General features: G+C 41.8%; 1 protein-coding gene across 1 annotated transcript; it reads left to right on the forward strand.

Moving 5' to 3' along the window:
• Positions 1-6,119: 6,119 nt before the first annotated feature.
• On the forward strand, positions 6,120-82,947 carry NMUR1 (neuromedin U receptor 1). The gene is made up of 2 exons (XM_082252448.1): positions 6,120-7,047; positions 81,946-82,947. Exons 1-2 carry the CDS (start codon positions 6,135-6,137, stop codon positions 82,317-82,319), a joined length of 1,287 nt encoding a protein of 428 aa, XP_082108574.1. The 5' UTR covers positions 6,120-6,134; the 3' UTR covers positions 82,320-82,947.
• The last annotated feature ends 61,232 nt before the right edge of the window (positions 82,948-144,179 follow it).

The following is a 144,179-nucleotide window of genomic DNA, read 5'->3' on the forward strand; positions in this document are numbered from 1 at the left end:
AGAGAAACAAGTATCCCTGTTGACTTGATCCAAGTTCAACATGTTCATTTGGATTTGGCAGCTCAGCTAATACAGAGCTTGAAGTATGTTTAAGAAGCAGGGTTGGACTCAGGATCCCTGGTCTATAGGCTGTCATAAAGAGGAGTTTTATCACATGCTCCAGGTTACACTTTATTACAGGTAGCTTAAATTTGGAGCAAATGTATAAAAAATAATTTTTGTCCATATATCAGCTTTGAATAATTTCTTGTACAAAAGTTTTTATTTTGAAAATAAAGGCACTAACATACATCAAATACACGATACATGTGTACAATGAGTAAAGAAAAAACTGGAACGCAGAGAAATAGATATTGGCAGAACATGTTACAAACATAGTACGTACGCCAACCGGGAAACAACACGGACCAAATAATGAACATCAACAAGCAGAAGAGCACAGGAGGGGACCTAAAGTCCCTTATTATGTCACAATGTAGGAAGGTCATCATAAGGAAAAGGTTCATTACGTTCCAATGAGCAAACAAAGGCTGGACCAGAGAGTACCAAGCCGGGAAGGAAAACAACAGTACGAGACAAAGACAAAAAAGGAAGGAAAAGTGAGAAAGTAGGACAAACAAGAAGAGAGACGACAATAGAGAAAGGCAAAAGAAGGGGCGGGGAGGAGGAAGGGGGAGAGGAAAAAAGGGGGGGGGGACAGGCCCTGCGGGGTGTGCGCCCAGGAGGCATTTAAAGAGAGAGAAGGGTGGCCTGGAATCTAGAAGGGGCAACGGTAGAGATCCAAGGGTCCCACACCTTAAGAAACTTAGCGTGAGAATCAGAAACTATCGCAGTCAACTTTTCATTAACGAGAATATGATTCATACGGTTTTTGGCCGCCTCAAAACTAAGCAACGGGGTCTTCCAAGATCGAGCAATGGTCAATTTCGTGGCTGTAAACAAGTGCTGAGCCAACTGCCGCTGTATAATTTCATATACAATGTGTGTGTGTGTGTGTCAAAGTGGGGGTTGGCCTGAGCTGTCTTTTGTTTTTACAGTGAGTAAAAAACAAAACAAAAATGCTGATCTTTGTAAAACTGTAGGTAGGTTGTTTTAAAAAGACTGTATGTTGTTTTTGGAGAACATATCAAACAATCTGTCTAAGAAAAAGGAGCACTGTGCATTTTAGAGTTTTGGTAAGCTGATGGGAGTCCATGGGGCTACACAAGCTCAACAAGCATGATCTTAATTGCAGGAATGGGATGAAAAATAGGAATGATCGAACTTTTGAAAAGTTCGGTTAGACCAGAACATCCGAACTTCCCGTTCGGGAAGTTCGGGTCCGGATTCCAGAACCCCATTGAAATCAATGGGACCCGAACTTCGGTAATCAAAAAACACCATTTTGAAGCCCTAAAACCAAATAAATGCCCCTAAAAAGTGCCTAGGGTTCTAAGTCATGCCCCAGGGAATATTAATCACACAAAAAGAGGGTTCTTAAAAATTGTCTTTTTTGATAGAGAGCCAATTATTGAAAAAACTATTGAAGGTAGGTGTGATAGGAGCGGAGCCCTATGCTTGCAAATAATGTCATTAGCGCAGGCATAGGGTTCTGCTACTTTCACACCTATATGTGTGTATGTGTATATATACATATATGTGTGTGTATATATACCCCTATACAGAAGTTCAGATGTTATGCCTGCCTCCAAAGACGCCCAAAGAGCGGAGCCCTATGCCTGCAAATAATTTCATTAGTGCAGGCATAGGGTTCTGCTACTTTCACACCTATATATGTGTATGTGTATATATACATATATGTGTGTGTGTATATATACCCCTACACAGAAGTTCAGATGTTATGCCTGCCTCCAAAGACGCCCAAAAAATGCCCAAAAAAACGCCTGCAACAAAAACGCCCAGGTGTGTTGTTGCAGGTGTTTTTTTGGGCATTTTTTGGGCGTCTTTGGAGGAAGGCATAACATCTGAACTTCTGTACAGGGGTATATATACACACACACTTATATGTGTATATACACTTGCACACATATAGGTTTGATAGGAGCGGAGCCCTATGCCTGAAAATAATTTCATTAGCGCAGGCATAGGGTTCTGCTACTTTCACACCTATATATGTGTATGTGTATATATACATATATGTGTGTGTGTATATATACCCCTACACAGAAGTTCAGATGTCATGCCTGCCTCCAAAGACGTCAACAAAAAAGCCCAATAAACGCCTGCAACAAAAACGGCCAGGTGTGAAAGTAGCGGAGCCACTACCCTGCTCTACTGCAATTCTAATACAAACAATCTTTTTTCTATGACGGTCACCCTGACATGGAAGAGTTTAGTCACCCTGTCATAGCAGTCAGAGTCAGTTCACCCTACACTACACTACGGTCACCCTGACACTTAACACTTTCCCTACAGAAACTAGATTATTGAATCTAACTATAGTGAAAAATAGTACCCTAACTACACTAGATATCCCTTTCCTCACACTAATAATTGCTAAATGACACTTTTGAAGCAGGAGTAACAGAACTGCTACCACTCTCTTCCACAGCCCCTGTATTACAATGCTAGAGATTTGGCGGGGCTATCATATACTGGGGGGGCGTATTCACTACTGATTGGCCTCTGGACCCCCTAGTCACTCCAATAACATTCCTAGCATCCTCCTGCCCCCTCAATTGGCTTTTACTAATGGTTCTGGTCCAATCATGGGCTTTTAAAGCCCAGTTCCTGTCCCATTGCATTTTGGTCGGTTCTGGTTGCCGAATTCCAAACTTTTTCAGCAAAAAGTTCGGAATTCGGCTGAATTTCGAACAGTCAATGTTCAGGTCGAACCGATAGTCGACCCGAACCGTTTGATCATCCCTAATGAAAAATATAGATTGTGCTTCACTGGTTTCAGTATTCAAAATCTGGTAGAGCAACAAAATAATGCCTGGGAATTAAAACACAAAAAATAAACAAATTGTTAGGAGGACAGCCCAGTCATATGACCTGTTAGACTTATTTCAGGAATTGTCCAGAGGTGATTGTAGCCATATTAGTGCACTTGCGACAGAGACAATTGAGTACTGTCCGTGATACTTTTTTTATTTGCACTAACATACAATTTTTCAGGACAAGCTTTCGGGGTATGTCCCTTTTATCAAGGTCCAAGCAGTACTAGTACCGCTTGGACCTTGATGAAGGGGACATACTCCAAAAGCCTGTCCTGAAAAATTGTATGTTAGTGCAAATAAAAAAAGAATTATGGACAGTACTTAATTGTCTCTTAGGAACTGTCCACACATTGTGTAGTGTACCATATACTGCCAATGAGAGAAAGGTGGTGGAAAGCGCGTATGTCAAAGCCAATGCTCCTCTAACAAAAAAAGTATAAGAGAAAGAACAATATTTCTGTTGTAAATAAAGCATTAAAAAAATGTTGAGCTCACTTAGAAGCAACCGGAGATATTCTTTTACAAAGGATTTTAATAGTATTCATTCCAACAGATAAGATCAACAATTAGATGGTTACATTGCATGTTGAACAAAGACAAATCAAAAAATATGCAAATTCACAACTAGAGAAGTTCTACACAAGCTATGTGGACTGGTAAAAAAAATTGGTGCATGCTATCACTGTACATGCAAAAATACAAAGCCTTCCACATTTATGATTTGCCCCACCTGTAGTGGTTTTGCGCACCTGCATGTTCTCGTGGTACAGGTGGATTTTTTTTTTCTTTTAAACAGTGCTTAGACACAATTCTTTTGGTAAATCACATCCAGTGTCTCATGTAAAAGTTACTATATTTTTTATGTTTTGCAATTATTATACAAAAAAAAAAAAAACCCCGCTTCCTGGCATTTAAAAGTCATAAATTATGTTCTGTTTCCCTGTATGTAGATCATAGTATATCAACTATCAAGTTGTCAGTGACATATTAGTTAATGTTAGAAAGAAAGTCGTGCTGCGGGGTCATCAACATCCAAGAGTGACTACAGAAATCAACAATACAAGAAAAACGGAACGGAAGACAGGAAGATCAAAAGGTATTAAATCTCATTTCAGACACCCATTGTAAAGAGCTTGTTGATGACATGTTGTGTTGATGTGATGGCATTAGCATTACAATTTAGCACACCATGAATACAATACGCGGAACATCCACTTGGCACATTCTCAGCTGCAGTAGAGACTAATGAAATGTAGCAGTTTCTCTCATTTAATATGACAAGGTAACAGAAGCTATTACGGAGGAGAAGCGCGACAAGCAATATCAGGAGTTGTATGTAACCTACACAGGACAAAAACATTTCTGCAGAACCGATAAACACAATATCTTTTTTTTTGCAGAAAAAAAAAAATATTATTTAGAGAAGTCAGAGGCAGAATTTCCTTTTATGACACAATTCACTAGGATACCCAAAATAGGTGTTTTTAGTTTAATTGAATTAAAAAAATGTGTAATTAAAACAATTCCAATATCGCCTTAGTTTTTTGAGATATAACAATAACATGCATGTACTAAAAAATGAAAAGAAGGGAGGCACTTAACGGCTTCCAGACCGCCCCATGTACATATACTGTGGCAAGGCGGCTCTTCAGCGCGAAATCACGTGCCTGTACGTCATTTTCTATTCCGGGTCTGGGGCGCACATGCGCAGCACCAGCTACCCGCTCTCGCTCAGATTGGACACAACGGGAGCCAATCAATGGGTCCGGCGGACCCGATGTTTGCCAGCACCCAGCGATCGTTTCCGAGAGAGGCAGAATGGTGGTCTGCCTATCGCCATTCTGTGGGAGGGGAAGATGGAGATTTTGTGTTTCTGCTAAGCAGCAACATGGATCCCTGTCTTCCCCCAGTCAAAGTACCTCCCCCACACAGTTAGCAAGCACCCCCTAGGAACACATTTAACCTTTTGATTGCCCCTGATGTTAACCCCTTCCCTGCCAGTGTCATTTGTACAGTGACAGTGCATTTTTTTTTGCGCTGATAGCTGTATTAGTGTCACTGGTCCCCAAAAAGTGTCACTTAGTGTCAGATTTGTCCGCCGCAATGTAGCAGTACCACTAAAAACCGCCGAACACCGCCATTGCTAGAATAAAAATGTAAAAAATAGAAATTACATAAATTAATCCCATAGTTTGTAGATGCTGTAACTTTTGCGCAAACCAATCAATATACTATGCTTATTGGGATTTTTTCTACCAAAAACATGTAGCAGAATACATATCGTGCTAAATTGATGAAGAAATTTGATTATTCAATTTTTTTATGTGTTTTTGTGTTTTATAGCGGAAAGTAAAACATATTGTTTTTTTTGTTTTTTTTTCAGATTTTTTGGCCTTTTTTTGTTTATAGCGCAAAAAAAAAAAAAAAACTGCTCTATTTGTGGGAAAAAAAGGATATCAATTTTATTTGGGCACAGCGTTGCACGACCATGCAATTGTTAGTTAAAGTAATGCAGTGTAGTATCGCAGAAAATGGCCCGGTCATGAAGGGGGGGTAAACCTTCCGGAGCTATTTAAAAAAAAAAAAAAAACATGTTATACTTACCTGCTCTGTGCAGTGGTTTTGCACAGAACTGCCCAGGCCCTCCTCTTCTCAGGTCCCCCACCAGCGCTTCTGGCCCCGTCCTCCTGCCAAGTGCCCCCAAAGCAAACAGCTTGCTGTGGGGGCACCTAAGCAGGCTTGCTCCGCATTTGACGCTCTACATGTCCATTCACACACAGAGCCACGGCTCATCCCCTCTCTTCTAATTGGGTCGCTGGCTGTGATTGAATCAGCCAAAGAGGAGGGAGAGTACCTGGAGCACAACGCTGGATAGCTATGGTGCTCCGGGAAGTATTAGGGGGGAGGGGCGGCTGGTGCACCCAGAAGGTTTTTTACCTTCATGCATTGAATGCATGAAGGTAAAAAACCTGGAGCCATTAGAACCACTTTAAAATTGGCAGCAATCCTTCATTTTACATTTATAATATCTTTAAAATTTACCGTGCCTCAGAGAAAATAGAAATCCCCTATATTCCTTTGACTCCTCTGCACTGTTGAAGACAAAACATCCTCACTATGAAAACAATAACTGATAAATATCCAAATTCTCTTTTCTTCATAGGTTTGCCTTCGTTTCCTATACTGTGCTAAAAGATGGCCACAAGCGATTACTCTAATTTGGAAATTCCTCAGCATCACAAAGATGTTCCTCGCAGCCTTGATAACATTGATAGCTACAACCAAACTGTAATAAACCACAGTATGGGATTTTGTGACATAAACCCATCGGAATGTAATCTGACATTGGAGGAACTGCTCTTCAAGTACCTGGGACAACGTAGATCCAACTATTTCACTCCAATTTGCATAATCTACCTGATTATCTTTACAGTTGGTGCCATTGGAAATACTTTAACTTGTATTGTGATTATCAAACACAAGATTATGAGAACTCCTACAAATTACTACCTTTTCAGTCTTGCCATCTCAGATTTGTTGGTTCTACTTTTGGGAATGCCTTTGGAACTTTATGAACTCTGGAGTAATTACCCATTTCTTTTTGGGAAAGGTGGATGCTCATTCAAAACTTTGCTATTTGAGACAGTTTGCTTTGCGTCCATCCTAAATGTAACGGCTCTCAGTGTGGAAAGGTATATAGCGGTGGTTCATCCTCTTCGTGCTAAGTATGTTGTGACAAGGAACCATGCCAAAAGAGTCATCATCTCTGTCTGGGTTTTGTCTATTCTGTGCTCTGTACCCAACACCAGCCTTATTGGCATTCACAACCTGTATATAGTTGGTTATGGAACAATACCTAATTCTGCCATATGCACTTTGGTTCGTCCTAGGTGGATTTACAATCTTGTTATTCAGATTACCACCATTTTTTTCTTTTTCCTACCAATGTGTACTATAAGTGTCCTGTATCTTCTCATCGGTCTCCAGCTTAAGAAGGAGAAGATGCTTCAAGTATTAGAAGCTAAATCCGGTGGAGATGGAGATAGTTACCAAAATGTTAGACTACAGCAAGAGAAAAGCCGAAGGAGACAGGTCACTAAGATGTTATGTAAGTTACATTACTTTCTAGTATAGTAAGCTCATCAGGAGAACCATTCATTTTCTAGAAAACTTTAATATATGCATAGAAAATTTGTCATGATGCTTGTCAGGATTTATTTTTCTGTCTTTTTCTTTCACATCCTGTCTCAAAAATAGAGATAATCTTCCAAAGTGCGGGGAATTTCCAGTTCCTTTGGGAACAATGGTCCCCATTATTAGTTGTGAATCTCCCCACAGGCTGCAATCCAAATTTGACAACAGGTATAACCCACCCAATATATCCAAAACAAAAAAAAAAAAAAATTTGCCTAGAGGCGCATTAAAAAATGTAGCATTCTCCTGCCTCACTAGCTTTTGTAAAAAATTGTAATCATCGCTAATATTTTTGTGCGACAAATGGCAGTCTATCTTTGTCATTAATAATAATACATATTATTACACATATGCATGTAGTTGTGCAGTAGAGTATATGATCACACACTTCAAACCATTTGTGCCATATATATGTATCTGGGACTCTTTCCTTTTAGCAGCAGACAACAAAAGGGATTATAGAGTCACTGGAGGCTTTTAAGGAGATATGAATTATGGGCGCATAATGGGTGACGGAAAGACCACATTTTTACATACAGCAGTACAATATACATATTTGATACTGTTCTAGTTTCCTGTGGTAATGTACTCTATCTGAGTCACAAAAACAACTCCAAGGGCACAAATATAAATGGACGGGGGGAGAGGGGAGGGGGGACAGGATATCTAAAAGCTTGCATTCTGTGGTAATTTGCTGAGACTTGGAGGAAGAACTGTTTTTGATGTTTCCAAAAGGGACAGTCTGAGTATGTTGTTGCCTAGACTCTTCACAACTTGTGGGTATTTAGAAAATAATATTATTCTTTGACTCCATTCACACTACCGCGACTTGTCAGACGACTGGTCAGCCTGACAAGTCGCGGTCCATTGTGTGCTACGGGAACCGTTCTAATAGGAGTGACTCAAGTCGCTCCGACTAAGAAAAAGGTTCCTGTACTACTTCGGGGCGACATCGGAGCGACTTGCATAGACATTCATTATATGAAGTCCGTGCAAGTCGCGCCGAAGTCACGGTGCACACGACTTCACAGGTCGCCCCCGAAGTCGTGCCGCGTTAGTGTGAACCGGCACTTATAGAGCTGGCATTAGCCAAGTGCCTTATTTATTTATAGATATATTTGCAATTATAGACATTTTCATGTACATTTCCCAGTGAAACTGGCTTTGCCACTATCTCACCTATGCAATTTACAATACACTGTATTTAGCAAATGCACTTAAAGCGGAGTTACGCCTTCCCCTCCATCCCCCTCCAAAAACTAAAAGTCAGCAGCTGACTTTTAATACAGCGATGTCGGCATGCTTAATTTGGCTGTCGGGTGCTGCCGCCATCATTGCCGGTAAGAGAACCCGGCAGTGAAGCCTTGCGGCTTCACGGGCGGGTCCCTGCTGCGCATGGGTGAAGCGCGCTGCGCATTCCAATTGGCTCGGTGGCGGGGGAAGGAGGAGGGGGCCAAATTTCTGAGGGACGGTGCCACAGCGCCGTATCCCGGAAGTGGGGAAGGGTACCTGTCAAAAACAGGGTACCCGTTCCCCCCTCCCCCCTGAAAGGTGACAAATAAGGAAGCAAATGAGCGGAAGTTCCACTTTTGGGTGGAACGCTGCTTTATCTGGTAATATTCCATGTTTAAACAGTATACACAATATGCAATAGACTTAAGCTGGATACACACTATACAACTTTTGTTGTTAGATTTCCTTTCAACTACTGTATGTAGTGCAAGGGTCTGCCTGATTGCATACCAATTGAAAGTGTTTAGGTCTGACTTCATATTATATGGTTTTGGTAAATCTAAAGGAAAAAATCTAATGAATATTATATAGTGTGTATCCAGCTTTAACCAGTTATTGACATTCCAACTAGGGTGTCCAAAACCTTAAAATTGCAGCCAAATACCAAAATGCACAGTTAAAATACACATAAGTGAGCAATTTTACATACCAAAGAATACGTAATTCTGTCCAGCCTCTTTTGTGATTCCTACACCTCTGCTAGACCATAAAGACAGAGTGATAACACTTGTGTTACAGTAAGGCTGCTTTCACACTGAGGAGCTTTTCAAGTGCTTTTGCGTTAAAAATAAAGCGCGTGAAAAGCTCAAGAAAAATGCTTCTCTTTAAAATCAATGAATGTGTTCACACTGGGGCAGTCTGCTTTTGTTGTGGTGAAAAAAAATCCTGCTTAGAGCATTTTCAGAGCATGTTTGGGGATCTAAAAAAAACACACCAAAAACGCACCTTCCCATGGAAAGTGATGGAAAACATAGTAAAAATGCGGCAAACTCTTCACCCACGATGCCTTTTTTGGTTCAGTGTTTGAGTTATGGCACCGCAAACGCTGTAAAATTGCAACAAAAATGCATATGCGTTTTTGCTGCCAATCAGTGTGAAGGTAGAATGCGGCTCACAGCAGAGGGGTCCGCTGCATTCCTGTTCTCCATTTCAGGGACGAATCAGACCCAAATTGTTCTCTGATTTCGGTCTTAAAACGGAGCCAAAGATGCACAGGACCCCTCTGCAGTCCACTCTGCAGCCGCAATGGAGATTAGTGAACCGGCTCCAATGAGAGCCGGGCAACACTCTCCTGTCATGCGAATTGGATGCGGAAAAACCATATCCAATTCACTCTAGTGTGATCCCAGCCTTAGGGAAGACAATAATGTTACCTCCCTATCTGCAGTCTCCTGAATGATCAAATCCAATCCAGGGGTGCCAAGTTTTACCAAATTTTGTCAGGTATGCCCAACTTTTCGTACAATAATTTGTATATGACTAGGATATTGGTAGTTAATACGAGAGTCTTTCCAAGGTATAAATAGATTTACGAGTACACAAAGGATAAGATGACATGAAATCTAAAAACTGATTAAGTAATTATTGTAAGTAGGCACTTCAAGTGAAGTAGGCACAGTTTCTAATTTGCATGATAGCCAGCTTGCTAGCAGGAAAGCTATGAAGTAGTACTCAATAATATGCAACTGCCTGACAGGTCTACATCAAAAAACGTAAAAACAAACTGAATCTGATGTTCTTCCTCCAAGTGCCCCCTTAGCAAGCTGGGTGCTATGGGGACACACATGCACTCTCACTCTCAATCCTGCTTGTGTGCGTCCATAGACACACACATTGCTGGTAAGCCATGCTCCCACTCCATCCTTAAAGGAGTTTGACTGACAGCAACAGGAGCCTATGGCTCCCACTGCCCTCAATGTCTCCTATGGAAGAGAGGAAATCAGTGCTGCAACAAAGAAAGTGCTGGATTTGTGAGAGTTAGGTACGTGTTTAGGGACAGGATAGAGGGTGGGTCTTAGGAAAGATAGTAGGGAGCAGTGCCAGGACAAGGTCATCCAGCGCCCAGGGCAAGGATGCCAATTTGCGCCCACCCTTCCCTTAGGTTCAGGGTCAAGGTGCCCCCCCCCCCATCCCTGCAATAAACCATTGCGCCCAGGGCAACCGTCCCTCCTGTAAACCCCTTGTCCCGGCCCTGGTAGAGAGTTTTTTTTACCTTAATGCAGAAAACACATTAAGGCAAAAAAAAAAAAAAAAAAAAGATTTTGATTTTCAAAATCACTTTAAACCTTTTCTATTATAATAAAAGGCCCCTTGGTGGTAAAACGTTATATAACTCTGTAGCAAAGAATTAGGAATGTGCAACTGTATGTGATTCTAATTTTCAGGCACAATGTCAAACTGAAAAATGAAACAAGACATAAAATAGAAGCACCACTCCACTTAGAAATGTCCAGAAGAAGATTTGGCAGCCGCACTTGAGTGAAAATAAGCCTCAAACAAGCTCAGTATTAACCTAAATAAGAAAGTTTTTGGCTTTTCATGGTGAAAATAAATAAATAACATTTTATTCTGGACTCTCTACTTCATCGTCATGTTCGTTGAGGATCATATCCAACAATCCTAGGAACAATAGGCCTGTTAACTTAAAGTAGTTCTCTGCATTAGGGCAAAAAACACCCCACTACCTGTCCTACCCCCCATTTCCTAAACACTTACCTACCTCCATGTCATCATTCCAGCACTGTCTATGGCTCCAGTGTCAGTCCCCTCACTTCCTTCTTTCACAGGAAAAACTGAGGGCAGTGAAGCCATGGGCTCCTGTTGCTGTTAGTCAAACTCCTGTAAGGAGGGAGCAAGGATCATGCCTCTTACTAAATACCTTGGGCCAGGCCTGCTGTTAGAAATCGCAGGGCCCCGTACAGACTACCTGGCAGGGCCCCCCCAAGAAAATATTAACGATATATTTAGCTAAAATTACAACAAAATCACTATTATCAGACACAAATATAACATAACTCGCATAATTCCTGCTAAATCAAAAAAAAAAAAACAATGTTAAATAAAAAAGATCAGGTGAGAAAAATCTACAGGCTGGGCAGTTGGAGCTCAGTGATCAGAGAGACAGAGAGAGAGAAACAAAGTTACAATTTACAAATAAACTCCTGAGCAGAGATAAGTGCTGGGAGGGGGGCCCACGCAAGGGAGGGAGATTAGTGAGGGACAACTGTCTCTTTCTCAGCAGATAAAAGCTGATAGCAGGGAGAGGGACAGATCAGATTCAGGTGCTGGAGGAAGATTTCTGTATTTGTTGTCCATCACTAATCCCCCTCTCTGTGTGGGCCCCCCGTGTGTGCTCCGGCCCCCTACAACAGGGCTGGTGGTCCCCCCCCTATCAGCGGCCCTGCCTTGGGCTGCCTACTTTTCAAAAAGTGGTAATTTAGGGGGTATTTGTACTGTCCTGACATTTCAGGGCCTCAAGAATTTAGAGTCAGTACATCGGGTGTGATCAATTTTCAATGATTGGTACTATAGCTTGTAGACTCTAAAACTTTCACACAGACTAAATAATATACATTAATATGGGTTATTTTTACCAAAGATATGTAGCAGTATAAAGTTTGGCCCATATTTATGAACAAAAAATACTTATTTGAAATTTTTTTAAATAGAAACTAAAAAATTTGTGTTTTTTTTCCCCCAAAATGTTCTTTGCTCTTTTTTTTACTTATATCGCAAACAAAAAATAAAAAGAAACCCGGTGGTGATTAAATACCACCAAAAGAAAGTTCTATTTGTGTGAAAAAAAAAAATTATACAAAATATTGTTTGGGTACAGTGTAGCATGACTGTGTAATTGTCATTCAAAGTGTGAGAGCACTGAAAGCTGAAAATTGGTCTGGGCAGGAAGGGGGTATAAGTGCCCTGTATTGAAGTGGATCACCAGAGTTTTCACTCCCCGGTTTTTGTAAATCAACCCTCATGAATAGAAAAAAAGCGGTGTATATGTAGCAGGCTGCTGTGAATTGTGACTGTGTTATTAAACCCAAAAGCAAGCATTTATTTTAATGCCGCTTACCAACTCTTAGATATGGTAGCTGCATTAAGTTTCTATTTTTAGTTTTTCTTTCTTTTTTTTTTTCACCTGGTGATCTGGCCAGTAAGTCTGTTCTTTTTTAACAGAACAAGCTGTCCTGCAGATGCAGCAGTTAGAGTTAAGACAAGCCATTTACCACTGATAGCTAAAAACTATTATTTGGAGTTTGGTTTCAATTTGTAAGTTTACATAAATCCACTCGAACATCTAATTCCATGCCCCCAGAAATACAATTCTGCTGTCTAAAAGTGTCTGTTGCTCCTTCGTCCAGAGTGTAGGCACTCTAATACAGGATGTGTGTTACTAGCCGGATCACCAGATAAAAACAGTATGAAAAAAGCCTAATGCAGCCTTCACATCTAAGAATTGGTAAACGGCAATTTTTTAACCACTTTAAGACTGGAAGGATTTTCCCCCTTAATGACCAGGCCACATTTTGCGATTCGGCACTGCGTTAGTTTAACGGACAATTGCGCGGTCGTCCGACGCTGTACCCAAATGAAATTGATGTCCTTTTTTCCCACAAATAGAGCTTTCTTTTGGTGGTATTTGATCACCTCTGCGATTTTTATTTTTTGTGCTACAAACAAAAAAAGAGCGACAATTCTGTAAAAAAACAACAAAAAAAAAAAAAACAATCTTTTTCACATTCTGCTATATGACATTCCCAAAAAAAAATTTAAATATCAAATTTTTTTAACATTTTAGGCCAATTTGTTTTCTGCTACATATTTTTGGTAAAAAAATCGCAATATGCATTTTTTGATTGGTTAGTGTAAAAGTTATTGCGTCTACTAACTACGGGAAAGATTTATATCATTTTTATTTATTTTTTTTTTGCTAGTAATGGCAGCGATCTGCGATTTTTAGCGGGACTGTGACATTGCGGCGGACAGATCGGACCCCTAACTGACATTTTTGACACTTTTGCGGGTACCAGTGACATTACCACAGTAATCAGTGCTATAAATATGCACTGTTACTGTAATAATGCCATTGGGAGGGAAGGGGTTAACCCTGTGGGTGATCAATGGGTTAAATGTGAGCCTAGGGGAGTGATTCTAACTGTGGGGGGCGTGGCTTCTGAAATGACCATAGAGACATGTGATCCTAAATAGAAGGATCACATGGGCTCTATGATCATTCCAGGGAGAAGAACGGTCAGCGGTGTTTACAATAGCTGACCGTTCTTCTCTCTCGGCGGGGAACGATCGCCGGTGTCAGGCGGCAATCGGAGCCGCCTGCCCGCTGCATCGGCTTCCCCACGGGGGTGGGAGCTTTCTCCCTAGCCTCCTGCTCGCGACTGACGTATAGCTACGTCGGTTTGCCCAGGAGCGGCTGCCTGCTGCAGTATAACTGCGGCAGGCGGTCGTAAAGCGGTTAAATGGTTTGTTTTGGGTTTATGACTGCTTTAAAGCTGATCCTAACCTTTCATAGGTTAAGGGTGTGTAATGCACAGAGTGCAGATGCCAGCAGTGTGCAGTGTATAAAGTGCAGTGGTCAGGAGTACGTAGCACACAGGCTGTAGTGGTCAAGAGCAATTAATGCACAGATTGCTGGGTCAGGAGTAAGTAACACACAGAGTACAGGGGTCAGGAGTGTGTAACGCATAGAAAGCAGATGTCAGGAATCAGTAACCAACAGAGAGCAGAATTCAGTTATTTGGAGTTAGTAATGGACAGATTGCAGCGGTCAGAAGTAAGTGACACACAGAGAGCAGAGGTTAGGAGTAAGTAATATACACCTCTGTATTATTCAAACAATCAGGTGAAATTTAAAGATGATGCTGTTTATGATCTTCTGACAAGATTCAAGGCACCATCTTTGAGTAAATCTTTCTTATTCCCAAATCCTCCTTTAGCATCTGCCGCACTGTACATGTTCAATCATTATGCCATCATTCCCACATTCAGTCTTTGATCTGAACCTACAAGGGTTCGCACTTCATCCACATTTGCATCCATCTTTTGCATTCTTGGCTGCCCACTTCTTGCGTCATTGTGGACTTCTTCCTTCCCCTCATTGAACCACCTATGCCATTCAAAAACATTTGATTTCTTCATGAAATGTTCACCATAGGCCCGTTTTAACAGAATTAAAGTTTCACTTGCACTTTTGCCAATTTTCACACAAAATTTGATGTTATTCCGCTGCTCCAGTTTTCTGTCACTCATTTTCCGCCAATAGCACAACGCACCCATGTTATTTCTTCCACTACTCTGAAAAGACTGAGTCAACTGGTCTGTGACCCAGACGAGTACAAGTTAGGACATGTCAGAACAGGCTTGAATGATAACGGTTGTGTGACTCCCACCACCTTAGTACTACAGCTCAGGCATCCTGGGAATTAGATTGTTATACCTCATATGGTAGAAATTGAAGGTGACATTCTGGTGGGGAAAAAGAAACTGACTACAGGTAAAAAGCAGTTGCAAGTAAATACTTGTAATTTTCCTTAACTGAAGGGGAAGATGAATTGAGATTGATGAGGGTAAATTTGCATTTCTGTTTAAGTCTTCCTGTGTAGCAGCAAGTGCTCAGCAATTATGAACCCTTAAACAAGGAGCGTATAGTTAAACAAATGTTATGTTGTTCATTACTGAATTTTTATGAACTTGTTTGTGTAAATGAGAAGACATTTACCAGTATAACAGCTTGCTAAGCAGTTCTGTTTTATTGCTCCAATTTGAGAGCTAAGAGTGCATGAAAACTATGTTTTTCAGTTGCTTAAAATGTCATTTTACCAAAGATATTTTGTCATTCTGGAGTCACATGAATGTTCCATAGCAGGGATCTTCTCGATGAAAAGTGTACCTATGGAATTGCCAAAAAGTATCCATATGCGGTATAGATACAATGTATTGGCAGCATTGGAAAATCCATTCTCTAGTCTACACCAAGCTCGGCAATTGGAATTTGCTTACAAATTAGAATGTGTTAACTTAAGACAGTAAACCCCTGGTTTACATGCAGCCCACAGTCTTCTTCTGTGTGGCCTGCCATGTGTTGAGCACATTGCAGAGTGGCGGAGGGATGTTGGATGCTAGGATGCTTGTGTATTCAGCACTAATATAATCCTGTACTATAAGGTCAAATGCTGTTTCCTCCATGACAATAGAAGTGTAGTCACTGCCCAATGCCATCAGGTAGAGTGGTGCAGGAGTGTGTGCCCTGGCAGGTAAACACCAAGGAGGGCTAAAGCCTGCCACACATGGATGGAAATTTGGGCGGTTCATCCATGTATGGGCTAGCTGATTGTACACAAGTTGATCTATCAATAAGTCTGGTTTTTCCTGAACGATCAGGAAAATGGCTATAGCTGGCAACACTTATCGTTGTATTCTGCCGGTGGTGATGGCTGCCTGCCATTAGAAGAGAATGGCTCAGTGGGAGTTATTCCCCATCCACATTGAATGTGTGGATGTGGAAATTGGTACATTTTTTCCACCTCTTCTGCCAGTCTCTGTCACGATTGCTAGGAGTCACTAATACTGGAATTGTTGGAATAAGCTGTCTATCTCAATGCAATGTACTTGAACCAATGGAAACAATCTGCTATTGTGGGGCCCTCTGGAAGTGTTAGAGGCTGCCATTAAGGCTCTCTGTAATTTTAAAGCTGGCCATCACTGCTGTAAACTGTAAAATATGTATGTCAGGAATCAGGATGATTGTTGAAGGAAAGACCTTTTTATCTGTTTCATTGGATTTATAATGAATTGAATTAGATTGACCATGAGGCTAGTAATAGAGATGTTACCAGGAATGTCAGGAATGTTATTTCAATGAAATTACAGTCATTTGGGGGAATTATCTGTGGAGCAACAACAGTATTCGTATTTAGTTTAGTTATAAAGACTAATGATCAGGTTAATGCAATAAATGTAGGGGGTTGACTTTTAGCTTAAAGTGAATGTAACGTCTCGCTTTTTTTTTTTTCAAATTAAAAATAACAAACATGTCATACTTACCTCCACTGTGCAGTTGAATTTGCACAGAGCAGCCTCTTCTCCTTCATTGGCTCTCCTTGTCCCTCCCTTCTTTTGGGTGCCTCCGCAGCAAGCAGCTTGCTATGGGGGCACCCGAGCCAAGTCACAGCTCTGTGTGTCCATTCAGACATGGAGCTGCGGCCCGGCCCAGCCCCCTTTCTATTCCCGTTGACTGACTGACTTTAATTGACAGCAGCAGGAGCCAATGGTGCCACGCTGCTGTCTCAGCCAATGAGGAGGGGAGTCCCGGATGGTCAAGACATTCCTACAACATCGTTGGAGCTAGAGGGGCCTCAGGTAAGTGTTAGAGGGGCTGAGGGGGGCTGCTGCACACCGAAGGCTTTTTACCTTAATGCATAGAATGCATTAAGTTAAAAAAACCTTCTGCCTTTACAACCCTTTTAACGAGTCAATTTGCATTCTATTTGCGTTATAATATTATTTCTTTTTAACAGATGTTCATTAGTAATTTTATTAAATAATAATTATTTATCTAAACTATTGATGTGTGTGTGTTGTTCATATTCCCTATTATGGGTTGTGTCCTAAACTACACTGTTATCAGCATTGGTCCTGGAAAGACACTTTTTTTCCACTACCTGTCAGAGCCGTCAGTGGTGTGGGCTGCTACAAACAGAAAGAACAGGCTTCCACTAACACCCAGTTGTTTTAAAGCAGGGCAGGCACAGTAGACAAATTATTTTGGTTATTTTGGCAAGCTGGCCATGTTTTGTATAGCCTGCTGGGCTGAACCAAAAAAAGTCAATTGATTCCCCAATCTATGCTAAACAGTGTGGATAGACAAATCTCCTGCTGATTGGCTGCAGTCACTGTTCAGATGATTTTTTAGTGGCCGGCTTCTTGAAGTTTGTCAAGCTGGGTGGTGTGAGTGGGGGCACCCATGACACAAATTTCGAACGATTCATAGGATTAGGGTGAAATTCAAACCATGTTCTGGTCAGCCCAAGATACTAAGACAAAATTGTGATAGACCATAAATAAAAACCTAAACTGTTCTGCCATTAGAAACTAAAAAAATACATACTTTAGATTAGAATTCATATTTTAAATTATCCCAAAAAAAGAAATATCTACCTATATCATCTTGACTATTGTCACTTTTGCAATGTTCAGCGCTACACCCAATTTTTGATGCTGCCAAGAAACTGAAAGCCATGAAGTAAAGGTATATCATATCATTAATATTTAGGGAAACTCTCACAGACAATAGAATCTCAGATATTGAAATGATTTCTTCAATGAAACCAATTGTCGTCTTTGCTTCTGTCATAAAATGCTTTGTTATTGTGTTCCTTCAAAGAACATTAACATGTTTTTAATTAGCTATGGGTTCTTAATAATACACCTGAGTCTCTGCAAAGATATTAGTCGTAATATATTTTTATCTGGAGATAAAAAAAAAGAAATAACGCAACAATAGTAATCAGAGCAGCAAACAAATCTAGATCTTTGGCTTCGGGAGATGATTATGCTCTTGAGACATCTGTTCCCTTCACTTCCCGTACTAGAGAGAGCATGGCTGATCTATTTATTGAATCACTCCAAGGATTATAAATTGTAACTGATGTTCTATGGAAGACTTGGAATAAAAGTTTTACAAATTAGTTTGTTAATTGCTTCACCCGTCACAAGCAGTCATGGGGCTTACTAATAGAGTGCCACTAATCTCTTGGCATAGTCACATACTTAATTGAATGAATAGTTATATTTAATGTACCATTCAAGGCCTTTCCCACAAATTATAATAGTTCAATATCTATTATCAGAGACCTACAAGATAAAAGGAATTACCCTATAGTGACTGATTTGTCACTAAAATCCTGTATATATTTTGCCTGGTACAAGTTGGCTGGCAACAGTAATGCAAAACAGCTCTTCTTCTTCTCAAGAGGCAGAGATTGCCTTATAGCACAGAGACTTTTCAACAAGTGTGTGATTAATGTTTCCTGTACCAGAAACAGTTGTTAATATTCCCAATGGTTGTCCTACATGTCCTTATCCTCCCACAATGGTCTTATTTATTCCCTAGCTTGATAGCCAAGTGAGACCGTTTATAGCCACATCACTGCACTTTTCACATTACATCTACACTTTACTGAAAGACCTGATTAATCATATATTTTTATCTCACATTTTTGATTGCTAAGTAAAGATTATTCGTTAAAATAAAGAAGCAAAGTGTTATTCTATTTTTTTCCATTGGGTCATTCTTGGGCCGATACCCAAGTCCTCTATTGTTTCCAGAATGAACTCCCAGTCCACCCTGTCAAATGCTTTCTTTGCATCTATTGACAACAGGAGGGCTGGAGTATCAAGGCCTCTAGCTTTGTGTAATAGAAATAATGTTCTAATCCCATTATCTTTACCCTCTCTACCTGGGATGATTATTGTCTGATCTGGATGGATACACTCTGCCATTAAATCTTTTAATCGGGTTTCTAGAACTTTTGTATATTGTTTTGTATTAATGTTTAACCACTTGCCGACCGCCGCACGACTATCTACGTGGGCGGTCAGCCCCTCACAGGCAAAGTGACGTAGGTCTACGTCGCTCGCCTGTGAGGGTTTAGGGAGCGAGCGCGCGCCGCCGGAGGCGCGCTCCCGCTCCCGCGTGGTCACGGACCCCCCCGCGCGCGTGACCGGCGGACCCGATCGCCGCCGGCCACTCTGCGATCGGCGGGGGAGAGGGAGATAGTCAGGCAGCTTGTGTAAACAAGCTGCCTGTCATTCTCCTCTCTGTATGAGAGCTGATCACATGGATCTACTATGTAGATCCATTGATCACTCCTCATACAGTTGAAGCCACAGCCAATCACAGTTAGAATCACGCCCCTAGGGACACACACAGCCCCTCCCTCTCAAATAAAGTTAACCCCTTCACTACCAGTGCATTTTTACAGTAACAGTGCATATGTATAGCACTGATTATTGTAGAAATGTCACTGGTAACCCCAAAAGTGTCAAAAATGTCAGTCAAGGGTCCGATCTGTCCGCCGCAATGTCGCAGTACCGCAAAAAAAATCGCAGATCGCCGCCATTACGCGTTAAAAAAAAAAACAACAAAAATGACAAAAATCTTTCCCTTTGTTAGTAAACGCAATAACTTTTGCGCAAACCAATCAAAATACGCTTTTTGCGATTTTTTTTACCAAACATAGGTAGCATAAAACAAATTGGCCGAAAATATTAAAAAATTTTGATTTTTACATTTTTTTTTGGGGGAATTTCATATAAAAAAAAGGGAAAAATATTGCTATTTTTGCAAAATTTACGCTCTTTTTTTGTTTATAGCGCGTGATCAAAAAATCGCACAGGTGATCAAATACCACCAAAAGAAAGCTCTGTTTGTGGGAAAAAAAGGACGCCAAATTCGTTTCGGTACAGCGTCGCACGACCGCGCAATTGTCCGTTAAAGTCACGCAGTGCCGAATCGCAAAATGCCCTCTGGTCGTTTAGCAGCCAAATCCTCCGGGGCTTAAGTGGTTAACAATGGTATTGGTCTATAATTAGAGCATAGAGTAGAGTTGTATCCTTTCCTTCTTTGGGTATTACCATTACATGAGCGAATAATGATTCTACTCTCATCCTCCCCCTTTCTCCTATCCTATTCATATAAGTGCAAAGTTTTGTTACTAATATTTCTTTGAACCTTCTGTAATACCGGGTAATATATCCGTCTGGGCCTGGACTTTTCCGGGTAGGTGAATTTTTTAATGCATCCAATATCTCCTTCTGAGAAATTGCTGTCTTTAGAGCTGATAGTTTGTCGGTTGGTAATTTAGGTAGTTTTGATTCCTTTATATATTTTTGTATCCTTTGTTTTCTAGTTTGTTCTACTTTGTATGATTCCTTTTGCCACACAGTGTATAAAGCGTCATAGTAACTTTGGAAAGCTCTAGCTATATCTGTTGTTGAGTACACCATTTTCCCCCTGTTATCCTGAATGCATGTGACACCAAATACTCATAAAGACCACATAAGTGTAGAACTTATCCTCACACTTCTTTATTTAGGATTAGGGGTTCTAAACCTTCTTCTGATCTACAACTAAATAAAAGATTTGACTGGAGATCTGTACAGGAGTAAAAATTTATTGCATTACAAGACATTTTTCTGCAGATTTGTTTTGTTTGCAGAACTTTTAAATATCCTTCTATGTTATTTCAAAGATCTGTACAGGAGTAAAAAGTTATTGCATTACAAGACTTTTTTTTGCAGATTTGTTTTGTTTGCAGAATTTTTAAATATCCTTCAATGTTATTTCAAAGAAAAGTATCTTATAACATCTTTCCTTATGATTTAAAGAAAATTATTTCTGAAAAGCAAAATTATGCCTATTCTTTCTGTCACACTCCAATGCTCTAACACATTGCTTATGAGTTTAAGCGTGTACGAAAAAAGGCTGAAAATTGGTCTTTGTGAATCATTTTTGTGACCATTGAGAGTTCCCTTATATTAGAAATTATTTCTGCTTACTCTGTCCTGGGCATTACATTTTCATGCAAAGCCAATGCTGCATTTAGTAGTTGACTGATTCTTAATCTCCAGGTATTGTCGCAGGTGTTTTTCTATAATATATTATTTTTACAGTTTTTTATTATTACTCAGAATTGAAATAGCACCAACAGTTTGCACAGTGCTTTACAGAGTAAATATTCTTTTTTTTCAGGAAAAAAAAATGGATATAGCCTGAAGCAAAATGAATGGGATTTTGTCATATGTGATCAGAGGTGTGCTTGCATTTTATGGCCAAAGGAGGGAAAGGGATTTACATATGTAGATTTTCCATTCCAGATTTTGGAGGGGTGGCTACTGTACAGAAAATACATTCTCCGCATTCCATAGTGTGAATGGACACATAACTTTTACATCTAGAATGGAGAAACTGATCAATCAGAATCCAAATTTAGCACAAATTAAGTAAACAGACACATAAAAAGGAAAAGCTTAGTAACCAGTGTAGGAAAATCCTTTTGTGCTGTATCCATTTAAGAAGTGTTTATGTTTTCAGTACAGGAAGCCATGTTCCTTTGATTAAATATAGAGAGAACTCTCAAAAGTGCAATATGATACTGTTGGGAACATAAAGGAGTCCAAAATGTGTTGTGCATTAGTAAGGATCTTGCCTTGTATGGAAATAATGCAAATTGGCTTAAATGTTTCACCGATACATGTTAATAGTAAGATCATCACATGAACAGTTGAAAGATCTTTGGATTAATACCAATGTCAGCTTTCTGTATTAGTGAGTGAAGAAGCGAGTTGCTGAAAGCAAAGAAGGAAGATTCAGTGTGGAACAAGTTTGAACAATAAAGCCTTTGGACTCTTAAGGATTTTTCCTTTGGCATTCTCTTCGACCTATTACACTTAGATTTCTCAACTTGGGTGAATGTCCTCTCCTGGGAGGTCTCCATATTTGTAGTGAGCTGCTGAATTGAGCCAGTTGGGTTCAGGTAATGACTTTGTCCGCATTTGAATACCTGTAAAAAATTGTGTCCAGTGCCCCTCTACGATTACCTTTTAGATTCAGCATGGTGGCAGAGCTGTGCTTCAATTCATGGAAAAGATTGCATAGAACTAATAATAGGGTGCTTGCATTGGTAGCTCACTTACTGGTTTCACTAACTGCCTGAATTTGCCTTTCCGTCCTATGGGATAGCAAGCATCATTTTCTTAACCTCTAATTAATAATTAACACCAGACAGACTTTTTTGGATAATAATTTGGCCACAACCTTTATTTATTGGTTTTAATTTATTAACTTGTTAAAACCATAAATCAAATAAATAATAAATATTTCAGTAAAATAAATAAATCACAACGCATAACACAAAACCTAGCTGTGAAGCTCGGGTTATCTTTAACCATATATAACCTTCCACTTAAAGTCCGCCTTTCGGCAAAGGTGACCCACCACATAAACAAGGCCGCGACTTTTTTTTCTTTTTGGGTGGGCGGGCGGGTTGCTCCGCTCCGGCTTACCCTCTGAGGCGACTGGCATCGCGCTCTTACCAGCTCCTCCTTTTATAGCCTGCCTCGGTTCTAGAAGTTTCGGTCACCTGACCCTCCGCAGGCAGCTCTTTTGACCAATCAGCTTTAAGATTCCCTTACGCTATTTCCCACCTAGCTGCTACACCAGCTTTGAAGCTCGGGTTATCTTTAACCATATATAACCTTCCATCAAGTCAGGAGGTGCTAAGCCTCCTGACTACCCCACCCAGCCGCGGCCAATTCTATCCCTGTCTGGAAACCTAAATTTGATATCTCTGAAAGATGAATCCCATCCTTCCAAAACAAGCCTGGAATTCCTCCTTCTAACTCCACGTGTCTATAGGATATACCATAACCTAAGCTCATGAATTTTTCCAACCTATGATTTATTATTTTTCTAATTTTGTCAAATACTTTTCCTGCTTTGTTGTGTAACCACATGAGACGAGGGATGATCTCAGAAAAAAACGACAACTGTGCTGGGTAATAGCGCCTTCACTTTTTGAATGACAAAACGTATTTTAAATAACAAATTTACCGTTTCTACTTTTCCAATGTCATTTTTTTGGGCAAAATACCTAAAGGGGACCTGCTATCCTTCCCGCTTCTCATTCTTTGTTAATCTTTTCTTCAACTTTATTTGATAACTTATCCACTGATTTTAGATTTTTTACTTTTACACAGCCATTCCCTTCAAATATTGGCAATTTAAAGCCTTCATAAAGCATGTTGGCCATCCGCTGATCTGGGTATTTGCACAGTCATGCTTGCATTTCTTGTAGATTCACTTGAATTTTGCCCTTTAAGAAATGGCTCTTTTTCTCCTGCTTGAGTACCGGATGCCATTCTTTTAAAGCATTTCGATACACTATGTGCCCCGGCGCAGAAAGCGCATTCATGCTTGTATCGACAATTATGTAGCCACTTGCATTGTGAATCGTTAAACGCAAAACATATGCCGTTTTTATATCCAGATCCTGGGGTAGACCTGCTGCTTGATGACCTAGGCATTTGAGGCCTTTGTGGTATTAGCAAGTTCAGCCTTAACCCCATGTCCTTACAACCCCACTGGAGCTCTTTATGGACTGCTAATTTTTGTCTGAAAGATTCGTCCAATGAAAACCAACCGAAGCCCCCAAAATTCTTATAAGCTTCCAGGATGATTTCAACATGATGGAATAGTCCAGTGCTCTTGCAGGGATGTTTTTCACATAGCACATTAGAAAATATGCAAAAGGCCTGCAGCCAGTTATTAAATGATTTGGCTACCGGTCTCCTCCTATCTTCCTCACTTTTTTCTAATTTTAAGAACTTTAAGGAGAGGCAGAATGTCCACAAATTCTTAATTCCAATTTTTTTCTTTTACACCTAAGTTTAGATGAAAACCCAACGGTGATGGAGAGCAAGGCATGCTTTCCTTTAATACACTTTCAGGAATGTCACTCGACCTCTCCTTCACTTTCCCTTTAAAACCTATGGTTTTATCTATAGCCAAAACCTCTCCATCTTCCTCCTGATCCAGCCATACTGAAGCTGCACCTCTATCTGTATTGTTTTATTGAATACTGTACATTTTCTTTATACTTTCTTTATACTTTTCATATGCAGTTTACCACTGGATAATATCTGTTGTGTATCCTCCAAAGAGAGGACATTAGAAATATTATATATGCATACAGTTTTTCTTGGTGCTCACAGAAAATTGCTCTATATATTATGGATCTATATTGTTACATTTATATTAGAGTGTCATTGGTTCTTGTAAAGGTAGTACTAACAAGCTCTTATGTATGATTGAATTGAAAGCATACCATAAAGCTTTGTTTTCACATTTTAGTCTTGGCTTCTGAATTATTTTACAAGGTCATTATGACCCGTGGTACAATTTGATTGTGTCAAGTAATGAGAAGCAATGCAGAGCAATGAGGTTATAGAGACATACACAGTACAGAGATCACAGCAGGGTAAATCAAATGTAGGATATTGTTATAGAATATAAAGTGGTTGATGTAAAATCGAGTTGTATGACATGCATATAATGAATGCTGTGGCATGCTGGGTAATGAGGCTATATTTGAAAAGCAATCTTGTATTCACATAAATATATGAATTAATATATTAGTCACCATTTAAACTATCTACATTGAATAAAAAAAGTCACAAGCTTTTGGAGCTTTAATCAATAGAATATAAAGACCAAATAACAAAACCTGCTTTTTTTAAATTATTTTTATTACAAAACCTTCTTTTTCATGTATTTTACACTACTGCCTATTTTTCCTGGCACAGTGTGGTTAACTGAGGCATTTTCTGGGTAGTGTTAGTATTTGGTGTTATAAATTAGGTGTGGTAATTTTGGTCACAGCAATTTTAAAACTGATAAAGACCTGAAAAAACAGGTTTTGGTGCCAAAAAAATAATTTATTGCACCAAAAAAAGTCTCAATCCAGAAAACAATGACCAACTAACCCTTAACTGCTAACTAAATGTACCAAATTAAAGCAGAACTCACCCCACCATGTTCTAAATGCTACCAAAATCTTGGAAAGAAGAGTATTCCCTTCTTAAAATATATTTGCATTTGCTAACTTCTTTCAAAAATGAAAACCTGATATTTGGGAGGAGGCCATTAAATTTGAGCATGCAGAATAAGCACATACAGACAGAGGGAAAACATACATACTTTAAGTCCCTGGTTTTTCAGATGTGGCCACTGGTTCCCTCTGTTCGACTTGCCACGCTTTACCCACTTTGTAGCATGTCAGAGGTATTCCAAGCAGGGGCGTAACTACAGGGGTTGCAGGGGTTGCAATTGCTACCGGGCCCCATGCTCCAGGGGGCCTGGTAGCAAACCAGTGGGTGAACTTCCAGGATCTCAAAGGTCACACTTGCGACCGGGCCCTGGCATTGCACCACTGTGGGGAGGCCCCAAGATTGCAGGAAGGGGGCCCACTGCAGAACTTGTGAAAGGATCCTGCTGCGGGACCATAATAAAAGGCCATGCAACGAGAGTAAAGAGCCCCAGGATTAGTGGGAAGAGCCCCGGGCTTGAAGGGAAGGGCCCTGGCCAGGGGTCTGGGGCGCCCTTCATGGTTTCTTGCATCGGGGCCCTGAAGGTTCTAGTTACGCCTCTGATTCCAAGTGCTTGGATGCTCTCTGTGTTACCACTCTCTCGCCCTGACAGTCGAATTGTAGTCCCAGCCTGATGTCATTGTGGGGCTTTTTTTTAATACAACCTTCTCTTCAGCGCGCAGGATTGAAATTTTCAGGCAATGAAGTGCATTACCACCTGTTCATTTCTAATTTGCTCTATAACTTGACACACTGAGGGGTTGATATACTAAAACTGGAGAGTGCAAAATCTGGTGCAGCTCTGCATAGAAACCAATCCGCTTCCAGTTTTTTTTTGTCAAAGCTTAACCACTTTAAGACTGGAGGATTTTCCTGCTTAATGACCAGGCCACTTTTTTCAACTTGGCACTGCGTGACTTTAACTGACAATTGCGCGGTCATGCAATGCTATACCCAAACGAAATTTACGTCCTTTTTCCCACAAACAGCTTTCTTTTGGTGGTATTTGATCACCTCTGCGCTTTTTATTTTTTGCGATATTAATAAAAAAAGAGCGAAAAATTGACATTTTCTACTTTGACAGTAAAAAAAATATCCAATATATTCAATTTTTGTCATATATTTAGGCCAAAATGTATTTAGCTACATGTCTTTGACAAAAAAATTCTCAATGAGCGTATTTTTAACCACTTTAAGACCAGAAGATTTTACCCCCTTTCTGACCAGGCCATATTTTGTGATTCGGCACTGCATTACTTTAACGGACAATTGCGCGGTCGTGCGACGCTGTACCCAAAATAAATTTACATCCTTTTTTTCCCCACAAATAGAGCATTCTTTTGGTTTAGTGCCGCAGAGACAGGGAGGAATCTAGCGACGTAGGTCTACTTCGCTGGACACAGGGCTTCCCCTTTGCTGCAGTAGCAGCAACATGAGCAGTCCGGAAGTGGTTAATTGAACAAGCTGAAGTTAGGAGCTGATTAGATACCATGTACAGCTGCACCAGATTTAGCATTCTCCAGTTTTAGTAAATCAACCCCAGTGTACTTCAACGCACAACAATGAGCTGCTGTTGTGCAGCCCTTGGAAAGTGTCAGGGCCCGCTTATTATTTATAGGTTAACTACCACTGTTCTTTGCAGATGGTGTCAAAATCTAAGTTCCAGAGCTGCAGTCCAAAATGGCTAACCATGTAGTCTCAACAGTTCCAACTGAATTTTACACTCAAATAACATATGAGACTTCCTCACTGCTCCAACACAGGGTGGTGAACTACATAATAGTATTCAGGAGACAATTCAGATCTGCTCTTCTTATCTAGAGAAAAGCCTGATATACAACTGAGGAATCTGACTGGCTTCATCTTAACATTGTTGAAATGTTGCATCTTTAACAAACCATCTCTCTGCCTTCCTACCAGGCTGCAGTGCACCATGTGCTATTTCACATTGACCAGTCACTGACCGAGCAATTATTTCTAAATAATACCCATGCTTGCTATTAGGGAGCATTTCAGTTAATACTATCATATATTATTACTTTTTGTTTTACATAATAATGCAGTTATGCATGACAATTAGTTCTGTCATGTCTTGGTCATTTACATGTTTAGACTGTTACATCTGTTATGGCAGTGTCATAGTTGATTAGATTTAGAGGATTGCAACACCATAGACATATGGAAACATTAACACTTGTTATACGATAGCATAACAGACATGGATAGCAATAAAATATACCAAAATAAATGTAACATTTGTTATTAGTTCTAGGTAACCGGGCTTCTTAACATCTAATACACCAGATAATAACCTGTTCTACCCCTATCATCAACAACCCAAAGTAGATAAGTAACAGAAAATGATGAATGAACCTCTGTGCAGAATACTATAAATTCTGAATCGCCCCCTCGGCTTTGTCTGGGTTGAATCTGAACCTGGTGAAATGATTCACTCATTTCTAAATGTACTGGGGTGACTGAAATAAAGATTACGCCTTAGCTGCGTGATTATGTTGGAGGAATTATAGTGATGTGTAATGACAGTGTAATAACTGTTAGAAAAACGTTTGCACTGTGGTGATAGAATGCCAATTAGACAGTATCTACTTATTTCAAAGTTGTAATTAAAAATCCATAGATTGACATAAAAATTTGTGAATGTTACACCCCTGGGAATTCCCAATTAGACATCACTGCTCTGCTAGTCAGCAGAAGGAAAAGTGTGAAATATGATAATGACACAATCTGTGGGCTTTTGGCTGCCGTTGATTGCTTTCAATGTATTTATTATTACAGTATCTGGCATGGAAGGTGCTACCTAAAATGTGAGCAAAATGTTAGACGCCTATTGAAGCATGTTATTGAAATCAATACTTGCTGCTGAAATCATATCATGGTTAAATGGCACAGTATATACTGACAACAGTGCTGAGGTCATAAAAGCCTATACTCTCACAAATGTCAAGTGACTGTATTATGTCTGGAAAGATAGCATTTTTTATAGAGTAGAGAAGGATTATAACTGATGTAAGCTTTTTACTGTTGTTTGTGACCCTAACGGGGAGATTTCCACCCATTTCCAGGCTTGGTGAATGCACAGAATATGAGAAGCATATCTCTAATGGGGCCACAAAATCTGTCAGATATTCTACTTAACTAAAAAAAAGTTTCCACGGAAGAGATTCTATTAACATCTGGTTCTAGGTACTACACTGGAAATGAGAGGACATCTCCCCAGTAGTGACACACACATCAATAAAAACGAGAGGTTCTATCCTTTCATCACTATACAAAATGGAAAAGGTTTTGTCTAGTGGGAAAAAAGTTCTGACTTAAGGCCACGAGTATAACTATGTGATTAATTGCAAATGTGTGCTATTGTATTATGTGCCTGGTGCACTGCAAACACCTCATACCACAACTGTCAAACAAAGGCTGGTCATTAGGGTTGAGCGAACACGGACTGTATTATTCGGGTCCGTAGCGGATAATTGTATTTTTGTTACCCGGACACGGACCCGAAAACTTTACTGTATATTCGGGTTTAAAATCCGTGTTCGGTAATTTTATTTCCTGTTTTGTATGTAATGGCACGGTTTTAATGGCGTGGTTTCAACAGCCAATCAACAAGCGTTTAACTGGTGTGCCATAGAAGCCATCACAGCCATGCCTACTAATGGCATGGCTGTGATTGGCCAGCTGAAGCATGTGACCCAGGTCTTTATAAGCTAGAGACACAGCGCAGTGCACGTCAGTCTGTTCTAGTGTAGGGAGAGAGCACACACAACGGTGCTGGCTGCTGCTGATTAGGGACAGAGACAGGAAAAAAAACATTGTGGCTGAAAAGAATGTAGGGACAGGTCAGAGGATAGGCAGGGAAAGATAGAAAAGCATTTTAGGGACAGGCTGGAGAGAGTAGGCAGGGAGAGATTAGGAGACACAGGACAGAACAATCGTCCTTTAGCGATCTACATCGATTTTGCTGTGTGGGGGGTGGTGCAGTGAATGTTCTTTTTGCCCTCACTTGAGCCCACTGAGGGCTTAAATTTACAAATTTAAAGGGGAATTTTTTTTTTCCCCCTTCATAGCCTGCTGCTGACCGTGACATAAAACATGAGACACTGCTGTGTTCACATTTGCTATTGAAAAATCATCAATTTTATATACTTTTTTCTATTCCGCTATTCAATATACACCCTTTTGGGGTGAAAAAAATTAAATTGGGGCATAGTCTGTATCGGTACGTGTGAGATACACCTTTTTATATACTTTTTTTCTATTCCGCTATTCAATATACACCCTTTTGGGGTGGAAAAAATTAAATTGCGGCATAGTCTGTATCGTTACGTGTGAGATACACCTTTTAAATTTGTTTGGTGCATCTCCTTCCACCGCCGAGGATTGCAGGGTGCTTCAGTATGCCTCCTGTTCCGAACTCCTCCTACTCCTCTTCCTCATCCTCCCTTTAGGGTACAAAAAATTGTAATCGGGGCCTAGTCTGTGTTTGTACGTGTGAGATACACTGTTTTATATACTTTTTTCTATTCCGCTATTCAATATACACCCTTTTGGGGTGGAAAAAATTAAATTGTGGCATAGTCTGTATCGGTACGTGTGAGATACACCTTTTAAATTTGTTTGGTGCATCTCCTTCCACTGCCGAGGATTGCAGGGCGCTTCAGTTTGCCTCCTGTTCCGAAGTCCTCCTACTGATCTTTCTCATCCTCATCCTCCCTTTAGGGTACAAAAAATTGTAATCGGGGCCTAGTCTGTGTTTGTACGTGTGAGATACACCGTTTTATATACATTTTTTCTATTCCGCTATTCAATATACACCCTTTTGGGGGTGAAAAAAATTAAATTGCGGCATAGTCTGTATCGGTACGTGTGAGATACACCTTTTAAATTTGTTTGGCGCATCTCCTTCCACCGCCGAGGATTGCAGGGCGCTTCAGTTTGCCTCCTGTTTCCTAACTCCTCCTACTCCTCTTCTCTTCCTCATCCTCATCCTCCCTTTAGGGTACAAAAAATTGTAATCGGGGCCTAGTCTGTGTTTGTACGTGTGAGATACACCGTTTTATAAACTTTTTTCTATTCCGCTATTCAATATACACCCTTTTGGGGGTAAAAAAAATTAAATTGCGGCATAGTCTGTATCGGTACGTGTGAGATACACCTTTTAAGTTTGTTTGGCGCATTTCCTTCCACCGCCGAGGATTGCAGGGCGCTTCAGTTTGCCTCCTGTTCCGAACTCCTCCTACTCCTCTTCCTCATTCTCCCTTTAGGGTACCAAAAACTGTAATCAGGGCCTAGTTTGTGTTTGTACGTGTGAGATACACCGTTTTATATACTTTTTTCTATTCCGCTATTCAATATACACCCTTTTGGGGTGAAAAAAATTAAATTGCGGCATAGTCTGTATCGGTACGTGTGAGATACACCTTTTAAATTTGTTTGGCGCATCTCCTTCCACCGCTGAGGATTGCAGGGCGCTTCAGTTTGCCTCCTGTTCCGAACTCCTCCTACTCCTCTTCCTCATCCTCCCTTTAGGGTACAAAAAATTGTAATCGGGGCCTAGTCTGTGTTTGTACGTGTGAGATACACCGTTTTATATACTTTTTTCTATTCCGCTATTCAAAATACACCCTTTTGGGGGTGAAAAAAATTAAATTGCGGCATAGTCTGTATCGGTACGTGTGAGATACACCTTTTAAAATTGTTTGGTGCACCTCCTTCCACCGCCGAGGATTGCAGGGCGCTTCAGTTTGCCTCCTCTTCCTCATCCTCATCCTCCCTTTAGGGTACAAAAAATTGTAATCGGGGGCCTAGTCTGTGTTTGTACGTGCGAGATACACCATTTTATATACTTTTTTCTATTCCGCAATTCAATATACACTCTTTTGGGGTGAATAAAATTGCGGCATACTTTGCATATTTGACTGTGAGATACACCCGTTGTATTTGTATACTGTTTTTCTATTCCGCTATTTAATAAACACCCTTTTGGGGTAAGCAAGTTAAATTGCGGCATAGTTTGCATATTTGACTGTGAGATACACCCGTGGGATACTGTTGTTGTTTTGTTCCGCTATTCAATAAACACCTTTCTAGGGCAAGATCATAAATTACAGAAATATGAGGAGAACGTTAAATAGGGGCCGTGGCCTGGGTCGTGGTGCTGCTGGTAGAGCTCCTGTTGCAAGGAGAGGACGTGGTCGATCTGTGCCAGCTACACGCACAAGTGAAACACCTTCCTCAAGTGTGAGTAGGCGTCAGAACCTGCAGCAGTATTTGGTAGGGCATCATGCGCCTCTACAAGTGTTGAGGCAAGAACAAGTACAGGCGATAGTAGATTGGGTTGCTGACAGTGCCTCCAGTTCCTTTACATTGTCTCCCACCCAGTCTACTGCAGAAAGGTCAGAGTTGGCACCTGCAGCCGATGTCCTTGCAAATCAGGCAAGCAGTCTGAGCCCCAAGTCATGCAGCAGTCTCTTCTTCTTTTTGATGACTCTGTCAGCAGGGTTTCCCAGGGCCATCCACCTAGCCCTGCCCCAGAAGTGGTAGAGAACCACATATTTCTCAAGATGAGTACATGGAAGGACAATCGCAGCACGTCCCCGATGATGACGAAACGCAGGTGCCAACTGCTACGGCACTCAGAATTGTGGAGACCGACAAGGAGGGCAGGGGTGAAGACTGGGTGGAAGATGATGTGGAGGACGATGAGGTCCTCGACCCCACATGGAATGAAGGTCATGCAGGTGACCTGAGTAGTTTGGAGGAAGAGGCGGTGGTCGCACAGAGCCACCAGCACAGCAGAAGAGGGAGCAGGGTGCAGAAGCGGAGCGGCCGTGCCCTAGACACTACGCCTGCTACTGCCCAACGCAGCAAGGGACCGAGCGCACCAAAGCCAGCTCAAAGGAGTTCTCTAGCGTGGAAGTTCTTCAGACAATGGGCTGATGACAGGACACGAGTGGTTTGCACGCTGTGCAATCAGAGCCTGAAGCGAGGCATAAACCTTCTCAACCTGAGCACAACCTGCATGATCAGGCATCTAAGTGCAAAGCACGAACTGCAGTGGAGTAGACACCTTCAAAACCAAGAAAGGTCTCTGGCTCCTCCTGCTTCCTCTTCTGCTGCAGTCTCGGCCTCTTCATCCACCTCTGTAGTGATACCGGCACCTGCCACCCCGCAAACAGATGATCTGTCAGCAACACCATCACCTGGGTCACCAACCATCTCCACAATGTCCCGTGGAAGCGTTCAGCTTTCCATCTCCCAAACACTTCAGAGGAAGAGGAAGTACCCCCCTACCCACCCGCGATCCCTGGCCCTGAATGCCAGCATTTCAAAATTCTTGGCCTTTGAAATGCTGTCTTTCTGTCTGGTGGAGACGCACAGTTTTAAAAGCCTTATAATAAGGCTTACCTATAGGTTTTGTAAATATCTAATAAACATGCACTGTTTAGGAGATATTTACTGTAGATGCAGCCCGTGACATCACCGGCACATGCACTCTGAAGGAACAGCATACCCGCGCTCATTAGCGACGTCATCATGGCTCCGGCCACTCACACAGCCTGAATCCACTTGAGGAAGACCAGTTGAAGATGGAAGCACCTTCAGCTGAAGAGGGCTTCATTCTAAGATAAGTTTCACATAATGTGCTAGTATGCAATCCCTACTAGCACATTATGACATTGTCTTGCAGGTTAAAAAAAAAAAAAAAGGCAGCGGTTTACTACCGTTTAATGTTTCCTTATGAGTGTAGGAAAAGTGATGATCAGTTTGCCAGCACTGTATCCTTACCTTTACTGCTGCTTCATTGCTCTGCTGTTGAGAGAACTGGGACCCCTGCTGACTGTCTGTGCCGCAGGTGACATGTCACTCCACCACACAGTGGGATTGATTTACTAAAATTGAAGAGTGCAAAATCGGTTGCAGCTCTGCACAGAAGCCAATCAGCTTCCAGGTTTTATGGTCAAAGCTTAGAAACTGATTGGCTGCTATGCACAGCTGCACCAGATTTTGCACTCTCCACTTTTGTTAAATCTCCCCCAGTGTTTTATTTTCATTGCTGATTAATTCACCACCCATTGTGGATCTAAGCAAGCAGTCCTAACATCATAAGTAAATCACTTCTATGACAATAAGCTTCCATTGTAGCTTTATTTACTGAACAGATATTTGGAAAGTTAAAGTATTAGAAGAACTTTTGTATTGTTTATAAAGAATCAGGGAAAAACAGTAATTCTTCTTTAAATTAGTTAAACGTTTCACACTGGCATTTTTTTTAAATGTTTAATAACTGTTATTCATTACTTGTATAAAATCATAAATTTAGCAATCAATAATGTATGAGGAAAAGGCTCAGCTAGTTCTGGCATCAGTAAACCATGCATGAAGCAGGGGACACCAAGTCCCAAGCAGGTTTGGTAGCAAACAAACACAGTTTCAGTGTAGGAGGGTTTTGTACAGCATGTCAAGAAAACAAACCATCTTCTTGTCCAAGCAACTAACTAAACCCATGTCAGTTACTGACTAGCATGGTGCCCCCTAATGGGTTCCCCAAAACAAAAAGGCAGCACAGGTATCTATATGGTGTTCTGTCAGCCTTTTCACTCAGCAGCCAGGTCTCTCAGCACTGAGTGAGAGTGAAAGCTCTGAGCATTAGTCAGCCTTTGGACAGCTGAGGTTTTTTTTTTTTTTATTGTTTTTATTGAAATTTCAAAGAACATACAAATAAAGAACAAGAAGTGACAACCAAAAATGTATACTTTCAATAGTAATAAAACATCAATAACAAATAGACAGGGTATCATTGCGGTAATATAGAACTGAAGGAAGGCCTCAAGTGCAGAAATACATAGAGGCGGAGGAGCCCCACACAGCTCCCCTACAACGTGCAAGAGGATGTGGTAGGCCGACAAAGATTAAAGCTAAAGCAGAACATATGAGTGAACAAAAACAACACAAAAGTAGTGTATATAGCAAAGTAGACCTGGGCAACAGTAAAAAGGTCCTACATAGTGTACCACAATTACCAATAAAGTGAAAGGGTTTACAATAACTTTTTGTCAAGTTGAAAATATGAGCTCCAGGGTGTCCAGTCTTGGGGGACAGCTGAGTTTTATAATGAGGTCTGGCTAACAGGTAAAATGTGGGTCTTGGAATGGAGGCGTATTCCCACCCAAAGCTCTGCAAAGTCTCCAGGCTCCTGGACCCAGAACAGAGCATAATAAAATTCTGAGAAAACAATATATATTTATTTATATCAGTCATTACTTTAAAGCCCTTCACAATGTGTAGTGAGAGACCTTGGTGATGAATAAACATAGGATCGCCACCTTTGTTCTGACAGAGAAGGGACAAGACGAGGGAGCAATAAAGGGCAACATTTTAAACACATACTGCCTTTAAATAACATGCTAGGGAGATGCCTTGAGCCAGGCAAATATTAGCATAATCCATTATCCAATCAAGGGGCAATCAGTAGCATATTTGTTATTTAGGCAAGGGTGAAGTGGACAGATAGATTCAGAAGCAGGGCACTTGGTACAGAGGCAATCAAAGACAAGGTACCTAGTACAGATGACAGAATGCTAATGCTATTACAAGCCCAGAGCACTGAGCTTGTGATGTTTACATAAACAGCCACAGCGGCGCTAGCCAATAAGAACAGAAAAGACTAGACAGATGGAGTCAAACCACCATTAGAAATCATTTACAGCCTTCCTCACAGGGATCCCCCATTCCTTCATCTCTCTCACCCAGCATCTGGATTGTTTGTACTCTGTACTCCCTCCATCCCATCCCCACTCCCCTCAGCCCTATGGCCTTTGGGGTACACACATGGTCCAGCTTCCAGGCCTAAATTGGATTTAAAAACGATAAAATGGTAGTGAAAAAATATTCCTAGATATCACCTCAAGGAAACTAGGAGTCATTCCGTAGTACCGAACGGCTAATATGGAGCCGGGAACCCTTAGCAACCTTAAAATCAGTGAACAAAGAAGGAGAGAATGTAGAGGTGGTGGAGACCACCTCAGAAGGGCTGCATAAACGGGGCTCACAAAGGTTACTGTGCAAAAATGGTTTATTATTGTTGGTGATAGAATCTACAAAAAATTAAAATCCCATGGAAAAGACACCATGATACATTGTATAGTGTTGACCTTGAGGACCCAGGTGGATTAAAGCCAACAATAATAAACCATTTTTGCACAGTAACCTTTGTGAGCCCCGTTTATGCAGCCCTTCTGAGGTGGTCTCCACCGCCTCTACATTCTCTCCTTTTTTGTTCACTAAATTGGATTTAGCTTATCCATGTACTGCTGCCTGCTCCCCCCAGGGCAAGAGTGGCTGGACATGCTGGATATTGGCTGAGTATTCTAATACCAATCATGTCACTAGAGTGATAATAACTAGGCCTGCTGTTATTTGTGCTGCTCTCATGGTGATATTGGTCTGGCATGCTGGTACTTTTAGAACGGAGCAGAGCAACAGAAGCTCATAATATTCTTTATATTACATAAGAAAAGAACTATAGAGAACCTTCAGTCAGCAAGGGAAGTTCTGTATCACCAACTGTGCATAGAAAAAGTGTTTTTAATACCTTAAAACTCATTAATAAGGTAATTTACTTTAATTTGCTCTCTTTGATGCATATATCTAGTAAATCAATTAAAAACTACAGTTCCACCCCAAGCACTATCATTATCATTTATGATATTATTATTATTATTATTATTATTATTATTATTATTATTGTTATTAATAATAATTTAATCAAATCTATCACATGTTAACACAAAATAAGTATATTATAGTGGCTAGAATTGTGACACTGCAGCTTTTGGGTTGAATTCACACCAGGGATATTCTCAGAATGGACATTTGTAATGCTATCCATGTGTTTTTTTTCCTGGAGGGGTTTAGTAGGCATGTAAGCTCCTTTGGGGTTAGAGACTGACATAGATGGTTTGCTGTTTTCTCAAAATCGCCTTGGAATATATTGGAGCAATACAAAAATAATGGTATTAAGGATGTGCTTGTCTAAACTTCAACTCAAAATTCATCCCTTTAGAAACAAGGCTACTCTGATAGCTTACTGTGTGTGGTTACAGTTCTTCAAGACATGCTTGGAAATGGTTTTATGAGACAGTTTAGAGCTCCTATATATCTTAAAGAATTATGTTTAGAAGGTGATAAAAGGGCTGAAAAATGAGAACTCCAAACATACAAATCCAGGCAGATAACCGAAATACAGTGCAAGGGATAACCAAATGTCTGTCTCTAAAGCCTTTAACAATCTAATATCCAAAGAAAAGGCCTGTAAAGCTTTGTTATAAGAGTACAAAGATCTAGCTAATAGTCACTTTGTTTATACATCACTGCTTTGTCAGTCACTTGTTCTGCTTGTGGTTATCTCTTTTGTATTATTTGAGAGCCTTAGAGGTTTTACAACTTTGGCTGGTCTTAATATACCAAATGCAAAAACTTATATGATCCAATCAGAAAATATTCTTGCACTGATTTGACTACAGTAAATTGAAGTATGATTAGTAGCTTTGGGTTAATACAGTTTTATACCAATGTTATCCTCTGTGTTACTTTTTAAGTAAGCACTTACAGGCTGATTAGACATGTTCTTACTCCAAACTTGGTGTCCTGAGCCATTACTCAGGTTAAAATTTTCTGAAAATCTGATTGGACTCTATGGCAAAAAAAAAAAAATCCAGTAGCGTGTAGGTCAGTACTTCAAACCCTACATTACTATTGTGATAATAATATTAAAGAAGAATGCACAAATTAAATAGCATTTTCTTTTCCTCTTAGTTTCAGTTTGAACTTCAGATTGAATGTTTATCATGCAAAAACAGGACAGACACTAGATTAGTTACATAGTTACATAGTTAGTCAGGTTGAAAAAAGACACAAGTCCATAGAAAGCACAACCATACAATCCCATATACACAATTCTATACCCACAGTTGATTAGATGGTTGGATGGTTAGATATACACATTTTTTGTGTAGTTTAAAGAAAAAAAATTGTACTTAGAAAGGGTGCATTCTAAAGACGAACTCCCTGCTGGCCTTCTCCATGATGATGTCAGGGTTCTGTCTATCAAAATGGTAGGTGGACATGAGCCTCACATAACGATGCTGATTTTGCATAGTGAGATGTCAACATTGGCCGTTTTTTCCCCACTTTGCCCTCACCACCCTTCCTCCCTTCCACCTACCCTTGCCCTCACCACTATTCACTCATCCACCCTGCCCTCACCATCCTTCCTCCCTTCCACCCACCCCTGCCCTCACTGCTCTTCACCCACCCACCTACTCTGCCCTTACCACCCTTCCTCCCTTCCACCCACCCTTGCCCTCACCACTTTTCACCCACCTACCCACTCTGCCCTCACCATCCTTCCTCCCATCCACCCACCCATGCCCTCACCACTCTTCACCCCCCTACCCACTTTGCCCTCACCATCCTTCCTTCCTTTCACCCACCCTTGCCCCACACTTCTTCACTCACCCACCCACTCTGCTTTCACTACCATTTTTGCTTTCCAATCAGCCTTCCCCTCACTGCTTTTCCAGTCTGCTTTGCTGGTTTTATTCTAAAGCAAATTACTTTGCGGTCATTATTGTTGTAGCTTCCCAGTCAGGTCTGCTCATGGACACTGCAGGTAATTATTCATCACAACTGTACCAGCAGCAAATTTCATGTTGTATTATAATTCTAACCTAGACACTGACAGACATGGCAGACACATATTATGTTATCTACTCAGAGAATTGTAACAGATTCTCATGCAACTGAACCAATGAACATAGAAATATGGAAGCTGACATTTCTGAATTATTCAAAGAAACAGACTTTGGTACTGTCATTCTCATTCTTGTCTCATTACCTGTTAAGCGTCTAGACTCTTGCAAGGATGCAGTCAGGGAAGTATAAAAAGTTAAGACTGCCGTATGCTTGTTCCAGGTCAATGACTTACCCATCTGTGAAGTCAGGATCAGCATGACAACCCTGAAATATGCATGTTCACATCCAAATCTGCAATGACAGCCATTTTGTATGTCTACAAGGTTCCCTTTAAAGTGACACTAAAGTCTTAATGTTTTTTACTTCAGTGCATCCTCTGCATTAGGGAAAAAAATGCTCCACTGCCTGTGCTACCCCCCCCCCCTTCCATCCCTTAACACTTACCTGACTTCATGTCACTGCTCCAGTGCTGTCTCTGCATCTCTGCTCCCTTCAGGCAGAAGAGCCATAGGCTCCTGCTGCTGTCAGTCAGAGTCCAGTAAGGAGGAAGCGGGGCGTGGCTTACCAGCAGGGTGTGTGTGTCTATGGGTTACACAGCCCAGCTTGGGAGCATGCATGCAGAAATGCCTCCTTAGCACCCATCTTGCTACAAGAGGCACCCAGAGGAGGGAAAGGCTGACAACTTTGGTGGAAACTGCCAGAAGAGGTGGAAAGCGACCTTTTGGCAGGTAAGTATTACCTCCTTCTAATTAAAAGAAAATTGTAGCCTTTGGTATCACTTTATAGTTTACCTACAGCCAGGCTGGGAACATTAAAATATACAGTATATTACCAAAAGCATTGGGACGCCTGCCTTTACACGCACATGTACTTTAATAACATCCCAGTCTTAGTCCGTAGGGTTCAATATTGAGTTGTCCCACGTTTGCAGCTATAACAGCTGCAACTCTTCTGGGAAGTCTGTCCACAAGGATTAGGAGTGTGTCTATGGGAATGTTTGATCATTTTCCCAGAAGCGCTTTTGTGAGGTCAGGCAAGGTCTATAAATACATGGATGAGCAAGTTTTGGGGTGGAGGAACTGATAGAACACCTTTGGGATGAATTAGAGCGCAGACTGCGAGCCAAGCCTTCTCTCCAACATCAGTGCCTAACCTCACAAATGCGCTTCTGGAAGATTGGTCAACCATTCACATAGACACACTCCTAAACCTTGTAGACAGCCTTTCCAGAAAAGTTAAAGCTGTTATAGCTGCAAAGGGTGGGTCAACTCAATATTGAACCCTATGGACTAAGACTGGGATACCATTAAAGTTCACGTGTGTGTAGGCAGGTCTCCCAATATTTTTGGTAATATAGTGTATGTGAACCCTTACCTTAAAAATATATATATATATTAAGTTTAAAATAGAAATGCAACATATGTGTAGGGATATAAAAAATATATATAAATACAATTTTTCCTTTATAAAATAAATTATCACATGACCTCTGTTCTAAGTTCAGGGGGCTTAGAGAGCTGGGGGTACAGACTGCAGGGGGAGGGGGAGGGTGTCAGGAGTGTGTCAGAAGAAGCAGAGAGCACTGATATACTGATCTTCCCAATCTTCCCAGTGTAAAGATATGTGTGGGGGGAGAGCAGGGAGGTGGTCAGCACAAGTCTTGGCCATTGGAGAATAGGCAGGCTGTGCTCCTAGCACAGTCAGAAAACTCACCATGCTCGGATGGATGTGCTTCTATGACTGGCATGGTAAGTTTGAAATATTAAATGGACTGGCAGGGTCACCAGGTATTCCACGAAAAGGAAGCAATTCAAAGAGAACAGGATGCTTTTTAACAAAAGTACAGTCTACAACATAAACATATCAGGAATATGAAATGTTGGGGTAACATACACTTTAAAGCAGCCTTTCTCAACCTTTTCAACACAGAGGAACCCTAGCTAAGAGGCAGAAATTCCTCACTGCTTAGGGAACCTATAGCAACATAAAAGATTTTTAATTCCTTTTCCTGGTGCCTCCATGGCAGCATACCAATGATAGAGCTCCACCTCTACTCCTCCTTCAAGAATGGATAGGCACCAGGAAAGGAAAATTACGGTAAGTATGATACAATTTTCCGTTTTATTGCCTGTTTAGAATATAGTAACATGTTCATGTGCATAGTCTGGACACAGGTTCACTTCATGCTGGTACAAAGTATAGCACTGATGGGCACAGTATACTGATCTACCAAATCTAACCAGTTTCATTTTTTTATGTTAATTCTATATATTAATGCACTTTGCATATCATCAATATGTATTTGCTAGTTGTTAGGCTTGAAGTACAATCTGTAAAAAATGGGCAAATCTTTTCTGAGTATGGCCAGGATTATAAAGAGCATAACAGATATACATATGCATGCCATCTGAGCTACAAGAGCTTGAGATGAGAGAATTACAGGTCCTAGGAGGACATCTATACATCATTATTGCTAAAGATAATTTTTCCTATGTATCACTCAAATGAGTGCACATTGCATAGCAAATAGTAAAAGAAGAATGACTGAGTAGTGTGCAGTACAAATGTTGGGAAATCTGAGAATAATAACATTAACAGATCTATTTTGTAGGTCTGTCCTACACACAATGAGATACATTATAACAGTATCCTATGTTGACTAATGCTTTCAGACCAAATTCTTTGACATATGGCACATGCACTTACATTTGTAATGTCTACATGGAAAATCCATTTCTTAATAAATGGCTCCTGGGTTACAACAAGTAATTTCAGGGCAAATTTGACTTGGCTAATGGAACCATCAATACATCAATGGATCTCTTTCCTGTTGCAGCCATTCTCCTAAAGGAAAACTGAATAAGGGTTGTTTCACTTTTTAGTTTGCTGTGCCTTTATTTCAGCTGATAAATCCATAGTGCAGAAAAAGAATTCAATGAACTCTGAAGATACCTCAGTGTTCTTGGGGATTGATGTTTTCTCCCTGCAAGATCTATGGCTGTCTCAGTGTTATATTGCCTAAGTATTTTAAAATTTCCATTTAGGTTCTACATCTTATTACAAGTGTGAAAGAAATGTACCTTTCACTCCTTCCATATTAATTCCTTCTAAGGATACATTCTGTTGCATATCATGAATATATCTGTAGCTTTTATCTTCGCCATAAACTCTAATGGGGATTTTGTGAGATAAAACAATAAGATAAATGTAATAGATTTCAGCCTCAAGTCAGGTTTCTTCTTTTCATCTGCAGTCATTTACTTTATTAAATGGGTCTTAAAAAAATATATAGTCATTGCTGTATTTTGTTGGAATCTAACAAAATAGTTGAAAATTAACTCTAGGATATATAAAGCTGCAAATTAACGTAGCTCTGTAATCATTAATACTTAATTAAATGTATGTTTTAAAGGCAAGCAGTGTAAATACCAGAATTTTTGTATAAGTGTCTTACAGTCCCTGTACCGTAAGGGTGAGAAAGAAGCAGCAAGACAGCAAGAAGCATGCTGATATGTAAAAAAAAAACAGAGTGGCAGAGGGATGATCTCACCCCTTTAGCTTTTTTTAACTGTCCAGTCACAGTATGGGGTGGGTCCAGGATGACCTGGGCTCAGGGCTCAGGGCTCAGGGCTCAGAGGAAGGGGGTTAAATGATATCTAGGACTAAGAACACCTAATGGCAGAAAAAAGTACTACTGGGGAAATTCTTGGTCTGAGGGAAGATTTGCTGGTTATATTATTTGCTATACATTTTTAGCTTATTATTTTTGGCTAGAGGTCTGCTTTAATGGATTGTTTTTGTACTGCACTGACTTTTTATAACTAGGCAAAATGTGCAAGCATGAATCCCAGTTATAAATGGTACAGTGTTACAAGCAGATCAACCTGATGGTTTTAGGGGCCCATTGTCACTTTTACATAACTGTAGTAACACACTCATAGGAGTGTATGGACCCTTTAAGTTTCCCTGAACTACCCTAAACTGCAATTAATAAACATTGACTAATTACATAGAAGAGAGTTCTTTAACTGCATTTCCATGCAATAAATATATGTGTGTTAGGCTGGCCATACATGTTCAGTTTTCTTGTACAATTTTCCATGTGATGTGAGGTCAAATCTAAACAACGTTCAATCATATCCAACTAGACCCTTGCACTACATAGTTTAAGGTAAATCTAAAGGAAAATTGTACAAGAAAATTGAACGTGTATGGCTAGCCTTATGTTGCAGTAAATTGGTGAAGTGTAAATAAGCCCTAACATTTAAAATGTACTATATCCTCAGGTGCTATACCCTATGGTGCCTTCCATTTACTACTCAATCCTTACCACTCTGATCCCCCCTACTATGAGGCAGGGGTGTGGAACTCAATTTTGTTGCAGGCCACATCAGCAGTATGGTTGCCTTAAAAAAGGGCTGGTTGTACCTGTAAGACTATATACATTTATTCAGGGCTTTTTTGGGGAGTTTGGGGTCTTTTAGACCCCCAGATACCTCCACCACAGTACCTGTAGACATTAAAAAATAAAATACATTTTTTTTTTAATGTCCGAAAATATCGGCCGATACCGATATCCGATGACCAAAATATCGATATCGGCTGTAAAAAAAACAATATCGGTCGATCAATACTGGAAATATAAAAACAATTAAGTTTAAAAGAGCAAATTTTCCAATGATAAGGGCTTCTCTCTAAGTCTTAGACTGGAAGAGAATATTTACATAGATGAACACAGAACCGAAATGGGAATTCTTCAAAAAGACTGTATGTGAATATACTGCAAAATATATTCCCATGGAAAATAAGTTTAAAGGCTAAAAATAAAACCTATATGGCTCACATACACAGTTGAAAAAGCTATAAATATTAGGAAAAGTGCTTCTAAAAATAATAAAAAGAAGGAACACTATCATCGTTTAAATGTTACAGGTTGAACTGGATGGACTGATGTCTTTTTTCAACCTCACTAACTATGTAACTATGTAACAAAGACTATAACTGAATATGTAAAAAGGAAATCAAGGAAGCAAAAATTCAAAAGGAATGACAGATTGCAAAATAGAGTAGGACAAGCCCCAAAAGTATATTCAAATATATTATTAGTAAAAAGGTCAGGTCTGAACATATAGGCCCTTTACAAAATAATCTGGAGTGGGTGACTGGGGACAAAAAGAAGGCAAATGTATTAAATACCTTCTTTAGCTGTGTATACAAAGGAGCATGGGGGAGCTCATGTCCATAATGGGGTTGGTATTGACACAGCCCCAAATGATCCAAAATGGCTCAAAATTTATATGGTACAAAATATTTAGACAGCATAAAGGTGAAAAAAAAACACCTGCGCTAGATGGCATACACCCACGGATCCTAAAATGACTAGAATAGTACAACTGGATTGGCGTAAGGCCAATGTGGTGCCTATATTTAAAAAGGGACCAAAGTCTTTACCAAGTAACAATATACCTGTTAGTTTAACTTAAGTAAACCTTTGACAAAGGAGTGGCTGTGGACTTAGTATTCTTGGATTTTGCAAAAGCGTTTGACATAGTTCCCCACACACAGCTAATGTGTAAGCTAAAGTCTACAGGCCTGGAAAAAATCAATTTGTAAATAGATAGAAAACTGACTAAAAACCATATTCAGAGGCTGGTGGTTAATGATTCATACTATGAATCGTCTAGGGTTGTTAGTGGTGTACCCCAAGGTTCAGTGCTGAGACCCTTACCTTTTAATACAGTTAGAAATTATATAGGGCCTGGGCAGTGCTTTAAGTGGCCCAAAAGAGGCGCCGGTACGCTGTTAATTTTTATAAAATAAATTTTTATTTTTTATTTTTCCCCTCATCCCCTGATGTAACAACCTTTATATTGAAGGGGTACTGGCCTGTGTGCAGAGGCTGCAGTAGATGCTGTATAGTGGGGGTACAGACCTGTGTGCAGAGGCTGCAGTTGGTGCTGTATGGTGGGGCTGCTGGCCTGTGTGCCTAGGCTGTGGTTGGTGCGGTATAGTGGGGTACTGACCTGTGTGCAGAGGCTGTGGATGGTGCTGTATAGTGTGGGGAGGTGACCTGTGTGCAGAGGCTGATAAAATACCACCAAAAGAAAGCTCTCTATGTAGGGAAAGAAACATTTGTTTTATTTGGGTACAGTTTCACATGCGCAATTGTCAGTTAAAGTAAAGCAGTGCTGTATTACAAAAAATGGCCTGGTCATGAACGAGATTAAATTTTCCAGAGCTAAAGTGGTTCATTTACCAACATCAGATATGTAATGATAAAATGCTACAAGAATGGCAGCACTTTACTCAATAATATAGCTTTCTTACTTACATCACATTACTTATATAGCATACAGTACACTTTTGATACTACACTTTTATATAGTTTGAAATCAGTGAGAACCAAAAAGAAGTGTTTTAGTAGCATTATTTTATGTATGCAAATTTAAAGTCTCTATGGGCAGATTAAAAGGAAAAATATCCTATTAATTATAGTTCCTGGCATAGCCCAATCAATTCTGCTATGTGAGCATGTAGCATGTGAGCATACTATACAATTATAATTGAAATATTATGTGCAAAGAGGCTATGGTTGGTGCTGTATAGTGGGACAGGGACTCACCTCCCACTGCCCAGGCTGCCGGTCTGCTCCTCGTGTCCTGGTATGGCCATATGCTCCTCTCTGAGGCTCCTCTGTTGCTGGGCTGGCCACTGGGCGCTGGCATATGCTTGCTGGCTGCCATGTCTCACAGACAGTGAGACTCACCGACACACCGTCAACCGACTCCCGAGACCGACACTCTATCCCAGTCAGTCCATCCACGGCCCAGTAAGTGCGTCCACGCAACGTCTGCCCAATCCCGCGCTCTCTAGACCTGGGCCGGGCCTGTGACGGGCTGATGCCTGGTGCGCAGATGCGCACTCCCTCTGCTGTGCACGGCCCCTCCGCCGGGCGCTGGCCTGTTTGTAGGTGGCGCCTGTACTGTTCTCTCAGTCTTTGTTCCTCCCCCCCCTCCTAGTGACGCCACTGCGTACCGGAATGCTGAAATCACGTTCTTGGCGCAGGGAAAAGTGGCGGTACTCTCCAGAGCTTTTGTCGGAAGTGGCGGTACTGAGTACCGGTGCGTACCGGCCCAATTAAAGCACTGGATCTGGGATGAAAACTTCCATTTCAGTCTTTGCAGATGACACCAAACTATGCAGTGGAATAATATTCTTAGGGGTCGACCTCAACGTTTTATTGGGCAACTATGTGGCAGATGAGGTTTAATGTTGATAAATGATAAGTTATGCACTTGGCGGCTACGAATATGCATGCATCATACATACTAGGGGGAGTACAGCTGTGGGAATTAATTATGAAAAAGGATCTGGGTGTTTTGGTTAATTCATAGGCCTAATAATAGCATGCAATGCCAAGCTACGATTTCCAAAGCGAGCAAAATCATTTCTTGTATTAAGAGAGGTATGAACTCCAGAGAGAGAGATATCATTTTGACCCTGTACAAATCATTAGTAAGACCTCATCTGGAATATGCAGTTCAGTTCAGTTTGGGTACCAGCTCACAAAAAGGATATCGGGAAATGCCCCCTTTCAATGCCAGAGTGACCACAGCGTGCCCCCTTTCCATGCAGAGTGACCACAGCATGCCCCCTTTCAATGCAAAGCGACCACAGCGTGCCCCCTTTCAATGCCAGAGTGACCACAGCGTGTCCCCTTTCAATGCAAAGCGACCAGCGTGCAGAGACTGCCAGAGAGACCAGTGCACTTACCTGCAGTGGCGGGCGGCTTCTCCTCAGTCCTACGCGTCTCCTCGAGTCCTCCTGGCTCCTCCTCGGCCAATGGCATGAGTTCGCCTTTTGGCCAATCTGATTGGCCAGGAGGAGGATCCATGTGACAATAGCGAATTTTCATTCGCTATTGTCACACAAATGGGTGGGCTAGGGCGCAGTGCTCTGCGCCCCGGGTCCATCCTTTTCTGAAGCATATTACAGCTTCAGTGAGTGACCGACAGTCAGCCCTATGCCGATCCCGGCCGGCAGGCCGGGTTCAGGACCCCTGGATTAGAGGAACTGAATTTATTCTCTCTTGAGAAGAGGAGATTAAGGGGGGGGGGGGTATGGTCAACATGTACAAATACATAAATGGTCCATATAGTGAACTTGGTGTTGAGTTATTCACTTTAAGGTCATCACAGAGGACAAGGGGGGCACTCTTTGCATCTAGAGGAAAAGAGATTTAATCTTCAAATACAGAGAGGTTTCTTCACAGTAAGAGATGTGAAAATGTGGAATAGACTCCCTGGTTCTGGCTAGCTTGGTAGATTGTTGGAGCAAATTGAACCATGCTTTTTTGGGGGGCTTTTGCCTTCCTCTGGAACAACTCTAGGTATGGGATTGTGTAAATAGGATTGCATAATTTTTTCCCAGCTTTTATTGGTTGAACTGAGTGGATTTGTAGCTTTTTTTAATCAGACTTACTATTTAAATATATTGTCCTAGGAACATCTGAAGCAGAACAATGTGGTCTGTTTTTACAGGTAGGCAGAGCTACTTTGTAAACGTACATTGGAACCAAGAAGGAGAAAGGATCGTATTGGTACGTCACTAGCCTGTGAGGCTCTAGGGAGCGAGCGAGCGCGCGCGGCTGGCGGCGCGCTCCCGCGTGGTCACGGACCCCCCCGCGCATGTGACCGGCGGACCCGATGTCCACCGGTCACTCAGCGATCGTCGGGGAGAGGGAGAAAGGCAGGCGGCTAGTGTAAACAAGCCCTCTGTCATTCTCCCCTGTGTAGAAACAATGATCATACGGTTCTACTATGTAGGACCGTTGATCATTGTTCCTACAGCTCAAGCCACAGCCAATCACAGTTAGAATCACGCCCCTAGGGACACACACAGCACCTCCCTCTCAAATAAAGTTAACCCCTTCACTGCCAGTGTAATTTTACAATAACAGTGCATATGTATAGCACTTATTACTGTAGAAATGTCACTGGTAACCCCAAAAGTGTCAGTCAAGGGTCCGATCTGTCCGCCCCAATGTCGCAGTACCGCAAAAAAAATCGCAGATCGCCGCCATTATGCGTTAAAAAAAAACAACAAAAATAACAAAAATCTTTCCCTTTGTTAGTAAACGAGATAACTTTTGCGCAAACCAATTAAAATACGCTTTTTGCAATTTTTTTTACCAAACATATGTAGCATAAAACAAATTGGCTGAAAATGTTAAAAAATTTTGATTTTTACATTTTTTTTGGGGAATTTCATATAAAAAAATGTGAAAAATATTGTTATTTTTGCAAAATTGACGCTCTTTTTTTGTTTATAGCGCATGATCAGAAAATCGCACAGGTAATCAAATACCACCAAAAGAAATCTCTGTTTGTGGGAAAAAAAGGATGTCAAATTCGTTTAGGTACAGCGTCGCACGACCGCGCAATTGTCCGTTAAAGTCACGCAGTGCCGAATTGCAAAATACCCCCTGGTCTTTCAGCAGCCAAATCCTCCGGGGCTTAAGTGGTTAAAGTCAAATTCCAGTTCCAGGTCATTACTAATGTAGCAATTAAAATCAAGGGGGGGAATCCTGCGCTTAATGGTAGATGAGTTCAATGTAGTGAAATGACATAAGCAAATGACATAAGCAAATAGCAGCTAGAACACTGGAATCATAGCAGTCCCATTCAGTATATAAATCAAGTAGTGCAGCGCTATGAACAACAAAATAAATTGTGCTTAAAAAGGATAAACAAATGCAATATGGTGACATAATATGCATCAAAAACGTAAGTCCATTCAACACATGGAGATATAAAGAGTCCACTTAAAGAATGAATATCCCAAGATGTGGAAAACAGAATGGAAAACAGGCACCCGTGCAGATAGACAAGGTGGCAGCTTACCACAATGCGTGGGCCTCCAAGTTAATGGAAAGGCCACTGAGAGCATAAGATGTTAGCTCTTATGGGCTGGACTCTCTCCTCTGCACGAACAGACCAGGTTTGCACTTCAATGATCCTCCGCCTATTCATAGGTCCAGGAATGACTCCGGAGTATATGGCAATATGTGGAGGAATGAAGATAACATAGTGTACTCCCGTATGGTAAAAAAACACAGCTTTATTATAGATTCTACTTACAAGAGGATGAATATGTACAAGTGACTGAGTATAAAAAGCGGCGTCCCGCTATAGTAAGCATGTAGCCGGCGTCCTGGGGGCGTGACAAACGCGATGTCCGGAACCTCCCGACCGGTTTCGTCAGAGTGACGTCGTCAGGGGCGTGGTTACCGGACATCGCGGGCACGCCTCACATATACCCCATACAGTAATTACATCCGGAACTTCGTCCAATCACGGACGAGAAAGGGCGGAAGTGACGCACCCGATGTCTGGCCATTGAGGGCGGAAGTGTCCGAAGACACAACAGCGATCAAGGAGGACACGAAACTCAGATCAAATGAGTAATCCGCCGTCCTCAATATACTAAAAATATAAAAACCAAGGCTACTACCACTTGCGCGGTAATAAGAATTATGAAGAGATAAACATATATAGATAAAAAACGGGACTCTATAAAAATACCACCGATATAAGGAAAACGCCATCTGGTGGCCAAACGAAGTATTGTCACGGGAGAGATGTTAAAAAAAGAGACCAGGCCAGAAAACGAATTGCAGCACTTTTCCCTTTAACATACAATCCATCTAAATGACGTAACAATGATCTCTAACAAATCAATAAAGTACCGTAAAAGATTAAATACCACTTACTGATAAATGGAAACAATAAACAATGAATAAAAAAATAGAATAAAATTCCAATAGTGTACATATAATAATGAAAGGGAAAAACGTGGCTTTACCTTTCCTGTCTTTGGCAACACTAACTGTTATTAATGAAACAGTTAATGTCCCATTCGACATTAAGGCCATGAGGTACATAGGTTTTCAAAATATAAATCCATCGCGTCTCGGCGCGAGATAATTCCCTTTTTGCGTTCGCCCCTCGCCAATTAGGAGTAAACTTATCAAAAGCCACAAACAACGTATTTCTGGGGTCTTTGTGTCGACAGTGGTCAAAATGTTTTGACACACTGTGGCCAGGGAACCCTTTACGAATATTTGCCACGTGTTCTCCCATGCGAATTTGCATATTCCTCAGGGTTCGTCCGATGTACTGCTTCCCACATTTACATTGAAGTAAATACACAACATTTTGTGTTGAACATGTGATGAAGGATTTTATCGGATATTCTCTCCCGGTGACATGGGACCTAATTTTCTCAATCTTTCTACCTTTAAATACATTTAAGGCGCAAATATTGCATCTCTTGCAGGGATAAAACCCTTTTAGTTCAGGTAGAAACATGGGCCTCTCTGGTTTTTCAATAACATTGTGGGCCACCTGATGTCGTAGTGATGGAGCACCTCTAAAGATAACATTAGGTCGGTCTGGGAGAGCCAGACCCAATACTCTGTCGTTCTTAATAACTGTCCAGTGTTTCTGCATAATTTTCTTGACCTCATAGTGCTGTAAGCTAAAAGAGGTGATAAAACAGTTTTTAAATGGTTGACAATCATTGTTTCTAATGCGTGGGGCTAATAGGTCAGGTCTGTTCATATCAGCTACTTCCCTGATGGTCTTATCCAGGGAGTCAGCATGATAGCCCTTGTCCAAAAATTTACTTTTGAGTTGCGAGGCCTGTGTGAGAAAAGTATCAAGATGGGTACAATTCCGCCGTAGCCTCATAAACTGTCCCTTAGGGACAGCTTGTAACCATGATTTATGGTGACAGCTGTCAACTGGGATGAAGCTATTACGGTCGGTTTGTTTGAAAAAGGTGGAAGTGACCAACCTGTCCTCTTCAACTACCAGGTTAAGATCCAGAAAGTTGACACTGGTTGTACTACTGGTACAGTCAAGTTTGATGCCTCTATTGTTCTCGTTTAGGGTAGACATGAATTGGTCAAGGGAACATTGATCTCCATCCCATAGGAGGAGGATGTCGTCTATGTACCTACGCCACAGCACCAGCTGGGGCGGCCGGTCCCTATAGACGACATCCTCCTCCCACCTGGCCATAAACAAATTGGCCAGGCTGGGGGCAAATTTTGCCCCCATAGCCACACCACGACATTGTAAGAAATACGAATTATTGAACCAGAAAAAATTGTGAGTCATTGCAAAGTTCAAGATCTCAAGAATGAACTCAATCTGTACTCTATCTAAACCACTGAGAGTGTTCAAATAGTATTGTACTGCCTCATATCCTAATTGGTGTGGTATGATCGTGTACAGGGACATGACGTCCGCTGTAGCCACGATCATGCCTTCCTTCCATGTGATATCTTTAATGATATTGAGGACATGTGTTGTATCCTTAAGGTAGGAGGGCATCTGCGATACCAATGGTTGGAGGAAAGAGTCCACGTATCTTCCGACACGGGAACAAAGGGAGTCTATCCCGCTGATAATAGGGCGGCCGGGAGGTTTCATAGGATTTTTATGTACTTTTGGAAGGAAGTACATAACCGGCAGGCGGGGAGCCAAAGGTACTAAGAATAAATTCTCCTTCCCATTCAAGATGCCTTTATCAAAGGCTTGGTTTACAAGAACCTGAAGCTCTTTTTTATATTTAATTGTTGGGTTCCTATTAAGGATTTGGTAAGTGTCCCTATCACTTAAAATATTATTCATCTCAAGGACATAGTCATCCTTGTCAAGCACGACAATACCACCGCCTTTGTCGGCCGGGCGGATGACTATGTCCTTGTGTTTACACAATGTTTGCAACCCAATTTGTAAAGAGTTGTTGGTTGGCGGCTTTTTTATTTTGATCCTTTCAAGGTCTCCCAGCACCAGTTCTTTGAAAACCTGTACAGAGGAGGAGACTTTACCACGTGGATTAAAAAGGGAGGCGTTGGCCGGGGTGGTATGAGTATATTTACTAACATTATTTGATGTTGTTCTGGGGTTAGACAATATATGTCTTTGTATATTCAACTTCCTGATGTATTTTTGGACATCAATAAAGGTGTCAAACTTATTGAGTGTCCTAGGAGGTGCAAACTTTAACCCGCGGTTTAGCACGGATTGTTCCTCTTTTGTAAAAGAGGCTTTAGAAAGGTTGAATATACCCCCATCATTTAGAGTCGCCTTCTTTTTTGCCCTCGCCTTCCGCCCCCCTCTGGTCCCTCTCTTGGTTCGGTGTCCCTCTGGGTATTTTGATTGCCCCTGGGAAAATCCCTCTGGATATTTTGGTTGCCCCTGGGAAAATCCCCCTGGTATGTATTAGTATTAAATGGTGGAAGTGGACGGGAATTTCGTGGTGACTCAAATTGTTCATATTCAGAACCGAAGCGGTCGCCAAAACGATCACCGTTATCATTCCACCCCCTAGGTTCCATCCTAGGATGTCGGGTGATGACCCTGTTGTTATTAGGGGAATCCCATCCGCCATCATCCAAAGGGGTGAACCGATTGAAGGTGGGCACAGTATATCCTGGTCTAGGTGTATAGGGGGCATTCTGATAATCATACTGCGGTGGGCCCCGTCTGTTATTAACAAACGGTTTTTGTCGGTTGATAGATTGGGGTCTATTAACATTTCTGGTGTTATTGTAATTTTTAAACCCTCTATTGGGTAAAGCACCTGGGGGAAATTTAAGGTTTTGACCTCTCCCACCATTACTAGGTCTATTGTTAGCCCCTCCAGCAATGTCCTGACTGTTAGTTATAGAGGTGGTTGCTGTAACCGTGTCCATGGGTTCACCCTGAAGGTTATTGCTAGTGTTGGTATTACCAGCAGCCCTAGCAATTTGCCATTTAAACACTGTATCGTTTTTGTAGTCACCCACATCACGATTAAATTTCCGTTTTTTCTTATTTTTTTGATCAGAGGTTTCTTTCTCTAGATGTCTCACAAGGAGCTCAGACTGTTTTTTATAGTCATCCTTCTCCTTAAATTCCTCCAGAGATTTTTTCAAATCACTGATTTCGCTATCGATCTTGGATAGCTTGCTTCTTTTCCTACTGATGAGGAATTGTAGAAAATGGATCCCAGCCTCATTAAAGTATTTAAACCAGCCATCCAGATCTAGTTCGTCATTCTGAGGATTGACCTCCCACCTGAGACTCCTGGGTACCATCTTATCTGCGATATATCGTTCTAAGAACGCTATATCCCAGTTGGTGTGTACTTCGGTAGTCATCAGGTTCTTGAGTCTCGTAAATCGACTCCCAATATCATCAGTAGAGACGGGGGTGCCGGTAAAGACATCCTCCATATCCAGAACCTGCTGGGTTCTAAACTCAAAAATGTCCATGTTGAAATGAGTGAAAAAAATGACAGAATGAAACAATCAGCAGCAGGATAAAATTATAACAAACAATTAAAATCAAGGGGGGGAATCCTGCGCTTAATGGTAGATGAGTTCAATGTAGTGAAATGACATAAGCAAATGACATAAGCAAATAGCAGCTAGAACACTGGAATCATAGCAGTCCCATTCAGTATATAAATCAAGTAGTGCAGCGCTATGAACAACAAAATAAATTGTGCTTAAAAAAGGATAAACAAATGCAATATGGTGACATAATATGCATCAAAAACGTAAGTCCATTCAACACATGGAGATATAAAGAGTCCACTTAAAGAATGAATATCCCAAGATGTGGAAAACAGAATGGAAAACAGGCACCCGTGCAGATAGACAAGGTGGCAGCTTACCACAATGCGTGGGCCTCCAAGTTAATGGAAAGGCCACTGAGAGCATAAGATGTTAGCTCTTATGGGCTGGACTCTCTCCTCTGCACGAACAGACCAGGTTTGCACTTCAATGATCCTCCGCCTATTCATAGGTCCAGGAATGACTCCGGAGTATATGGCAATATGTGGAGGAATGAAGATAACATAGTGTACTCCCGTATGGTAAAAAACACAGCTTTATTATAGATTCTACTTACAAGAGGATGAATATGTACAAGTGACTGAGTATAAAAAGCGGCGTCCCGCTATAGTAAGCATGCAGCCGGCGTCCTGGGGGCGTGACAAACGCGATGTCCGGAACCTCCCGACCGGTTTCGTCAGAGTGACGTCGTCAGGGGCGTGGTTACCGGACATCGCGGGCACGCCTCACATATACCCCATACAGTAATTACATCCGGAACTTCGTCCAATCACGGACGAGAAAGGGCGGAAGTGACGCACCCGATGTCTGGCCATTGAGGGCGGAAGTGTCCGAAGACACAACAGCGATCAAGGAGGACACGAAACTCAGATCAAATGAGTAATCCGCCGTCCTCAATATACTAAAAATATAAAAACCAAGGCTACTACCACTTGCGCGGTAATAAGAATTATGAAGAGATAAACATATATAGATAAAAAACGGGACTCTATAAAAATACCACCGATATAAGGAAAACGCCATCTGGTGGCCAAACAAAGTATTGTCACGGGAGAGATGTTAAAAAAAGAGACCAGGCCAGAAAACGAATACGCCGAGACGCGATGGATTTATATTTTGAAAACCTATGTACCTCATGGCCTTAATGTCGAATGGGACATTAACTGTTTCATTAATAACAGTTAGTGTTTCCAAAGACAGGAAAGGTAAAGCCACATTTTCCCTTTCATTATTATATGTACACTATTGGAATTTTATTCTATTTTTTTATTCATTGTTTATTGTTTCCATTTATCAGTAAGTGGTATTTAATCTTTTACGGTACTTTATTGATTTGTTAGAGATCATTGTTACGTCATTTAGATGGATTGTATGTTAAAGGGAAAAGTGCTGCAATTCGTTTTCTGGCCTGGTCCTTTTTTTAACATCTCTCCCGTGACAATACTTCGTTTGGCCACCAGATGGCGTTTTCCTTATATCGGTGGTATTTTTATAGAGTCCCGTTTTTTATCTATATATGTTTATCTCTTCATAATTCTTATTACCGCGCAAGTGGTAGTAGCCTTGGTTTTTATATTTTTAGTATATTGAGGACGGCGGATTACTCATTTGATCTGAGTTTCGTGTCCTCCTTGATCGCTGTTGTGTCTTCGGACACTTCCGCCCTCAATGGCCAGACATCGGGTGCGTCACTTCCGCCCTTTCTCGTCCGTGATTGGACGAAGTTCCGGATGTAATTACTGTATGGGGTATATGTGAGGCGTGCCCGCGATGTCCGGTAACCACGCCCCTGACGACGTCACTCTGACGAAACCGGTCGGGAGGTTCCGGACATCGCGTTTGTCACGCCCCCAGGACGCCGGCTGCATGCTTACTATAGCGGGACGCCGCTTTTTATACTCAGTCACTTGTACATATTCATCCTCTTGTAAGTAGAATCTATAATAAAGCTGTGTTTTTTACCATACGGGAGTACACTATGTTATCTTCATTCCTCCACATATTGCCATATACTCCGGAGTCATTCCTGGACCTATGAATAGGCGGAGGATCATTGAAGTGCAAACCTGGTCTGTTCGTGCAGAGGAGAGAGTCCAGCCCATAAGAGCTAACATCTTATGCTCTCAGTGGCCTTTCCATTAACTTGGAGGCCCACGCATTGTGGTAAGCTGCCACCTTGTCTATCTGCATGGGTGCCTGTTTTCCATTCTGTTTTCCACATCTTGGGATATTCATTCTTTAAGTGGACTCTTTATATCTCCATGTGTTGAATGGACTTACGTTTTTGATGCATATTATGTCACCATATTGCATTTGTTTATCCTTTTTTAAGCACAATTTATTTTGTTGTTCATAGCGCTGCACTACTTGATTTATATACTAATGTAGCACCCTCTAGTGTACAGTATAGTGAGGTAAATTTAGGCTTACTTATAGTAGCCTTTGTGAGTCTGGTAATTTTCTGTGGGTTCAGTTTAAGGTCAGGCTGGAAGGCTCTGCAGACCAGGTCTCTATCTCCTCCCCCTGGTGCTAGAGGTCAATTGGAAGATAAAGTGCTAAGGTTGATGTTTTGAGGCCTGGGTGGGACAGCCAACAATGAATGCCCCATAGTAAACCTATGGGTGACTTCATTGCCCTGGCATTTCAGCCATTGTTGCGGCTCTCTCCTTTTCCCTGAAACTGCTGCTGGGAGCTAATCACATAACTGGACTGGACTACACTAATATGGGTAGTTAGTATAGGAGTTAGAAGAGGGAGAGGGAGCAGATTTAGGCTTAGTTAGTAATAGCCTGGAATTCCACTTTAATTTAGCCACCAATGACCAGAGGTGTATACTAAGGTTAACCAAAACCAAAATGAAATAGCTATCACAGTTTGTACATTCTGAGGCTTGGTGCTTCTTTCCCCCCTTCTGCCCTGGGCACTGGACCACAATTATCATAATGGTAAATAAAGCCCTGGGTACACATCAGGCTTTCTTTTCAGCATCAACCAAATTGACTGATTAAAAGCAGGCTGAAGTTTTTTCCTTTTAATGCAAAAACAATTAATAAAAAATAATGATAATAATTATAATGTATGCATGTATGCTTAATCTTTGTGCCTCTTGGCTTTTCGGATGGTCTTCCAGCAGATGTGCGGAATTTAGCATGTTCCATGATCTCTTCGCTTCAGCTCTTCTGGCTGCACAGCACAGAGGTCATAGGATTTCCATATCTCCCTCTTAGTATATGCGCTTGTATTTGCATAAGCTGCAAAGACCATCACTGTGCAGGACACTGTGGCTCCTCCTCTTCCTTTCCTGCATTCTCCCTTCTCATATGATTGACAGTTGTATTCAGTAAAACAGGCAACAGTTGACTGTTCAGAGCAGAAGAGAATAAGGAAGAAAAAGAACTGCCTTATTACATGCCCAAGACTATAAATAATGTTGCCAAAACAATCAAATAGGGCACATATTATTGTTTTTTCAACAAGCCCATATGTTGAGTTATTATTGTGGCTTTTGCCATAAATTAATTATTTATGTGATTCTTACATTACAACACATTTGCTTTTCCATATTTTTGCTATTGTATTGCAATTAGCCTCTACATGAAGATCTGTATTTTCCTGCAAACACACAATTGGGTTGATTTACTAAAACTGGAGAGTGCAAAATCTGGTACAACTCTGCATAGAAACCAATAGAACATAATAGGTGAAGCACAATCAATAAAAAAAAAAATGAAGCCATAATCACTCTAAACATAAGCAGTCAATATGTAATATGTCTATAGTCCAACATAAAAAACAAACGTCACTGTGCATTTGACATAATGAACCTTCCTAATGAAGCCTTTAGTGAGTGACCACTATCAATAGGAGAAAGACCTGCTCACCTCAATTTGAGACCTCACTACAGAGTTTACAAGGCATCAATAAGTATCCTCCTGCTAGAGCACTGGGATGAAGGATCACTGCATAGAAACCAGTCAGCTTCCAGGCTGATATTTTTTATCAAAGCTTAAAGAATATGTAAATCCAACATTTCATATTCCTGCTATGTGGCTGCTGTACCATATACTTGTATGAAAAGTATCCTGTTCACTTTTTTTTACTTCCTTTGTATGAAATCCCAGGTGTTCCTGCCAGTCCCTCTGATTTCCACCACACTAGGCACGAGAACACAGCATGGTCAGTTCTCTAGCTGGGCTCCAATGATCAGATTTGTCCTAATTAGAGTTGAGCGGACACCTGGATGTCCGTGTTCGGCGGGTTCGGCCGAACTTGAAAAAAAAGTCCGGGTCCGTGTCCCGGACTTTTTCCGAACTTTACCCGGACACCGAACCCCATTGAAGTCAATGGGGACCCGAACTTTCAGGCACTAAAATGGCTCTAAAACACCAATGGAAAGGGCTATAGTGCTGCAAATGGCAGCAAAATGTAGTTAAGAGCAGGGCAAGTGCTCTTAAAAAATTCCCCTTTAAATAAATTTTTTAATAGCAGATTAGAACAGCAATCTGTAGTGAAATATAGCTGAACGCTGCACACAACAGACTGATAAAAATAGATTTTTTTCTCCCTCCTCCTCAGTGGGCTCAAGTGAGGGCAAAAAGATTGTTCACTGCACCACCCCCCACACAGCAAAATCGATGTAGACTGTCCCTGCCTAATCTCCAGCCTCGCCCTAAAATGCTCTAATAACTTTCCCTACCTGCATTCCGACCTGTCCCTGCATTCTTTTCGGACACAATTTTTCACAGAATCACTGTCTGTCCCTAATCAGCAGCCAGCACGTATGATGTGTGCTCTGTCCCTAAACTACAGCAGAATGACGCGGCGCGCTGGGGCTCTCGAACTTATAAAGACATGGTCACATGCTTCAGATGGCCAATCACAGCTACTAATACATTAGTAGGCATGGCTGTGATGGCGCACACCAGTTAAACGCTTGTTGATTGGCTGTTGAAAGCCAGCCATTAAAAGCGCGCCATTACATACAAAACAGGAAATAAAATGACCGAACACGGATTTTAAACCCGAACATACAGTAAAGTTTTCGGGTCCGTGTTCGGGTAACAAAAATCCAATTATTCGGTACGAACACGAACAATACAGTCAGTGTTTGCTCAACACTAGTCCTAATACATCCTTCTGCAAGCTATTCACTAGGAAGCTCAGTGTACTGCTGCTCTCCTCCACCAGTCTTATGTAGCTGAGAGCAGAGGGAATGTGATCATTTATAAAGAAAGAAAAAAAAAGGATTTATAATGTTTTTATTTATATCTATACACAAATGTTTTTGCCTTTGGTTTCTATTTAAACTGAATGGGTTGTTCTACAAGGTGATAATTTACAGTCACTTTCATTGAACAAGTGGAAGTTAGAAGTTGATTGACTACCATGCAGAGCAGCACCAGATTTTGCACTCTCCAGTTTTAGTAAATCAATCCCATTTTCTTTGCTTACCAGCTAAGATACACTATCAGTCACTGCCAGCAGATATCTGTTGAGCTAAGATATCTGCCATTGTCAGCAGACCCACAAACTAATGGTGTGAATACACGATTAGAATATCGCCCGATCATTCAACCACCGACTTTTGAAAAAGTATTGGTCGAAAACGTTGCCAACATACACGGTCCGAATATCGCCCGACCGTTGCCCGCCGACCATCGAAACAGCGTTCATCGGTCCTGATGCGTGATGAGGTTATACAGCTTTAACCTGAACGACCTCAACACCAACGTATAGAATATCGTTCATTCACAAACGAGACGACAGAATTTTTTGGGTTTTTCAAACGGTATTTTTCGTTCACAATATCGATATCGCACATTGATGGCCGGGCATTAACGAGTAGAATATCGGCCGATCGCTCGCTGAACGGAAATTTTCGGCCGATTTTCTTATTGTGTATTCCAGCCATTACATTGTGAAAAGGAGTATTAACCTACATTCTCTTTATAAATAGGTAGCACTGCGCTGTTTGATTTCTCTGTTCTTTACAAGTTTTGTGTATGTATGAGTGCCATTGTGTTCCCTTAACCGCCTTCCCTTTAAAGTTGTTGTAAACCCACTTTAAATACTTTTGCCTATAGGTAAGCCTATATTAAGGCTTACCTATAGGTGCTATAAATATCTACTAAACGTGCACATTTGACGTCGTCGGCGCATGCGCTCTGAAGGAACGGCCACCCTGCTGTTCCTTTAGAGCCCTATGACGTGAACGGCGGCTCCGGCATGCATGCGCGGGAGTGATGTAATCGAGCCTCCGGCCAATCAGATGGCGATCCAGGAAGCACATGGTCAGCCGTCCTGTCGGGACTGCGGGGGCTTCATTTTTAGGTAAGTACTTCATAATGAAGCATGCATACTAGCTCATTATGCCTTTACAGTTATTTTTTTTTTTTTTTTCACTTTTTTTCAGAGGGTTTACTTCCTCTTTAACTGGGCTATTATGCTCGGAGAGCCAGAGTTGTATAAAGTACTCAGAACCCATACTTGAGTAAAAGTACAAGTGCTCGATCAAAAAGTGACTTGAGTAGAAGTGGAAGTGCTCAATTAAAAAGTGACTTGAGTAGAAGTACTAAAGTATTCAACATTTTTTGTACTTAAGTATTGCAAGTAGCATTTTTAAAAATTTTGCTACTCAAGTACTGAAAGTAAAAGTACAAGTACTGTGTTATGTAGTTATTAAAGAAAGAAGTCAAAAGTTTGAACATCATATTGTTTTTTATTATTTCAAAAGCAGCTTTATTTATACATGCAGTAGCATTTATTTTCGTATGCGCTGATAATACACATGTTTTGAGCTTCATGAAACCTGCCATCTACTGTTCTGGCAGTGGTAATTTTTATAATTGTAACGAGTAACTATGCAGCACAAAAAAAAATATCGCAGTAGAATCATTGAAATCATTGAAAAAATGTAGTGAAGTAAAAGTGGAAGTAGGAGAAAAAAATTCTACTCTAGGAAAGTACAGATACTGCCTTTCAGTACTTAAGTACAGTAGTGAAGTAGTTCTACTTAGTTACTATACATCTCTGCGAAGAGCACAGTAGTCACATAAGAGAGAACCAGTCCTGAGCATTACTCAAGATTGAGGGTATCTTTGACTCTCAGGACAGAAACCTCTGCTGTCCATGGACCATTCTGCAGTCTCTCAGGTGTCTGAGACTATAGGGTTGATAAGGACAAGTAGACTGTTCACTTTGCAAAGGGAAGTTGCACTTTGCAGGGGATCTTTCTCCAGAGTTTACTGAATGAGGTGAAGCTCTGCTGACGTCCTTTATCTAATCATGTTGAAGCAAAAATGCTATTTTTATTTTATTTTATTTGCACATGATTGACTATTTGCAAAGTTAAATTCCACCATGTTCACTAAGCTCTGGGGGGAAATCCCTTGCAAAAAGCAACTTCCCTAGCAAATTCAACACATTTTTTTGCATTTTGTTCTCATCCATGAAAATAAACATTTTGTGGTTTAGGCAACAGAATTAAAGTGATTCTAAAGGAAAAAGATAACAAGCACGTTATACTTACCTGCTCTGTGCAATGGTTTTGCACAGAGCAATCCCAATCCTCTTCTTTTTGGGTCACCCGCTGGTGGTCCTGGCTCCTCCCCCTGCCAACTGCCCCAATAGCAAGCCGGAGCCATGCTCTCTGTGTCTATTTACACTCAGAGTGCAGCTCTGCCCCACCCTCTGCTCTCTCCTCATTGGCTCACTGGCTGTGATTGACAGCAGCAGGAGCCAATAGCCCCCACTGCTGTGTGAGCCAGCGAGGAGACAGAAACCAAGAAGAGCTCCTGCTCTCATGCACATCGCTGGATCGAGGTGGGGCTTAGGTAAGTATAAGGGTGTATGGGGGAGGGGGAGGGGGTGCAGGGAAGCTGCACCTAGAAGGTTTTTTATCCTAAAGTATAACTAAAGGCAAACCTTTTTTTTTATATATAGTGGAGAGGGATTAGAACCCCTTTCAGGTTTTTATTGCTGTCTGTGACCACGTTAAAGTAGTTGTAAACCCACTTTTATAACTTTTACCTATAGGTAAGCCTTAACAAGGCTTACCTATAGGTACTGTAAATATCTCCTAAACTTGCACCGTTTAGGAGATATTTACATTTCATGCAGCCGATGGCGTCCTTGGCGCATGCGCTCTGAAGGAACGGCCACGCGCGCCGTTGCTTCAAAGCCCTGTGCCATGAACAGCGACTCCTGTGTGCATGCGCGGGAGTGATGTCATCGCGCCTCTGGCCAATCATATGGCTGGAGGACGTGAATCAGGAAGCAGGATGGCCGAACATGTTGGCCGTGTCACCAGCAGCACTGCAGGGGCTTCGTTCTAAGGTAAGTATTTCATAATGAGCTAGTTCATTATGCCTTTGTCTTACAGGGTTTTTTTTTTTTTTTTTCATTTTATTTTTGGGGGTTTGCAACCTCTTTAAGGAGATTCACCCTCTCCCCTCTCTATTTGTCCTGTTTACCATTATCATTGAAACTGAAAGTAAAAGAAAACCTATCATTTTGGGTTGGCCCCAGAAAAGTAACAGGGGAAATCTTCCAATGGGCACTCTAGTTCTTGGGATCTGGGAGTCCCATAATTTTCAAGGATTTTGTCTCACTTCCTGTTTGGCTATGGGACAGGAAATGAAGGGAAATCTCTGCAATGGGACACAGATAGTGACAAAAAAGTCTGAGAGGGGTTATAACCCTCCCTTGCTTTATCCAAAATGAAAAAAAAAAAAGTTTTGCCCACTTTAATGTGGAGAATGTATTTAAATAAAAAAACCTTGAGCCTTTAGAACCACTTTAAGTATAATAAACATGATTACACTTCCTAGCCACAGATGCATGGACAGAGAGCAGAGTTCTTAATACCTTATGGAATGTCCTATTGAAGTACAGCAAGTAAAATAAATTCCAAAGCTGCTGTAAAAAAAAGTTTTACGCTCTTTCGCTAATGTGCACCATACATTATACATGTTTACTGACATTTGTGCCTGGAATAGGATCATCTTTTCCTGACAGGCTGTCATATGGAAAGCAGCGTGCTGCAATTGTCCTTGATTGATAGGAACTTCCAGGGATTATGTGACCCTGCAGCGTGTCCAGGTGATGTTTGTATGGAGCAGGATGGGGCTCTGGGCTCTCTCATACTGACAGCTCATGGCTCCTCTTCCCTTTGTAACTGTAGGTGTTTTTTGTCTCAGTTTGTCCTTATTAGGAATTTCACTTTGTGCCTCAAAATTAGATTGCACTTCCCTGCCGCATGTCCATTGTAAATTCTGCACTTACCTGGAGGAAGATTAACCCTTCCCTTCCCAGGGCAGTAAGCATGCTATAGTATATTCGCTGACTTAATCAGTAAACATTTCAACACAGCGAAACGCTATTTTTCAAATGCTAGCAGACTCAATGTTTATCTTTTCACATTGAAACTGGAGTCTTTATATGTACAGAATTGCTTATCCTAGAAACTACTAGGAAAAACAAAATCAGGCAAAAATAAAGTCATTCTCTGTCTTTCAGCAGTTCATGTTTTCTAAAACCTAGTTCTTTATAAAGAAATAATTGTGGCATGCTTTGTAGAAAAAACAATAATAAGCACATCATTACCCAGTCTTAGTAGGAATGGGGAGAATGAATCAGTGCTATTTTGTAAAATGCATTAAAATAGGATTTCACAGCAGTATTAGCAGCTTACTGGATATGTTATATTTTTGAATTCTTATATTTAGAGCTGTTGGACTGTGATCATTTACAGTGTTTTATATGGGATGTAATGCATTTGCTTCAAACTGAATGGCTGTGCACAGGCACAAGGGGATCATTCACAGAAATACAATTCAGAGGCTTAGAATAAACTGGAATCATGCAGAATGTAAAAAAACAGACAGTATAACAAGTATTTAATAAAAAACAAAATGTGCCACACTATACTATATATATATATTTATCTATGTGCAAAACAACTGTCCACAGTATTATAAAACCCAAACTGATAAACAACAATAAATTACAACAAATGAATATGTGAACACATAAAACAAGTATTAAAATAATTGTGTACTCTGTGCATTGAATTATATACATATGAAGTGTCAATGTATCAGTTCATGAATATATACTTGCAATGTATCAATTAGTCCAAATACATATTAACTGTATCAATTTTGCCTAAAAGTCCTTAAGCCCCCGTTCACACTAAGGCGACCTGTGAGGCGACCTGGTCGCCTCACAGGTCGCCGTAGGTCGCCTTCCATAGGGAAGCTGCGGACCCGTTCTAATAGGAGCGACACAAGTCGCTCCGACTTAGAAAAAGGGTCCGGAGCTTCTTTGGGGCGACCCGGAGGCGACCGCCATAGACTTCAATGTTATGAAGTCCGTGGCGGCCGCTCCGAGGTCGCGGTGCGAGCAGCCACCCGAAGTCGGATCGCCCCTATGTGAACGGGGCCTAAAGGATAAGTATAGCCAAAGCTCGTTGGCTGTACTTCTCCTGTGGATCACAGGAGTGCAGCTCGTTCTGCACTCCTGTGACCCGTTTTCAGCAGACGGCGGGCTACACGATTATAATTATTATTATTATTATGCAGGATTTATATAGCGCCAGCAGTTTACGTAGCGCTTTACAATATAAAAGGGAGACAATACAGTTACAATAAAATAAAATACAAGAGGATTAAGAGGGCCCTGCTCAGAAGAGCTTACAATCTAATGATCAGGCAAGATCGCGACAATGGAGTCGGGACCCGCCCAAATACCCGGACCGGCACCCGGCTCGGCCTCTCAGCGACCTGCTGAGAGCCTGAGCCAGCCACTCTCGACTCCTTCACAGCCCCATGCGCCAGTGATAATGGGGGGCATAGCAGAAAGCCAGTGACTGACAGTCAGCAGCTCTCTGCTCAAGGAGCTGTGAGAACCGAGTGATCGGCTGTGTTAGATCGATCGGTTCCCAGTGTTAGAGCTGCCGGGGACCTACATCTCTTTTAAAAATAATAAAGTGAATACAAGCCTCCACCCCTTTCTGTGATCTTCATGAATAAAGTGCTTGAAGCTGTTCAAAAGATTTGTGCAGCCAAGATCAACCCAAGTGGACAAACGATCACTAACTGTTGGACCATAATATTTTAAAAACTCTTAAATAGGCATTTTCTTAAAGTAGGGTCAGTCCAGTCAATACAAGTTTGTGGGTTTCTGGACACATCCAGGGAAGATAAGTTTCTATGCACCCCCTCAGGAGCTTAGCAAGGCCACACCTGATGAGACGGAAGCAGCTGGGCAAGTGGTCTGTGGCCAAATGAATGGCCCTTCACTGTCAGAAGCAATGTGCAGGCAGTCAGGAAGGATCCCAATAGCCCCTCCCCGACTGCCACTAAAGTACTTGAGTTCTAATGGGGTGGCTCCCCTTTGCCTTGGGCCTTCGATGCCTCCAGCTGTTCACCTGTGTTACCAGAGCTACCCTGTTATCCACTGAGAGTGATGCTGTTTATGAGGTTAATCACAAGTTGCTGTTTGTGTCCTCAAGTATTTTACTGATTTTCAGCTAGACTTCTTTTGCTATAATTTGTTATAGAGACCTATGCTATTCAGCCACATGCTGCCCTGATTGATCCACATGGATATTACTGTGAACAGTGCATGTTTAAGCGGCTTTCGTAAAATGTTTTTGTTCTTAGTTATTTTGCAGTGTATGCATGCTTTTTGCCACCCTGAACCTACTTTACATCATTGCCCCCCTGTCTGATCATTCAGCTGATTACCTATTCTGTAAAAGTTGGTATTCTTTATTTTATTTTTTGTGTGTAATAAAACCTAGTTTATCATTATTCCTTTTGACTACTGACCTTGTGCAACTGGTTACTACCCGCCTGTAGCCAAACAGATAAAAGGGTTTGACCAATAACTGATGTAGCGCACCCCCTTGGCACAACGCGGTCTTCAGGGAGAACTGGCTTGTAAATCCCAGTAGAGCTGTTGTACTCACACTTTCCTCACATTTGCTCTTGTGCCTCCAGGAAGGGCTTCCTCTATGTGTTATGGCAGGATCCTTCCAACATCCCAGCCCTGGCCCAAGGTTACCCCCCCCAGACTAGGGGGTGCCACAGAGGGCTACTGACAGTCTCCACTGCACTATATCTCCAGCTTCCACCTGACGACCCCTGCTGGCATGGCTCATGCCTTTTTATGAGGTAAGCCTCTCCCCCTGCCAGCCCTCTACTGGGGATTGGCTGAGGCCCTCATAAATATTCCAAACAGCTCCTTCTAACCTCCATCCACTAGCTTTAGACATTTCTACAACTTTCTAGACCAGGGGGAGGCAATAGAGGAGCTGTCAGGATGAGTCATTCAGCCCTGACTCACTGAACCCTGACCCAGATTCACAGCTCAGGCTTGGCCCTGAGCCAAAACTAAAATTTCCTATACTAACAAACCTACCTATAAACCTACTTTACTAACTAGCACACACTAGAGGGTGCTACACTGAGCTTAATAAAAGTAATTTAAAGGCCGATTCTACTCCAAAGTGACATTTAAGTTTTAAGTGGGCAGTTGGAAGTTACAGTATATCTGCTTTTTACAAATTCCAATGATGAGATTTGTTCATAGTTCATATTCATGTCTTATGGCACAAAGCCTCAAAGTTTATCCAAGGCCTTGCTTACATTTGCTTTAACCCATTTGAGCCACATTTTTAAAGAGTAACTCCACTTTCGTGGGGGAGAAATAAATAGCAAAAAAAAAAAAAATATAGCATATACAATTGCGACACAAGTCATATTGTAATTGAATGTTATTACAAATTACCTTTCCTTTTCAATCTGCAGCTGCTGTATTTTCTGTAAATGCAATGCAATATGGCCACCTGGAGTTGTTCTGTATACAAAATGTGTACAGAACACCCCCCAGAAACATAGTTTCCTGCTTGTGTGATTGGCTTACTGATTTTCCCAAAAGTCTACACAAAGATACAAGTCAGATTTTAGGCATCCCCTGCAACAAAAATATCATTTTTTGGTGAGATACTCCCAAGAGGAAATCACATCTAAAGGGATGCAGACCCTGCATGTTTCCTCATTAGAGGCCTGCAGGTGATTTATAATTATGAAACCACTCCCATTAGATTCAGTTTCCACGGGGACACTGACAAACACACAGGGATTACTTTAGAATAACAAAAGGTAGGAATATGCAACAAATTCTTGCAATGTACATAGATCACCCAGAGGGGAATGTTTTTTTTTTTCTCAACAAAAGTGGAGTTTCTCTTTAAAGCACTCTGAATGCCAACCAGAGGATTTATCACTAAATAAAATAGTTACATTTTAGTCCTGTATACATTGTTGAATTTGTGCTGCTTTTTTGCTTTCTTGGTGCTTCAAAGCATCAACAAATCTCCATAGAAGTCTATCAGTGCTTCCTAACAGCACCTGCAGCTGTTGAGGGGCGCTTATTCAGAGGTAACTTTGCTTGATGGTATCGGAGGTATGAGCTATCCCAGGATGTATTAGGAAATCAACCACTGAATCGAAATGACGTCATCAGCAGTCACTTCTGGTGTGTGTATATATAGAGAGAGTGTCTGCTGCAGACATCACATCTGGTGAGCAGGGTGGAGTAGCAGGAAGGTGAGTGCAGACTGATCCAGGATAGAGCAACTAGCAGATGGCACACGTGTATGTTCAACATGGTGATACTTTAGAGAAAGGTGAGTGGGGACTGGAGACAGAGGACTGAGTGGCCAAGGATCAGCTAAGCTGGGGGACTGGAGCAGGAGAAACTAGAGCAGGTGTCACATGTGGTGCACAGCATAGGAGCAATATAGCGAGAGGTGATCAGGGACCAGAGAGAGAGGAGGATCAGCAAACTGGAGTATTAACAGAGCTGGGGGTTACTAGTGAGTGGGGGGGGGGGATCAGCGAAGCTGGGGGTTACTACTGCGGGGGGATCTGCAGAGCTGGGAGTACTACTGAGCGGGGTGTGAGCAGGGATCAGTAGAGCTGGGGTTGCTACTGAGCTGGGGATCTGCTGAGTGGGGATACTAATGAGCTGGGGATCTGCTGAGTGGGGGTACTAATAATCTTGGAATCTGCATAATTGGGGTAGTAGTGAACTGGGGGATCTCTTGAGTGGGGGTATTACTAAGCTGGGGTACTACTGAGCTGGGGTTCCACTGAGCCCCTTTAAAACAACACTCACAGAGCATTTACTAAACTTCATTAATGCTTCAAAAATGCATCACAAAAGCATCAAAAACACCTATACATCAAAACTGCTTGTTAAAGTGGTAGGCACATTAATGTGTGTTAACTAGCCCTAAATCTCAAACATTTTTATTTTATTTGGGATAGAATAGGGATGGTTATTTTGATTATGTGATAAGATGAGTTGATGAGCTCCAGAGTAATGTATAATTCAGCTTTACTTGCATAGGAGAGCAGCATACATGTGTGAGAACAGCATTACAGGAGAGAGCAGAGGGATAAAAAATACCTTCTTCCTGTGCTGAATGTACAAGCATTTATAGACACACAGGCGGTAGTATATCACTACAGCACCAGCTATAGTTTGGAGTGTATAGTACATGTTATTAATTAAACGAAAATGTGCTGCGCTAGAAAATAGTGAATAATGAAATCACCAAAAAAATACAAAAAATATATAATACAGAAAATATATATATCACTCTGTATGTGTGTCAGGATAAGGTAACCTGAAATTAATCAGTATTCCTTAAAAATGTGAATTTCACCAATGTATATCAATAATCACATAAATCATAAATCATCCAGTGTAAAATATAATAAAGTGAAAAATTAGGATAATAATTAAATTAAATCCCAATAAAGTCCATGCAAAAATTAGGAGAAAATCCAAGAAGGTGTGCCACAAGATCCCAAAGAGTGCATCCACGCAATTCCTTGTAAGAATATAATAGACACCAACGTGTAAATCACCCAGGGAAAATCAGATGGCTGCTTACCAGAACGGGTAGGTCTCTCAAGCTAATGAGTAGACCACAGAAAGCTTAAGTGTAATGCCAAGGATGGCCACAGGATGTCTCCTTTAAACTCTCAATGGCGATGTCCACATAGTGGGAAACAAATTACGACAGGGACATAGTGTAACTCCGTATACAAGGCATTTATTTAAAAGTAAAAAGCAGATAAAACCACTCACATTTGCGATGTGAATTCAAGGCATCTAAAGGTTACAGGTACGCTGGAAACGAACGAACATCTCCCTCGCTGTTAGTATCTAGGTAGCCGGCTTGTTGGGGGCGTGGTCTCGTCACGTCTGGGTCACCCGACCGGTTTCGCTATAGGTTAGCGTCATCAGGGGTGTGACCATCAGACGTGACTCCACGCCTATATACCCCATATTCATAAGGCGGGCGGGGCCGCGCATGTCTCCAGGATATCTGTAAGAGAGGGCGGAAGTGAGCACCCTGGATGGCTTCTTGTGTGGGCGGAAATACATCACATGAAGGAGGGCGGAAGTAAAAACACTCAGCATTACATGAGTGAGAGCAGAAATGATGTCAGTGATAATGAAAAGAGGAAGAAACTTTTCAGCGTCTCCAGGACTATTTTATCCACTGCAGTTTATTTATTATAATGGATAGATATCGACCAAGTTACCAATTGATATTCATATGTTTATGGGGTAACATAAATAATAATGTGACTAAATTAATAGTATATAAAAAATAGTGAAAAAATGTGTAGGAAATAAATTGTGCACAACGCCATCTAGTGGATAAAAATAATTATGCAAACTAGTGAATCTTATAAGAAAAATTAATTCTGAGAGAAAACAAAACGAGGTGCTTAGTCCCGATCTCATACAGATACAAATGGTATCAAAGATATAATTTGGAATTATAGCCTGGAGATGTTCGTTCCTTACATCAATCATATTATCAGTAATGTATTCCGTCATATCACCATATATTATTATCACATAAAATCAATAAAAGATTAATAAAAAAATTTTTTTTTATTAAAAAAACAGATAAAAACAAAGAAAAATAAGAAAGTCATATTAGCTATTATTAATAAAACTGTTTACGTCCCATTCTACATTTAAGCCGAATGGCACGTAAGACTTGAGACAATAAATCCATCGTGTTTCGGCCCTTGAGATTTCTCTCTTGGCATTGGAGCCTCTCCAATGAGGAGTATACTTGTCAATTGCTGTGAAAAAGGTATGTTTAGGGTTCTTATGATGGCATAAGCTATAATGTTTGGACACATTGTGTCCAGGGAAACCCTTTCTTATATTACCAACGTGTTCGCCAAGGCGAACCTGCAGGGCCCTGGTAGTACGGCCAACATACTGTTTCCCACATTTACATTGTAGCATGTATACAACATTTTTTGTGCTGCAGGTGATAAAGGAATTGATTGAGTATTCCCTTCCTGTCTGTGTGGAAAGAAACTTTTCAATCTTTCTTCCTTTAAAGCTATTTATAGCGCAGATGTTACATCTGCGGCACGGATAGTATCCTTTTAATTCAGCAAAGAATGTGGGTTTTCTTGGGATTTCTATTACATTCTGGGCTATTTGATGTCTCAAGGATGGGACACCTCTGTAGACTACCGCAGGTTGATCTGGTAAGGTTGGACCCAGAATGCGATCGTTTTTTAGCACAGGCCAATGTCTTTTAAGGATTTTTTTGATGAGGTAATGTTGGGTTGAAAAAGTGGTTAGAAATATGTCTTTGAATTTATTCTGTTCCAAGACATCACGCCTCTTGGGAACCAATAGGGTGTTTCTATCCATATTAATTACCTCACTAAGGGTGTTATCAAGGGATTGTTCATCATAACCTCTATCAATGAATTTATTTCTTAAATCTGAGGCCTGTCTTATGAAATCCCTGTGGTGTGTACAGTTACGTTTTAAGCGTAAAAATTGACTTTTAGGTACACCCGTAAGCCAAGCCTGGTGGTGACAGCTATCTTTGGGAATAAAACTATTTCTGTCCGTTTTTTTGAAGTGAGTCCTTGTAACCAAGGAGTTGTTAGATACTTCTAAATTAAGGTCTAGAAAGGTGATACTTGTAGAACTACTATTATGTTCAAGCTTAATGCCTCTATCGTTAAGATTAAGGCCCAACATAAAACTGTCTAAGGAGGCGGAGTCGCCATCCCATAGGAGGAGGACGTCGTCGATGTACCTCCTCCACAAAACAAGTTGAGGGGGACGGTTACCAAAAACGACGTCCTCCTCCCATTTTGCCATAAACAGATTTGCAAGGCTGGGCGCAAATTTCGCGCCCATGGCGACTCCGCGATCCTGCAAATAATATGTGTGGTTGAACCAAAAAAAATTGTGTGTCATGGCAAACTTGAGTAATTGGAGCACAAAATTTCTTTGCTCTATTGGTATTGTACCATCCATCTCTAGAAAGTATTTGGCTGCCTCTAAACCATGGTGATGGGATATGATCGTATAGAGCGAATTCACATCCGCTGTTGCCATTATGTATCCATCCCTCCAAGTCAGATCTTGCACCAGGTTTAGGACATGGGTGGTATCCTTTAAATAAGATGGCATCTTGGTAACCAGTGGCTGAAGAAATTCATCGATATATTTCCCGATACGGGAACATAGAGAATCTATGCCACTTATAATAGGGCGTCCTGGAGGTCTTAAAGGGTTTTTGTGTACTTTTGGTAAAAAGTAAATAACCGCTAGTCTTGGAGCTAAAGGGATGAGGAAAGTTTTTTCTTTCTTGTTAAGAATGCCTGTGTTATAGGCTCTATCAATAATGCCTTGGAGTTCTCTCTTATATTTGAATGTGGGATTGTTTTTTAGAATTTTGTATGTGTCCCTGTCATCTAGGATCTTTTTCATTTCTGAAATATAGTCTTCTTTGTCCATAACAACCACCCCCCCGCCTTTATCAGCGGGACGGATGACAATGTTTTTGTCGTTACATAGTTGTTGTAACCCTACTTGTAATGCGTCATTGGTTGGGGGTTTCTTAATACGTATTTTCTCAACATCTTTAATTACTAGGTCTCTGAAGACCTGGACCGAAGAGGAGGATCCTCCGGGGGGGTTGAAAAGTGAAGCGTTAGCTAGTGAAGTATGGATGTATCCATTATTGTTGTTGTTTAAGGTCGAACGGGTGGGATTTGTGATGAGGTATCTTTTGATATTCATTTTTCTTACATATTTTTGAACATCTATAAAGGTATTAAACTTGTTTAGAGTCTTCGGAGGTGCGAATTTTAGGCCTTTGTTGAGAACCAGTTTCTCTTCCTCCGAAAATACCTTTTTAGATAGATTAAAGATGCCTATATCCGTTATACCCGTCTTCTTTTTCGACCTGGTGCGCCTCCCCCCTCTGGTCCCTCTCTTTGTTCTGGATCTCTTTGGTAGGAATAATTTTCCCTGTGAAAATCCATAGGGTGTTGTTCTCTATTTTGATTGGAATTATATGTTTGAAAGGGAGGTCCTGAAGGTTGTAAAGGTCTCCTCGGTGAATAAAACGCTTCTGGGCGTGGTTCCCTATTACGGTACCAACCCTGATTAGGTGTATGTGTCGGATGTTGGGTAATGACCCTATTGACACTTGGAGTGTCAAAATCTTGATCCTCCAACGGCGCATACCGGTTATAGGTGGAAATGGGTCCACCCCTTCTTGGTGTCATATTATGATAATTTTCATTACGTGGGGTGAAATTTGGGTTGGAGAAATTCCCATTCCTTCCTTGGGGGGGTCTTGGTGAATACCAGTTATTAGAAGGGTGTCTTGGACCTTGATTACCCCAATTAGGGGGTGGTGGTCTCTGATAATTATGTTGGTTATTCTGAATGGGTCTATAATTGTTCCCAAATTTATTTGGGCGTGGGGCCCCTCCTCCTCCTCTATTTCCCTGTTGGTTTTGTCCTCTTAGGGGGGTGTTATTCCCTCTAATATTAGGGGGTTGATGTAATGGGGCAGTATTAGCAGGTAATTCCATGGGTTCTTCTTGATTAGAATCCCCCGCCACAGTGTTTTGTGGCCTGTTACTCTGCCACTTAAACACTGTGTTGTTCTTGTAATCAATGATGTCTCTATTAAACTTACGTTTTTTCTTATTTTTTTGATCGTTACCCTCTTTCTCTAGGTGTTTTGAGAGGAGTTCTGATTTTTTCTTATATTCCTCACTGTCTTTTAGTTCTGTTAAGGAACTTTTTAGACTAACAATTTCAGTATCAATTTTAGTTAGTTTCAACTTTTTCCTAGATATCAAGAATTGAAGGAAATTAATCCCTGCTTCATTAAAATAAGTGAACCATTCATCAATATTCTCATCATTAGGCGGATTTACCTCCCACCTTAGGCTTCGTGGGACCATTTTGTCAGTGACATAGCGTTCTAAAAAAGCTATGTCCCAACTGACATGTATCTCTGTTGTCATGAGATTCTTGAGTCTCATGAACTGGCCTCCGAGGTCGTCCATAGTGTGTGGACTCCCATCAAAGACGCCATCTAAATCCAGAATTTGTTTACTACGGAATTCAAAAATATCCATGTTTAGTGAATAAAAGATTCCCTTTTTTCAAAAAACGTGAATTAACGAAGAGCTGCAGAAAAGATTCTATGCAAAAAAACAATGTAAAAGTGGATATTTCTGCGCTAATATAATTATAAAAAATTAGTATTGTAGGGTGAGCTGCTGCACAAAGGAATCACAGAAAAAACCCATAGTGGAAATTAAACGAAAATGTGCTGCGCTAGAAAATAGTGAATAATGAAATCACCAAAAAAATACAAAAAATATATAATACAGAAAATATATATATCACTCTGTATGTGTGTCAGGATAAGGTAACCTGAAATTAATCAGTATTCCTTAAAAATGTGAATTTCACCAATGTATATCAATAATCACATAAATCATAAATCATCCAGTGTAAAATATAATAAAGTGAAAAATTAGGATAATAATTAAATTAAATCCCAATAAAGTCCATGCAAAAATTAGGAGAAAATCCAAGAAGGTGTGCCACAAGATCCCAAAGAGTGCATCCACGCAATTCCTTGTAAGAATATAATAGACACCAACGTGTAAATCACCCAGGGAAAATCAGATGGCTGCTTACCAGAACGGGTAGGTCTCTCAAGCTAATGAGTAGACCACAGAAAGCTTAAGTGTAATGCCAAGGATGGCCACAGGATGTCTCCTTTAAACTCTCAATGGCGATGTCCACATAGTGGGAAACAAATTACGACAGGGACATAGTGTAACTCCGTATACAAGGCATTTATTTAAAAGTAAAAAGCAGATAAAACCACTCACATTTGCGATGTGAATTCAAGGCATCTAAAGGTTACAGGTACGCTGGAAACGAACGAACATCTCCCTCGCTGTTAGTATCTAGGTAGCCGGCTTGTTGGGGGCGTGGTCTCGTCACGTCTGGGTCACCCGACCGGTTTCGCTATAGGTTAGCGTCATCAGGGGTGTGACCATCAGACGTGACTCCACGCCTATATACCCCATATTCATAAGGCGGGCGGGGCCGCGCATGTCTCCAGGATATCTGTAAGAGAGGGCGGAAGTGAGCACCCTGGATGGCTTCTTGTGTGGGCGGAAATACATCACATGAAGGAGGGCGGAAGTAAAAACACTCAGCATTACATGAGTGAGAGCAGAAATGATGTCAGTGATAATGAAACGAGGAAGAAACTTTTCAGCGTCTCCAGGACTATTTTATCCACTGCAGTTTATTTATTATAATGGATAGATATCGACCAAGTTACCAATTGATATTCATATGTTTATGGGGTAACATAAATAAAAATGTGACTAAATTAATAGTATATAAAAAATAGTGAAAAAATGTGTAGGAAATAAATTGTGCACAACGCCATCTAGTGGATAAAAATAATTATGCAAACTAGTGAATCTTATAAGAAAAATTAATTCTGAGAGAAAACAAAACGAGGTGCTTAGTCCCGATCTCATACAGATACAAATGGTATCAAAGATATAATTTGGAATTATAATTAAGATATAATTCGGCTTAAATGTAGAATGGGACGTAAACAGTTTTATTAATAATAGCTAATATGACTTTCTTATTTTTCTTTGTTTTTATCTGTTTTTTTAATAAAAAAAAAATTTTTTTATTAATCTTTTATTGATTTTATGTGATAATAATATATGGTGATATGACGGAATACATTACTGATAATATGATTGATGTAAGGAACGAACATCTCCAGGCTATAATTCCAAATTATATCTTTGATACCATTTGTATCTGTATGAGATCGGGACTAAGCACCTCGTTTTGTTTTCTCTCAGAATTAATTTTTCTTATAAGATTCACTAGTTTGCATAATTATTTTTATCCACTAGATGGCGTTGTGCACAATTTATTTCCTACACATTTTTTCACTATTTTTTATATACTATTAATTTAGTCACATTTTTATTTATGTTACCCCATAAACATATGAATATCAATTGGTAACTTGGTCGATATCTATCCATTATAATAAATAAACTGCAGTGGATAAAATAGTCCTGGAGACGCTGAAAAGTTTCTTCCTCTTTTCATTATCACTGACATCATTTCTGCTCTCACTCATGTAATGCTGAGTGTTTTTACTTCCGCCCTCCTTCATGTGATGTATTTCCGCCCACACAAGAAGCCATCCAGGGTGCTCACTTCCGCCCTCTCTTACAGATATCCTGGAGACATGCGCGGCCCCGCCCGCCTTATGAATATGGGGTATATAGGCGTGGAGTCACGTCTGATGGTCACACCCCTGATGACGCTAACCTATAGCGAAACCGGTCGGGTGACCCAGACGTGACGAGACCACGCCCCCAACAAGCCGGCTACCTAGATACTAACAGCGAGGGAGATGTTCGTTCGTTTCCAGCGTACCTGTAACCTTTAGATGCCTTGAATTCACATCGCAAATGTGAGTGGTTTTATCTGCTTTTTACTTTTAAATAAATGCCTTGTATACGGAGTTACACTATGTCCCTGTCGTAATTTGTTTCCCACTATGTGGACATCGCCATTGAGAGTTTAAAGGAGACATCCTGTGGCCATCCTTGGCATTACACTTAAGCTTTCTGTGGTCTACTCATTAGCTTGAGAGACCTACCCGTTCTGGTAAGCAGCCATCTGATTTTCCCTGGGTGATTTACACGTTGGTGTCTATTATATTCTTACAAGGAATTGCGTGGATGCACTCTTTGGGATCTTGTGGCACACCTTCTTGGATTTTCTCCTAATTTTTGCATTGACTTTATTGGGATTTAATTTAATTATTATCCTAATTTTTCACTTTATTATATTTTACACTGGATGATTTATGATTTATGTGATTATTGATATACATTGGTGAAATTCACATTTTTAAGGAATACTGATTAATTTCAGGTTACCTTATCCTGACACACATACAGAGTGATATATATATTTTCTGTATTATATATTTTTTGTATTTTTTTGGTGATTTCATTATTCACTATTTTCTAGCGCAGCACATTTTCGTTTAATTTCCACTATGGGTTTTTTCTGTGATTCCTTTGTGCAGCAGCTCACCCTACAATACTAATTTTTTATAATTATATTAGCGCAGAAATATCCACTTTTACATTGTTTTTTTGCATAGAATCTTTTCTGCAGCTCTTCGTTAATTCACGTTTTTTGAAAAAAGGGAATCTTTTATTCACTAAACATGGATATTTTTGAATTCCGTAGTAAACAAATTCTGGATTTAGATGGCGTCTTTGATGGGAGTCCACACACTATGGACGACCTCGGAGGCCAGTTCATGAGACTCAAGAATCTCATGACAACAGAGATACATGTCAGTTGGGACATAGCTTTTTTAGAACGCTATGTCACTGACAAAATGGTCCCACGAAGCCTAAGGTGGGAGGTAAATCCGCCTAATGATGAGAATATTGATGAATGGTTCACTTATTTTAATGAAGCAGGGATTAATTTCCTTCAATTCTTGATATCTAGGAAAAAGTTGAAACTAACTAAAATTGATACTGAAATTGTTAGTCTAAAAAGTTCCTTAACAGAACTAAAAGACAGTGAGGAATATAAGAAAAAATCAGAACTCCTCTCAAAACACCTAGAGAAAGAGGGTAACGATCAAAAAAATAAGAAAAAACGTAAGTTTAATAGAGACATCATTGATTACAAGAACAACACAGTGTTTAAGTGGCAGAGTAACAGGCCACAAAACACTGTGGCGGGGGATTCTAATCAAGAAGAACCCATGGAATTACCTGCTAATACTGCCCCATTACATCAACCCCCTAATATTAGAGGGAATAACACCCCCCTAAGAGGACAAAACCAACAGGGAAATAGAGGAGGAGGAGGGGCCCCACGCCCAAATAAATTTGGGAACAATTATAGACCCATTCAGAATAACCAACATAATTATCAGAGACCACCACCCCCTAATTGGGGTAATCAAGGTCCAAGACACCCTTCTAATAACTGGTATTCACCAAGACCCCCCCAAGGAAGGAATGGGAATTTCTCCAACCCAAATTTCACCCCACGTAATGAAAATTATCATAATATGACACCAAGAAGGGGTGGACCCATTTCCACCTATAACCGGTATGCGCCGTTGGAGGATCAAGATTTTGACACTCCAAGTGTCAATAGGGTCATTACCCAACATCCGACACATACACCTAATCAGGGTTGGTACCGTAATAGGGAACCACTCCCAGAAGCGTTTTATTCACCGAGGAGACCTTTACAACCTTCAGGACCTCCCTTTCAAACATATAATTCCAATCAAAATAGAGAACAACACCCTATGGATTTTCACAGGGAAAATTATTCCTACCAAAGAGATCCAGAACAAAGAGAGGGACCAGAGGGGGGAGGCGCACCAGGTCGAAAAAGAAGACGGGTATAACGGATATAGGCATCTTTAATCTATCTAAAAAGGTATTTTCGGAGGAAGAGAAACTGGTTCTCAACAAAGGCCTAAAATTCGCACCTCCGAAGACTCTAAACAAGTTTAATACCTTTATAGATGTTCAAAAATATGTAAGAAAAATGAATATCAAAAGATACCTCATCACAAATCCCACCCGTTCGACCTTAAACAACAACAATAATGGATACATCCATACTTCACTAGCTAACGCTTCACTTTTCAACCCCCCCGGAGGATCCTCCTCTTCGGTCCAGGTCTTCAGAGACCTAGTAATTAAAGATGTTGAGAAAATACGTATTAAGAAACCCCCAACCAATGACGCATTACAAGTAGGGTTACAACAACTATGTAACGACAAAAACATTGTCATCCGTCCCGCTGATAAAGGCGGGGGGGTGGTTGTTATGGACAAAGAAGACTATATTTCAGAAATGAAAAAGATCCTAGATGACAGGGACACATACAAAATTCTAAAAAACAATCCCACATTCAAATATAAGAGAGAACTCCAAGGCATTATTGATAGAGCCTATAACACAGGCATTCTTAACAAGAAAGAAAAAACTTTCCTCATCCCTTTAGCTCCAAGACTAGCGGTTATTTACTTTTTACCAAAAGTACACAAAAACCCTTTAAGACCTCCAGGACGCCCTATTATAAGTGGCATAGATTCTCTATGTTCCCGTATCGGGAAATATATCGATGAATTTCTTCAGCCACTGGTTACCAAGATGCCATCTTATTTAAAGGATACCACCCATGTCCTAAACCTGGTGCAAGATCTGACTTGGAGGGATGGATACATAATGGCAACAGCGGATGTGAATTCGCTCTATACGATCATATCCCATCACCATGGTTTAGAGGCAGCCAAATACTTTCTAGAGATGGATGGTACAATACCAATAGAGCAAAGAAATTTTGTGCTCCAATTACTCAAGTTTGCCATGACACACAATTTTTTTTGGTTCAACCACACATATTATTTGCAGGATCGCGGAGTCGCCATGGGCGCGAAATTTGCGCCCAGCCTTGCAAATCTGTTTATGGCAAAATGGGAGGAGGACGTCGTTTTTGGTAACCGTCCCCCTCAACTTGTTTTGTGGAGGAGGTACATCGACGACGTCCTCCTCCTATGGGATGGCGACTCCGCCTCCTTAGACAGTTTTATGTTGGGCCTTAATCTTAACGATAGAGGCATTAAGCTTGAACATAATAGTAGTTCTACAAGTATCACCTTTCTAGACCTTAATTTAGAAGTATCTAACAACTCCTTGGTTACAAGGACTCACTTCAAAAAAACGGACAGAAATAGTTTTATTCCCAAAGATAGCTGTCACCACCAGGCTTGGCTTACGGGTGTACCTAAAAGTCAATTTTTACGCTTAAAACGTAACTGTACACACCACAGGGATTTCATAAGACAGGCCTCAGATTTAAGAAATAAATTCATTGATAGAGGTTATGATGAACAATCCCTTGATAACACCCTTAGTGAGGTAATTAATATGGATAGAAACACCCTATTGGTTCCCAAGAGGCGTGATGTCTTGGAACAGAATAAATTCAAAGACATATTTCTAACCACTTTTTCAACCCAACATTACCTCATCAAAAAAATCCTTAAAAGACATTGGCCTGTGCTAAAAAACGATCGCATTCTGGGTCCAACCTTACCAGATCAACCTGCGGTAGTCTACAGAGGTGTCCCATCCTTGAGACATCAAATAGCCCAGAATGTAATAGAAATCCCAAGAAAACCCACATTCTTTGCTGAATTAAAAGGATACTATCCGTGCCGCAGATGTAACATCTGCGCTATAAATAGCTTTAAAGGAAGAAAGATTGAAAAGTTTCTTTCCACACAGACAGGAAGGGAATACTCAATCAATTCCTTTATCACCTGCAGCACAAAAAATGTTGTATACATGCTACAATGTAAATGTGGGAAACAGTATGTTGGCCGTACTACCAGGGCCCTGCAGGTTCGCCTTGGCGAACACGTTGGTAATATAAGAAAGGGTTTCCCTGGACACAATGTGTCCAAACATTATAGCTTATGCCATCATAAGAACCCTAAACATACCTTTTTCACAGCAATTGACAAGTATACTCCTCATTGGAGAGGCTCCAATGCCAAGAGAGAAATCTCAAGGGCCGAAACACGATGGATTTATTGTCTCAAGTCTTACGTGCCATTCGGCTTAAATGTAGAATGGGACGTAAACAGTTTTATTAATAATAGCTAATATGACTTTCTTATTTTTCTTTGTTTTTATCTGTTTTTTTAATAAAAAAAAATTTTTTTATTAATCTTTTATTGATTTTATGTGATAATAATATATGGTGATATGACGGAATACATTACTGATAATATGATTGATGTAAGGAACGAACATCTCCAGGCTATAATTCCAAATTATATCTTTGATACCATTTGTATCTGTATGAGATCGGGACTAAGCACCTCGTTTTGTTTTCTCTCAGAATTAATTTTTCTTATAAGATTCACTAGTTTGCATAATTATTTTTATCCACTAGATGGCGTTGTGCACAATTTATTTCCTACACATTTTTTCACTATTTTTTATATACTATTAATTTAGTCACATTATTATTTATGTTACCCCATAAACATATGAATATCAATTGGTAACTTGGTCGATATCTATCCATTATAATAAATAAACTGCAGTGGATAAAATAGTCCTGGAGACGCTGAAAAGTTTCTTCCTCTTTTCATTATCACTGACATCATTTCTGCTCTCACTCATGTAATGCTGAGTGTTTTTACTTCCGCCCTCCTTCATGTGATGTATTTCCGCCCACACAAGAAGCCATCCAGGGTGCTCACTTCCGCCCTCTCTTACAGATATCCTGGAGACATGCGCGGCCCCGCCCGCCTTATGAATATGGGGTATATAGGCGTGGAGTCACGTCTGATGGTCACACCCCTGATGACGCTAACCTATAGCGAAACCGGTCGGGTGACCCAGACGTGACGAGACCACGCCCCCAACAAGCCGGCTACCTAGATACTAACAGCGAGGGAGATGTTCGTTCGTTTCCAGCGTACCTGTAACCTTTAGATGCCTTGAATTCACATCGCAAATGTGAGTGGTTTTATCTGCTTTTTACTTTTAAATAAATGCCTTGTATACGGAGTTACACTATGTCCCTGTCGTAATTTGTTTCCCACTATGTGGACATCGCCATTGAGAGTTTAAAGGAGACATCCTGTGGCCATCCTTGGCATTACACTTAAGCTTTCTGTGGTCTACTCATTAGCTTGAGAGACCTACCCGTTCTGGTAAGCAGCCATCTGATTTTCCCTGGGTGATTTACACGTTGGTGTCTATTATATTCTTACAAGGAATTGCGTGGATGCACTCTTTGGGATCTTGTGGCACACCTTCTTGGATTTTCTCCTAATTTTTGCATGGACTTTATTGGGATTTAATTTAATTATTATCCTAATTTTTCACTTTATTATATTTTACACTGGATGATTTATGATTTATGTGATTATTGATATACATTGGTGAAATTCACATTTTTAAGGAATACTGATTAATTTCAGGTTACCTTATCCTGACACACATACAGAGTGATATATATATTTTCTGTATTATATATTTTTTGTATTTTTTTGGTGATTTCATTATTCACTATTTTCTAGCGCAGCACATTTTCGTTTAATTTCCACTATGGGTTTTTTCTGTGATTCCTTTGTGCAGCAGCTCACCCTACAATACTAATTTTTTATAATTATATTAGCGCAGAAATATCCACTTTTACATTGTTTTTAGTACATGTTATTGCACTTCCAGCACCCCTTCTCAAAAGCATGTGCTTTGCTATATGATGTTGAGATTCTTCTGAGGAAGACTATGATGTTCCTTTAACAGTGGTTTGGTGAATGCACCCACAGTCCTCTCTTTTGATGGACAATATTGAATGTCAATAAAACCTTGCTCTTGGGTGTCCCCAAGCAGACGATACATCACATCGATGTGCTTAGTCCTAAGATTGACCCTTTCTGAATGTGTCAGCTTTACGCATCCCTGGTTGTCTTCAAAAATGGGAAAAGGTTTTGACATCACTACAGTGCCATCCATAGTTCAGATTGCATAATAAATGTTGTTGCACTTCTAACAGGTTAAATCCATACAAGTCACATTGCAGAGATTCGCTCCACTTCATGTCTCTGAGACACAGCTAGAGCTGTAAAAGTAAAGCCATAGACCATAGGTGGGTAATTTTTAGTTTGTTTAGCCACCTGCACCCTGCCAGGACATTGTGGGGAAGATTTACTGAAACTGGTACACACAGACTCTGGTGCAGCTGAGCATAGTGACCAAAACCTAGAAGCTGACTGGTTACTATAGACAGCTACACCAGATTCTGTGTGCACCAATTTTAGAAAACTCTCCCCCTTATTCTGACATCGGCACATACTGCTGTCAAAATACATTGATTAGCAGCTGCATCCAATTAGTTCCCATCCGCTCGCTGATCGACAAATGTTTTCCAGCATGTCCCTTCAACTGATGTCGAGCGTGGATAACCACACATCAAAATTCAGCCAGTTCAGCAGGGACAACCCAAATTTGAATCAGCCTGTAGCAAACTTTGATTACATATAGGAAAAAATGATTGCACTGCTGTAGCCTAACCAAAGATGCAACGGGGTAGATGTGAGGGATGAAGAGGGAATGGACAGTCTAAAAAATTGACACTCAGAGGAAACAGCTTTATAGGTCCTAAGTCATCCAAGCAGATAAAAAAAACAGAAAAAAAAAAAGAGCGAAGGGCGCCTCCATCTGAGTGTAGAGTGTTAGAACCAACAGTAAAGTATAAATAAAAAATTATTGCACTCACATGTGATAGAGGGGATGTCAGCATGTCATCTGTGGAGGACTTGACATCACTGATCGGGAGCCAGTCTGCAGACCTTTTTCGGTCACGAGCCTTCGACAGACCTGGCCAGCCGACATTTGGCCCATGTGTACTAGCCTTAGGAGTTACACAGCCTGCCTAGTATTGGGCTATGAGAAACTGTAGTCAATTGGTAATATACACTCTAACTTTATACCTAAACATGTGCCAGAAAAAATATAACCATGATATCACTGTGAGCAGTTCAGCCTTATTCAACTGGAACTATACTCTCTCAAAATTAACCATTTTTAATCCTTATGCTACTAGCATTAATAAATAGATAGGAAGTTATATTATATTCACATTTTACATTTTTTTTTTACATTTCTTCAGTTGCTTCATAATTTCTGGCCTACAGCCAAGGCAATTGGGATGAGCTGACAATCTTCATGAGGAAATGTTGTTGCTGAATTCACCGTGAAATTTAAATAGCCAGAATTTTATTCAAATTGATAGCATGGTGGAATACTTTTAATGATACTTTTCAGTAGAGCTGGCCCTTAATATTGTAATTCTTCAAAGGTGTGAGGCAATTGTTGCATCACTGTGTATAATATCTTAATAATAATGTGCCAGTTGAGGGATTACATGAGCTTTTTCAATTATATTAAACCCTGACTTTTTTTTAGATAGGATAGATTTTTAGGTTAATGTAAAGAAAATGTAATCACATTCTTTGAAACATAGCCCGAAAAAAATAAGTCACACAGAAGGATAAAAGGTCATTGCGTGTGGGTACCTTTAGATAGTGTGCTACAAATAAGTTGAGTTTTCCTAATATCTCTTGTTTTTTCCCTCTACAGTTATCCTGGTGGTGGTGTTTGGGATCTGCTGGGCACCTTTCCACACTGAACGACTGATGTGGAGCTTTATTAATAATTGGACAGCTGAAATGCATGAAATGTTCAGCTTTGTCCATGTTATCTCCGGTGTATTATTTTATCTAAGTTCTGCAGTCAACCCAATCCTGTACAACTTACTCTCTACTCGTTTCCGTGAGATGTTTAAAGAGGTCATGTGCCACGGAAGGAAGAAGAGGCTTGGTTCTCGGAGATCTTCCCCCAGCGTTACACGTGTCACCACACGAAGCACTGTTTGTGAGCATGTTCCAGGAAATGGACTTCCCTTTGCTGAGGTGGATGAATTCGATGTATATGAAGAATGTGGACAAAAATGACATCTTATTTTTGATTTCTTCTATCCAGAGCTGTCAATTTTATTTTGCACTGGATTGTGTAATGTATCTGCTATCCTTGCAGACTTCTGTTGTACTTACACAGAATTTTCCAACTCAGTGGAATCACGAAACACCTAAAAAAAAAGTTTCTCTAAAGACGCAATGTCTGGTAGTATAGTGGTCAAGACCGCTTCCTTTGACTACAGCACAGAATAAAAATAGTTTTTTTATGACAAGAGAACTGTGTAGGTTACTCCACAATGTCTTTTAAAAATTACAAGAAACTTATAGCTTATCAGGGATGTTATAAATAGAAATAGAGGGATCAGAGACCTTAGATTTATAACTTATTCACTACAGTGCTGTCCCTAGAACCTGCTCTTTCTCAAAGTAAAATGTTAGAAGAAGTAGAATAGGCTGGGGCATGCATTCCAGAAGCAGAAACAAGACAGGTTAATAATGTATATGCACTGCAGCCTCTCACGTAGCCAATAGTTCTAGAGAGCCCATTGACGTTTTACTCATTTATAGCCTCATATAAGACAAGATGACAAGATGGTATAGTATGAACTAGAAATATTTCTTATTAAAGAGCCACTAACCTAAAATAATGAAGTTGTATAATAATAATGAAAATGAGACATTTCTACATATAAAAGACAAAATCATTTGTAATAAACTTCTTGAATGTATATATCTACATTTGTAACAAAATTACTTTATAAACTCTCTGTAAGCACTAATGGAGGAATCAGAATCTCATTTTATTAAACGTGTTTCAGACATGGTTTGATAGGGGTAATTCATACAAGTGGGGTGGTTTTCAAAGTAGTAAAACCTTAATAAAATGCCGTTCCTGTTATTTTCCATACTGAGAAGGTGTTAAAAATGACAGCATGAAAAAATTGTTAATAACATTCCCATTAAAAGCTGTGAAAGGCATTATGAGAAGGATGCCCTTCAATGCAGTGGGAGACCACCAAAAATCCAAGCTCAGATTTCCCAGCATGTTAGCCTAGAAGTCCGACACTGACAGATATGTATGTTTATTCATTGGTGTCTCCGTAAGATTGTCCATACACCTAGGGATGCAGCCGACACAAAACCAACCACCCTTAGCGAAGAAAATCATCTAAACATTGCAGCGTGGGTTAGCTCTTCCAGCCTAGTTCATGTCAATTCATAAGGAAGTGGGGAAGGGGTGAGTGGAGCAGATGCTCATGCCACTGTGTATCTCGGCAAAGAACAATAGCAATTGAAACACATTTTTTTGCCAGCTACCATCTGCCACCATAGAGAAGACATGTCCTCATTCAGGGATTGGATGATTGTCATTTCATATCTATGGACTGCTAACTGTAGATCTGTACATTTTCTCCTATTGGTTTGGTAAAAGAAATCCAAGACCTTCTGTTGAAATTCCCATATGCAATGGCCATGGTCCCAGACACCTTGAAAAACCTGGTGGGAATTTAACTTTTCCAGAGTCAATTAACAGCAGAAAAAAATGATTTTATATACAGAAAACTACTATAAGGCCATACTTAGTTACATGGTGGGTGAAAGGAAGAATACAGAGTAACTCGTATACGCGTTTTTCTCTTACAGTGTTAAAACATGAAAGTAATCATGTTATGGTAGGAAGCTCTGTAGGAATAAGCTAGTAGCTTTGCACTAATTGCAACATAAAAGCAAAATCCACTGAGTCCAACCCTAGTTTTTATTTGCTATTACTTTTGTTATATACACAAGAAGTTGTGTATATAGTACTTTACTATAGTAGTCCAGATTAATAACCTTTACTGTAATCTCCTGGTTGTATTGTAGTTGTAAAATATGTACTGTGTTTTCTGCAAATTGCCTACCACAAAGCAGACAGCCCTCAAAATCAAACCCCAGAAAGTTAGATAAGAGTTGCCAATTCCCTTTATTCCTGAAAATGGACAATATAAGCTCGAAAGTCATTAAATTCTGATGTAAACGACTCTCTAATCTGAAATGACAATTATGTTTTCTGTCTCGAAGGAGAAGAACTCAGACACTTAAAGACTATGTCTGTACCTAAATATTCCCATGTGTGACTACATTCTGATTTATGTACATTAAGTAGAAATTGTTTTAAATATGCACTTCCACTTATAAGAAGCTTTTTAAAACCACTAATTAGCAAGTACAGTTGTAAACTAAACTCTTCCTTTTATCACTGTAGCACGGCATGCAGACATTAAAATAAAGGACTGAAGGGTCTTTTAAATATATAAAGTAACAAGGATTCCATGCATGATCATGCATACAGGTAGTGGTCAAAAAGCTGAGAATAATGAGGAAGCCCCATATTACGCTCCAATATCAGTCAGCAGAAATCACATTATACCTGCTGTGACAAGGCAAGTCTGCAATTTCTGTCTGGTACAGCAATCTGGTCCATTGCTTTCATAGCATAAAATATTGTCTGACATGTCATCTATCATTTTCAAAAAAGGAAAGATGGAAAAAAAGAGCTGGAGAAAGAAAAACTTTCTTTAAAGTGCCATTGTTTTGCTATTTTGCCATTTGTTTCACAATTTTTCACCAATCTGTGGACTTCACTTTAAATAGGACCTGAATTGTAAGAGCTGTGCTGAAAAAAAAGGCAAGCAAGGAGCATCAGTATTGCCTGTAGTGTCCTTGCAGGTGATCTCCTCATTAATGACTTTCCATGTCTTCTTCTTCACTGTGGCCCATGTTAGAGCCTCCAGCAAGAATAGTTAGTAGCACAGTAATAATCTCATTCCAAATCTCCTGAGACTTACAGTCAGAGCCAGCAGGGCCTTAATCTCATAGTGCAGATATACAGCTATGGAACTGTAAGTACAAGAGTGCCTAGGCACCCTTACAAACCAGGAAGTGCACTGCTACTTTTCTGGAAGAATTCAAACAAAATGTACATTTACTGATTAGGTAAAATTAAAAAAATGTAGGTGCTCCCTTTAACATAGCAAAACTTCACTTTATGAGTTTAAGCCCACGTTTAAAACACATCCTGCAGTTTTAAGCTTTTATAAACTTGGCAACAAAAGGGTGACAGAGAAAAGTGCAGGAAATAGCCTCAATTATTTATTAGTAGTTTCTAATCTGAAAGCTTTATATGTTTATTAAAAATACTATTGTAAATATTAAAACACAAATATTAATAATATGCCATTGTTAATATAGCGATAATATTTTAGGTTTATTTGCACTTTAACAAAGTCCACAGGATTTACGTGTAAATTAATTGAGTTTTTAATTATTAGTCCTGAGCAGCAGTGTCGCACATGATTTATTGCAGGATATATTTTAAAACTAGTGTATCTTCTCTTTACAGGAGAAACTTTTAGAAAAGCACAGTAACAAAAAACTGGGTGATTTATAACCAGTTGCATTTATTCTTTGCTCATTATACAGTAATTTATCAAGGTGTATGAATAACAGTGTAAAGTCCTGTCAGACCACAGCCCATAGTATAAATATCATTATTATGTATGTATTTCTGTGTAATGTATGTATATAATGTGACACCTATTTAAAACCATGTAATCGTATACACACATTCTGTATATAGAAAAGTGATTCTTTAATTTATATTGGCGCTCAAAAACAGGTTGTTATGTGCATGAAGACATCTTTGAAAACTTTCTTTTTTAATATAAAAAAATATTGTTTTGTGGCAGAAAATGTTTGTAGCAGGGAAAACAAACTATTGCTGTTCTACAGATAGACCCTCTGGTATTACCACTTCATATGGCCACAATTGCATTGGGAAGTGCATTAAGTGCACTGGGCTGGCCTATTTGCAGTAGCAATGATATCAACACTCATTGCTTCAATTATTGGCTTTGTAGAATGAGTACAACCACTGGAAGCATCCAACAAAGATAACATTTTATCCTGTTACATAACAGCATAGCAGCAATGTTGAAGTGCAATATTATTTCTTTATTAATGTATTATTGCTAGCACATACATAGGTGACAATCATGGATTCGGTCCTACAAGTTTGCAGGTTTCCATTATCAATAATGAAATGTAATCTTTCCTTTATTGACTTCACTTTCGACAGCTGTCTGGGTTGTTCTGTCCTAAATAATGGTCTATATATATATATCTATTAAAAAAATACCCAGAAACAACAGGTCTGTATGGTTCTGTCAGTTTAAGGTTCAAGAGGGAACACCAAAGTTCTGTTTCCTGATAAGAGCAATGGATTTCTATCCAGAGTCATTTGCCAGCACATTCCCTTTCCCTTTGAATCTCCTTATACAAAAATACTTGTAGCTGCTTACCATGTGTTTAGACACATTATAAGAGGTCCCCTTATTTAACGAGACCTTGAAGTGTTTTTAAATGTTTATTAGAGTTAAAACTAAAAAAGAAAAAGAAAATAAAATATATAGTTGATATCAGACAAATGTGAAATACTGAATATTATTTTTTGTATTCTCTTTTTTGGGTCAGCAAATGGAACTGTAGTCTCTTTTTTTACCAGATACTGCATCACCCTTCTGTAGTAAAAACCTGTTTTAGTTAACGGTTAAAAGCTCAATCTGAAATGTACACACCCAAGTAAATGAGATAGAGAAGTGATTCATTCCTTAACTGTCCAGGATTTCAATCAGACAAAGCCACACTTGAGGAAGGGAGCCACTGCTACATTCTCTTTTAAGATACACCATAGTGATCTGGGATTCCTTTGTCATGTGGTAAATGTTTATTTCTAAAATACAGATTGAATGCATATGGTGGAAAAAAAATATTAGACATCAATTTAACAGTTATAAACTTTTATAAATGAAAAAACAGCAGGTAAAACATAAATACCAGGGATAAGGAGATTAAACATAAATCTGTGGTGTATCACCTGTAAATTAGATCCTTTGTTTTAATATGTATTAAAATGGCAGGGAAATAAGTCAAATGTTTTTGTAATAGCAAACAATAAGCAAGAGACATTTCAACACCATAAAAACGACTGATGAAACGATGCTGAACATCCAATATTCACTTGCAGCTGGGAGTCAAATGGCTTATCCATAAATCTGTCTATTTGGAATATCACTATGTCCTAGTTTGCTTAAAAAAGGACCTAAACGGTAAAAGTCCTGACCAAAAAGACTTTTTTGGGTAGGACTAATTACCAATATTGTCTGTGGGCTCCCTGCAGCTCAGCTTTTCCCAAATACTGAATTACCAGTCTTGTTGCACAATGTGTTTCTTTGTGGTGCTGGCTATCTTGGTAGAGGCAAGGTGTTGCTTCATCATGTCTGAGTTGCCCTTCTGATGACTGGTGATCTAATGACTGGTGGAGAAATATTTAAAAAGCAGCAAGAGAAGTGCAAAACGTGCAGTTATACAGAATAAATAAAGCAGATGCAGGAAGGTCCTTGCATTGCAGGTCCCCATGTACAACTTCATCCTAAGCAAGAAGTACACTGAACAGCAAAATATTTGCCTAAAGATAGAAAATCTTAACTTTTAAGTTCAGCTCCACTAAAAAAAAGAAAAAAAATTGATAATACTGTAGCGCTACCTTGAAAGAGCTGCCAGTTGGGATGGGTCCTCTGTTTTTTGCCTTTACCTTTTCCAAAATCCTCATCCCTTGTAGCACACCAGGTTGAGTGTGCAAACACACAATTTCACTGGAAATCACCGAAAGTAATACTTAATACCCAGTAGTAACTTTATATCAAAGAAAACAGGCACCAAACCAGGTAGTAAAGGTAAAATTAATACTGTGTCACCCAATATGGTTGGCAATTAGGCAAGCATAAAATAGATTAACATATAATATATAATAATGCAATTTAGCATGCAAAGCGATTAAAAGTAAGAACTAGGCATATGACATAAAAAGTAGCAAGCCCACCTCAAGTGCAGCAGTGTGCAGTAGTAATGTTTAATCTACAAAAGTGCTAGAACTATACTGTCAGAGCGCATTGAGGGTTGTGATGCTAGTCCTAGACTGGCTGGTTATGCACTGTCCAAAATAAAAGGGGTATGGTGGTGGTGGTGGGTGACAGGTGAACAAAGGGGACATGCAGTGACCTCTCGCTGTAGAAGAGGGGCCTCCTTGGTCTCTACATGAAAGCTTCTGGTTATCAGTGGTGGGAAGCAGAGGGTGAGTGGACACTCCAGTCTTCTTGCAGAAGTGGTGCAGGTGCTGTGATATGGGCAGTGCTGTGCTGCTCCCAGTTGTTCTCGCTCCCAGTCTTAGGTTTAGAACTCTGTAGGGATAACAGCTATGGAAGGGGAACACACATGGTGCCTTTAGATCTGGACATCTGCTGCAGCATTCCTGTTGGGTGTCCTGGAAAAGGACCCATGACAATCATTAAAAGAGAAGTATGGGATTAAAAAAAGAAAAATAAAAAAAAAACATATGTAGCACTTCCCCCGTAGGAGCTGCTTAAAGAGGATTCCCCTTGGTTACCCATAGCAACAGTCTGTAAAATATTCCTCACTTTACACTTGGCTCGGTCAATGAACAGTCCAGAGGATTTTTTTTTTGTGTTTTTATTTTATATTGGGATGGGAGAAGGGATGGGTGGGATACTCCTTCTAGTAACTATGCACAACTTGAGGACAACTATCTGCAGAGGATGCGGCAAGGCCACTGCTTCACTTTGCCATGGAGGTGAAGATTTAACTGATGAACTGTACTTTAGCTTCTCTTCAGGGTCTAACTTGGCACCCCCTATCTGACCCACTGTGTGTGCTGATCCTTATCCTTTTCCCGGAGTGGTACCCTTCCTGGGCAGACCCCTGGCAAGCCCACGGACACTGTTTTTCACAGGGACCTCTGCCACTGCTCCACCGTCAGTTTCTCCTGGACCTCACAGCTCAGCTCCACACTCTGGTCCACTAGGCCAACGGCCTGTGAACACTTTCCAACCTGACAGGAGGAGAGACAGCTGTCACCCTCCTCCTGGGTCCTGGCTTCCCACCCAAAGATGCCCTGTCACATGTATTCCTGGCTTTTATGGTCAATCCCAGGACGCACCACTGTTGTGCCCTCCCACTGGGACTGCCACAAAAGCCTGTGTGTCACTGGCTGTGTTTCCTCCACTGTCCAACAGGCTCCCCTATTGGATACAGTGGGAAAACTCCCTCAGACCAAGTATAGCACACACATACATACTCATCTAGATGGCAGCAACATGGATCTGAGCTGCAGCTGTAGCACAGACTTACATATCTGGCACTGTACATGGGAAATAATAACAAGGACATGGCAGAAATACTCTGTCTGTCACAAAGATTTAGATATACTCTCAGCAGATACAGCTAAACTATTAGATTATTGGAATACTTGCATTTTAGTCCCTTCTGGCTTGGAGTTTAGCAGCAAAGACAGGAAATGTGGCTGAGACCTTCTCTTTTATGTTACTTCCTCTTTCCAGAGTTTCTGATTCAACAATCCAGGAACAGGAAATGCGTACATAATACATTTATCTACAATTCATCTATCTATCTATCTATCTATCTATCTATCTATCTATCTATCTATCTATCTATCTATCTATCTATCTATCTATCTATCTATCTATCTATCTATCTATCTATCTATCTATCTATCTATCTATCTATCTATTAATTTTGAAAAATAAGATTCCAGAAGATGTACAGATGCTTTAAAATCATAGCAGATTTGCTGTGACAGCACAACTGCCAATGAGCATTTGAGGATCAGGTAACAGAATCAGCCCCTATGGACAATATAGAAATGTCTAGGGGGAATACTGTAGAAATCTAGATGGATGATAGATTGGAAAATAAACTAATTTTGTTTTTTTATGCTTAGAATGTGCTAGAAGGATGATACCTATGGGAATGGAGATGAACTAGCTATTTATGAATGAAATACAGAGATTCTGTAGAATTAAATCACTTTATTTTGCATTAAAAGCAAATGCGTTATTAAATTGAAAACACCTTAAGAGGCAAAACTAAGATGCCACTACAATGTTCTAGTTCACTAAGAAATTCCAATTCACTTATTAAATGAATTCTCCAGCAGTGGAAGATTTAATTAACTGCTAAAGCAGTGGCTAAACTCAAGAACTGATATATCCCTACTTAGCATAATAAAGTGGAATTTAAAAATAGATGTGCCACCTATCTAGAGCAACAGCTATGGAACGCTGGTGACAAAACCGCCAACTACTTTGCTATAGGCTAAAACATAAAAAAGGAATAGCTAGTAACAGGAGCAGGTCTAAGGGTTACCAATAAGCTACACAGAGGGGTTTACCCATAAACGGATGCAGGTTAACTCTAGGAGACCTGTGGTTATTCACTTTGTGATGAAACATTGGGATTGCTATGCTGCATAGCTTCTTCAGACTATCATTATATATCTATAGGTAGAAGTGTATTAAAGGAAGATATTACTTTTATTTTTCACATTTATTGCATGTGATATTTGGGGGGGTTTTACTCAAGTGTAGTGTTTTCTATTGAGCTCAAATCAGCTAGGAAATACATTTCAGGGCTTGAAGGCCCACCTTTATTTCAGAAAAAAGGAAAAGTTCCAATGAAAACAAAAGGTTACCCTTGCAGGGCCTTCCACCACCGATTCAAACACAAAAGTAAAATTACATAAAAGCGTAACTCCACTTTTGTTGAGAAAAAAACATTCCCCCATGGATGATCTCTGTACATTACAAGGATTTTATCAAACTTTGTTGCAGATTCCTACCTTTTGTTATTCTGAAGAAATAATTGTTTGTTCCTTTGTTCCCCTGTGCTGAGTGGATCTAATGGGAGTGGTTTTATAATTATTATTCAGCTGTGGCAGCTGCAGAGCACTACTCATAAAAGCTCCTGGGTTTGCATCCCTTTATACGTGTTCCTATTGGGAGTATCTCACCAAAAATGACATTTTTGTTTTGGGGATGCCAGAAATCGAACTCGTATCTTAGGCAGACTTCTGGGGAAATTAGTGAGCCAATCACATAAGCAGGAAATGATGTTTCTGGGGTGTGGTCAGTACACATTCTGTATACAGAACAGCTCCAGGTTGCCATATAGTATTTCATTTTCACAAAATTACAATGGCTGCAGATTGAAAAGGTAAGGTAGTTTTAATAACTTTCAATTACAATATGATTTCTGTCGCAATTGTATATGCTGTATATGTTTTTTTTGCTATTTTTTTCAAAACGAAAGTGGAGTTACCCTTTAGGCCTCCTGGCTTCCTCTAGCAGCACTGCTGCTCAAGCCTCAAGCTTACATCTTTGGTTTGGTAGCCTAGACTGATTCACAGCACCACTGTACTCACGTACAAACTCTGTACCACTCTTTCACTCTCTTGCAGCTCCCTGCTGCACTGTACAAACGAAGAAAGTTGGACCGCACTCGGAAAAATGTGAAATCAAAGACGTCTTTTATTCCTAATAAACAAATCCATCCAGACAGTGCATTGAGAGACATGCCAGGTTGACGCGTTTCACGATATAGTTAATCACTCATAACCACATGATTATTTATATCGTGAAACGCGTCAACCTGGCATGTCTCTCAATGCACTGTCTGTATGGATTCATTTATGAGGAATAAAAGACGTCTTTGATTTCACATTTTTCCGACTGCGGTCCAACTTTCTTCGTTTGTACTAGTTCTGGATGGCGGATCTGACCAGCACCGGTCTACTTAGCTTCACCTGAGCGGCTTTCCTCTCCTATTCCTACATTTCTTCCTGCTGCACTGGCCATGTCTCCCAGGTGGAGTCCAAACGACAAAACTCAAAAATAAATTTTCTCTGGTCACAAAAGGCATGTTGGCGCCCCTCAATCTGCATCCTTGAGAATTCTGTGTGCCATTTCTCTCTTTCTACAAAGTGTCACGGCCTAGCACTTGCACAACATATTTGTATAGTGTATTTAGATACATCAGTTAAAATCAGTATGGCTCACCAGTTCATATGCATTTAAATGTGGCCTTCCTGAAGGGAAACTCTATATCATTATATACAGGTTAATGATACACAGGGCCGCTGTTAGAAATCACGGGGCCCACTACAACCTACCTGACAGGGCCCCCCCGGGAATATCAATTCGCTAAAATGCCATGGTCGCAATGGTATGCTGCCATGGCAGAAATTAGAGCCTCGCTACTGGCATGTTTTTTTTTTTTTTTTAAATTGCTGAATGGCAATTTTACATTGTGAGATCGCATTGCAACTGTGAGCCAATTATTTGACTTTAAGGTGCAGAGCGACCCTATTGAACTCAATGGGGAGTTTGACAGGTGGTACTGCCTGTCAAACTCTGTAGCCTGCGTTAAAAATGCCACAGCTATGAAGTAAAGCATCGCAGCCATGGCATGTACACAGTCCTGTCTAACGATATGATAGCTGGCTTCTGTTGAAGGGGCATGACCAAAAAAAGTCTGCCGACCATCTCCCGATCAGTCCTCTCAGCCAATGGCCTGAGAGTGCTGACCAGAGTTTTCTGGTGGGTGGTCCCCTTGTCAAAACACAATTGAACAGCAGGGGAGATTGCTGTACTGACATTGGGTTGTTAGTACAGCGGCTCTGACATGAGGTGTAAGGTTTTTTTTGTTTAGCCTGCAGGGTTGAACAAAACAAAAAACTAGCAGTATATACTAGGCATCAGGCTGCATTTACACTTGTGTGATGTTTCCTGAATGTGTGAAAAAGTGCACAGGTAACGGGCGTTTTGCAGTGCATTTTGGAAATGCACTGCAAATGCGCAAATCACTTGTGGTGTCATTAATTGTTAATGGCACCCCAAATGCAATTATCAGATCTGCGTTTTGTCATGTGGCAAAGCTGCATGTCTTAATAGGTACTAGAGCCTCTATGATGTGTTTGTCACACATATGACAGCCCATTCAAGTGATTAGGTTACCTATTTACGAAAAGGAAGAAAAAAAATGCAAGCAGGAGCGTGTGTTACTGCTATGTGAAGTATAAAGTGGGCCTTAAGGGTGGTATATAGAAAAGGCTGGGCAGAGATGTGTCCACTGGCTCCCAGCTCCAGCAGTGCAGTAGCAGCTGCCTGCCGTTCTAGGCTGGGTCCATATTCCCCCCTCTCAAAAATCCTGACGTTTCTGTCCCCTTCACTCAAGCAGGAACCCCCCAACACCCCCTACACTCATCCCCTCCAGCAGAAGCATTGATGCTTCCAAACCCTGGAGGTCACAGTGAAGCAGAGCAGTCAGTGCACGATCTGGAGGGAGGTGGAGCTTCCTGCTCATTCATCACACTGACAGGAGAGAACACTGCCGACTACTGTCCAGGGGGAGACGGAGGGGAGTTTCAGGACCCGGAAGACACAGACAGAGACTCTGCAGCTGTCTCCTTCTACTTCAGATCTGGACTAGTGATGGGAAGTTCGACTCTTTGAAGTGAATCGGTTCATTTCGAGTCACTCACTGAAATGAACCGATTCATTGAATCGAATCTCCGGTTCACTTGCTGAGTCTACTGACAAGCAGTGAACTCAAGCTCCGACTCAACTCTATTCAAATGAGCTGAATCAGAGGAGTAACTCGTAGGTTCGGCAGCTCTCTGGGGATGTTTTTTTTTTTATTTAACTCCTTCTTGGCTCCTCAGAGCTCTCTCTCAAGCCTATGGTATGTCAGACACAATACACTTTATCAGATGAGATTAGCCAGCATTATCACGTTCAGGACTTTAGGTGACAGCTGTATATATTTAAAGCAGGTTTCTGTTCATGTGAACTGCATTCTGATGGGCAAACTTCACAGTTAACATTGCCAGCTATCAGATTTGTCCGGTTTTTACAGATTATGCACAGGAATAACGATCAGATTTTATTACTGTGTGTGGGTACTTCGGCCACAGTAATAAAATTAGATTTTTATTCCTGTGCATGCGCTGTAAAAACCGGACAAATCTGATAGCTGGCAATGTTAACTGTGAAGTTGGCCCATCAGAATGCAGTTCACATGCACAGAATCTGCTTTTGATTTAAACAGCTGTATGTGCTGCTGGTGATGAACGGTTCTTTTAATGTACTGTGCTAACAGAGACCGACTCATAGGTTTCGAATTCTTTTGACTCAGTAACCGCTGCACTGAACTAATCAGGGAAATGATTCGACTCTTCCCTGAACGGTTCATTACAGGCTTGTTTCTGGCCAGCTATTCAGTGTGCTGGCCTGGGAGACGCTGATTGGTTAGAGGGAGGAGCTGAGCTCCTCACTCTAGGATCATATTACCATCAGCCCAGGCCAGCTCTCCTTCACTGAATACTGAACTGTTTCCTACCGACTCGTTCAGTAAGAAGAACCGAGTCATCCGGTTCAGTGAAAAGAATCGATTCAAAAGAACGATTCGTTCATGAACCGGACATCACTAATCTGGACACTTTGCCAGCATGTAGAACCGATCCCTCTGTCAAGCTGCTGGAGGAAGAAAGCTGGCACTGAGTGTTGCAAGTAGATCCACAGGAGTCACATGACAGTACAGTCGGCTCTCCTCTCCTGCAGGTGCCCGGGCCCCTCTTCTGAAGTGACAGAGCTCGGGCCCCCTACAGGAGGGCTGGCTGTACTGGCTTATCAGCGGCCCTGATGATACATCCATCTAAAGGATGTACTCCCTTTATATTACTTCTACACCAGCTAAAAGGTTATCCCAGATCTGTAACGAGGTAACCGTAACCTATCTGTAAGGGCTAAGTTGCGCTAATGGGTACTAAATCCACAGGTAAATGTAAGATGAAGCACACTAATGATAGTCCAACATTGGTGACAAGTCCGTATCCAAATGAAAGGCACAGTCCGAAATAAACGATTCCAGTGGCAGATGATTAAACCAACATTCAATTCTCCTTACCAGAATGCAGAATAGAGTTCGCCCAAAACTCAAGTCAGATCTAAACGCTCAGCCTTCGGTCGATGTGATCAATTAGTCCTCACATCCACAAATGGTGATCATATGCAAAGAAAAAATAGACAGTCCATAGCGTAATACTGTTGAATACTAATTCATCACCCAGAGGAGTGCACACCGTCACCAGATGGCTGATAGTGGAAAGCACCAGTAACCTTAGGTCCCAAGTCCTCACCAGATATTAAATATTTAGGGTGATAGTTAGAAGTGGAAGTGACACACAGAGACCTCTCCCGATACCACTGCCTCTTACCAGACTATGGATAAGTGAGAGCCACACAGTCTGAAATGGAAGTGACACACAGAGACCTCTCCCAATACCACTGCCTCTTACCAGATTATGGATAAGTGAGAGCCACACAGTCTGTCGTCCCGTCTCCGGAGCCAATAGCTCTAATGGTCCCTCCAAATAATGTCAGATTCTCCCAGAATGTGATGGGTTGAACCACTCTCCCCAGAAGCCAATCCTTAGAACAGGTGTCACCAGGAGAAATTCTAGGGCTGACTCGATCGTGTGTCATATGGCTGAACTGGACAGAAAATTATCAGCGGTTATGTTCAATCAGCTCCACCTTTTACAACAGCTGAAATATAGGAGGAGATCACTTCCCAGCGTGCAGGCTCCAATAATCCGCACAGTCCCCGGACACTGACCCCAGGAGCTCACACTCCACAACGATCTCTATCTAAGGGATTTATTCCTTTCCTTATTCTCCTATCAACCTTATCTATACTAACCTGTGCCTGCACCCTCCGTTCCACATGCTTACATCAATCAAAGCTTCAGGAAGCAATGCAATCAGACACAGACACAGAATGTCAAAAACGCATTACTCGTTTTATTTCCTCTTTTCAGCATCTTAAGTACAATATATACAAAGCAGGATATGACCAGGCAATATGTCCATTAAACCAATAGAGATATTTACCTATAGTTTACCACCAATAGGAGACAGACCTGTTTATATGGGTGTGGTCTATGTACCCCAAACATATTTATCATTCAATCATGGAAATACACATATCAAAGCATATACAGTAATACCTTGTTTACGAGTAACGTGGTATACAAGCGTTTTGCAAGACTAGCAACATTTTTTAAAAAACTGTAATAATATATGCAAGCGCTGTCTTGGAAGATGAGCATTGAGCAGTAGAAGGATCACAGTTTCACAGTTTTAATGTAAAAAAAGGTAGAATTACACTCACAATGTATATCCCGCGTTAATGAGTCTGGTGCTCATCCATGTAAAGTCTCTGGTGTATACAGTAAAGCTGCTGGTGTAAACTATACGGTATGTGGCCAGAGGTCTGGGGGCGCTGGTGGCTTCCAGTGCTTCCTGGAGAACTCAAAAACACACCCAGATGGGTGGGGCAGGCGTAACACGCATTGGGAGCACCTGGAAGTGTCAGCAGTTCCCGAGTGTCTCCGAGTGCTTTCAAGTTCTCCAGGAAAATCTGGGAGCCACAAGTGCCCCTGGACCTCTGGCCACATACAGTAATGTATACACCAGCAGCTTTACTGTATACACCAACGGCTTTAATGTATACACCAGCTGCTTTACATGGATGAGCACCAGACTCCTTAACATGGGATATTACATTTTGAGTGTTATTCAACATTTTACAATAAAACTGTGACCCTTCTACTGCTCATATTGCCCCTGGACCTCTGGCCACGTACTGTATGCACCATTTACTTTATACTATACTGTATTTTGTATTGCTGTAATCATTTTTTTTTTCAAAAATTTTATTAAGAACAAAGAATGAATAAACGAGATGAAACAGTGGTACAGAGTTTGGCACAGAGCACAGTATAAGGCAGTAGGTACCAATGACATGGATTCACAAACAATAAATTGCTCAACTGTGGCATGGAAAAAAAAAGTGCGTAATAAAATCACTAACAGAAACAATGTATAACAGGGGTGTAGAGTAACAAACGGGAAGAAAGATGCAATTCATAGGGGAGATAAATTTGTTGCTGTCATCTCCCGCTAGGGATGTGAAACATAAAAAAAAACGTTGCTATTTGGCATCCCGACGGGGGGACAATGCCAAAGAGCAAGAGGAGTCTGGGAGACCGTGGTGCATGGGAGGGGTGGAAATAATCGAGGGCTGCCTGGAAGGCAAGAAAAGAGAAGCGAAAGGAAGAGGGGGGAGAAAAAAATGGGGGGGAAGGGACGAATAAATCATGATCTAGAATATTGTCATGGGCGCATCAACGTAATGTCAAGGCCAGGGGGTAGGAAATGGGTAATCCAAGGAGTCCATAAGTTTTCAAATTTAGGAACTTTGTCTTGAAGGACAGCCTCTATTTTGGCATGAATGATGGCTTAGGTAATCCTGTGTTTAGTAGCGAGTACGAATAAAGAGGGCGTTTTCCAAGCCTTGGCAATGGTCTGCTTGGCTGATGTGGTGACATGAAGAAGAAGTTTAAATTGGCGGCCTGTCAGAGCGACGGGTTTCAGGTTCAAGAGGGCTATGGAAGGATCGGGGGACAGAGATGTGTTGAAGAGTTGTGAGAGAATCCGGAAAATTGTAGACCAGAAAGATTGAACTATGGGGCAATCCCACCAAATATGCAAATGTGTGCCCGCTGCAGCGCAGCCTCTGAAGCATTGTGGAGGGTAGTGGGGAAGAAATTTGTGTATTCTAGCTAGGACCAGGTACCATCTGGTGAGTAACTTATAGTTAGTTTCTAGAGCTGCGACTTTCGGTGAGGAGGATTTAGTTGCCTGCCAGATATATGCCCAGTCTGTATCATCAAGAGAAAGGGAAAGGTCGCTCATCCATTTTGTGGCGTAGGCGGGAGGGGCAGAGGAGATTGGGGAGAGCAGATGATAATAAAGTTCCGAGATCAGGCCATGTTTTTGTGGGTCCGATTTGCAGGTACGCTCCAAAGAGGAAAGGTTGCAGGATGTTGGATCGGAGGGGGTACATGGAGCGTATAAATGTTTCAGTTGTAGATACCGAAAAAGTTCAGAGCGGGGAAGGTGGTGCGTTTCACAGAGCGTTTGGAAGGGTTTGAAGGAGGTGGAAGAGAAAAATTGGTATGCTGAGAGGACACCGGCCTTAGACCAGTTAGCGAAAGCTTATGGGGAGGACCAGGCCGGAGTGAAGGAGGGATTATGACGAAAGGAGAGCAATGGGTTGTGTAGAGATTGGAGGGAGTATCGGCTCTTGAGCCTGTCCCAGAGGAGCATGCTGTGGTGGGTAATTGGGTTAGCAAGAGAACGGCGCTGAGAAGAGGGTAGCCACATGAGATTGGCTGTGGAGAGGGGGTCACAGTCCACTGATTCAATTGCGACCCAAAGGGGGACTTTAGTTGTGGCGTGGTATTTTGGCAGCTGGGCGAGTTGAGCAGCATAATAGTATTTCTGAAGATGGGGTACTCCTAATCCTCCTCTGATCCGGCGAGTGAAAAGAGTAGGTTTGGGTACACGCGGTTTAATATTGCCCGGAATGTAGTTGGAGACGTGGCTTTGGAGAATGCGGAGAAAATGGGATGGGACCATAATTGGAAGTACGCGGAACAGGTAGAGGATTTTGGGGAGGAGAGTCATTTTGGTGACCGTTATTTTACCTAACCAAGAGAGGGAAAGGTGGTTCCGCTTAGCCATTAGAGAGGTGAGGTGAGGTGAGTAAGCATAGGAGCGTCATTTGCAAAGTAAAGATCTTGCGGGTTAGCTGTGAATTTAATGCCCAGGAAAGGGATATGTTTGTCAGCCCATGTAAAGGGGAGAGTTTCAGTAAGCTGGCGTCGTAGGGAGTCAGGCAAAGATATATGTAATGCGGTAGATTTTTGTAGGTTCATACGCAGGCCCGAGACGCTTCCGAAAGTGGTGAGGGTAGACAACAGGTTAGGAGAGGAGATGAGGGGTGAGGTCATGAAGAGCAAGATGTCATTCGCAAAAAGGCAGAGCTTGTGAGCATGACCTCTCAGCTCAAGTCCTTGTATGTTGGGGTTGGAGCGGATAAGGATAGCAAGAGGTTCGATAGTGAAAGCAAAAAGGAGGGGAGAGAGGGGGCAGCCTTGTTTGGTGCCCCTTTCGACCGGGAATGTGTCTGAGCGAAAGCCTGCATAGGAAACAAAGGCTGAAGGATTGCAGTAAAGGGCCTCGATCCATCGGAGAAAGTGAGCTTGGAACCCTCATTTGCGCAGTGTAGATATGGCCAGGGCAGAGTATCGAAAGCCTTCCGAATATCAAGAGAAATAAACCAGGTAGGTATGCGACGGGTACAAGCTACACGTGCTAAGAGTGTTGCACGGCAGATATTATCACTGGCCTGGCATGAGGGGATGAAGCCAACTTGATCCTTATGGATCAAGGAACCTATGTAGGGATTGAGACGATTAGAAAGAACCTTTGCAAGGAGTTTAATGTCAATGTTTAGGATTGAGATAGGCCTGAAATTGGACCATGAGGTAGTATCAGGGTGGGGCTTAGGGGTCATAGAAATGGAAACAGTAAGGGACTCAGCTTAGAAGGAGTGGTCAGAGAGTAGAGAATTGAAGGCTTCCACGAGCAACGGTGTAAGAAGGGTAGATAATTTCTTATAGTATGTTGCTGAGAGACCATCTGGGCCGGGACGTTTGCGGGGTTTAAGAGTTTTTCTAGCCATATGTATTTCCTCAGCAGTAATCGGTTGATCAAGAGTAGCTTTGTGTGAGGAGGGAAGGGTGGGCATAGATATAGAGGAAAGGAGGTCATCGGCTTTAGCCTGGTGAAAGGAACCATCATTATGGTAAAGGTCGGTTAGGTGTCTACGAAAGTGATCGATAATTTTCAAGGGGTTGCTAGAATAAGAATTATGGGAGAGTTTCAATCTAATGGGTTTAGGGGTATGGTCTGCATTGCGAAGCGTCAGGGCCAAGAAGGTGTCCGTTTTATTCGCTTTCATGTAGAATTCATGATGTGATCTGCGTAGAGTTTTTTCTGCTGCCCCCTGTGAGGAAAAGATCCAGCTCCAGGCGAGCTTTTTCAAGTTCCGTTCTGGAACTGGGAGATGGGTGAGACTGGAACGTGATAGAGGCTCTCGTGAAGGCTTCCTCCAAACGCTTGTGCTGGAGCCGCTTTTCCTTGTGCAAAAAAGAGGCCTGGCTGATGCAGACTCCCCTAATTACAGGCTTATGGGCTTCCCATAATGTGAGAGGAGACAGGTCAGGGGATGCGTTATTCTGTACATAGTCAACTAGGGCCTTTTCTATTTGCAAGCAGTGGGTTGGATTGGCTAAAAGGCTTTCATTGATATACCAGGTGGAATGGGCAGGTCTGGGGATAAGTGAGGATAAGGAAATGGAAACCGTGCTGTGATCGGACCAGGCAATTGGGATAATTGACGAATTTAAGAGGAGGGGGGCGGAGCCAATGGTTAAGAAGATATGGTCGATGCGTGAAAATACCATATGCGGGTAGGAGTAGTGGGTGTATTGGCGTCTGGCAGGGTTATGTTCTCTCCAAGCGTCCAGGAGCAAGTGGCGGTTAAGGAGTTGTTGGAACGTGAGACGAGGGGGGTTGGAGGAGGGAGCAAGCGGGGACTTGTCCAGGAATGGGTATATCGTGTAGTGAGAGTCACCGCATAAGATAAGGGTACCGTGTTTGTGGGCGTCAACAACGCCTAAAAAGTGGGATAGGAAGGAGAGTGGGTGTTTGTTAGGGGCCTAATACGAGACAATTGTGAAGTCACTATCGACTAGTTGCCAAGTTAAAAGTAGATAACGCCCTTCAGGGTCCTTGATTTCCTTTAAGGGAGTAAAAGGAGTTGTATAGTGGAATGCAATGAGGACTCCTCTTATTTTGGAGGAGGCAGAAGCGGTAAAAACCTGGGAGTATTGGCGACCAAAATATTTGGGGGTAGATTGTGGTGTAAAGTGGGTCTCTTGGAGGCATACTACATGGGCCGTAGAGGCTGCAAATGGTCGAAATGCTTTGGTACGCTTATTGGGGGAATTAAGGCCTTTAACATTGAGCGTGAGAACATTTAGTTGTGCCATGTTGAAAAACCATTAGATGGGGTCGGTGGGAGGGAGTTTGGTTAGGGGGTGCAGGTCAGTCGGCCCTCCCCTGGGGGGACACTAGAAGAAAAAAGAAAAGAAAAAAAAAGGGGGGGAGAGCGATAACAGAACAGGGAGAGGAGGGTGTAAGGTGGAGGTCTAGATCAAGACTAGAGTAGTTAGGTTAGGAAAATAAGTGGGTAAACGGAATAACCACCAAGGACAAAGGTGGGGTCCAAAGTATACCTCAAAGGGGTATAGGTGAACGTGTGTTGGGGGTCAGTGGTCGGTCTCCGAGGCCCCTATAGCCTATCAATGCAAAACAAATTAAGTAGTTGTAATATCAGTGCCCGACCAGTAAATGTTGGGTAGTGGGCTTCTCAACAATAGATTCATGAAGTCAGAATGTAATTATACTGAGGGTAATTCCAAAGGGTAGATCAAGCCAGGGAGGCCTAAAGTCGGAACAAAAAAAAATGGTAGGAAGAAAGAGGCGGTGAGTCTTGCAGAAGGGAATAGCGCAAAAAATGGGAAAATGTGTACGTAGTACCTGTGTGGAGTTGAGTTCCAATCAACAGTACAACAAGCAATGTGCATTAAAGGGGGAGAAGTATAATCTGAGCAGGAGTAGGAACAGGTTATGATCGGAGGGAAAGAAAGGGAATAGAGAGTGAGTAGGGAGGAAATAAGTGGAGATTTGGAGGATGGCAGAGTCGCAGGGGAACTAGGGAGCGGAAAGGAAGGAGACAAAGAAGGAAAGAGAGAGAGTGGGGAGGAGAGGAATAGGAAGAAGGGGGGAGAAGGGAGGAAGAGGGGAGAAGGGTAGAAAAGGGGGAAGGGGGAGGGGAGGGGAAAGAGGGGGTAGGGGGAGAAGGGTGGGGGAGGGTGGGGGAGGAGGGAGGGGGGAGGGGAAGAGGGGGGTATAGAGGGCAGTACTGGAGAAAAGTAGTAGTGTAAGCAGGATAGAATAGTGAAGGAAATTAAAGGAGGTACAATCAGTCAATGGCACGAGTAGGTAAGTGTGCTCACGTGGAGCAGCAAGGAAGGCTCACTGCTGCAGCATGAAGTAGAAGAAGGTTTCTGGACTTCAGTCATTCAGTCCATGGAGTCTTCCTGGGCTGTAACCGGGAAGATGAAGCGTCCTCTCTTATGGATGCTGGATGAGGTCTTGGGAGCATGAGGTTCTTGGAGCTTTTGTGGAGAATGTGAAGCGGAGCGGCGTCGGGAGCTGGGGGCGTTCCTGGTTCAGATGGAGCAAGATGGAGTTCCCGGAGCGCTTGGTGAAGATCCTCAGCCGATCTACAATGGTGCAAAAGTAGGGGACCATCAGTAGGGCAGGGGGCCAGGGTGCGATGAATGCGATCCATCTCCAAGCATTAGATGGGTATAAATGGAGCTAATTCTTGGAATAAGGCGGTAATGGTGGATTGTAGATCCATAACGGATTTGGGGATGCCACGGATCTGCAAATTGGAGCTCCTGGCCCTATTCTCAAAGTCCTCCAGTCGTGATTGTAGGGTGAGATTTTCCTCCCACAGAGTTTTTAGGTCCTCAGTATGATTGTGAATAGGGATGTCTATTTCATCCACATGCTGTTCCAGGGCTGCTGTGCGGTGGCCCAGATCCCGAATTTCGTGTGTCAGCCTGTCAGTAATGGTGTCAGAGGTGTGCTTAAGGGCCTTAGTGAGCATTTTTCTCAGGAGATCTGGGTGTCCCGCGTCAGGGAGAAAAGCGAGGGCAGTGAGGCTCAAATCTGTATCGGACTCACCTACTCTCGTGACAGGCGGCCGTGATGTGGAAGCTGTGAGGGATGCCGCGCGCCCGGGGGCCGATTCCACTGCCATCTTAGAGGAGGCCTTCACCAGGATGTCTCTGATCATTTTGACCTTGATCTTCTGTTTAGGGCCACCGTAGACCATCGCAGGAGGATCTGGAGGATGGCGGGTAAGTGGTGCAGGGAGAGAAGCCGTGATCGGTGTCGGGTGCCGAGGCTGTCAGGCTATAGTGTCACCGGAGATGCGAAGCTTCAAACAGACATGTCTGGCTCGAACGACTCCGCCCATGCGCCCCTCCCCCCCCCCCCCCTGTAATCATTTTTATATGAATAAATGGTTGTAGAACAAATTATTATTATTATTATATGCGATTTATATAGCGCCAACAGTTTACGCAGCAGTTTACAACTTGAGGGTAGACAGTACAAATACAATACACTTTAATACAGTAGGAATCAGAGGACCCTGCTCGTTAGAGCTTACAATTATCTGAGTTTCCATTATTTCTTGTGGGGAAATTCGCTTTGATATACGAGTGCTTTGGATTACAAGCATGTTTCTGGAACGAATTATGCTTGCAATCCAAGGTATTACTGTACTTATTAGTACATAATGCGTGAAATATACTGAGTTAAAGTTAGTTCCTTTTTTCCTATGGAAGCATATTGGCATAGTGCATAGTTATTCTAAGTTTGTCTTTTCCTATATAACATTGTTGCCACATACTAATTGCAACAAGCTAAAAATCAATGTTAAGGAGTCACCCTGAAATAAGCCACAGCAAAGGACAAGATGAAGCCAAGGTCCTGTTGCCTTCCAGATTTTGCCTTTTTTGGTTGCTGTGTCTCCTGTAGTCCTTTATGGCATTTTCTTAGACTGGATAATACCCATTTTAAAAGGACAACAGTGTCTATACTTTAGTTGCTTGGTATAATTGGATTGAGGTAACTATTGTATGCTTCTTTGTTACCCTGTGATCCTAGTCTTGTTTGTGGCTGTTGCATTTTGTATCCTGTCCTCCGAGTGTTCTTATTTATTCTATCATTGCCAAGTTCCCTTTCCTGTATACCTGGCTCTCTCCTAATGTGTTTGACTCCTGGCTTCTATCTGCTGTCAGTGTGCCTAGACCATTTACCTTTCTAAGCTTGCTAACTCTGATCCTGCTGACCTCTCCCTCTGACCTGTATTACTCCCTGAATCTGAACGCTTGCTTGACTTTGCTAGTACTCTGCCTGACCTTACATTGGCTGCATTCCAGATTATGTCTCCGCTGCACTCTCTGCTTTTGATACTAAGATTTTGTTACCCTTGGAACAACCTTTGATTACTTACATCAACTACTCCACACTCCTGCCTAACCCTCACTAAGAAACAGGCTCCAGATAAACTAGTCCCTAGTTCCCAGGGACAGCAGAGTACCAGTGCAAACATACAATGCATCTTAGAAAGATTTCTGCTAAAAGTGAAGAGTGCCACAGCAGTCATCTTCTCTTAACAAACTTTACAACTTGAAAAGGGATTGGTAGCAGGGAAGGGGGAGTTTTCCAAAGGATACTTTATACTGCCTGCTATTTGGCTATTTTTCATTTGAAGTACAGGTACAATTGAAAAATAACCTCAATTGGTGCTTGACTTCCATCTAAGAGATTCACAAACACAATGCCTATGGAATGCAATTATCAGCCACCAATTTGCATAAGCCGTCCTATATATAGTGCTATGGCATCTGTCTAGTCACGCCCCTGACAACGTCATTTGATGACAAAACTCGTGGGGAAGAGTTGGAGACATGTGACATCATGTCAGGGCGCATCGACCATCTTGCCGGTTAGAAACGCTGGATGTTATACATAGATATGCAAGCTTTTTAGGCCCCTTTCACACGAAAGGTTAGATTTCAGCTTTTAGCTGCGGAAAGGGGAACTCATTTATTGTAGCTAAATGCAGATAATGCATTCCTATGCCCCTGTTCACACACTGCGTTTAGCAACGTTTTCATAACATACAGTTTTGTGCATTTAGGAAAAATAAAGTTGACAGTGTCCAGGAGCGATGTACTGCAACTATCTGTATACAAACGCAGGTAATCCCAGTACAAAGAGAAAATAAGTAAACAGTTTCTATACAAATGGCAAGAATTTACTACTGCAGCTAAACGCAGCCGCATGTAAATGCACGTAATCGCAATGTACAAATGTGAATAATCTTTGTGCCAGGAGTGCTGGAATTTCAAAATAAAAAAATATGCTTTTACCAGCGGCACAACAACCGCCTGTGTGAAAGGGGCCTTATCATCAGAATGTGAGTGGTATTCTTTTTACCTAATAAATTGGCTTGGGATTGCTACACCATGAGGAATGTTTCTTTTGTCTCTGTACGAGATTTATGAAGTCTTGTTGGAGATGTCTGAGGGTCCTAGAGGTGGAGTAATACTGCTAGAGCTATCACTGGATTGCTGTCCACTGCATGCTTGACTTTTGTTGTGAGTGTCTATGCTGGAGGGTAAGAGGCAGTGTGATCGGGTGTTGGTGATGGTCTCTTCACGCTTAAGATACATAGCTGCACTTCAGTATCATCACCTCCTCTGGATAGGTTATATGGACTCTTGGTGATATGAACTTTTTATAAAAACTTGTAGACAATTTATTTCAGTGCTTCACTATCATCATCCTTTACAACTGTAGATAAGAATAAAAAAGATTACATACATATGACTTCTACTCTGAATGAAAAAATATACATTTTTAGTAGCACAAACCTAGTGAAGTGAGAAGAATTATATAGTTGTCAGTAGAACTCATTATGGTAGGAGGTGTGGTATTAGGTTGAAAAGAAAAAAATGTAACTTTTATACAGTATAAACTACAGCGTTCAAAGACTATCATATTGATGAAGTATATATGTAATTAATAACACATATAATTATGGCTGCTAATGATGCATTAGCAGGTTAGGCAGCACTAAAATGAGCGTGTAGTGAAAATGACAGAGTTGTCATATATAAAAAAAAATTAATTAGAAAAGCTGAAGAAATACAAAGTAATTGGATTTTTTTTGATGCACAGTATTTGACATGTATATACATCATCATACAGACTAGATTAATTAATTACATCAGGGCAGAGCTGGAAAAAGTCTTTTGCTGTACCTGAAAAGAATAAAAATAAATAGGCCTTTTACAGTCAGTGTTAATAGCTATCACTAAGAGATTTACCTAAGAGGCAAAAATCAGTCAATAAAAGCTAAGCCCACTTGTAAAACTGAGTGCTAAGCCATAAAGTTAGAATGGATAAATAAATAGTGTACTTATGTATGTTTATGCAATCATTCAGAAAAAGGGAAGCTGAGAAAAATAGAAGGGTGATACGGGGTTGATACACAACACCAGTTACAAAGGGTAGGCAGAGGTGGCGTGAAATAGTTACATAAACTGATATATAAGAATATTCAGCTGAAAAGGAGTCCTGCCTAATCACACCCACAGGCCAGGGTTGCCAACCTCCGGCGTCTTTTTTTACTGAGAAAACATGGAAAATGTACTTACCGAGCACATTTTTTTACTGATATCCTGAAATATGACAGAAACCTAATATAAACGAAGGCAATCAATATTTAAACAGTATAAACAATATGTAAACATAAACAATCAGAACCACATTTTGCCTAACAGTGGGAGGGAATTAAAGGGGGGTCATTAAACAGAATCTGTACCAATCACAATATGCACTGCACTCATATAACAAATCTTGTACCCACAAAATATTCCTAATTACTGTACCCATTGGCGGCTGGTGCTCCATGGTCCAGGGGGGGGGGGGCGGCAGACGGACCGCACCATACACCCCCCCCCCCCTGTCGCCGGCTCACTCACCCTGCCTGGACATGTGGAGGGAGGGCAGGCAGCAGCAGCAAGCAACGGTGGCGGCAGTGGCGGCTTCGGCTTCTTCCCCCTCTTCTATGTCTCCTCACTCCTCCTCCATGGCCAATGGCATGGCTTCTCCTTTCGGCCAATTTGGAAACGGGTTTCAGGACCCGCTTCCTGGTTGGCCAGGAGGAGGATCCGTGTGACAATAGCGAATATTTATTCGCTTTTGTCACACAACTGGGTGGGCTTGGGGCGCAGTGCTCTGTTCTTCGAGCCTACCCTTTTTTTTTAGCCTATTAGAGTAGAGCCTCTGGCTCTAATCACATGGTTTAAAAAAAAAAAAAAAAAAGCCCCATTGAACTCCATGCGTCCAGCACCCTGCATGTAGATTAGGGGCCGGACGCATGAATAGGGGGGGCGGCGCCCCTGCGCCCCCAATGCACCAGCAGCCACTGACTGTACCACAACTATCACCCTCACAGACACAAATAAGCCTCAGGACAAAGGATCATTTTTTAAAAAGTAAACATTTCCATTTCAAATGCGTTCATGCACACATAAAGGTCCAACTGACAGGACCTAGTTGATGGAGAAGGTGATGAGACACATGGGTGTGCGTACTACAAAGTTAATCATTGGGGTTTGTTATTGGCCACCCAGTGTTAATGAGGAAATGAAGACTCGGCTCCTTGTACAGATAGAAAGCGTTGGGACAGTGATAATAATGGGGGATTTTAACTACCCGGAAATTGACTGGAGTAATGGCACTGCAGGAACAATTAACCACTTGCCGACCGCCGCACGACTATCTACGTGGGCGGTCAGCCCCTCACAGGCAAAGTGACGTAGGTCTACGTCGCTCGCCTGTGAGGGTTTAGGGAGCGAGCGCGCGCCGCCGGAGGCGCGCTCCCGCTCCCGCGTGGTCACGGACCCCCCCGCGCGCGTGACCGGCGGACCCGATCGCCGCCGGCCACTCTGCGATCGGCGGGGGAGAGGGAGATAGTCAGGCAGCTTGTGTAAACAAGCTGCCTGTCATTCTCCTCTCTGTATGAGAGCTGATCACATGGATCTACTATGTAGATCCATTGATCACTCTGCATACAGTTGAAGCCACAGCCAATCACAGTTAGAATCACGCCCCTAGGGACACACACAGCCCCTCCCTCTCAAATAAAGTTAACCCCTTCACTACCAGTGCATTTTTACAGTAACAGTGCATATGTATAGCACTGATTACTGTAGAAATGTCACTGGTAACCCCAAAAGTGTCAAAAATGTCAGTCAAGGGTCCGATCTGTCCGCCGCAATGTCGCAGTACCGCAAAAAAAATCGCAGATCGCCGCCATTACGCGTTAAAAAAAAAAACAACAAAAATGACAAAAATCTTTCCCTTTGTTAGTAAACGCAATAACTTTTGCGCAAACCAATCAAAATACGCTTTTTGCGATTTTTTTTACCAAACATAGGTAGCATAAAACAAATTGGCCGAAAATATTAAAAAATTTTGATTTTTACATTTTTTTTTGGGGGAATTTCATATAAAAAAAAGGGAAAAATATTGCTATTTTTGCAAAATTTACGCTCTTTTTTTGTTTATAGCGCGTGATCAAAAAATCGCACAGGTGATCAAATACCACCAAAAGAAAGCTCTGTTTGTGGGAAAAAAAGGACGCCAAATTCGTTTCGGTACAGCGTCGCACGACCGCGCAATTGTCCGTTAAAGTCACGCAGTGCCGAATCGCAAAATGCCCTCTGGTCGTTTAGCAGCCAAATCCTCCGGGGCTTAAGTGGTTAAAGGGCAAACATTTATAAACCTATTACAAGACAATTTTTTGGTACAGTTCCGACAAGGAATGATGCTCTGCTGGAACTTGTACTCTCAAACCACGCAGAACTTATTACTAATGTTCATATAAAAGAACATCTGGGTAGCAGTGACTAAACAACAAGCACATACTGGAAAGATAAAAACACGTAACTTTAAGAGAGTAAATTTTCAGAGGATGAGGGTTGCTCTCCAAGACTTAGACTGGGAGGGAATATTGGCATTAATGAACACAGAACAGAAATGGGAATTCCTCAAAAAGACTTTATGTGAACACATTGCAAAATTTATTCCCATGGGCAATAAGTTTAAAAGGCTAAAAATAAAAATTTGGCTTGTGACCAAAGTTAACCGGTTGCCGACTGCTCACAGTATATTTACTGCGGCAGTCAGCCCCGACCAGGCAGAGTGACATAGGTCTACGTCGCTCACCTGTCACTCCTTTTAGAGCCAATAGCGGGCGAGCGCGCGCCCGCCGAGGCTCGTTCACAGAGGAGTGCGGGCATGTGACCGGCGGACCCGATGTCGGTACAGCGGGAGAAAGACAGAGCGGCTTATGTAAACAAGCCGCCTGTCATTCTCCCCTGTGTAAAAATGAAGATCAGACGGTTCTACTATGTAGAACCGTTGATCTTTGTTTTTACACTAGAAGACCTGTCCCCCTACAGTTAGAATCACGCCCCTAGGACACACTTAACCCCTCCCTGTCCAATACAGTTAACCCCTTCCCTGCCAGTGTCATTTTTGCAGTAACAGTGCATATATATAGCACTGATTACTGCAGTAATGTCACTGGTACCCCCAAAAGTGTAAAAAATGTCAGTCAAGGGTCCGATCTGTCTGCCGCAATGTCGCAGTACCGCAAAAAAAATCGCAGGTCGCCGCCATTACTCGTTAAAAAAAAAAACACCAAAAATGACAAAAATCTTTCCCTTTGTTAGTAAACGCGATAACTTTTGCGCAAACCAATCAAAATACGCTTTTTGCGATTTTTTTTACCAAACATATGTAGCGTAAAACAATTTGGCCGAAAATGTTAAAAAATTTAGATTTTTACATTTTTTTTGGGGGGAATTTCATATAAAAAAAAGTAAAAAATATTGTTATTTTTGCAAAAATTACGCTCTTTTTTTGTTTATAGCGCATGATCAAAAAATCGCACAGGTGATCAAATACCACCAAAAGAAAGCTCTATTTGTGGGAAAAAAAGGACGTGAAATTTGTTTAGGTACAGCGTCGCACGACCGCGCAATTGTCCGTCAAAGTCACGCAGTAAAAAATCGCAAAAAACTCCCTGGTCAGGAAGGGGGTAAAATCTTCCGGGGCTTAAGTGGTTAAAAAAGAGCTATAAATAATAACAAAAGAAGGATTACTATCATTATGTAATTGTTACAAAGAATATCACAGAATATAACCTGGAGTGGGTGACAAAGAGAAGGCAAATTTATTAAATACCTTCTTTAGCTCTGTATATACAAAGGAGCATGGGGGAGCTCATGACCATAATGAGGATGGAATTGACACAGCCCCAAATGATCCACGATGGCTCAAAGTTGATACGGTACAGAACTTTTTAGACAGAATAAAACTCAGTAAAGCACCTGAACCAGATGGCATAAACCCACAGATCCTAAAAGAACTGAGTTCTGTCATTTTAAAGCCGATGTTTCTAATTTTTAGGGACTCTTTATTGACTGGAATAGTACCACTGGATTGGCGTAAGGCCAACGTTGTGCCTATATCTAAAAAGAGGTCAAAGTCTTTAAGAAGTAACTATAGACCTGTTAGCTTAACTTCTATAGTCAGGAAGATACTGGAGAGTTTAATAAAAGATCATATAGATGGGTTCTTGCTGGAAAAAATATTTTAAGCAACAGACAGCATGGAATCATGAAAGACAGAAGTTGTCAGACAAATCTGATTTATTTTTTTGAGGAGGCAAGGAAAACCTTAGACAAAAAGAGTGGCTGTGACAAGTATACTAGGATTTTGCAAAAGGGTTTGGCACAGTTCCCCACACACATCTAATGTGTAAGGTAAAGTCTACAGGCATAAAAAAATCAGTTTGTAAATGGATAGATAACAGGCTAAAAGACCGTATTTAGAGAGTAGTGGTTAATGATTCTTACTCTGAATGGTCTACGGTTATTAGTGGAGTACTCCCAAGGTTCAGTGTTGGAACCCTTACTTTTTAATATATTTATAGGGTCTGGGATTAAAAGTACCATTTCAGTCATGGCAGATGACACCAAGCTATGCAGTGGAATAACGTTCTTACAAGATATCTACAACTTACAAGCCAATCTCAATGCACTGTTTAATTGGACAACTACAGTATCTCACAAAAGTGAGTACACGCCTCACATTTTTGTAAATATTTTATTCTATCTTTTCATGTGACAACACTTAAGAAATGACACTTTGCTACAATGTAAAGTAGTGGGTGTACAGCTTGTATAGCAGTGTACATTTGCTGTTCCCCTTAAAATAATTCAACACACAGCAATTAATGTCTAAACTGCTGGCAACAAAAGTGAGTACACCCCTAAGTGAAAATGTTCAAATTGGGCCCAAAGTGTCAATATTTTGTGTGGCCACAATTATTTTCCAGCACTGCCCTAACCTTCTTGGGCATGGAGTTCATTCGAGCTTCACAGGTTGCCACTGGAGTCCTCTTCCACTCCTCAATGACGACTGGTGGATGTTAGAGACCTTGCGCTCCTCCACCTTCCATTTGAGGATGGCCCACAGATGCTCAATAGGGTTTGGGCCTGGAGACATGCTTGGCCAGTCCATCACCTTTTAAAAATAGTGAGTATATTGCGCTCAACACATAAGTGTTAATCAATAAAGTGCTAGTGCAAAATAATTAATTAAATAGGAGTAAAAAGTCTCTAAGATGCTTGATATCATTAAAAACGTCCAACAATCAGCAGCGACAATTTTGATAAAAGCATAGGCTTGATAGAAGTGATAAGAAGCCTCCACCTCCAAACTTTCACCCAGTGCTCTTACAAGGTACTTCTTACCAGAAGTATATGACCCCTTGATTATAGGGGGTCACACAGACATATTGATCCAATTAACCTCCTAGGCGGTAATCCCGAGCGTGACTCGGGGTTGAATTTTCATATCAAGAGCGGTAACCCCGAGTCACGCTCGGGGTAGAGTTGCAGAGTGCCAGCGGAGCCTCCCTTGGCTCCCAGAAGCATTCCACTTACCTTGTCCCGGCGATCCAGCGATGTCCTTCGCTCCGATCGCCGGGTGACCGGCGTCTGACTTCCTGGTTCCGTTCCCTGCGAGCAGAGGCGGCGCACGGGAGCGGAACTGGGCGGGAAATTTGAAAAGTGAAACAAAATAAAAGAGGTGATACACTGTAATCTGATAGGATTACGCTGTATCACCTCAGATAATCACACATCTGACAGTACAGTGCCCCTCTCTTCAGTAAACTTGTGATTTGTGCCCAAAAAAAAAGTATATATTATGGCATCAAAAAAGCGCCAGTCTAAACCGCTTTTGGACCAGCTGAATGACAGCGGCAGCGACAGCGACCCGGAGGTGCTCGCGGAAGTGAGCGATAGCGAGTCATGCGGTGATTTGTCGTCCGACACTGACACTGACACGGATCTGGCAAGTGAGAACGGCGATGACCCTGACCTCAGCGATGTGCGCACTTGGTGCGCTATTGATTGCGATGCGGACCAGGTAGCGCCCCCAAGATTCCCCTTCACCGGATCACCTGGGATGAAGGTAGATGTCGAGCGTGACAATCCTCTGGCCTACCTGCAATTATTCCTCACTGAGGAGGTCATTGAATTAATTGTCGCCGAGACGAATCGCTACCAACAGCAGCAATCCGGAACGCTGCAAGCCAGGCTTTCCCGAAGCAGAAGGTGGGAACCGGTAACGAAAGAGGACATGTGGCTGTTTTTGGGACTCCTCTTTCTTCAGGGGTTGGTGGGGAAACCGTTCCAAAAATGGTACTGGACCACCAACAGGTTACTGGCCACACCGTTCTTTGGGACCGTGATGTCTGAGTATCGCTTCTCCCTGATTATGAAGTATTTCCACTTCACAAACAATGAGGAATTTGACGAGGCCACGCATCCTGCACCCAAACTGAAAAAGATCTGGGAGGTATGGCAACTTATTGTGGGAAATTTCCAGCGGACCTACGTGCCAGAAAGGGACATCAGCGTGGATGAGAGTTTGATGGCCTACAAGGGTCGACTAAGTTGGATTCAGTACATCGCATCAAAAAGAGCGCGGTTTGGCATCAAAACATATATGCTCTGCGAGTCATCCACGGGGTACATATGGAATTCCATAATTTACACCGGCAAAGGCACTAAATTCAACCCTAGGTACAGCGACTATGGGATTGCCACATCATCCGTCCTGACACTTCTTGACCCCTTGCTGAACCAGGGATATTGTTTGACGACGGACAACTTCTATACCTCCCCGGAACTATATGATACTTTGCTACAAAATAGAACCGACGCATATGGTACCGTTCGGCCTAACCGTCGAGACATGCCATCTTTTTTTGCCAAAAAAAAACTAAAAACCGGAGAGATGGTTGCCTGGCAGAAGGGAAAGATGATGGCAATGAGATGGAGAGACAAGAAGGATGTGTGTCTTCTGAGCACTGTTCACACTACCTCCACTGCCACGGTCCATACAAAACGTGGGACTGATGTGCTGAAACCACAGGTCGTAATTGACTATAACAAAACAATGGGAGGTGTGGACAGAGCCGATCAGGCCATGACCTTCTATCCCGCTGTACGAAAACAGCAAAAAAAATACTATAAAAAAATATTTAGACACCTTCTGGAACAATGTCTATGGAACGCTTACATCCTGCACAAAGCCAACAGTGAAAACCCTCTTGCTCATTCCGAGTTTGTCTGGAAGGTGGCTGAGCAGATTTTTGCAAAGTACCAGACACCATCAGGAGTTGAAAATAGACCTGGACGTCGCGCTGTTGACGTGGTCAACCCACAGCGTCTGACCGGCCGTCACTTTGCAGACTATATTCCGCCAACTGCAAAAAAGGCAGCACCAACCAGGATGTGTGTTGTTTGCTGCTCGAAACGCGATAGAAATGGAAAGAAAGTCCGAAAGGAAACTAGGTTCCATTGTCCAGACTGTGACGTTGGACTTTGTGTAGTTCCTTGTTTCAAGATTTATCACACGCAGCATTTGTATTGAATTTTCTTTCTTTGACAAATTTCCTTATTTACTGCATTATTGAATAAAATTACATTATTTATGAGATTATAATTCATGATTTTGTGTTTCAAAATTTATCACATCTGGGATGTCTACTAGAGTCTTGCTTTGCTCAGGTTTAAGTCAGTAATTACTAAGAATTGTAGGCCTATAATACATAACACCAAATTTCCATGAAAATAATTGTACCGCTTTTGGTATGAACTTCCAGACATAATCATACCGCCAGGGAGGTTAATGTACCGATCCTCCGCTCCAAGTTCCCTCACCAACCGGGATAGACATTCAGACCAGATACAGGATCTGTTGCTCCTGGCCTTGATGGGGTGCTCCCCAGTCACGTGATTCCCTCCTCGGCTCCCCAGAGCCTGTCAATGTGTGACTTGTCTCCCGGGTAACATCACACAGCACACACGGGAGGAGCCGAGCTCTCGTCATATACTTCTGGTAAGAAGTACCTTGTAAGAGCACTGGGTGAAAATTTGGAGGTGGAGGCTTCTTATCACTTCTATCAAGCCTATGCTTTTATCAAAATTGTCGCTGCTGATTGTTGGACGTTTTTAATGATATCAAGATTCTTAGAGACTTTTTACTCCTATTTAATTAATTATTTTGCACTAGCACTTTATTGATTAACACTTATGTGTTGAGCGCAATATACTCACTATTTTTAAATTGTCACAGCTTTTTAGCTTTTTTGTTTGCAGCTCACAGTGGGGAAGCAATTCCTAAAAAATTCAATTTAATGTGTTTATTTATGTTCACTAATACTTATGTGGCTAATTTGCCTGATCACATAGTTATTCATTTGCGCAATTTCGTTTGGTCCACACCATTTTTTTCTATAAGTCCATCACCTTTACCCTCAGCTTCTTTAGCAAGGCAGTGGTCTTGGAGGTGTGTTTGGGGTCATTATCATGTTTGAATACGGCCCTGCGGCCCAGTCTTCCAAGAGAAGGGATCATGCTCTGCTTCAGCCTGTCACAGTACATGTTGGCATTCATGTTTCCCTCAATGAACTGTAGCTTCCCAGTGCTGGCAGCACTCATGCAGCCCCAGACCATGAGACTCCCACCACAATGCTTGACTGTAGGCAAGACACACTTGTCTTTGTACTCCTCACCTGGTTGCCGCCACACACTCTTGACACCATCTGAACCAAATAGGTTTATCCTGGTCTCATCAGACCACAGGACATGGTTCCAGTAAACCATATCCTTAAACTGCTTGTCTTCAGCAAACTGTTTGTGGGCTTTCTTGTGCATCAGTTTTAGAAGAATCTTCCTTCCGGGATGTCAGCCATGCAGACCAATTTGATGCAGTGTGCGGCGTATGATCTGAGCACTGACAGGCTGACCCCCCCACTCCTTCAACCTTTAAAGCAATGCTGGCAGCACTCATGTTTCTATTTCCCAAAGACAACTTCTGGATATGACGCTGAGCACGTGCACTCAACTTCTTTGGTCGACCATGGCGAGGCCTGTTCTGAGTGGAACCTGTCCTATTAAACCGCTGTATGGTCTTGGCCACTGTGCTGCAGCTCAGTTTCAGGGTCTTGGCAATCTTCTTATAGCCTAGGCCATCTTTATGTAGAGCAACAATTCTTTTTTTCAGATCCTCAGAGAGTTCTTTGCCATGAGGTGCCATGTTGAACTTCCAGTGACCAGTATGAAGGAATGAGAGCAATAACACCATATTTAACACACCTGCTCCCCATTCACACCTGAGACCTTGTAACACTAACAAGTCACATGACACTGGGGAGGGAAAATGGCTAATTTGGCCCAATTTGGACATTTTTATTTAGGGGTGTACTCACTTTTGTTGCCATAGTTTTAACTAATGGCTGTGTGTTGAGTTATTTTGAGGGGAGAGAAAATTTACACTTTTTTACAAGCTGTACACTCACTACTTTACATTGTTGCAAAGTGTAATTTCTTCAGTGTTGTCACATGAAAAGATACAATAACATTTTTACAAAAATGTGGCGGCTGTACTCAATGTTGTGAGATACTGTATGTGGCAAATGAGGTATAACATTGATAAATGTAAAGTTATGCACCTGGGGGCTAAGAGTATGCATGCATCAAACATACTAGGGGGAGTACAATGGTGGGAATCAATGGTGGAGAAGGGTGTTCTGGTAGATCATAAGCTTAATAATGGTATGCAATGCCAAGCTGCGGTTTTCAAGGCGAGAAAAATCTTTTCTCGTATTAAGAGAGGTAAAGACTCCAGAGAGAGAGATATAATTTTGCCCACTGTACAAATCATTAGTAAGACCTCATCTGGAAAATGCAGTTCAGTTTTGGGCACCAAATCACAAAAAAGATATTTGGCAACTGGAAAAAGTGCAGAGATAGAAGGGCAACCAATCTGATAAAAGGCATGGAAGAGCTCAGCTATGGGGAAAGATTAGAGGAACTGAATGTATTCTCTCTTGAGAGGAAAAGATTAAGGGGGAATATGATCAACATGTGTAAATACATAAGTGATCCATACAGTGAACTCGGTGAAGAGGAATTCACTTTAACCACATAACGACCGGCAGGCAGCTGCTGCAGGGCAAACTGACGTAGGGGTATGTCACTCGATCAGCCGCCGGAGGCGCGCTCCTGCCCCCGCCCGTTCACAGGCATCCCCGCCTGAGTGACCGGCGGCTCCAATGTCCGCCGGTCACTCGCGATCTCCCGCAGGAGAGGGAAAAAGGCAGACGGCTGATGTAAACAAAGCCGCCTGTCATTCTTCCTGATGTAAGTGCAGAGACTATACGATCCTGCTATGTAGGATCGTATGTCTCTGTGGTTACATCACAAGCCACGCCCCCCCCCCCCACAGTTAGAATCACGCCCCTAGGGACACACTTCACCCCTTGATCACCAATAAAGTTAACCCCTTCCCTGCCAGTGTCATTTTGACAGTAACAGTGCATATTTACAGTGCATTGCGAAAGTATTCGCCCCCCTTGAACTTTTTGACCTTTTGCCACATTTCAGGCTTCAAACATAAAGATATAAAACTGTAATTTTTTTGTGAAGAAATTTATTCCATATTTCAAACTTTTTTAACAAATAAAAAACTGAAAAATTGGGCGTGCAATATTATTCAGCCCCCTTAAGTTAATACTTTGTAGCGTCACCTTTTGCTGCGATTACAGCTGTAAGTCGCTTGGGGTATGTCTCTATCAGTTTTGCACATCAAGAGACTGAAATTTTTGCCCATTCCTCCTTGCAAAACAGCTCGAGCTCAGTGAGGTTGGATGGAGAGGGTTTGTGAACAGAAGTTTTCAGTTCTTTCCACAGATTCTCGATTGGATTCAGGTCTGGACTTTGACTTGGCCATTCTAACACCTGGATATGTTTATTTGTGAACCATTCCATTGTAGATTTTGCTTTATGTTTTGGATCATTGTCTTGTTGGAAGACAAATCTCCGTCCCAGTCTCAGGTCTTTTGCAGACTCCATCAGGTTTTCTTCCAGAATGGTACTGTATTTGGCTCCATCCATCTTCCCATCAATTTTAACCATCTTCCCTGTCCCTGCTGAAGAAAAGCAGGCCCAAACCATGATGCTGCCACCACCATGTTTGACAGTGGGGATGGTGTGTTCAGGGTGATGAGCTGTGTTGCTTTTACGCCAAACATAACATTTTGCATTGTTGCCAAAAAGTTTGATTTTGGTTTCATCTGACCAGAGCACCTTCTTCCACATGTTTGGTGTGTCTCCCAGGTGGCTTGTGGCAAACTTTAAACAACACTTTTTATGGATATCTTTAAGAAATGGCTTTCTTCTTGCCACTCTTCCATAAAGGCCAGATTTGTGCAGTATACGACTGATTGTTGTCCTATGGACAGAGTCTCCCACCTCAGCTGTAGATCTCTGCAGTTCATCCAGAGTGATCATGGGCCTCTTGGCTGCATCTCTGATTAGTCTTCTCCTTGTATGAGCTGAAAGTTTAGAGGGACGGCCAGGTCTTCGTAGATATGCAGTGGTCTGATACTCCTTCCATTTCAATATTATCGCTTGCACAGTGCTCCTTGGGATGTTTAAAGCTTGGGAAATCTTTTTGTATCCAAATCCGGCTTTAAACTTCTCCACAACATTATCTCGGACCTTCCTGGTGTGTTCCTTGTTCTTCATGATGCTCTATGCACTTTAACCACTTTACCACCGGAGGATTTTGCTGTCTTACGTCCATGCCACTTTTTGCGATTCGGCGCTGTGCGACTTTAACTGACAATTGCCCGGTCGTGCGACGCTGTACCCAAACAAAATTTATGTCCTTTTTTTCCCACAAACAGAGCTTTCTTTTGGTGGTAGTTGATCACCTGTGCGATTTTTACTTTTTGCGCTATAAACAAAGAAAGAGCATTTATTTTGAAACAATAACAATATTTTTAACATTTTTTTTATAAGAAATTCCCCCCCAAAAAAATGTAAAAATTAAAATTTTTTTAAATTTTTGGCCAATTTGTTTTCTGCTACCTATGTTTGGTAAAAAAAATCACAATAAGCGTATTTTGATTGGTTTGCGCAAAAGTTATTGCGTATACTAACTAAGGGAAAGATTTCTGTCATTTTTGGTGGGTTTTTTTTTAACGCGTAATGGCGGCGATCTGCGATTTTTTTGCGGGACTGCGACATTGCGGCGGGCAGATTGGACCCTTGACTGACATTTTTGACACTTTTGGGGGTACCAGTGACATTTCTATAGTAATCAGTGCTATAAATATGCTGTAAAAATGACACTGGCATGGAAGGGGTTAATTTTATTGGAGAGGGAGGGGTTAATGTATGCCTGGTGCTTACTGACGTGTGTGGGAGGAGGTGACTGAGTGACACAAGGACAGATCGCATGTTCAGCTATGCTGAACACTGCAATCTGTCACTCCTTGTCACTTAGGAGATCCGCCCGCTCTGTTTACACAAGTGGGCGGATCTCCAAACTCGATTCCCCGACGATCGGGGAAGAGCAGCGGCGGCGATCCGCCACTCCTCCCCTGGCCCGACTCCCGCTGTGACTGAAAACAGCGGGAGCGCGCCTCTGGCGGCGCGCGAGCGCCGCCTATAGGGGGAGGAGTCCAGCGATGTAGACGGAATCAAGCCACTTTGCTGCAGTACGGTCAACGTGACTGGTCGGCAAGTGGTTAAACGGACCTCTGAGACTATCACAGTGCAGGTGCATTTATACTGAGACTTGATTACACACAGGTGGATTCTATTTATCATCATTAGTCATTTAGGCTAACATTGGATCATTCAGACATTCTCACTGAACTTCTGGAGAGAGTTTGCTGCACTGAAAGTAAAGGGGCTGAATAATTTTGCACGCCCAATTTTTCAGTTTTTTATTTGTTAAAAAGTTTGAAATATCCAATAAATTTCGTTCCACTTCATGATTGTGTCCCACTTGTTGTTGATTCTTCACAAAAAGTTACAGTTTTATATCTTTATGTTTGAAGCCTGAAATGTGGCAAAAGGTCAAAAGGTTCAAGGGGGCCGAATACTTTCGCAATGCACCGTATAGCACTGATTACTGTAGTAATGTCACTGGTTCTCCCAAAAGTGTCAAAAATGTCAGTCAGGGGTCCAAACTGTCCGCCGCAATGTCGCAGTCCAGCAAAAAAAAAAAATCTTAGATCGCCGCCATTACTAGTAAAAAAAAAACAATAAAAATTACATAAATCTTTCCCGTAGTTAGTAAACGCAATAACTTTTGCGCAAACCAATCAAAATACGCTTATTGCGATTTTTTTACCAAACATATGTAGAAGAAAACAAATTGGCCTAAAATGTTAAAAAATTTTGATTTTTACATTTTTTTTGAGAATTTCATATAAAAAAATGTGAAAAATATTGTTATTTTTTCAAAATTTTCGCTCTTTTTTTTGTTTATAGCGCAAAAAAATAAAAATCGCTCAGGTGATCAAATACCACAAAAAGAAAGCTCTATTTGTGGGAAAAAAGGACGTCAATTTTGTTTGGGTACAGCGTTGCACGACCACGCAATTGTCCGTTAAAATCACGCAGTGCCGAATCGCAAAATAGGGCCTGGTCTTTCAGCAGCCAAATCTTCCGGGGCTTAAGTGGTTAAAGTCATCACAGGACAAGGGGGCAATCTTTAAATCTTGGGGAATTGAGATTTAAACTCCAAATACAGACAGGTTTTTCACAGTCTGTGGTCACAAGAGCCCTCTTTACTCTAAAGTCTCTCTAAAAGTTCCCTCTTACATCATGGTCCGCAGCTTTCCCCTTTAGATTAGTTCCCAATTACATAGGGGTTTACAGCATTGCTCTTTACATCAGAGTTGCCCTTTACATCAGGGTCCGCAGAGTTCCCCTTTGCATTGTAAGGGGGAATCCTGCAGACTTTGATGTAAAAAGAGGAACTCTGAAGATGCTGATTTAAGGGGAAACTCCAGGAACTCTGACGTGGGGGAGAGACATTGGTGACCACAGACCACTTTTCTGCATAGTGAATATACTAAGGTAGGGGGCTACTGATAAAAGGGGAAACCTTTATATCAGTGTTCCCTCTTACCTTAGTGTATTCACTCCCCCCTTACATCACTGACCCCTGTCCCACAGACTGTGTGGCCTGGCTGGAGCTTTCAGTGGTCCAGTGCTTCAGCCCAACTGATTTTACTCATTATGTGGGTCATCAGAGACAGGATCACATCAAAGGCAGGTCACAGCTCTTGACCTAGAGAGCTCTAGCTGGCTAAATAATACAGAACACAGGTCTGGAAATGAGGAGTCCAGGTTAAGTCCACAATATTTATTCCATTTGGTTCAGGTACAGCTTCCAAAGCTGTTACTGAAGATACACAAATCCTGATAGCTGCTGTGTACAGCTTAGCTGCAGCAGCATTTTTGAATTCTTGCATGAAGTCACCTGAGAAAAATATATGTATGGTGTATATTGAATCTTGATAAAAGAAAAAAAAAATAGAAAAATAAAAAGTCTAGTAAAATAAACTTAAAGTAGCACAGCCAAGGAAAAGGCATCCAAACTCCTAGGACTCTAGCAAAAAACCGAAGCATAACAGAGTAAAGGTTATACAGGCCTCCTGAAGACAGTAGTATAACCTAGTTGTCTAAGAATTTCGACTTTCCTGTGTCCCTCAATGGACTCCTGAAGGCAGTAGCATGACCTAATTGTCTAGGAATTTCTACTTTCCTGTGTCCCTCAATGGACTCCTGAAGGCAGTAGCATAACCTAAAAGTCTAAGAATTTCTACTTTCCTGTGTCCCTCAATGGACCCCTGAAGGCAGTAGCATAACCTAATTGGCTAGGAACTTCTACTTTCCTTTGTTCCTCAATGAACTTCTGAAGGCAGTAGCATGACCTAATTGTCTAGGAATTTCTACTTCCCTGTGTCCCTCACTGGACGATAAAGAAAACATTTTTATTTTACACTTTTGCACATTTTTAAGCCTTTAACCACTTTAAGACCGGAAGATTTTGCTGCTCAATGACCAGGCCATTTTTTTCAACTTGGCACTGCGTAATTTTAACTGACAATTGTGCGGTCATGCAATGCTGTACTCAAACAAAATTTATGTCCTTTTTTTCCCATAAACAGAGCTTTCTTTTGGTGGTATTTGATCACCTCTGCGCTTTTTATTTTTTTGCGATATTATTAAAAAAATAGCAAAAATTTTCTACTTTGACTGTTAAAAAATATCCAATATATTCAATTTTTGTCATATATTTAGGCCAAAATGTATTAAGCTATATGTCTTTGACAAAACAAATTCTCAATGAGTGTATTTTTATCCACTTTAAGACCGGAAGATTTTACCCCCTTCCTGACCAGGCCGTATTTTGCGATTCGGCACTGCGTTATTTTAACGGACAATTGCGCAGTCGTGCAATGCTGTACCCAAATGAAATTTATGTACTTTTTTTCCCCACAAATAGAGCTTTCTTTTGGTGGTATTTGATCACCTGTGCGATTTAAAATTTTTGAAAAAAGAGCAACAATTTTGAAAAAAAAAAATATTTTCACATTCTGATATATAACATTCCCCAAAAATTTTTTAAAAATCAACATTTTTTAACATTTTAGGCCAATTTGTTTTCTGCTACATATTTTTGGTAAAAAAAAATTGCAATAAGCGTATTTTGATTGGTTTGCGCAAAAGTTATCGCGTTTACTAACTACGGGCGTAGTTTTTTACTAGTAATTGCGGCGTACAGATAGGACCCCTAACTGACATTTTTTAACACTTTTGGGGGGACCAGTGACATTACTACAGTAATCAGTGCTATAAATATGCACTGTTACTGTAATAATGACACTGGCAGGGAAGGGGTTAACACTGTTGGTGATCAAGGGGTCAAATGTATGCCTCATGCTTGTGGGGGGGAGGGGGTTCTGTGACAGAGACAGAGATCGCAGGTTCAGCTATGCTGAATCCTGTGATCTCTCCCTGTCTGTCAGAGAAAAGATCCGCCTGCTATGTTTAAACAAGCAGGTGGATTTTCTCACACTTTCCCTAAAGATTGGGGAAGACAGACGGTGATCGCTGCCTCTCCTCTTCCGGCCCGACTCCCGCTGTGTCTAAACACAGCAGGAGAGAACCTCCGGCGGCCGAGACAGCTAGGAGTCCAGTGACGTAGGTCTACATCGCTGGACCTAGGGCTGCCCCTGTGCCGCAGCAGCAGCACAGTGAGCAGTCATAAAGTGGTTAATAACAAAAAAAAGCAATTTTTTTAAATGAATAAATGAATGGGTTAAGTCAGTTATTGTTATTTGTATCTGGAGAACTGACTGCTACAGTCTTTAAATATACAATAAAATGGTGTCAGATCGTGAAACATTATACGTTAGTCACAAAATTCAAAGGATGGGCAGGTATGATCCAGCTGCTCACAGGCTATTCAGAGCATTACAGAATCTTTCACAAATAATAAATGGATAATCAAATGTAAATGGAAGATCATCCATTTACATCTGTTTTTCCATAAAGGTGCAATAAAGTGATTGTAAAGTCAGAAGGTTTTTTATCTTAATGCATTGTATGCATTAAGATAAGAAAAGCCTTCTGTGTGCAGCCGCCCCCCTCAACCCCCCTAATACTTACCCGAGCCCCATCTCTATCCAGCGATGTCCACGAATGCCTCAGCCGTCCAGGACTGTTTCTCCTGACTGGCTAAGACACAACAGTGGTGCCATTGGCTCCTGCTACTGTCAATCACACTCAGTTAGCCAATCAGGAGAGAGAGAGGGGGTGGGGTCGAATGGCAGCTCTGTGTCTGAATAGATAAATGGAGCTACAGCTCAGATCGGGTGTCCCCATAGCAAGCTGCTTATTGTGGGGGCACTCAAAAGGAGGGAGGGGCCAGGGGCTCCAGCCAGGGACCCGAGAAATGGAGGATCTGGGCTGCCCTGTGCAAAACCAACTGCACAGAGGAGGTAAGAGTAACATGTTTTTTATTTTAAAAGAAAAAAAAAACAAGAGTTACAATCACTTAGCTCCTTATGACGTCATACGACGAAACATGTAGAGCGCCCTTCCGTCACTTCCGCTTGTACCTGTGAACCGCATTTCCGGCGTTTGGAGCGCATAGCGTTCCGGAAGCACCCAGGAACGGTACTAATATCAACTGTATTTGAACTGCCTATACCTCACCGCTAAATTGTGAGTACCTTTTCAACTTTTAATAAAAAAGACTCATTATACAGTACTTCACTATTGTAAGCCTTTTTCCTCCCTATTCATGATCCGGACCTCCTAAATGTATACATGACTGCTATATACCATGAGGATTAATGGGATTCTGGATATTTCCTATTGAGGCTATTGTGAACCCCTACCCTTGATATTCAATGCCTGTCACCCCTGTAAGGGTACTTTTATCTGGTGAGTGCGTAATTCATTGGGGGAACATAAGGATTTACCTACACGCGTCACCGTATACAGAAATCCCACTATAGATCATCGGCCGGCTATTGGATGATTGTCATTTTCCTTGGATTATGAACTTTTGATTCCACACGGACTCACTTGCCTAGTCACTTTTTTTCCCTATACAGGACACTCATCAAAAGTGTCACTGGTTCTTACCTGTATACCATATTGATACTTTGGTTTACTTCACGTCACTATATAATATATATATATTTTTTTTCTTATTTTGTTCTACTGTATATTTTCTTTCTTACGCACATATTTATTTGTGCACCTTTTATCACTGATCACCTTATGTGATTTTTTTCTCAGCACTGGCACTTTTTCCGTATTTTGTCATTTTGGGGATACTTCCACCCCCCCTTTTCTTATAAAGGAGCACTATCAATTTAATTTAGTGCACTCAGCCACTTTTATTTGCAATTGCACTTTTCACTGTTGCACTTTATTACCAATCACGAGACATCTGTTGCACTTTATTTATTTCTAACATATTCAAAATATTTGTACATGATTTTATTATGCATTGATTGTATGTTTTTTTGTATTTATTTACTGCCATTTACCATTTGCATATTTTGATTATTGCCATCAGCACCTTATTAATTATATTCACCATCCTATTGAGGTTTTACACACATCCACGCACTCAAATTTATTCAGTGGCAGCGCCAAGTACCTTTCCCCCCCTTTTTTCTATTTCACTATTAGTATATTACCCCTTTTAGAGGTATATACTTCTATTTTGAAGGTAGGCTGCAGCCACCCTCCCCACCTGCCATTAGCGCGGATTTTATACATTTTCTACAATCACTTTGATGCCTGTTTTTCATTCATCAACGGATGGATGAAAAACAGACAAACAATTTGCATATGTGAAAGTGGCCTTACAGTTACATCAATTCTGAATAAGCTCTGAATAAGTCCAGCATGGAGGTTGCAAAAGGTTTGACTCCTTGAGGAACACATTAACACAGGTGCATGGGGAAGGTGAGAATAAGAGACTGTCACTTCACTACTCTAAATTGGCAAAGTGGTTGAATTAACGGAAGAAGTTGGCAAAGTGATTTAGTCCTAATAATATAGATAAAAGTACAAACCAAAACAGTATGCAGCTTAAAGAGCAAGATGACTTAAGAGTAGTGTTGAGCGAACACGGACTGTATTATTCGTGTTCGTACCGAATAATTGGATTTTTTTTACCCGAACACGGACACGGACACTTTACTGTATGTTCGGGTAAAAATCCGTGTTCGGTCGTTTTATTTCCGGGTTTTGCATGCTTTGGCGCTCTTTTCATGGCGGGCTTTCAACAGCCAATCAACAATCGTTTAACTGGTGTGCCTTAAGCCATCCCAGCCATGCCTGCAAATGTCTTAGTAGCTGTGATTGGCCGTCTGAAGCATGTGACCAAGTCTTTATAAGTTCGAGGCAGCCGCCGCAGCAGCGTCATTCTGCTGCTTAGCTAAGGGACAGAGCACACATCAATGTGCTGGCTGCTGATTAGGGAAAGATAGGCAGGAAAAAACCATTTGTGTCCGGATAGAATTGAGGGACAGGTCGGAGTGTTTAGGCAGGGCGAGTTGTAGGCATTTTAGGGATAGAGTCTGCTGAATTATAGGGTCAGTGTGTTCTACAAACTACAATCGATATTGCTGTGTGGGGGGTGGGGTGAATCTGCACTCAATCCTGATCTACGATCTCTTCTCAATCCTGTTAGGGACAGAGTCTGCTGAATTTTAGGGAAACTGTGTTCTACAAACTACAATCGATATTGCTGTGTGGTGTGGGATTGGAGATAGGCAGGTGTCAGTGATCCACATCCATTTTTCTGTGTGTGAGCTGCAGTGAACACAATCTTTTTGGGCTGCAGTGAACACAATCTTTTTGGGCTGCAGTGAACACAATCTTTTTGGGCTGCAGTGAACACAATCTTTTTGGGCTGCAGTGAACACAATCTTTTTGGGGTGCAGTGAACAAAATCTTTTTGGGGTGCAGTGAACACAATCCTTTTTGGTGTGCAGTGAACACAATCTTTGTGGGGTGCAGTGAACAAAATCCTTTGTGGGGTGCAGTGAACACAATCTTTTTGGGGTGCAGTGAACAAAATCCTTTTTGGGGTGCAGTGAACAACATCCTTTTTGGGGTGCAGTGAACACAATCTTTTTGGGGTGCAGTGAACAAAATCCTTTGTGGGGTGCAGTGAACACAATCTTTTTGGGGTGCAGTGAACACAATCTTTTTGGGGTGGAGTGAACAACATCCTTTTTGGGGTGCAGTGAACAAAATCCTTTTTGGGGTGCAGTGAACAAAATCATTTTTGGGGTGCAGTGAACACAATCTTTTTGGGGTGCAGTGAACACAATCTTTGTGGGGTGCAGTGAACACAATCTTTTTGGGGTGGAGTGAACAACATCCTTTTTGGGGTGCAGTGAACAACATCCTTTTTGGGGTGCAGTGAACACAATCTTTTTGGGGTGCAGTGAACACAATCTTTGTGGGGTACAGTGAACAGAATCTTTGTGGGGTGCAGTGAACACAATCTTTGGGGGGTACAGTGAACACAATCTTTTTGGGGTGCAGTGAACACAATCTTTGTGGGGTGCAGTGAACACAATCTTTTTGGGGTGGAGTGAACAAAATCATTTTTGGGGTGCAGTGAACAACATCCTTTTTGGGGTGCAGTGATCAAAATCCTTTTTGGGTGCAGTGAACACAATCTTTTTGGGGTGCAGTGAACAAAATCCTTTGTGGGGTGCAGTGAACAGAATCTTTGTGGGGTGCAGTGAACACAATCTTTGGGGGGGTACAGTGAACACAATCTTTTTGGGGTGCAGTGAACACAATCTTTGTGGGGTACAGTGAACAGAATCTTTGTGGGGTGCAGTGAACACAATCTTTGGGGGGTACAGTGAACACAATCTTTTTGGGGTGCAGTGAACACAATCTTTGGGGGGTACAGTGAACACAATCTTTTTGGGGTGCAGTGAACACAATCTTTGTGGGGTGCAGTGAACACAATCTTTGGGGGGGTACAGTGAACACAATCTTTTTGGGGTGCAGTGAACAACATCCTTTTAGGGTGCAGTGAACACAATCTTTGTGGGGTGCAGTGAACAACATCCTTTTAGGGTGCAGTGAACACAATCTTTGTGGGGTACAGTGAACAGAATCTTTGTGGGGTGCAGTGAACACAATCTTTGGGGGGTACAGTGAACACAATCTTTGTGAGGTGCAGTGAACACAATCTTTGTGGGGTGCAGTGAACACAATCATTGTGGGGTGCAGTGAACTCAATCTTTGTGGGGTACAGTGAACACAATCTCATACTTCTGAAGATTTGAGGGTGCTGCCTGTTCCATACTCCCCCTACTCCTCATCTAGCCTTTTAGGGGTACAAACAATAGTAATTGGGGCCTAGTGTGGTTGTGTACGTGTGATATACATACACTTTTTTTGGATCATATTTTCTATTCCGCTATTTAATCAAAAACCTTTGGGGATCAGTTAAATTGGGGGATAGTCTGTGTTGGTACGTGTGAGAGAGATCCACCTTTCCAAGTTGTTGGGGTTCATCTCATACTTCTGAAGGTTTGAGGGTGCTGCCTGTTCCATACTCCCCCTACTCCTAGCCTTTTAGGGGTACAAACAATAGTAATTGGGGCCTAGTGTGGTTGTGTACGTGTGATATACATACACTTTTTTTGGATCATATTTTCTATTCCGCTATTTAATCAAAAACCTTTGGGGATCAGTTAAATTGGGGGATAGTCTGTGTTGGTACGTGTGAGAGAGATCCACCTTTCCAAGTTGTTGGGGTTCATCTCATACTTCTGAAGGTTTGAGGGTGCTGCCTGTTCCATACTCCCCCTACTCCTAGCCTTTTAGGGGTACAAACAATAGTAATTGGGGCCTAGTGTGGTTGTGTACGTGTGATATACATACACTTTTTTTGGATCATATTTTCTATTCCGCTATTTAATCAAAAACCTTTGGGGATCAGTTAAATTGGGGGATAGTCTGTGTTGGTACGTGTGAGAGAGATCCACCTTTCCAAGTTGTTGGGGTTCATCTCATACTTCTGAAGGTTTGAGGGTGCTGCCTGTTCCATACTCCCCCTACTCCTCATCTAGCCTTTTAGGGGTACAAACAATAGTAATTGGGGCCTAGTGTGGTTGTGTACGTGTGATATACATACACTTTTTTTGGATCATATTTTCTATTCCGCTATTTAATCAAAAACCTTTGGGGATCAGTTAAATTGGGGGATAGTCTGTGTTGGTACGTGTGAGAGAGATCCACCTTTCCAAGTTGTTGGGGTTCATCTCATACTTCTGAAGGTTTGAGGGTGCTGCCTGTTCCATACTCCCCCTACTCCTCATCTAGCCTTTTAGGGGTACAAACAATAGTAATTGGGGCCTAGTGTGGTTGTGTACGTGTGATATACATACACTTTTTTTGGATCATATTTTCTATTCCGCTATTTAATCAAAAACCTTTGGGGATCAGTTAAATTGGGGGATAGTCTGTGTTGGTACGTGTGAGAGAGATCCACCTTTCCAAGTTGTTGGGGTTCATCTCATACTTCTGAAGGTTTGAGGGTGCTGCCTGTTCCATACTCCCCCTACTCCTAGCCTTTTAGGGGTACAAACAATAGTAATTGGGGCCTAGTGTGGTTGTGTACGTGTGATATACATACACTTTTTTTGGATCATATTTTCTATTCCGCTATTTAATCAAAAACCTTTGGGGATCAGTTAAATTGGGGGATAGTCTGTGTTGGTACGTGTGAGAGAGATCCACCTTTCCAAGTTGTTGGGGTTCATCTCATACTTCTGAAGGTTTGAGGGTGCTGCCTGTTCCATACTCCCCCTACTCCTAGCCTTTTAGGGGTACAAACAATAGTAATTGGGGCCTAGTGTGGTTGTGTACGTGTGATATACATACACTTTTTTTGGATCATATTTTCTATTCCGCTATTTAATCAAAAACCTTTGGGGATCAGTTAAATTGGGGGATAGTCTGTGTTGGTACGTGTGAGAGAGATCCACCTTTCCAAGTTGTTGGGGTTCATCTCATACTTCTGAAGGTTTGAGGGTGCTGCCTGTTCCATACCCCCCCTACTCCTCATCTAGCCTTTTAGGGGTACAAACAATAGTAATTGGGGCCTAGTGTGGTTGTGTACGTGTGATATACATACACTTTTTTTGGATCATATTTTCTATTCCGCTATTTAATCAAAAACCTTTGGGGATCAGTTAAATTGGGGGATAGTCTGTGTTGGTACGTGTGAGAGAGATCCACCTTTCCAAGTTGTTGGGGTTCATCTCATACTTCTGAAGGTTTGAGGGTGCTGCCTGTTCCATACTCCCCCTACTCCTCATCTAGCCTTTTAGGGGTACAAACAATAGTAATTGGGGCCTAGTGTGGTTGTGTACGTGTGATATACATACACTTTTTTTGGATCATATTTTCTATTCCGCTATTTAATCAAAAACCTTTGGGGATCAGTTAAATTGGGGGATAGTCTGTGTTGGTACGTGTGAGAAAGATCCACCTTTCCAAGTTGTTGGGGTTCATCTCATACTTCTGAAGGTTTGAGGGTGCTGCCTGTTCCATACTCCCCCTACTCCTAGCCTTTTAGGGGTACAAACAATAGTAATTGGGGCCTAGTGTGGTTGTGTACGTGTGATATACATACACTTTTTTTGGATCATATTTTCTATTCCGCTATTTAATCAAAAACCTTTGGGGATCAGTTAAATTGGGGGATAGTCTGTGTTGGTACGTGTGAGAGAGATCCACCTTTCCAAGTTGTTGGGGTTCATCTCATACTTCTGAAGGTTTGAGGGTGCTGCCTGTTCCATACCCCCCCTACTCCTCATCTAGCCTTTTAGGGGTACAAACAATAGTAATTGGGGCCTAGTGTGGTTGTGTACGTGTGATATACATACACTTTTTTTGGATCATATTTTCTATTCCGCTATTTAATCAAAAACCTTTGGGGATCAGTTAAATTGGGGGATAGTCTGTGTTGGTACGTGTGAGAGAGATCCACCTTTCCAAGTTGTTGGGGTTCATCTCATACTTCTGAAGGTTTGAGGGTGCTGCCTGTTCCATACTCCCCCTACTCCTCATCTAGCCTTTTAGGGGTACAAACAATAGTAATTGGGGCCCAGTGTGGTTGTGTACGTGTGATATACATACACTTTTTTTGGATCATATTTTCTATTCCGCTATTTAATCAAAAACCTTTGGGGATCAGTTAAATTGGGGGATAGTCTGTGTTGGTACGTGTGAGAGAGATCCACCTTTCCAAGTTGTTGGGGTTCATCTCATACTTCTGAAGGTTTGAGGGTGCTGCCTGTTCCATACTCCCCCTACTCCTCATCTAGCCTTTTAGGGGTACAAACAATAGTAATTGGGGCCTAGTGTGGTTGTGTACGTGTGATATACATACACTTTTTTTGGATCATATTTTCTATTCCGCTATTTAATCAAAAACCTTTGGGGATCATTTAAATTGGGGGATAGTCTGTGTTGGTACGTGTGAGAGAGATCCACCTTTCCAAGTTTTTGGGGTTCATCTCATACTTCTGAAGATTTGAGGGTGCTGCCTGTTCCATACCCCCCCTACTCCTCATCTAGCCTTTTAGGGGTACAAACAATAGTAATTGGGGCCTAGTGTGGTTGTGTACGTGTGATATACATACACTTTTTTTGGATCATATTTTCTATTCCGCTATTTAATCAAAAACCTTTGGGGATCAGTTAAATTGGGGGATAGTCTGTGTTGGTACGTGTGAGAGAGATCCACCTTTCCAAGTTGTTGGGGTTCATCTCATACTTCTGAAGGTTTGAGGGTGCTGCCTGTTCCATACTCCCCCTACTCCTCATCTAGCCTTTTAGGGGTACAAACAATAGTAATTGGGGCCTAGTGTGGTTGTGTACGTGTGATATACATACACTTTTTTTGGATCATATTTTCTATTCCGCTATTTAATCAAAAACCTTTGGGGATCAGTTAAATTGGGGGATAGTCTGTGTTGGTACGTGTGAGAGAGATCCACCTTTCCAAGTTGTTGGGGTTCATCTCATACTTCTGAAGGTTTGAGGGTGCTGCCTGTTCCATACTCCCCCTACTCCTAGCCTTTTAGGGGTACAAACAATAGTAATTGGGGCCTAGTGTGGTTGTGTACGTGTGATATACATACACTTTTTTTGGATCATATTTTCTATTCCGCTATTTAATCAAAAACCTTTGGGGATCAGTTAAATTGGGGGATAGTCTGTGTTGGTACGTGTGAGAGAGATCCACCTTTCCAAGTTGTTGGGGTTCATCTCATACTTCTGAAGGTTTGAGGGTGCTGCCTGTTCCATACCCCCCCTACTCCTCATCTAGCCTTTTAGGGGTACAAACAATAGTAATTGGGGCCTAGTGTGGTTGTGTACGTGTGATATACATACACTTTTTTTGGATCATATTTTCTATTCCGCTATTTAATCAAAAACCTTTGGGGATCAGTTAAATTGGGGGATAGTCTGTGTTGGTACGTGTGAGAGAGATCCACCTTTCCAAGTTGTTGGGGTTCATCTCATACTTCTGAAGGTTTGAGGGTGCTGCCTGTTCCATACTCCCCCTACTCCTCATCTAGCCTTTTAGGGGTACAAACAATAGTAATTGGGGCCTAGTGTGGTTGTGTACGTGTGATATACATACACTTTTTTTGGATCATATTTTCTATTCCGCTATTTAATCAAAAACCTTTGGGGATCAGTTAAATTGGGGGATAGTCTGTGTTGGTACGTGTGAGAGAGATCCACCTTTCCAAGTTGTTGGGGTTCATCTCATACTTCTGAAGGTTTGAGGGTGCTGCCTGTTCCATACTCCCCCTACTCCTAGCCTTTTAGGGGTACAAACAATAGTAATTGGGGCCTAGTGTGGTTGTGTACGTGTGATATACATACACTTTTTTTGGATCATATTTTCTATTCCGCTATTTAATCAAAAACCTTTGGGGATCAGTTAAATTGGGGGATAGTCTGTGTTGGTACGTGTGAGAGAGATCCACCTTTCCAAGTTGTTGGGGTTCATCTCATACTTCTGAAGGTTTGAGGGTGCTGCCTGTTCCATACCCCCCCTACTCCTCATCTAGCCTTTTAGGGGTACAAACAATAGTAATTGGGGCCTAGTGTGGTTGTGTACGTGTGATATACATACACTTTTTTTGGATCATATTTTCTATTCCGCTATTTAATCAAAAACCTTTGGGGATCAGTTAAATTGGGGGATAGTCTGTGTTGGTACGTGTGAGAGAGATCCACCTTTCCAAGTTGTTGGGGTTCATCTCATACTTCTGAAGGTTTGAGGGTGCTGCCTGTTCCATACTCCCCCTACTCCTCATCTAGCCTTTTAGGGGTACAAACAATAGTAATTGGGGCCCAGTGTGGTTGTGTACGTGTGATATACATACACTTTTTTTGGATCATATTTTCTATTCCGCTATTTAATCAAAAACCTTTGGGGATCAGTTAAATTGGGGGATAGTCTGTGTTGGTACGTGTGAGAGAGATCCACCTTTCCAAGTTGTTGGGGTTCATCTCATACTTCTGAAGGTTTGAGGGTGCTGCCTGTTCCATACTCCCCCTACTCCTAGCCTTTTAGGGGTACAAACAATAGTAATTGGGGCCTAGTGTGGTTGTGTACGTGTGATATACATACACTTTTTTTGGATCATATTTTCTATTCCGCTATTTAATCAAAAACCTTTGGGGATCAGTTAAATTGGGGGATAGTCTGTGTTGGTACGTGTGAGAGAGATCCACCTTTCCAAGTTGTTGGGGTTCATCTCATACTTCTGAAGGTTTGAGGGTGCTGCCTGTTCCATACCCCCCCTACTCCTCATCTAGCCTTTTAGGGGTACAAACAATAGTAATTGGGGCCTAGTGTGGTTGTGTACGTGTGATATACATACACTTTTTTTGGATCATATTTTCTATTCCGCTATTTAATCAAAAACCTTTGGGGATCAGTTAAATTGGGGGATAGTCTGTGTTGGTACGTGTGAGAGAGATCCACCTTTCCAAGTTGTTGGGGTTCATCTCATACTTCTGAAGGTTTGAGGGTGCTGCCTGTTCCATACTCCCCCTACTCCTCATCTAGCCTTTTAGGGGTACAAACAATAGTAATTGGGGCCCAGTGTGGTTGTGTACGTGTGATATACATACACTTTTTTTGGATCATATTTTCTATTCCGCTATTTAATCAAAAACCTTTGGGGATCAGTTAAATTGGGGGATAGTCTGTGTTGGTACGTGTGAGAGAGATCCACCTTTCCAAGTTGTTGGGGTTCATCTCATACTTCTGAAGGTTTGAGGGTGCTGCCTGTTCCATACCCCCCCTACTCCTCCTCTAGCCTTTTAGGGGTACAAACAATAGTAATTGGGGCCTAGTGTGGTTGTGTACGTGTGATATACATACACTTTTTTTGGATCATATTTTCTATTCCGCTATTTAATCAAAAACCTTTGGGGATCAGTTAAATTGGGGGATAGTCTGTGTTGGTACGTGTGAGAGAGATCCACCTTTCCAAGTTTTTGGGGTTCATCTCATACTTCTGAAGATTTGAGGGTGCTGCCTGTTCCATACTCCTCCTCCTACTGCTCAACCATCCTTTTAGGGGTACAAACAATAGTAGTTGGGGCCTAGTGTGGTGGTGTACGTGCGAGATACATACACTTTCTTTTTGATCATATTTTCTATTCCGCTATTCAATTAAAACCTTTGGGGATCAATTCAATTGCGAGATAGTCTGTGTCGGTACGTGTGAGATCCACCTTTCCAAGTTGTTGGGGTTCATCTCATACTTCTGAAGATTTGAGGGTGCTGCCTGTTCCATACTCCTGCTCCTACTGCTCAACCATCCTTTTAGGGGTACAAACAATAGTAATTGGGGCCTAGTGTGGTTGTGTACGTGCGAGATACATACACTTTTTTTGATCATATTTCCTATTCCGCTATTCAATAAAAACCTTTGAGGATCAATTGAATTGCGGGATAGTCTGTGTCGGTACGTGTGAGATCCACCTTTCCAAGTTTTTGGGGTTCATCTCATACTTCTGAAGATTTGAGGGTGCTGCCTGTTCCATACTCCTCCTCCTACTCCTCATCCATCCTTTTAGGGGTACAAACAATAGTAATTGGGGCCTAGTGTGGTTGTGTACGTGCGAGATACATACACTTTTTTTGATCATATTTCCTATTCCGCTATTCAATAAAAACCTTTGAGGATCAATTGAATTGCGGGATAGTCTGTGTCGGTACGTGTGAGATCCACCTTTCCAAGTTTTTGGGGTTCATCTCATACTTCTGAAGATTTGAGGGTGCTGTCTGTTCCATACTCCTCCTACTCCTCATCCATCCTTTTAGGGGTAGAAACAATAGTAATTGGGGCCTAGTGTGGTTTTGTACGTGCGAGATACATACACTTTTTTGGATCATATTTCCTATTCCGCTATTCAATAAAAACCTTTCTAGGGCAAGATCTTAAATTACAGAAATATGAGGAGACCGTCAAATAAGGGCCGTGGCCTGGGTCGTGGTGCTGCTGGTAGAGCTCCTGTTGCAAGGAGAGGACGTGGTCGATCTGTGCCAGCTACACGCACAAGTGAAACACCTTCCTCAAGTGTGAGTAGGCGACAGAACCTGCATCAGTATTTGGTAGGGCATCAAACGCCCCTAGAAGTGATGAGGCCAGAACAAGTTGAGGCGATAGTAGATTGGTTTGCTGCTGACAGTGCCTCCAGTTCCTTCACATTGTCTCCCACCCAGTCTACTGCAGAAAGGTCAGAGTTGGCACCTGCAGCCAATGTCCAACCGTCTTTCACCTCACCCCCTTGCAAATCAGGCCAGCAGTCTGAGCCCCAAGCCATACAGCAGTCTCTTATTCTTTTTGAGGACTCTGTCAGCAGGGTTTCCCAGGGCCATCCACCTAGCCCTGCCCCAGAAGTGGAAGAGATTGAGTGCAGCGATGCCCAACCACTTATTTCTCAAGATGAGTACATGCAAGGATCATCGCAGCACGTCTCCGATGATGACGAAACGCAGGTGCCAACTGCTGCGGCGTTCAGCATTGTGGAGACCGACAAGGAGGGCAGGGGTGAAGACTGGGTGGAAGATGATGTGGAGGACGATGAGGTCCTCGACCCCACATGGAATGAACGTCATGCAGGTGACCTGAGTAGTTTGGAGGAAGAGGCGGTGGTCGCACAGAGCCACCAGCACAGCAGAAGAGGGAGCAGGGTGCAGAAGCGGAGCGGCCGTGCCCTAGACACTACGCCCGCTACTGCCCAACGCAGCAAGGGAACGAGCGCACCAAAGTCAGCTCAAAGGAGTTCTCTAGCGTGGAAGTTCTTTAGAAAATGTGCTGATGACAGGACACGAGTGGTTTGCACCCTGTGCAATCAGAGCTTGAAGCGAGGCATAAACCTTCTCAACCTGAGCACAACCTGCATGATCAGGCATCTAAGTGCAAAGCACGAGCTGCAGTGGAGTACACACCTTCAAAACCAAGAAACGTCTCTGGCTCATCCTGCTTCCTCTTCTGCTGCAGTCTCGGCCGCTCCAGCCACATCTGTAGTGATACCGGCACCTGCCACCCCGCAAACAGACGATCTGTCAGCAACACCACCACCTGGGTCACCAACAACCATCTCCACAATGTCCCGTGGAAGCGTTCAGCTTTCCATCTCCCAAACACTTGAGAGGAAGAGGAAGTACCCCCCTACCCACCCGCGATCCCTGGCCCTGAATGCCAGCATTTCAAAATTATTGGCCTTTGAAATGCTGTCATTCCGTCTGGTGGAGACGCACAGTTTTAAAAACCTTATGTCGGTGGCTGTCCCACAGTACGTCGTGCCCAGCCGCCACTACTTTTCCAGGCAAGCCACCCCTTCCCTGCACAACCAAGTGGGGGAAAATATCAGGTGTGCACTGCACAACGCCATCTGTGCCAAGGTCCACCTAACTACGGATACGTGGACCAGTAAGCACGGTCAGGGGCGTTATATCTCCCTAACGGCACACTGGGTAAATGCAGTGGCGGATGGGCCTGAGGCGGATAGCAATTTGGCGCATGTCCTTCCACCACCGAGGATTGCAGGGCGCTTCAGTTTGCCTCCTGTTCCTAACTCCTCCTACTCCGCTTCCTCATCCTCTACCGCCTCCTCATCCGGACAGCGTAACACCTTCACCACCAACTTCAGCACGGCCAGGGGTAAACGACAGCAGGCAGTTTTACAACTTGCCTGTTTGGGGGACAAACCACACACCGCGCAGGAGTTGTGGAGGAGCATGGAACAGCAGACAAATGAGTGGTTGCTGCCAGCGAGCCTCAAGCCCGGCCTGGTGGTGTGCGATAACGGGCGAAATCTCATAGCAGCTCTGGGCCTAGCCGGTTTGACGCACATCCCTTGCCTGGCGCATGTGCTGAATTTGGTGGTGCAGAGGTTCCTTAAAAACTACCCCGATATGTCAGAGCTGCTGCAGAAAGTGCGGGCCGTTTGTGCGCACTTTCGGCGTTCTCACCCTGCTGCTGCTCGCCTGGCAGCGCTGCAGCGTAACTTCGGCCTTCCCGCTCACCGCCTCATATGTGACGTGCCCACAAGGTGGAACTCCACCTTGCACATGCTGGAAAGACTGTGCGAGCAGCAGCAGGCCATAGTGGAGTTTCAGCTGCAGCACGCACGCGTGAGTCGCTCTGCGGAACAGCACCACTTCACCACCAATAACTGGGCCTCCATGCGAGACCTGTGTGCCTTGTTGCGCTGTTTTGAGTACTCCACCAACATGGCCAGTGGCAATGACGCCGTTCTCAGCTTAACTATCCCACTTCTATGCCTCCTTGAAAAAACAATTCGGGCGATGATGGAAGAGGATGTGGCACAGGATGAGGAGGAGGAGGAGGATGAAGAGGTAACATTTCCAAGGCTTTCAGGGCAGTCATTCGCAAGGGGCTCCGAGGGTGGGTTCCTGCACACGCAAACGCCAGGGACGCAATTGTCCAGCAGGGGCACAGTTCTGGAGGATGAGGAGGATGAGGAGGAGGAGGAGCTGGAGGAGGAGATGGAACCATGTTCACAGCAGGGTGGCACCCAGGCCAGCTCATGGCCATCACTGGTGCGTGGCTGGGGGGATACAGAGGACACGGACGATACACCTCCCACAGAGGACAGCCTTTCGTCGCCTCTGGGCAGCCTGGCACACATGAGCGATTACATGCTGCAGTGTCTCCACAACGACCGCCGAGTTGCCCACATTCTAACTTGTGCTGATTACTGGGTGGCCACGCTGCTGGATCCCCGTTACAAGGACAACGTACCGTCCTTAATTCACTCACTGGAGCGCGATCGCAAGATGCGCGAGTACAAGCGCACGCTGGTAGACGCCATGCTGCTGGCATTCCCATCTGACAGCGGGGCCACAGTGGAAGCACAAGGCAGAGGAGGAGGAGGAGGAGGTCGCCAACGCAACCAGGGCACCGCCAGCACCTCAGAAGGCAGGGTTAGCATGGCCGAAATGTGGAAAAGCTTTGTCAGCACGCCACAACAAACAGCAGCACCAGCAGCTCAGATGGAACGTCTTAGCAGGAGGCAGCATTTTACCAACATGGTGGAGCAGTATGTGTGCACACGCCTACATGTAGTGAATGACGGGTCTGCCCCCTTCAACTTCTGGGTCTCCAAATTGGGCACATGCCCTGAGCTTGCCCTTTACGCCTTGGAGGTGCTGGCGTGCCCTGCAGCCAGTGTATTATCTGAACGGGTATTTAGCACGGCTGGGGGCGTTATAACAGACAAGCGCAGCCGCCTGTCCAGAGACAATGTGGACAAGCTCACGTTCATTAAAATGAACCAGGCATGGATCCCACGGGACTTTTCCGTACCTTATGCAGAATAGCAATGGATACCGACCTTACCCACCCATTGTTCCATTTTTGCTCTTTCTCACTCTTTTGGGGTGTACCCTCATTTAAAATTTTTGAAAAGAAGCAGTGTTGGCTACCTCGTCCTCCTCCTCAGGGCCAGATTAATGTAGGGGCTATTGGAGCTGCAGCTCCAGGCCCCTACCTTTTATATAGGCCCCGGGTTGGCCATATTCACTGTTACCGCTCTTCTGTCACTTGTAAACACAGAAGTCTGGCTTCTATGCTCGCTTCCCCAGGCAGCACCCTCAGAACCTCCCCACACAGCGTGAAGGCCGGACAAGGAGGGACAGTTGGCGATGCATGGATGTGTTTATGGGCTTCAGAGACAGCATCCCATGTTGAATTAGGCATGCATGGCTGCACCCTTCCTCCTCTGGGTGCATGGCAAGGCACGGCCCTTAAGGCCCTTCAAAATCCTCAGCACCAAGCCCATGATGCTGTTAATCCGGCCCTGGTCCTCCTCCACCGCCGCTTCCACCTACACCGCCCATAGGTGTGCGCAGCCTATTGCATTAAGGTGTGCACCCCAAAGTTGAAATACACATGCATGTGTTTGCCAGCAGGGAGAGTAATGTATCGGGGCCATGTACCTGTAGGCAAGGAGAAATAGAGCAGAGCAGGTCCCAGGGAGATCTTTCCCATCTCCTCACTGGCAATGCTATGTGCCCTAGGTGATTAGGGTGTGCCCAGGCACACCCAGCACACCCTGTGCGCACGCCTATGTCACCGCCACATCCACCACCACCTCAACCTCCCTCCTACTCCATATGGGCCTCGTCCTTCAGAGATGAAGAAGAACATTGTTTTATTTTTCTGTTTTTTTTTGTTGTTTTAAGTTATTTCCCTATCCACATTTGTTTGCAGAGCACTTGCCATGCTCTTAATTACGTTTTGCTGCCATTTGCAGCACTCTAGCCCTTTCCTTTGGTGTTTTAGAGCCATTTTAGTGCCTTAAAGTTCGGGTCCCCATTGACTTCAATGGGGTTCGGTGTCCGGGAAAAGTTCGGTAAAAGTCCGGGACACGGACCCGGACTTTTTTTTAAAGTTCGGCCGAACCCGTCGAACACGGACATCTAGGTGTCCGCTCAACCCTACTTAAGAGTAGAGAGGATAATTGTTTTGAAGGACCAGAATTTTGAAGAAAAAAAAACATTGAAAAAAGTAAAGTGAATCAGCATTTTGAAAATGGTAAAAAAGTTTCATGCATACCCAGCAGACAGATTATTCCAGGCATAAATAATTCTGGAATACGACAGTGTTATTAAGTTATCGGTTGCAGTGGTCAATACAATGTCTACTTGACAGAAGATTTGCCCATGACAGCATCAAATGATTGTACATTTTCCTAAAGGATATTAATGATTGCAAATGTTGGTGAAAAGCTTGATTTTTATCCTGCGTGCCAGTACTACACCCGTGGGAAGACAAAAAAAAAAAAGAGACTCCTTTGAAGACATTAAAGGCATCCACATAATAGGAAATGATTGAATATTTGTTGTGCTTGAAGATGTGCATGATTGTTTTTCTGGAATTTATGGAAAACTTCAGAGAGGTAAAGCCCATTTTATCAATATATACATGAAAACACCATAAGATAAAAAGGGTTCCAATGTACTTATTAGGTATGTCTCACAATCTCACAGAAGCACCTGTTTTTGATACTTCCAAACAGAAAATATAAGCAGATGCATCAAAGGATGGCTATGTGTTTGCAACAAAGATGTGCCAGTGCCACCATTATCTCTTTGGAATTCCTGTTAAGATGCTATATAATCATAAATCCCTGAAAGCCACTGTCAAGACCCATTAGGTAAGTTATGTCATGAAAAGTAATAATATTGCTGAATTATGATGTAAATGTGACATTGCCTAAAAACCCAAAGACTATTGAAGATACAATGTCTACAGCAGCTTACTCAGGAAGATAGGCTAATAGAGAGGAACTTTTTGATGAGACAGTGATTTACAGCACTTGGTGGCACCTGGAAAACCTCTAAAGCCTGTACTGCTTGAAACCCTAAAGTAATACTGAAGGATATCATTCTGACAGCAGTCAATAAGATTCATGAAGAAACCCTACTCAAAAAGAAAAGTGTTTCAACTTACAGAGATTTTGGTCACTATGCAGTTCATACTTATGCTTTCCTTTTTTTAGATCAGCAATCTTTTGGGATTACAATTTTATCTTCTGACATGAACATTTAATGTCAGAAGATAAAATTGAAATCCCAAAAGAATTCAGATCTGAAATGTGAATGCAGCTGCATACAACTCATCGAGCAGGCATTCAGAGCTCAAAAGCATGAGAAAGAATGAGAATGTATTGGATTTGCATTTTCAGAGACACTGAACATGAAAAACTGCAGAATCTGTCAAGAAAATGGACAAGCCTGCCTAAAACAGAGTTCATTCTCATGTGATTGCTATCCATGAGCCCCTTAAATTTTGTGTAGCACTACTCCCAAGGGAGCTGCTGGTTATGGGCCCCCCTGGGTTACCATTAGCAACAGTAGAACAATCTGGCATCTTCCAACCTCAGACAAGAATCAGTCCAGTTTCTTTGTTATTTATGTTTTATTAGGAACTTGGATAGGAGAAGGGATGAGTGGGATACGCCAACTGAACAAAACTATGAACAATAGGCAGGGATGACTTGAGTAAAAGCCGGTTAACGCTGAGTAATGCTGAGTAACACTGAAATTGAGCTAATCACGGCTAGGTCACTGATTTTAGTCTGTCACTAGCTGTGACGCAGAACTGAAGTAATTATCTGAGGTAATCTGTACTCTGAACTAATCTGTACTCTAAAGCAACTGAACTGTACTGCTGAACAACTTCAGGGACCTTCCTGACACCCCCTTTGTTCCTAATCTTTAGGGTTCACTACACAGCACCCCTTTACTGTAACACTCTGAGTGAGCTGGCTCCTTGATCCCCTGACTTCTCTGGAGTGGCCCCTTCTCTTAGGCAGACCCCTAGGCAGATACCTTGGTACTCATGATTAGGGATGATCGAACGGTTCGGGTCGACCATCGGTTTGGCCCGAACATTGGGTGTTCGAGGTTCGGCCGAATTTAGAACTTTTTGCCCAAAAAGTTCGGAATTCGGCAACCAGAACCGACCAAAATGCAATGGGACAGGAAATGGGCTTTAAAAGCCCGTGATTGGACCAGAACCATCAGTAAAAGCCAATTGAGGGGCAGGAGAATGCTAGGAATGTGATTGGAGTGAGTAGGGGGTCCATAGTCCAATCATTAGTGAATACGCCCCCCAGTATATAAGATCGCCCCCGCCAAATTCCTAGCATTCTTGTACGGGACATGGAAGAGAGTGGAATGCTGTTCTGTTCTAATGTGTTACAAAGTGTAATTTAGCTATTTTTAGTGTGAGGAAAGGGATATCTAGTGTAGTTAGAGTGCTCCTTTTACACTTTAGTTAGCTTCAAAAATTTAGTTTCTGTAGGGAAAGTGTTAAGTGTAAGGGGACCGTAGTGTAGTGTAGGGTTAACTGACAGTGACTGCTATGGAAGGGTGACAAAACCCTTCCATAGCAGGGTGACCGCTATAGAGAAATGATAATTTCTCTGAGTTGCTTCGGCACAGGAATATGGCTTCTCACCAGCCAAGCATTTTTCATGCTGCAGGGGTTGCCACTGCCAGTGCTTTTTTGAGGACATGTTTGATGTCAGACATGACATCTGAACATGTGTATAGGGGGTATATATACACATATATGTCTTTATATATACCCCTAGCCAAATATAGGTGTGATAGTAGCAGAAATATACAGTATGCTTGCGCTAATGAAATCATTTACAGTAATATATTTCTGCTACTATCACACCTATATATGTCTAGGTGTGTATAAACATATAAGTATGTGTGTATATATACCACTATACACAAGTTCAGATGTTTTGCCTGCCTCAAAAGAACCCAAAAAAATGCCAAAAAAACGCTAGCGTCAAAAATAAAATGCCCAGGTGTGTTTTTGCTGGCATTTTTTGGGGGTTTTTGGAGGCAGGCAAAACATCTGAACTTGTGTATAGTGGTGTATATACACACATACATATATGTATATACACACCTAGACATATATAGGTGTGATAGTAGCAGAAATATATGCTTGCGCTAATGAAATCATTTACAGTAATATATTTCTGCTACTATCACACCTATATATGGCTAGGTGTCTATATACATATAAGTATGTGTGTATATATACCACTATACACAAGTTCAGATGTTTTGCCTGCCTCAAAAGAACCCAAAAAAATGCCAAAAAAAACGCTAGCGTCAAAAAAAAAAAAAAATGCCCAGGTGTGTTTTTGCTGGCATTTTTTGGGGGTTTTTGGAGGCAGGCAAAACATCTGAACTTGTGCACAGTACCACTATACACAAGTTCAGATGTTTTTCCTGACTGCAAAGAACCCAAAAAAAATGCCTGCTATTAAACCGGCAAGGTGTGGAAACCGAGAAGCCATACTCCTGTGCTGAAAGTGTTCTAATACAAACAATCCTTTTTTTTTTTATGGTTCTGGACATGCTACAGAGCTGAAACTTCACAGGTACACTGTTAGACCCCCCAGACACAAAATCACACAAAAAAAGTTCTTAAAAGTTGTCATTTTTGATAAAAAAAGCCAATTATTGAAAAAATTTAAAAAAAAAAGAGATTTTTTGATTTTTACTTTGCATTTCGTATCTGGGGCGGTCTAAAAAGTGTACATGTGAAGTTTCAGCTCTGTAGCATGTCCAGAACCATAAAAAAAAAAAAGATCGTTTGTATTAGAACACTTTCAGCACAGGAGTATGGCTTCTCGGTTTCCACACCTTGCCGGTTTAATAGCAGGCATTTTTTTGGGTTCTTTGCAGTCAGGAAAAACATCTGAACTTGTGTATAGTGGTACTGTGCACAAGTTCTGATGTTTTGCCTGCCTCCAAAAACTCCCAAAAAATGCCAGCAAAAACACACCTGGGCATTTTTTTTTTGACGCTAGCGTTTTTTTTTGACATTTTTTGGGTTCTTTTGAGGCAGGCAAAACATCTGAACTTGTGTATAGTGGTATATATACACACATACTTATATGTATATAGACACCTAGCCATATATAGGTGTGATAGTAGCAGAAATATATTAGTGTAAATGATTTCATTAGCGCAGCCTGGACCACCTTCCTCACTCTACAGGAGGAGAGACAGGCGTCCACCTCCTCCTGGGACTTTTCTCCCACCAAAAGACGCCCTATCACATGCTCCCGCCCTATTTATGACCAATCCCAGTATGCATTGCCACATGCCCTCCCACTGGGACTACCATGAAACAGGATGTGTCACTAGCTGTGTTTCCTCCACTGTCCATCAAGCTCCCTAATTGGATACAGTGGGGACACTCCCTCAGACCTAGTGAATCACCCCTGGAAACATGTGACAGGCAAAACTAGCAGATCAGCTCCCCTGATAAACAGCAGGAGCAAAATAGATGCTTTTACCTAGCACTTGTCTAGGAGGGTGCTAAATCTGCATGACATGTATTCCTAATGAGGGAAGAGAAGACATTTACCACTGAAAGTTTACCCTGTAAGCTTTTCAAAACCTTTACTACAAAGAAAAACAAATAACTACTATACACATGTAGCCGGGAGCGGACTACAGCTATCTGACATTGCAGAGTTGTTCTCTGCTCTCCCAGATTGTTTCTGTGCTCCCCTAGTGCTGGTCTCAGATTTTATGCATTATACTCCTGAGACTGGAAGAGAGCATTGTGGGAACTGTAGTCTTTTGGGAAGATATTACTGCTCTACTGATCTGTCTATGGACTGCACCTCCCAGCAGGCGGCTTGCTCCAGGAGAGAATTGTTGGAGAGACTATAAAGGGATCTGCTGATCAGGTCTACGCTCTCTTGCTTCCTGGGATCCATTGTGTGTGCATCGGTCTGCCACAGAGAAAGACAGGACTGCGGCCTGCTGCAAAACATCCAGCTGTCTGCAGACTCAGCCCTGGCGGGACAGACAACGCTCGCTACGTTGCGGACATCCCTGCAGTATTGCTGATCGTACTGGAGTCGGTGGGACTCACTGAAACAGCAGAGTACAACCATCTCAGTGTATCACAGTGTGGAGAATTGACTTTGCTTCGTCTTCCAGAAGTTATAAGAGGGACATCAGGATTGGTGAGAGAGAGCACCTGCTCAGAGTTCAGTTATCTACTACTACTGCATCTCCTGAATACTGCATACAGACACCCTACATTTGGATCAGTTATCAGTTAGTGGATCATCATTTAATCAGAACCAGCTATCTTGCATTGCTTGCTTTACATTGTACTACATTTGGGAATCACTTGTCTTTTGAG

Source organism: Pelophylax lessonae (genome assembly GCF_965119305.1).
Source record: "Pelophylax lessonae genome assembly, chromosome: 3".
Classification (NCBI taxonomy): Eukaryota; Metazoa; Chordata; class Amphibia; order Anura; family Ranidae; genus Pelophylax; species Pelophylax lessonae.

Coding starts and splice junctions, on each gene's coding strand:
- NMUR1 (XM_082252448.1), top strand. CDS start 6,135: ATGGCCACAAGCGATTACTCTAATTTGGAAATTCCTCAGCATCACAAA. Junction 7,048..81,945: donor ACAGGTCACTAAGATGTTAT/GTAAGTTACATT, acceptor TTCCCTCTACAG/TTATCCTGGTGGTGGTGTTT.